Genomic DNA, 137,848 nt, shown 5'->3' with positions numbered 1-137,848 from the left:
ACATCATATTAAATATTCTGCAAAACATGTATGGGTTTGATGTATGCCATATGAATTTATTTGATTGAAAGGACCATTAAGTAAAAATTCTTATTGGATTGGAACCATACAAAGTTCTTATGTTTTTCTTTTAAATCAAGTGGCCTTAACATTATTCGTAATTAAAAGTTTTATTGTTTTCAAAATTGAGTGTTACAAATCCAAGTTCTAATTTTGTTTTAATACTGAATTTTAATTTTTACAAGTGGCTCTCCTTTTAATATGATTAATTAAGCAATTTATAGATATCTACTAGCTAGAGCCTTTACTTTCGCTCAGATTACCTTGAATATCTAATATGATTGGTTCATGTTAAATAGCAAAATAATATTTCCATACAACTAATTTATATGTTTTATAAGAGTTATAATCTCATTAAATGATATACTACAAAGGCTAAACTGATGACATGTCATAAAAATTTATTAAGAGAGAAGGAATGAGTTTTATCTATGACATGTCATGCCATTTGGTTTACACACTTATCTATGCCTTAAAAATGGAATAGATAAGACCCTTGAGAGTGGATCATTTCATCATATGTCTTGAAAATAGAAATAAGATCCATTACGATCAAATAGTTTCATATGACCATTCAATAATTGAATGCTATGGGTAGCATATGAAACCACGAAATGAAAAGTGTGCGTGGAAGACATTTGATTCATTTATCAACCTAAACATCTTTAGCTTATTTGGTATTTTTGAAAACCACAAAATGAAACATCCACTCGGAATGGCCTTATGGCACCACGAAAGGAATGATGTGTGAGCTAAGAGTGTTACTTCTTTATTTTAACAGTGGTTTCTACTGGCAATAGAAACTATATATGTTGATCTTTCATCTCATCATGTTCAATGAGTTAAATCTATTTATACAGTCAAGTCAACTATACTAGGGCCGTGTTTAGTTTCCCCCCAAATCCTAACATTCCATCACATCATATCACATCAAAAATTTTTCTACACACATAAACTTTTAACTTTTTTTTTAAACTCCCAACTTTCTTTAAACTTCTAACTTTTTTCACGATCTAAACACACCATATTACTATTGGGTCTGTTCGGCGGCCACGTAGCCGCAGTAGCCAGCTGCTTCCTCGGCTGCCCGAAACACTGTTGGTGCTTGGTTGCAGCGCCAAGCAGCCGAACTGACCCGATGTGAAAGACAAGCGGTATAATTGTTCAATACTGTAAGACCATTGTAAATCAGTGTCACAAACCACTTAGAAATACCATATGTGACATGGTTGATTATCAAGTCAATCTTAACGCGCCTCGAAAAAAAAAAGTCAATCTTAATGTGAGGTATGGATACTTCATTCATCAACCATGGGTATTGTTAAATATGTGATCCGAATTTCAGACCCACAATATATTCAGATTATTTATCTAATAGGACTTTATATATCTATAAATTTCTACTTTATATGATTAGTTTCCTATTAGGACTCCTATATATATATATATATATATATATATATATATATATATATATATATTCCTTGTAAGCTGCATGGGGAGGGTGCGACAGCCCAATGTATCCCTTGCGTTTGTATCCCCTCTATAGTGATTATTGCTGGTCGGCGCTCGTGGTTTTTTCCCGCAAGGGTTTTCCACGTAAAAATTCGTGTCTCCGTTGTGCATCTATTTTCATAACAGTTATGCAACTTTTCGCCAACCATGGATGGAGATTCACCAATAGACCAGAATAATGTTTTTCTTGTCATGTGTCTTCTTTGAATTTTGGTTGGTTCGCTAGCTTTATTTTGGACTACGTCCTTTTAAGTATGCTACTTTTTGTAATAATTAGCTATAGCTCTTCAGAGTAAAGACCGAAATGTTTCATTCCATTATCTAAAAAAATAGACACTTCATTATTTTTTCTAGGGTCACTATTATCTTTTTATTAGAAAAGATCAAGGCCCACTGTGGCTATGAATGGAGAAAGTATTTTCATCCCCTCATTTTTCCATGTCATCTAAATAATCATTAAAAATTTAAAAGACAAATGATAAGATGATTAATACGAAATATATCGCTCCACACACATAAAAGTTCAAATTCGATTTGTATAAGTTGTGAAAAAATAACAATTATAACTATGAATGTATGTTAAGTATTTTCAGTTTAATTTTTTTATAACTTGTTGAAGTTGAATTTAGTTTTATATATTTATAGAGTGATATATTTTACAATAATCTAGCTTATCAAATTATTTTTAATTTTTTATGATAATTTAGATGATATGTAGAAACGAAACGTTTCTTCGAGGGTTGAAAATTCATCTCCCTATGAATGCTGCCCCTTCGAGTGCTTGAAGTGTTCTGTCTGACTGTGGAGTGTGGCCAACTGGCCACCCTCTCTGCTTCTCATCTTCATCCAGAGGATGCAATCACAGCCATGCGTCAATGTCGTTCAAAAGGAAGTGGTGACCTTCAGGCAGCCCAGTAGAGCGACGGCAGAAGAAAAAAAGATAATGCCGTCAACTCTGTCCTGACTCCTCAGGCTATGAATGGTGCTTGGCTGCAGCACATCTGATTGCCACGGTGGCGCTGCTGCCTTGGCCTGCCGTCTGCTGCACAGTACTCCAGCACGTCTTTGCGTTGATTAATTGCAAGATAGAAGTGATAGTTTAGTCTGGAGGAGTGGTTGCTTGTTCCCTGACATAAAAGCTGCGACTGACGAAATGCTTCTTTGTCTTGTTGAAGCCAGATTGATGGCACATGGCAAGTAAACCAGCTCAGCTATCATGATACGGGAAATTTAACTATTTGCCAATTATCCAAATGCTATTATTAGATTTGTACATAATTTTTTGCCACTTTAAGAGGTGGCATCTTAACTATTTACCACTTTTGCCCATGTGGCATGCCAACATGCAACACAGTTTAAAAATCGACGTGTGACCCACTTGTCAGCTGCACAACTATCCCCTTCCCCTCTCTCTCCGGTCTGCCCGTCGGTTGCTAGTGCTAGCGCTGTTCCTCTCTTTCCCGGCGGCGGCGGCGCGCCGGCTCGCGGCTGGGGTCGAGGAGGAGCCGAGCGCTGCTCTCTTTCCCGGCGGCAAACCATCTCGGCGGCGCCGATGGCGTGCCGACTCGCGGTGGCAGAGGAGGGGGGAGCCGAGCACCGTCCCGGCCGAGGATGTACACGCTGGACTGGATGCGAGGTTGTGCTCGCGTCGTTTGCGCCGACTATGGTAGCTGTCCTCACCGAGCACCTGCCTTGCTCGCCGTGCTAGGGAGCCATGGAAGGAGGAGGGGGACCCGAGTGCCGCCGCGAGTCCGACCTCCGCCTCGCCGTGCTCAACCGCAACCACAGCCTTTAATTGACCGACGAGGCGTCCCTCCCTCCCTGGCCATCCACTGACGATGTGGACGGCTTCGCTAATCTGGCCGACCCGTCCCTTGCAGACGACGACTCCATCCTCCCAGTTTTGAGCTCGCCACACTCCTGGCGAATCCCGTGGTTGCAGCGGTTGCGCAGCGGCTCCCCCTCTTCTGCAACCGCGTGCCAGCGAGCCACCGCTACTACCGTGAAAGAGAGGAGCAGCGCCGGCAGCCAACGGGCAAATCGGAGAGCAAGAGGAAGGGGATAGTTGTGCGGCTGACAAGTGGGTCCCATGTCAATTTTTACACTGCGTTGCCATGCTGGTATGCCACATGGGTAAAAGTGGCAAATAGCTAAGATGCCACCTCTTAAAAGTAGCGAAAAAAATATGTGCAAATCTAAGAAGGATATTTGGATAATTGGCAAACATAAAAGTGACAAATAGTTAAATTTCCCATCATGATACTGGTTCTAGGCGGTTTGTGATCTGGCCCATTCAACTACACGAGCATCTCCAGCGTTATGTAAAATCGACGTGTGAAAAAAAAAATCGAACCCAAATACCTGTGAGCATCGACTGTAATTTGTGAGAGAGAAAATGGATGCTAGATGAAGATCGAGTCGATTTGGCCAAATTAAAAACCACTTATTCATCTGTTTTGCATCGAGAACGGCGGATACAACTGATTTTTGAAAACTTTTACGAGGGTCCCACAAGGTGATGCTAGCGCTGCACCATCAAACCTTTAGGACTGGAGATGCTCTTACATATTGAGGACCATTTGGTAGAAATAAAAAAAAGAAAAACAACATAATTCTAATAGAAATATAAGCGTAAAACAAAAAAAATACAAGACATAAAAAAACACAAGAATAATCGTTCGATTGGACCACACAAAAATATAAGAATCGGATGAGAGAGATAGACTTAATAATTTTTCTAAGAGGTTAGTTTTTTTCTAAATTTCCTTCAAAATCTACATCAAATGAGTTATTTCGTTGAAATTTTATAGGGTTTGAAAAACTACAGTACTTTAAATCAAAGGGTAAAAAGAAAAAATTCTATAGGGTTTCAATCTTATGAAGTTTCTCCATAAATTCTTTGACTCAAATAGACCCAGATTCTTTGAGCAAATCGCACGCATAGATCGTATTGTCGAATTATGCATAGAAACGTTATAGAAACAGGACCATCCCAAAGTATTCGTCAAAAAACGTTGAATAAGCATATAACCAGAGAGAGTATACATAGCTACACTACCTGTGTTTAATAGAGCTCGTTGCACTCCCTTTTATGGTATTTTTCCATCAAAAGTAGAACTTTTTATGCGCAAGTTCTATGCTTTCTTTGCAAGACACACTAATGTCCATCTGCTGTGTGCGTGCATGCGTACTGTGCATTCTACAGTTCTGCTAGCTGTCAAAGTCGAGCAGCCACTACGTATACTGTTTTGGAATGGTTCGATCGAATCAACACGGAGGAAGAAGAAGGGGAAGAAACAAGAGGGCACCTGCAACTTCAATTTAAATGATGGTTCGCTGATCTTTGTCACGTAATAAGAATCTTGCAAGATTGTGCTTTTCTAGTCGTGACACAACAGTACGGTCCCACCCCTGAACCTGGCAAGATTTGATCCTTGCCCATACGCTAGCATGTGGTTGTTGACAATGAGCTAGCTAGGAGACGGCCGGCCATCATTTAATCAAACGATTAGAATATGCTCCGTGAAATGTCACGACCCACGACCGAGTACCACGTACGCACGTATACTCACCTGCGTATCAAATCATCAGGCTACTAGTACGTATCAGTCGGTATCACAAAAGTAGACTAGTTCTAGTTCCGTACGTCGCGTCGCGGCATGCAACGGCCGAATACCCAATAATGCAGGGCAACTGGGCAAGACAAACCCCGGCGCGCGCGGGCCGCGTCAAAGTAAGTATACGTGAGCCACTTCGCCGGCCGCGCGACAAGCCGGGCCCCGTCGGCCGCGGCCGTTCGTACGTACACGCGCCCTCCCCGTCACGGACTCCACACGGCTCTCCCCGGTCACGGCATTCACTCCGCGACGCGGTCCCATGCATGCGTCCGCCCGTCGATCCCGCGCGCGCCGATCGATCGATCCGTCATCCGTGCATGCACCATGCATCTGCATCCATTCCTGCGGACCTGCGGTCCACGCCTGTCCCCGAGCGCGGGGGCTACAAGAAGAATGTTAGTTACACGCGTTACCCGCCCCGTCCCTTTCGCCCCCGCTAGCCGGCCGGCGGGGCCACTCCCACGTACGAGTTACAACGCTTTGCATGCTGCGTCAATCGATCCGGGCATTCCAATCCAACGGCGACGAGCGTTCAGTTTGGCTCGCTCGTTCGTCGTCACCGCACGATGGCGACGGCACGGGGAGAGCTTCGTGTACGGTGTACCGTCCCGTCCGTCCCTGTCCCGTCACATAAATGCCAATGTTGGAGCACTAGTGGCCTTGACGCGAGGACCATGCCCGCGACGGCGACCCCGGCCGATGCGTCGGAGTCCCGGAGCATGGCCGTGCCCCGGGCGTTCCGGGCCGGCTGCCGACACGGTCGCCGTCGAGTGGTGACGCCGGCCGCGCCACCAACGGTTGATGGAGAAAAGGCAGCGTATTCCCTGGGTTTGTGCGCGCGCGCGCCGCCCGGTGATTTGACGATCGATCGATCGACGTGAATGCAGGCTATCCCCATCGCGGTGCGTATGCTATGCACGTAGGCACACATGCAAGCTAGCTCAATGATCGATCATTCGACCGTCATGGATACTGTATACGGACGTTGCTTTACGCCCGTGTCGTGGGTATTTCGGGACATCTACCGACAGATATTGCATGGTTGGCACTCAGCGACTGAATTTTCTCATGATGATGCTGGGCAGAATTTAATTCATTTGGTTTGGTCCAAATGCGTGTGCATCTTTCATCCTTAATTCCTTGGGATGTGATACATCTCACGCCTCGTCCTCAACCTGTCCTCTTCTAGAATAGTAGTAGTCGATATATATATATATATATATATATATATATATATATATATATATATATATATATATATATATATATATATATATATATATATATATATATATATATATATATATATATATATATATATATATATATATATATATATATATATATATATATATATATATATATATATATATATATATATATATATATATATATATATATATATATATATATATATATATATATATGCGTTGAATATTTCTTTAGAAAAATAACTCGGTGAATATTCACATATCATTTTTTTAGAAAAACAGTACAACATATGCGCTCACAACGCGCGCGCAATCACCTCTATAAATACACACATGTACGCCCCTACCCATTTGATCATCTCCAAAAGACTGAAGCCGACATATCTTGATATTGATGAAGTTATCATGAACGCCTCGCTATGATGGATACATCGTCTGCCACTAAAAAATAGTTAGTTGTAAATGCGAGTGTCTGTGTCAAGTTCAGAACTTGAACCCGGGTAGATTGATTCTACCACAAGGAACCTAATCAGTTGAGCTACGCCCACTTCATTGAATATTCACAAATCTTAATTTGAAATAGATGAAAAATTGGTGGTCAGACATATTACTGATTGTGCATATATAAACCTAACAAAATTTAAACAAAAACCTGCGATTATCTACATATGTGAATTTACATTCTGAAGATTAGTTTTGGTATCTCCCTTATTGAGAGATATTTCTTAAGTGGTGGTGAGGTATATACTTTCTGAAATATAGAAGAGAGCCATTTTAAGAATATTTCTTAAGTGGTGGTGAGGTATATACTTTCTGAAATATAGAAGAGAGCCATCTTAAAAACGAGAATGCCGAAATGTAGAGTTTAAAGCTAGGGAAAGGAGAGAACATATCTCTTCCTGCCGTATAACATGAATAATGCTTTCCACTAGACATCCAATCTAGGAAGAAAAATCAAACGTCCTCTAATCACATATCAGCGCGTAGTCTCAACCCTTATGCGCTTAGATCCATGGTTAGCCTCAAGGCAGCGTTGCAGGAAAGCACTTGCACGGTATCAAATCGCATGTCACACATGGCGATGGTGTGCGTGTCCATGTCATAGTTCGCCACAATGTTCCCCATCATGCGTTGGAACTTCTGGTGGATAGGCGTCCACTATATTACGGTAATGACAAGTGAACAATGAGTACCTCAAGACCATCTTCTCATCGTTGGATTCAAGACCGTCCACCTCCGTGGCACCTCATGGAACATGTTCTAGTGGCGGGATGTCGAGACACTCCTCTACTTCCACCCCTTCCTCGACACCGTTCACTCTAATTAATAAGACTGACATCCGTTAAGGGTGCCACACTATCATCCTTCCACAAATATTTAAATTCGACCTTATTAACCCTAATAGGCCAAATGAATTGAAGCCATGGGTGCTATCATCGATGCCATCATGGGTTGCTGCTTTGAGGTTACCCATCGTTCGGGAAATTGATGCCATCATGCCTGTGACCTCCAAGTTTTTGTGTGTGTGCGCCTCTCTTTTAATCCACATGATCATATAATGTAAGAGAAGGAGTGACGAGTGAAGGAGCAATAATTAATCGTGCGCTCTATGAAAGACCAAATCTATATTGGTCTATTTTTTAAAATGTTTTGACACTCAAAATTTAATATTTCATATGTGAGTGTTTCACATTTTTTGTCTAGTTATCGAAACTCAATGCTTATACATACAAGGAAAATATTTTAACTTTGGATTTGACAGTGCTTCACTTGTTTTTTTTTTTCATTGTGGGCTTCACTTCTCAAGATGTTTCATCGAACCGTGTATTTCTAATGTTATTCTGTAGTGTGCTAGTTTTTTATACCTATATTTTTCAAAAAGTTTCACAGGCATAATTTGATGTTTCACTGACTTTATTTTTTAAGATGTTTCACTGATAGGCAATTGAAATAATTGATTGTCTGATTTTTAGGCTCAAATCGGAGGCTCAATATGTTTGTCTGAAATTGGTGTTCCTAGTTTTTGAAGGACGTGATAGATTAAGGGTCCTCTTCCATATAAATATATAATGAGTAAATTTCATAAAACTATAGATACTTTGCACAATCTATCATAAAACTAAATATTTAAGAACTTGTTTCACAAAACTACAGATTTAGTGTCTTCATTTATTACAAAACTACAGGTACTTTGCACAATATATCACAAAACTATATATTTAATATCTTTATTTATTAACAAAAAAATATAGGTTTAGTGTCTTTATTATCACAAAAATATAGGTTTTAGCATTGTTAAAATATGTAGTTTTGTGATAATGGAGACACTAAATCTGTAGTTTTGGGATAAATGAAGGTACTAAATCTGTAGTTCTGTGATAAACGAATACACTAAATCTGTAGTTTTGTGAAACATGTTCTTAAATCTGTTGTTTTATGATAGATTATACAAAATATCTGTAGTTTTGTGATAAACGGAGACAATAAATATATAGTTTTGTTATAAATTATGTAAAATACCTGTAGATTTGTGAAATTTACTCATATATAATTGCAAGCAGAATAAGACTATTGCAAAATTTCCTAATGAGTAATGGCTTAGCAATCTGGTTACCGTTTAGTTGCCGCAAAATTCTATTTACCTCTTGCATTTGACAAGATTCTTGTATGGAGAGAGAGAGAGAGATAATTAACGAGATATACTAAAATTTGTACAAAAATGATATACCTTCCTACTCCCTCAAGTTTTATATATTTGTTGTCATTAAAGCGTGTTTTGGGCTGGACAAAAACTTTTATCGCTGAAGTGGTTGTGAACGTTCTAGACGAGTTTACCACGTAGAAATGCTGAGTTTAAAAGGTTGGTCATGGTTAGTTGCAGATCATCATGTTCACTTGCCGCGCAGAAAAACGTAGTAGCAAAAGATCAATGCAGATTGCCGCTGGCCAGGACAACACAGGTACTGCACAACGACAGATCGTGAAACACTTTACATTGTAAACGAAGTCAATGCTACTGCTCGTCGTGCTTGCCGGCAGGCACTGAACCCGAATGTATTTTGACCAATGGGTTCAATGCTTTTAACAGAGCTACTATGCACTGGTAAAACCGGTACTGACCACATATCCACTAGCTTTGCTGTTGTTTAGGGCATATCAAGAAAAGGCTACCTATGAATTGATAAGGATACAGTAGCAGGATAGTATACATTTGACTCGTGTATACTTGGTTGTCATCGCTATACTGTCGACGAAAGTCAGATCTCTAGTCACTTTTCACATCACCTTGCATATACACTTGGAGCACATCACCTTGCATATACACTTGGAGCTAATACTACATTTTTGTGAGGTATGCTATACTGGCATCTTGACTCTCCTTTTTGTGGCTAGTGCGAGTTGGAAAACATTGTCATGGCATGCATGCATGCATGCATGCGAGTAAAAAAGGATGGTGGATAACTAAAGCACGGTTCGAAGTGATTGAACTACTTATAGATAACTAAAAAAGGGTGGTGCTACGTTGGCCCGCCTACTGGTTACTGCTTGAAGTGCAAGTTTGCCCACTGGTGGTGAATATCAAGTGTCGACCAATATATGCATATAACTCATTTGTTACAATTTTACCATCTTCCTGTTTAGTTCTTTGCGTGTAACAAACATACTAAATGGGTTCAATGTTTTTTTAAAAAAATTATGAGGTATTGAGGTCAATTGACAGGGGCTTATAACCCGTATACTTCAAAATACGGAGTACAAATGGGATTAGGATGATTGCCATATTTGGTCCATTGGTTGTCATGGCGATGTGCATCGGTACGTGTATGGACACTTTGAGTTGGTGGTGTGGTTTATTCTCAGTTCATTAGAGAAATGTTAAGAAGTATGGGCAGGCTTCTAGGAGATGCCATGGCACAGACGATGAGACGAACGAGGTGATAAATCTGTCGTCAAAAAGGCTACCAACGAAAAGCAGCTAGCGATGCAGGAAGTGCTGGTGGCGTAAAAGCGTTAGCGCTTTTGGCGGTCACCTCCTGCAACCACGCCCCAAGCATCTTCGCCGGCCAGCCGGCCGGTCTGCCTGCACTTCCGGTGACTCGTGTACGAGCACCCAAAGTGCGGTGTGCGCTGTACTGGAAAAACGTAAGAAACCCACCCTCATACACGGTCAAGTCTCGAGGGAAAGGCCGGAGGGACACAGAAAGGTGGCACGATATGGTGTTTGTGGATAGGATAAGTCTCGCTTGCTTCCCAGACAGCAGATGAGAAAAAAAATAGACTAGGGCTAGGTTTAGTTCCCAACTTTTTTATTACATTAAAATTTTTCTATACACACAAACTTTTAACCTTTTTCGTCACATTGTTTTAATTTCAATCAAATTTTTAATTTTGGTGTGAACTAAATGTACCCTAGAAAAGTGGGTGGTGACTGGCGAGTTCAGATTTTAGAGCGTATATGATATAGGAGTACATATGTATGGAAGTGAAGGAAAAACAGGAGATAGGGGGGGGAGCACGCAGGCATGAAGCTGCGTAGTTTCACCTTTTCTGGCAGAGGACACGGGCTTATGGCCGCGTGTGCCCCGTCACCATCAGTCAATCGCGGTTTGTTGGTGGCTCTAGTGATCCATATTATTGTGCAGCCAACAACACCATCCACGTATCGTCCGGGTACTTGACCGGGGCCGATGAACGCATGCATGCTGTGCATGGGTGCCGAATATATATATTTTGCCCTGGACAACTTGCGAGAGGACAATGATATGTTGCGTAGAGTGTTCTGCTAAAACAGCAAATTATATCTCTGAGGAACCGTGCACTGTACACTGTACGCCCTTGATCTTGGGATATTACTATTGTACTTGGGATTGACATGAAAATATCTATCGATTTTGTACTAGGGAGTACTGTAATGTATTGGACCGTCTTGTTTTATTTCAGCGGTTTGTATTGAAACCCAAAAAATACGTAGCCCGGCGAAACTACGTGCCCGTTTGTATTGAAACCTGGAACAGACCCTTCTTCTTTGTGCTGGGCTCTTTGTGATATCAACCTGGAGCTCGTTGGAATAAGTTTATTTTAGATCCCTCATCTTAATATCAAATTAAAATCATGTCCTTATACCGTAATATAAGATATAACACATCTCTCAACATCAATACCGGAGTACCAAGGTCCTAAGATAGTATTTTGCCTAGTTTCGATTGACTTGATAAGATAACTATGGTCAACCCAATTGAGTCAGCGTGGGACCCATATAGACCAACGATGTTAACGACTAGCCTTCTTCCTCTTCTCTCGCCCCTCTTTCGTATCTTCCCCATCTCTCTACTAGCCGTTGGACTAGAAAAGGCAGCGAACGACATCGCGAACGCGGATTGGAGTCAACCGAGTTGACTGCAGTCAACTCCCCACGTCAGCTGAAATCGGGCAAAATACTGCACTGGGACCTTAAGTACTCTGGTATTGCGAGTCTAGAAAAGCGTTATATTTGTATTGCGGTTGAAGGACTAATGTGAGGGATCTTAAGTTAACTTATTCCGAGTTCTTTTGACTGTGGTACGGAAAGACAGGAGGCCCAGATGACTCTTCGGAAGTGCCTGGGCCAAGAGGAGCCCTGTCCATGAATCCAAGACTGTTCCAGTTTGGTATTGCTCGCTTCCTCACGCAGGCCCATGTAGCTCATCCGCACAGGCCTAGCGCGGGCCAAACGCAAGCTTCCGACAGACCGCAGGACGCGGCCGAGGGTGCGCGGCCCGAGAGGCAGTAAGTAGAGCCCAGGAAGGGCTAAATTTTTCAGGACCAAAATCCGCCGTTGCTCGTGCTACTGTGCTACCGTCGCGTGCAACGCATACGAGTGGGACCTTTCACCTCTCAATCGTTCACGTGAAATCCGCGAAAAACGCCTTCCGGGATCAAGATCAGCTCGACTCCTCGGAGTGGTGTTGTTGGCATATAATCCTGTTCGCCTATTGAGTACTGACTGTTAAGCTTGACCGCGACGTTTAAAGTGATGATGCTGCATTTTAGTCAACGGCCTCACCTGGCGTTGAGTGCGAAAGACAAGACCGTTTGGTGCAGCAGATCCATTCGTTAAGCAGGGGGGAATCAGATCTTTTACGAAGAGAAATAGGAGAAAATTTTGCAATGGGGTCAGTAGTACCGTCCCTTCCTGTCCTGAGGCAGGGCCACCTGCGCCAATTGCCACAGGAATATATATGTTTGTTAAGGAATAAGTATCATTTCAATGGACAGGCAGGGCTTGCTTTATATGGTTGATGATACGCCTCTTTGACCTGCCTTTACGTTGACAACACGCAGTCAGCATCAGCCGAATTCCTCGAGCCACCGTGGATGGTTAATTAATAAATATCAAAGGAGTAGTATATATCGTGTGACAGTATATAGAACTCGATCGGATGGTTCACCGGAACCGGATGACCAGCTTTATGTAGTAAAATTTTGGATGATGGTGATAGTTATACAGTGACTGGCAAATCCGCGGTAGTTGAGATTGCTGCACTTGCAGCGTCAGAAGCTATTCCAATCCAACCAAGATAAGCTAAGCTAAGGTCGTGAACTGGATAATTAAATCGCCCAAATCGAATGATTACGTAAGAGAAGAAGACCAGTTTGGATCGTTCCTGTCGACCAGATAATAATTAAGTAGTTCGTGAGATAGGGTGCTTACAACAAGGTTTGGTATATAGCTAGGTTCAGCCAGTGACTATGAATGCTCCAATGAGCAAGATCCGGTAACTAACACCCTATTAAAACATGCAAGTCGCTTTCTCCTCTCTGACGCGATTTCTAGCTATACTAAGTACGCTTCTTGTTGATCTACGGACGCAGCTTTGGAGCAGTGTAATCTACAGGGAATTAAGGCAGGTGGCTTTGCATTAGTTGCGCCCTACTCTTAAGTCTTAACTAACGCTGTCTGTTCCGCGCAGGAGCAGGAGGAGATTTGGAGGGCTCTCGTCTCTTTTTGTCTTCCTTGACAACGATGTTTTCTTCCTGCGGCGGTTTTTTCCATTGAAGCAGATCGAGACGTGCTCCGTCTTTCGTTAATTAATTTTGTGCCTGAGCGTCTGACATGATTCATGAAGCCCAAAAGGAGGAGATTCGGTAGCCGTTTCGTCAGGCAGTTTCGCTAGCTTTTGCAGCCGCTTGCTGTTGGCTCTGCACTAGCTCACTGAGATGCTGCTTAATTAGTACTAGCACCGGTACTACAAGGCTGTGATGTAAGAGTGTAAGACGGTGTCTGTGGTTGGAGGAGTTCGTTAGATCCACTCCGGTTTGGGAGCGGAGCCAACCCGTCCATATTTTATATTTGTAGGGATTGACCATGGTTGTTTTGAAAGTTATCTGATGTTGTGGACACGGTCAACTGGCATGCTTGTCAGGGCAAGCGTGGTATTATCACTGCCACTTTTAGCGAGGCTGCCGTACACGTGCATCGCGAAACGTTTAGCATTGTTACGCTCGCGATGTCATGATGGCTAACGAGAAAGCGGTAGAGCAGCAGCGGTGCAGCCGTGTGGACTGATCTCGGTTGAAGCAGCCAACACAAAATGACAAGTAATTTCCCTTTCCTTCCCACTAACCAGTGCGTCCTCCTCTCGCAAGGAGCGCAAAAACGCGAGCGGAACACTGTACTACTACTACTACTGGTGGCACGTCGCGGGCTCGCGGCGCAGTGCAGCGCAGGGTGGCCACGGAGCGGGCGGGGCGGCAACAAGAGGCGTATGCGTCGTCGCTTTCGGCCCGGGTCCCTGAGCGCGCGCAGCGCATGAGGCCTCGACGGCAACCGGAATCTGGTCGGGCCCCGTGCCCCCGCTAATGCGCGGGGGCACGCACGCGTGCGCCGCAGCCGGCCCCGCCTCGCAACCCTAGTGGGCTCAACGTCCGCGTGACGTACGTCGCTCGCCGCGCGCGCGCCCTGCTCGATCGCTAACACGGCAAGCCAAAGCCATCCGCGCGCGTATATACTCCGAGGAAGACGACGCTGTCCACGTACATTTTCCAGTGATCCTGCACGCGACGCGACTTAAGACAAGAGTTTCAGAACATCATCGTGATGACACATGTACACCTGCATATAGAATCATAGATGCGTTGCAGTCTCAAATTAATGTACAGTGTGCGCACGATTGATGGCGGTTAAATTACTTGTTGACACGGACACACTAAATCATCAGCGGCCCTGCTCATGTTCCCATCATATCATGATATATAAAACATTTTCCTTTCTTCCTTCGCAGAACAGTACGAAAACAAGGAAAAGGAAGTTGTAAAGGGGGGGAAAAGGAAACGGAAAAAACTCCAATGATCAATACCTTGATAACTGCGCAAGTTGAGCGAGGGTCCACGGGGGGAAAAGCGACGCGCTGATGCATAAACTAGATCTTGAGGCAGCTAGGGAACATCACCTCTTGTTGTTTCCTTGCATTTGTCTGTAGCTGCGAGGAAATCAAAAGAGGGGCAAACGGAACACATACATGGCCCAAATCTCACCCGTCTTTATGCTCTAGCCTGTACCGATGCCGTGCTCGCCTCAGGACAAGGCCCTAGAATTCTGGCCTCATTAACATATTCCCCCTTGATTAAAGAATAAAGCTCATAAGCTAGCGACAGAAAAGCTGTAACCGGCTCAAAGCTAGTGGTGCTTGCAAGGAGTATGTTGTAGTACTAGTACCAAAAGTCTGCATGTATTGAGCTTGCTTTTCTCATAGAAATCTGGCAGTTCTGGTTTGGAACTTTGGATTAAGAATTGAGCACATAAGTGGAGACAGAAAGAAGAATATCATGCTCCTTGAATCGAGCTGCTCAATGCTTGTCACTAATTAACGCACTTTCCAACATTCTGGTACGGTTAGCTGGTAAGCCTGGTAGGTGGTAGAGTGGGATAGTAGTAGAAGTAGTAGCTACTAACATCGATTTTCACCACTGCGTGCAACGATGGATGGGTTCGCATATACTATGATACTCCATGATAATACTATGGACTACGATATTACCAAAGTGGACAAATAGTCAGTGACTCGGTGGCACAAGGAATTACTAATTCATGAGACTATAGCATCCATACACATCAACAAAAAAAATGCCTGATTGATTGGGTCGACATCTGAAGCAAGATAAACACTGCATTTTCCTGCTTTCAAGAGACCGATGGGCGATGGCTTTTGGACGAAACTAGCGATCTAGATCTTAATTTTGGAGGCAAGATGCCATGATGGGCAGAAGGTCCCCTATTTTCTCCTGCTAGCTTGTGGTCCTATGGAGATGGCCTCTTGATGAAGCAATACCTGGGAATATTTGAAAGCTCTTCTCAACAACAAAACTGAAGCACTTGTTACACAAGGAAGAATCTTACAGTTAAATGAACAATTATAATCAAGCAATAGTACTCCTCTAACCAGCTGTGCCTTTTATTCTTCTTTGGTGACGAGCTAGTATGAAACTAGACGTACTCGTGTGTAACGCACACTTGGCATATCATACAGTTTGAAAATGTCTTTGATCAGGTTGGTTTCAGTCATGGAATTGCAGCTCTGAGTTGTACATCTTGATCCACTGCAACCACTACAGATGGAGATGTTGTGGAGCTTTCTGCCTAAGTGATTTAGACCTAGACCAACTTAATCGATTCCCCGCCGATAAATTTTCCACATGACTTAGAAAGGGCCACATGCAACTACGGCGTTTTCAGAAATAAGCCATGCATCAGAAGCTCGTGCAGCAGTAAGTTAATTCAATTGCTAGGTAACGGATGTGCCGAAACACCGCAAATATAGTATATCTCTGTCCAACCTAGGTGTGTTTTCCAAAGAAAATGTAGTTACAACCGATAAAAGTGCTTTTGAGGAAGTTCGGTGCAATTCACGAATATGCATGTACCTTACATGCATGCAAATTAACTCACTAATGGTAGTTAAAAAAATGTAAACTCTCACTAATAGATACTCCCTCCATTCCATAATATAAGTCACAATCACTTTTGTTAGATTTTACATAATATAAAGCATGTATGCAAGCATGTAATTAACTATGACATCTTCTATATTAAATTACTACTTTTTTAAATCCTCCACTCTCATGTTATCTAATCCTATTGGATGCATGCATTATATTTATTAGGATGATGCAAACTACAAGATGATAATAATTATTTCTTGGTCTTTGGTTTAATGGTGGTTGTGCCTTATATTTTCGAATGGAGGGAGTAGAATTTCTAACCGGTTATTTCAAGGCCAGTAAAATTCCTCCCATTGAAACTGCAGACTACTCCATTGAAACTATAGACTACTCCATCCGTTTTATAACAACTGTAGACTACTCCATCCATTTCAGGTTATAAGAATAGATTATATTAAAAAAGTAATCTATGTAATGCATAATGTTTTTTTAAAAAATGTGTTTTTTAAAAAGCATGGATAAATCATCCATTTCATTAACTAATCTAGGGGTGGATGTCGAGCTGGCTCGACTCGGTCTGGCTCGTTAGGATAACGAGCTAGCTCGGCTCGGCTCGTTATCCTAACGAGCTAGAAGGCTCGTGAGCTTTGGGGACAACAGAGAAAGCGAACAAGAGGAGGAACTGAGGAGGGGCGCCGGGGAGGAGCGGCGAGGCCGGTGGCATCCCTGACGGCATCGGCGCTGGGGAGGAGTAGCACGGGCAGTAGCATCCATGGCCACGTGGGCGCCGGGGAGGAGCGGCGCGGGCGGCGGCGTCCACGGCCGGCCGCGTCGGCGCCAGGGAGGAGAGCCGCGGGCGGCGGCATCGGTGCCGGGAAGGAGCGGCGCGGGCGGCGGCGTCCACGGGCGGCGGCGTCGGCACCGAGGAGGAGCGGCAGCGTTGAGGCCTTGAGGGCTGGCGGCAGCTTGGGTGGGGATTGGTGATGGGGACAAGCCAGAAGGGGATTTACTCTAGGGTTTTTAGAAGGTGATGGGCTGTTGAGTTGGGCTGGGCGCCTGGGCCTCATCTGCTCTGGCTCGTTAAGGCTCGCGAGCTGCTCGCGAGCCAGCTCGAGCTGGCTCGTTATCTCTAACGAGCTGAAATGCCAGCTCGGCTCGTTAGGAAATTCAAATGAGGCAAGGCGAGCCGAGCCGAGCCTGCCACGAGCTTCCTGTCCATCCCTAAACTAATTCAGTGAATAAGATTAAAAAAAACAGGACTAAAAATGGGTAGCGGCTGATTTCTTCCGTTAATTGTAGGCTTGGTTCGGTATGATACATTACTAACTGTATAGCCTGGTTTAGTGTAACATCCCGGCCCAGGGTTTAATAGGATTAATAGAATACTCATATCAACAAGTTGCAACTTTTTTTTCAGAAGCCGATCTCGAAATTGCAACTTCTTTTCCAGAAGCCGATCTCGAAAGAACTCTGAGATTAAGCGTGCTTGTCCTGGAGCAATTTCGGGATGGATGACGGACTGGGAAATTCTTCCCGAGTGCGCACGAGTGGGCCTGGAGCAATTTCGGGATGGGTGATCGACTGGGAAATTCTTCCTGAGTGCGCACGAGTGAGGACAAAGTGTGCAGAAAAGACTTGTGCGGGCCCAGCCTGGGAGAGGCGGGACGTTACATTTAGTTCCTCAAAAAGTTTTCCCAAAAACATCACATCGAATCTTGTATAGTTAGGGGGGAAATCGCGAGACGAATCTTTTGAGCGTAATTAGTCCATAATTAGTCATAAGTGCTACAGTTACCCACATGTACTAATGACAGATTAATTAGGCTCAAAAGATTCGTCTCACGGTTTCCAGGCGAGTTATGAGATTAGTTTTTTCATTCGAACAGGCGAGACGTTACATTTAATTAGTTCCTCAAAAATTTTTCCCAAAAACATCACATCGAATCTTTGGACACATGCATGGAGCATTAAATATAGATTAAAAAAGCTAATTGTATAGTTAAGGGGAAATCGCGAGACGAATCTTTTGAGCCTAATTAGTCCATAATTAGTCATAAGTGCTACAGTTACTCACATGTGCTAATGACAGATTAATTAGACTCAAAAGATCCGTCTCGCAATTTCCAGGCAAGTTATGAGATTAGTTTTTTCATTCATGTCCGAAAACCACTTCCGACATCCGGTCAAACATCCGATGTGACACCCGAAAATTTTCTTTTCGTGAACTAAACAGGACCGATTGTTAACAGTGAAATTTGGTAAGCCTCGAAGAGAATTATCATATTGCCAATAGTCGGATTCCTGCTATATTCGGTTAAGGAAATTAATCTATTAAAGGAAGCTTATTCAGAAGTGACCAAGTTAAAGGAGGATGCGGCATGACAAGTTATCTATTAATTAGAAATAGTTTCCTTTTATCTTTAGGAAAGTGTGTTTAGTGTCCTATAAGAACTTTATGTCTTCCTTTTATCTTTAGGAAAGTTTCTTTCTTGTCCTACAAGGACTAGTATCTCCCCATAGGTATAAATATGTACATCCAGGGTCATTGTAAACTATCTCTCGATCAATACAACTACTCTCGGCGCATCGCTAACCTCTTTTCTAAGGTTTTACTTATCAACCGGCGGAATTTGGCACATGATGCGGGGCTGCATCGGTTCAGTTCGATCTCCGGCGAAGGGGTAAGTCCTACGTTCCGCTGGCCCAGACAATTGTCTCGTCTACATTGGCATTGTTCAAGGCTGCACCACTACATTCGACCTCTTGGATTGCTCCGGTTTGGATGATATTTTTGTCTGCCTATTTATCGTATGTCTTAGTTAATCTAGTCTTAGTATTTCAATTTAGCTTTATCGGTTGTCTCTCGTTTTAGGGTTTCTGCTGGTATCAGCTAAATTGTTTTACTAGATTAGATTAGCTAAGGCATCTACCACCCTAAAAATTAGTCAATGGCTTGATTGTCTATGTATTATGTTTCTTTTCATACTTAGTGTTGCATCAGTTAAGTTTGATCTACTAAGTCGTGTTTAGAACCATAATCCCTAGCCTGCTATTTGACTGCCAATAAGGGTTTCATCGGGGTTTCAGCCGATGAGGTATCTGGACATTCCATCGGCTTACAAGGATTACATACAAGTCGGATTTAGTCGATGATAGCAGAGATTTCATCGTTTAATCTAATCTGTGGATTTTATGACATCGGACCTCCAGCCGATATATGCTTTAACCTTCGGATCGATGTTTATTTATCATATTATTATTAGCCGAATGGTTTCTACTGGATTATATTGTTGTTTTCTTGCATTATCATCAGCCGATTGCGTTTATATTGTTATTTACACCAAGCGTCAGAATCTACGTTAGAATTAGAGCCGATAGCTCAAAACCCTATCGCTATCGGTTGGTATCGACATCGGCTGGAATTAACCTATCGTCTTGTCAGCCGATCGGCTCATTGATCTGCTATTTGTATATCTTCTCAGTTACAGGGTCAAACTGACTGGCACACCCGCATCTTAGGGTCAAATTGACTAGCACACCCGCATCTCATTAACCTTTGGACCTTCACTGGAGCTAAGCAGATCTCTCAGATCAGTGTGTGTTTTTTTCATCAACACCTATGTAGCTGAAAAAGAAAATATATTGAAGGCCGGCAACTATACAAATCTACACTAGGTGTACCGAGAGCCTACAAGCTGGGAGTGCTGAAGTCCAGTACAAGTCAACACTCAACCGTTACACAAACTGCTACTGGTACACATGATTGTCCTGATTCCTCATGATGTCTCACAAGAAAAAAAAAACACGCTCTTGATTAATCCAAGAACCTTTCTATAAGCAATTAGGAATGGAGAGGCAAAAATGGATGTGGTTAATTTGTGGTGACGACGGAAGGCCACGAGTGAGTTAACTATCTCCTTCGTGCTTTTACTAAAGAGTAAAGCATCCATATCATGTTCCTTTGTACGTACTCAAGCAAATACTCAATGAAAAATTATGAGCAGATCAAACCTCGCGCGCTCTAAGGTCAAATGAGCGTAAGATTAAAAATCCTCCTGAAGTGATAACCAGCTGTAACTCGGCTCACAGTTATGCGCACCCGAGCACACATTCTATCTGTTAGTTGATCTAGTTGGGAAACCTCACCTCTCGTCTCGCAACAGACGATCGACTTCTACGCCTCCAATTTTTGTTTTGATCCTTTATGCTTGAAATGGACATATTGTTGATGGGTTTAGATCTTTGTGGGTGGATATTTCCATTTAGTGTCATAAGCAAAGAACAATATATTCATTTTGAGTAACTAATAACTAAATAAGGACATGCGGCTACGTACATCTTGATGGGGAGACTGGATTGAACTCCATGGATAAAGTTTTTCTACACCTAAATATTAGAGATCTGTTATTTACATGCGAGTCAAATATTATACGATTTTTTTTTAAATAGTAACATCAATTAGAATGACATAAGTCTATAAACAAACATATAAAACTAAATTTTGACCCTGCATTTACATGCGTGCCATCGTTATTTACATGTACAGGTACAACACAAATAATTTTTTTTTATTTTGTTTCATCGTGTGTAGATCGAATTTAGACTTGCATATTTGTATAATATCTTATTATATTATTATAATCTATCTTGTCAATATTTATAAATTTTTTATATAACTATTTAAACCACATGCATACATCTAGGTGTAGAAAAATAGTTCCTCTTAATTTCATTATTAAATAAACAGACTCTATGTAGGATAGGGAAAAAAAACTCAAGATCATGAATTGGTAATAGAAACCGAACTCAAAGGCACCAAAAGAATTGGATAAAAACTGAACGGTGCATAGGTAATTTTCATGTGGCTCACCACAAACACAAAAGCCCGGTGCTGTCAACTTCTATTAAGGAGTCAATGATCATTCTGTTTACACTGACGTACCAGCAGACCAAGCAACGATAATCTCTTCTGGTGACGTGGTCATCAATACCTTAAATTGCTACCAAAATATTTAGTTTTAAGATAGGGTCAAAACTCACAATATTGGGACATGCTAATGGTATATTGCTAAGATGTTGTTATCTCCCCATCCCAGATGTTTGTCTCCTCTTTGCTAACTTCATCAGAAGATAAACATATCACTGAGTGAATTAGTAGAGCATAATCAGATAGTTCATTTTTTTTCAGATTGTTTATCGGATATTGAAATAGATTATTTGCTTCACTCTTCCAAAAAGAAAAAAACGTTTTCTTAAAAACTTTCTATTGCAATACTAAGATCACATATTTTCTACTGCAATACTAATTAAGATCACTTGTTTTAAGTTCTTTGTCAAATTCATTTACTACAATATTTAATTTAACTCTATAATTAAGTACTACCTCTGTCCCGAAATATAACAACTTTTGTCTATAAATCTGGACACATATTTATCCAAAATCATAACTAAAACTTTTGGCTATGAATTTGGTTTATATTTTGGGACGGAGGGAGTAGATAATTCATTGGATAATTAATCAAACACAGCATATTAACATGAGGAATTAAAGAAAATTCCTTCTCAACGTGGAGACGGACAAAGAGAAAAGTAAGAGACCCTGATGACCATTATATAGCTCCCCTGTTTGGTCCCATCCCAAAGGTCAGCCTCCCTCCCTCCCCTCACACAAGTCTTGCAAGTAGTCTCTTGATGCTACAGCCCATATCACCCTGTACCCTTCATATATACCCAGATTCCTTCTCCCCACCTTTCCCCCTCGTTCCATCCAACCTACTGCCGCCGCTGCACCTCAAAGCAAAACAACATCGCAAACAAAGAGACATACAGGGCGAGATCGATCCATCTCGATTCCGCCCTTCTTCGCCGCCATGGCCGACGAGTGGTGGAGTGCGTCTCAGAGGAGCCACGGCACGTCGGCGTGCTCCGCGGCGCCGTCGCCGCTCACAGCTGACAGGGTCTCCTGCGGCTGGACGTCCCCCGCCGCCGCTGCCGCCGCCGAGTCGACGAGCTCCATAACGTTCCAGGACCCCAGCAGGAGCAGCGCCGCTCATCATCAGCCTCTGTCCGATGCCGCTTCCTCTCTTGGCGATCCCCACATGGTGGACTGGACGCAGGCCTTCCTGTAAGTTAGCTTCCGTCTTCATCTGATCATCCACATCGATCGATCCATACAAGCGTGTGTGTGTCTGACACTCCCCGTTGCATGAGTTGTGTCAGGAGCGGGAGAAGCGACGCTAGCTTTCAGGCCGTGCTCCAGGACGACATGGCGGCATCCACGAGACCGTTCCGAGCCCAGCCGACGGCGGCCGACGAGGCCGTGATGACCAATCCATTCAGGGACATGGGCGTGGGCCAAGGCCTGCTCCTCGATCAGGCGTCGGCGCCGTTGCACGGCCTGTCGTTCGACGCCGGGGAGCCAGCAGTGGCGCCGGCGACGCATAGCATCACGACGTCGTTCGGGGATTACCAGCACTCGGCAAGCTACGACGCCGCGGCGGCGGTGATGCAGTTCTCGCAGACGCCGAGGGCGCCCTCGTTGCCGGCGGCTGCCCAGATGCAGTTCTTGTCCGGCAGCTACCAGCTGCCTTTCGGCGGTGCGCCGCCGCTGCCGTCGCAGCTTCTCTTGCAGGCCATGCAGCCCAAGCCTAGCTGCAGCTCTAACGCTAACACCCTCCTGGCGAAGGTAAATTATAGACGTACATGCATAGCACATCAACTAGCTAGCTAGTGGCAGGCAGCTAGCTAGCCATTGCCACCTAGGGTTTCGTCAAGAAATAGACTTATATGCCCAGCTTCTTGTACAGTCAAATTCCGGGTCGGCTCAACAAATCTGCTCCTCGGAGGGCAGGAAGAGCGTCTCCGACTCGCCGGCGGCAGCGAAGAGGCCACGGATCGAGGTGCCGTCGCCGTTGCCGACGTTCAAGGTGAGGAGGCCCGGCGTGATATGATACAATCAGATGTTCTCGATCAACTTCTCCTTTTTGATCCTTTCGAAGCTCTCATCTCTTTTTGTTGCTGCTTTGATGACTATTGATATTTCTGTGCAAGCATCGATGGATGATGGCTTTTGGATTGCTAAAAAAATTTTCTCCTTTCCTGCTTGCTTTTGCGATGCAGGTGAGGAAAGAGAAGCTAGGGGACAGAATCACTGCGCTCCAGCAACTAGTCTCGCCTTTTGGAAAGGTACAGGTTCTTTCTGTAATCAATTTCCTCTCCGTTCCAATTACCGGAGAGGAGAACAAAGTTCTCTTGTACTAGAACTCTCACATCTCCGATGACAATGATCTAACTTATCGCATTTGATATGGTCGTACTTTAATTAGACTGATACCGCATCGGTTCTTCACGAGGCCATCGAATACATCAAGTTCCTTCACGAACAAGTTGCGGTGAGTGTTCAAAATGACATTGTCTGCACTCCTTAACTAACACATTTCCCATCGCTAATATTCACTGAATCGAACAAACTGCAGTCTTTGAGCTCTCCGTACTTGAAGAATGGGAACCCATTGCAGCACTTCCAGCAGAAGGTATACTTAATTTTCACTCTGTTTATCCCTAGCTAGTACTTGTTAATCTTATGTACTTATTGGTTGCATATGTTCATGGCATTTTTGCTCCTAATTAATTAGGGTTCTGAGAGCACGAAGGACGCAGAGCAGCCGAAGCCGGATCTGCGCAGCCGAGGCCTGTGCCTTGTGCCGGTGGCAAGCACTTATACGGTGGCGAGCGAGACGGTGCCGGAGTTCTGGCACCCAACATTCGGAGGCACGTTTAGGTAGATATAGGTATTAGTTTAGTAATTTACACCTGCTAAGCAATGTGTACATTGTCCCCGGAATGGATTACGAAACAAACACACAATGTTGAAGCTAAAGCAAAGCCATGTGTGTTGCTAAATCAGACGCAATTTTAGTAGCTAACTAGACTCGGAAGAAAAGCAATTGGATAATCATTCAAGCAATGAAGCAATCAAAGGATGTCTTTGAAAGGAAAAGAGCTAGGGAGAGATGATAATAGGGGTCGATTCTTCAAAGACAGGCTAACATAAATGCATATAATATATACAAAATGCTGGGAAAGTTGCAAGGCTAGCTGTCTATGGGGCATTAGGGCATCTAACACGACTCATGTATACGCAACTTTAATTTGCAAAGGAATAATGCTGTAGTAACGCTGTTTATATATAAACAGGTTGGTTTCTGATCAGTGTGGAATGGTTGGGGCAGGTGCTAATTAACATTTATGATGCAAGAAAGATCGATGCAGATGACTGACAATATAGTCATCATGAACATAATTGGTGTTAATCTGTAGCATAAACCGTCTTTAATTAAACAATGATATACTCCCTCCGTTTCACAATGTAAGTCATTCTAGCATTTCCCACATTCATATTGATGTTAGATTCATTAACATCAATATGAATGATTCATTAACATCAATATGAATGTTGGAAATGCTAGAATGACTTACATTGTGAAACGGAGGAAAATTCATTAACATCAATATGAATGTGGGAAATGCTAGAATGACTTACATTGTGAAACGGAGGAAGTAGTATGTTGGATATGGGAAGAACGAGAAGAAAGCTTAAGTACATATTAGTTCGAATATTTATATTCATATTTATTTAAGAAATATAGTTTAGCTGTGTACTTTTCAACTTGCAATAATAATAACATCTATGCATATGGTGTATACTGGTTATCTCTTAATTATGAGAAATATCTGATCGAAACACACAATATATTTTTTATGAATCATTCTTCTATGCAGAGAGACACTTGTTATCTCACTGATAATCTTCAAAACCCAACATCTTAACTATAGCTAGCTAGCTTGTCAATGAGGTAGATACAATTTTCCTGAAAAGAGCTGTATTGATCGATCATAATTGGTATATATGTATAAATCAGTATCATGTCAGTGCATTGCATCGACTCGCTGGATTACAAGTAAATATAAATTAATAAAGTCTTAAGTACAAAATATAATACATACATAATTAACTAATCTAAGATTGTGTTATCGACAAATTGGATTGTGAATGAAATTGAGTCTATGACCATTATTTGAGCGGACAATGCAAACTAAAGAATAAATATTACAAAGTTGATGAGTTGGTTTAAAAAAGTATCAACAAATGTCCATGAAGAAAGTTTTTGCAAACAAGTATATTGTTTAATAACTTAGGACAATATGTAGATTATAATCTACTGAGAATACGCCAACTTATATAAATAATTATATGAGACAAAATGATCACCTCTATGTACTTATATGTAAATGTGCAATAATTCTATATGAAGTCTCATAACATGTGCAATAAGGTGATATAAGCGGGTTGTAGACTTGTAGTACGTTGTAGCCTCTTAGAGTTATGTTAAGTTAGAGAGGAAAATAGAAGAGATAAGAAAATCGCGCGATTTATAGCTGCAACATGAACTTTAAAAAAATACTAAAAATATTTATTAAAAAAGGTTGATGACCCAAATATTAATGGTGTATGTGTATATGGGTAGACCGTTAGATTAGTTATTGATATGAATAGATATAGCCAACAGCTAGCTGTAGTATTAGGCTTACCTTTAAAAGATTTATTTTTGAGATAATTGAAGTAGCATTGCCCAAACCTTTATATCAAGAGAAATTTTATAGTTCTTGATGAGTAGTAAAAGGTATAAAAACTTTTGAACATTTTTACAGTCTTTGAGGAGGTATCATGAGGTATATATATATATATATATATATATATATATATATATATATATATATATATATATATATATATATATATATATATATATATATATATATATATATATATATATATATATATATATATATATATATATATATATATATATATATATATATATCACTTTTTCTATTGTAAATTTGGTAACTTTTAGTACCTAGATACTAGCTAGGAGGTACCAAATTTTGCACTAAATTTTTGTATCTCATGATACCTCCTCAAGAATTGTAAAATTGCTCAAAACTTTTAGTGCAAATTTGGTACCTCAAAGTTCAGAAATACCAAACTTTACACTAGAAAATATGGTAACTTACAGTACATACTTAAGAACAATACTAAAAATCACTCATATATCAACTGTACATATACAAGCATTTGTGGTCCTTATACATGTACCAAAACAAACCAAAATTACAACATAAACAGTACCAACTTTTCGTACTAGTTTCAATTAGTGGTACTGGTATCCCTTGGTTTTCATTTGAAGGATGTTAACAAGGACTGGCAACACTATACTGCATAAATGATGGCATGACGCTAATTAACCAAATCAAGGGGTCGGATTTCGTTCCAAACTACCATATTGCCTATATCGATTGATCTATACGTTAGCACAGCTGCACGGGCATGATCCCATGTTTATTCATGTGGATGGAACTGCTTCTTTATCAGAGGAGAAAATTTCACGATTGAGCTAGTTTCATTCGTATACCAGAGAACCAGAACGTACAGTAGTAGTCTAGCCGTCTAGTAGCAAAGATATGCACGCGCGCGCAATTGCTAGCTTGCAGTTGCAGCAGCCAAATTTCTGAAACGTAGCACGCCATCGATGAGGTTAAACATAGCAGAAGCCTGGAACTGACAGAGGCGCTACCAGTCTCTGAATATATATATAGCTTCTTTTCCATGAAAAGGGGGGAAAAACGGTGGTAACGCTAGCTACTAGCGAGAGTAACGTGCGATCGATTCCGCCGCTAGCAGACGAGCTCGCAGTGCGAAAGTGGGCCTATTCCTCATCATCCAGGGGAGGGGGGGTGATCTCCCGGTTGTCTGCGGCCGCGTGAGCCCGCCTGCTCCTCTGACGACTCGACCATGTCTGCCACTCTCCCTGCACTGTCCTCGCGGACCATACCTAGCTTACTGGCTGGACCATGTGCGATTGGGCGTGGGCATGGCTGTAGCGGTGCGCGTGCCTGCGCGCGCGCGTCTCAGGCCGGTACACGGCGGCGCGGGCGCGCGCCGGCCAGCGCCCAGTGGCCAATCCACGTAGCGGGCAGGGCACTCATCCAAAACCGAGTCGCAGCCGGCGGCCTACGTACGGGACTACGCTGATCGTAGGGAGGAGGCGGCGAAGGTGCCCTTTTTCCTTTTAGCATTACGCGTTATCACTTCTACTCCACTACACTCTACAGTAATCAGTAGGACTACAGGCTATAGGTCTCGCCGATCTCATCTCCTGTGTAGAGGAATGCAGGCTAAAAGCGCTCGCCGATCTCATCTCAACGTCAAGGTGACGTGAGGTCAGTGTCATCTTCGACTTGGATCATGATGGGCCTCCATCGACTATCGAAGCTCAGTTCAAGGCTCACGCGCGACCAGTCTGGGCTGTGGGGACAAAAGGTCACGAGTTCTGTTATAAGGCCCATAAGCAACTGCTGCGATCGAGCCCAATAGTACATCAGCGAGACAACGACTTCCTGTCGTGCCAATGGTCGCCGACGCCGCCGACGAACGGGTGGCCACCGCCGGCAGGTGCACTGCTGTACACGGGCATCCCCCGGATCGGCCGCGCCGCCTCCGCGGCGCAGTCCATCGGGAGTGTCGACAGAGTCACGAGCATATACGCAAGCCACCACAACAACACATCGCCCGTCGTGGAACAGAAGAGGAAGATGTAAGAGGAGGTGAGGAAGAAGATAGATGGAGAAAGCCCCTAACAAGTAGAGCCCACAAGCTAACTCAATTAATTAATGGGATCAAAGCTACCACGTCAATCGAAATCACCTCTCAAATCATTTGTATCGGTTTTCGAGATGGGACAGACATTATGCCTAGTTTTGCAGACGAGGAAGCGATTCAATCAGAAGTAAAAGTTGAGGTTGGCAAAATAGACTTATCCTTTTCATCATGGTAGTCAGTTACTCACTCCTATTCCAGAGCGGCAGATGCTGCAATTAGCTTCGCAAAAGAAAAGGCAGGAATGACGGAATGGCAACCAAGAGATCTCCCCGTACAATAATCAATATATATCATGGGGGAACCAATAATACAATAACAGAACTTACTCCAAATTACAACCAGCTGACCAAAGCGTAGAACAGAATCATATCATGCGTACGGCAATGAGAAGTTCCAGGGAGAAGCCACATAGCATCGAGAAACACCACAAAAGAAGAGACCAAGCTATTGACTGTATGTCGGTATGGTTTGGAGCTGTATGAAATGCCTCACGATGTTGTGCGTAGGGACACGCACACGCCCAATTGAATTTGCCCAATGGAGATCTCAAGCGGACCCCTTGAGCTTCTTCGCGATGCCTGCGAAGTACTTCCCCTGGTGGAAGGCGTGCTCCAGCTCCATTTCCGTCGGCCACCTCGAGCCGTCGGCGGCAAAGGTGCCGGCGCCGTACGGGCTGCCCCCCTGAACTTCTCCCATGTTAAACATCTTGGCACCGAAGGTGTACCCGACCGGGACGAACACCATGCCGTGGTGAGTCAACTGAGTTATTGCTGTCAACCTAGGGATAGTTACGACAAAATCAAACGCGGTGGTGTGATCAGCTATGTTCTTTCGCTTCGGATATTGGTTGTGTTTGTTCATTGCAAATATGGAGAACTGCACTTACGGTGTAGTCTCCTGACCACCGCCCTGGGTACCAGTGCTGAAGAAGATGCCGGCGGGCTTGCCTGCAAGGCTCTGCTCACTCCACAGGCCACCGGTTGCATCAAAGAATGCTTTCATCTGCGCAGCCATCATGCCAAACCTTGTAGGGAACCCAAACAGGATTCCATCAGCCTCAGTAAGTTCTTGTGGTGTGATCGTTGGCACATCTGGCTTAGGAGGCGCGCCCATCTTTCCAAGTACTTCCTCATGGAGAGTTTCAGGAACCTTGCAGAATGATAAGAGACACATATGAGAAAAAATAGTAGCTGCAAGCGAGACAGTTGCTTCGCTAGGAATTGGAGGCCCCGGTGCAAAATACATAATAGGACCATAAAATTTTAAAAATACACTACAAAACAAGTACTAGTGAAAACTGTGGCAGTGGCTTGGAGTTGGACGTTGCCCTAGCAACATCCGACATCGTAAATAAAAGGAAGAGCCAAAAAGACAACGATCAATAGAAACAAAACAGACTGCTGCTTTATTTTTTCCCTGTGTAGTTAGTTTTTATTTTTCCCCCTATTGATTTGCTTAGATAATTAGTAGTACTAACATATTTGGAGGCCCTGAACAGGTGCACACCTTGCACCTGGAAATCAACGGCCCTAAAGTGAGAATATAACATGTCACTTCATGATAAGCGTTATAATGTTATACTACCTCTGTTTTTTAATAGATGACGCCGTTGACTTTTTCTCACATGTTTGACCATTCGTCTTATTCAAAAATTTTATGCAAATGTATATGATATAAATCACATTTAAAGTACTATGCGTGATAAAACAACTCATAACAAAATAAATTATAATTACGTAAATTTTTTTGAATAAGACGAATGGTTAAACATGTGAAAAAAAGTCAACGGCGTTATTTATTAAAAAACGGAGGGAGTACTATTTTAAACATTTTAGTGGAGGCAAAAATTAGCTTGACCAGTGCCAACGGCCTCAACAAAACTTAATATGGGGATGTTACATTACAAAATAACTGGGGCAAACCTGCCATATTTTAGCCTCAACACCTTCAATAGATGAAGCACCCTTCTTGATCTCTTCAGCTAGTTTAGCAACATGTCCATACATAGAGTAGTACCTGTGGAAATAAATTATACCGTGTAATTATGCAAGTAGAAAAATATAGTAGTCCTTTTCCAACAGATATATAATGAAAGACATCCACAGCGTCAACTGTGTGATCTGTCATGTGACAATAAAAAGGTCCCCGTGTTTATACATCATAATGGCATATCATTCAACTACTTAGTACGGTTAGCTTCATGACTTTGGCTTAATTTGCATGTGAAATAAATAGTTAATGTCTTTGCATAATTGCATTAATATGCCATAGCAGCCAAGCACAGTTTCGAGTTTAACGGGAGCCTGATGACAAGAAAGAAAAAATAAGTTTTAATCTCTCTTCTTAATTCTAGAAGAAAATATTAGTTTTACACCACTTTCAAATTACGTCTACTTCTAGAAGAGATGGCTTACACATAGTAAGCCCACAAAACAGTACATTTAGCTAAGAACCTTAAAATGAACGTGTATATATTGTTAAGTTGCTTCTAGCTTTCTTTTCAAGGAGTAAGTGTGCATTAAAATATCAACCTCCTTCAATCAACCAATTATTCATTGTTTTGGTAGTTAAGGAGTCCCACTCAGCAGAGCAACAAAAAAAATCAAGCTCAAAACCTGCATTAGGCGGTGCTATAAGTATTCGCTATCTGCCTGAATTATTTAACAAACATCTTGAGATTGGAAGGATACATGACATAGTGAAAAGGATCAATCTGACTTGAACAAATTTGTTTTGCAATTAAAATGTGGTCCATGAACAAATATAGAACGGCCGAAGATATCACTTTAATTCAATTCATCTAAGTGTGGCATCATTCTATACCATTTCTATTTAAGTCCAGCATGAAACAGAAGCAAGTGCCAAAGCACCCTCAAATATCCAGAAGCCCTACATAATTTCCTGCTTCTCATTTTAATACTACACACAATTAGTTTTTTCCTGAGCATATAAATAAATGAGTCTCCTAGGTTGCAGAGCACATAAAAGATACATATTGTTGGTACAGCACTCGGAAGAAACAGCGCTAGCATATACTAATGTACCATATATGCTATCACGGCAATAGTGGATTTCTGGTGGGAAACCCACATCATAAAAAAAAAAAGAGAAGAGAGTCATCCACATAAATTGCAGTTTTCCACAAAGAAAAGGAAAAGAGCATTTCACATGATGTGTAACAAATTAAAAAGCTGCAAATCAACATAATGTGACATCAGCGATGACATGTAAAGAAAAGCATCTCAAGAATGGAAGAATTTTATCTTCTGGTTGCCAATACAAGACATTTCATCTACAGTCTGTATCTGTTCACAAAAAAAAAACTTTAAAATAAGCCATTTTCACAACTCTATGAGTATATTACTTTGAGCTCAATCTAATAGAGACAGGTGTACATGATGTAAAAGATGACTCGAGTTGATAAATAAATCAGGCAAGGATTTTCCTTTTCAATATCCTAATATAGAGTTAAAAGAATGTCTCTGGATGCACCGAGCCACCGATGCTACAGAACTTCAGAAGCTAACCTAATAATGACACTGATTTCATTATGGGAGCCAATTAGCCGAGTTGATTAAATTGGGAGAGAACCGCACAGGTGTGCATAAAAAAGGGAAGAAAAGAGGGGCACAATTAGCGCCGGAGCCCACCACTATTTGGCCCCATTGAGGCATCAATTCCATCGAGGACCAAAACCTAACATCATGATTGAGACCCTGACAGCCAAATTCAACAGTGGAGTACTAAAAGTCCAAATTTCCCCCGACTTATTTACTCCCTCTCGCGATCAAATCATCTGTACGTATTGACTGGCTACCTCGAATCACTTGCGCCCACATGTTTATCTTATCTAAGAACACAGCGATGACAACCAACGCCCCGCGGCATCCAAATGACTAGGAATCGAGACTACTTCATCTTGAGAGTTCTTCAACCATAACTTTGCGATTGTTTGTAATCTTAGGAGAAGGATACTCTAAATATAGACTAAAGGGAAATCAATTTTCTCTTAAAGAGGACAGGAATTTGACGATGCGAGCAGTAATAATAACGTTTGAATCTGTACAGTAATTACAAGAAAGACTGTGGCGAGGATGCTTACACGACATAGACCTTCACCGCCATTGGGAACCCTCCGGAGCTCCTGGGGCTGGAGATCTGGGGAGGGGATGAGCAGAGGAGGGAAAGAAAGGCGTGTATACTGAACTGGAGTTCCTGGCCTTCTCTCCCTATTTATAGGCGAGGCTGTTGTTTTTGTTTGACCTTCAGTTATTGAAACTGGATTCCCTCTCTCTCCTTTTTCCTTTTCTTTTTCTTTTTTTCTTTTTTCTTTTTTTCCCCTCTTTTCATACAGAAATTCCCCTACTTGTTTTTTTTCTATGCCAGTGGTCAACAGTATTGGTTGGTCTCTTATGTCAAAAATATCGAATGATTTTTCATCCCCGCAACAGTGACAAAGGAGGTGGGTATGAATATTATTAAGGATTTAAATTCTATGAAAATAATATTTATGAGAAATGTCCAAGGGTCTTCTAGCTAGCTTCATAAGTTGGTGGTCTAGTTGACCTGAGTTTAAAGTCTCACCCTTTCTATTTATTTGATATTAGGTATTTTCCTAATATTCATGTTTTTTAAATAATATTTTCTTTCCTAATATTCACTTTTCTTTAAATAATATTTATAGAGTCCTCTCGAAAATCCCATGAAAAGGCACAAAGGATGTACCATAGAAATTTTGGAGGAAAATAAATGTGAGGTATTATCTCGTATTTTCTCTTCTTGTGTTTTAAATTGCCGTACTATCTTGTGTGTCATTTATATGGTATTCTTTTCTATTTTCTTGTATTTATATTAACATGGATATTTAGGGGAGATCTTAATTATGTATTTTACCCATTTCCACGTTTTGTTATCCTGCCTTCACAAGGAGTCCCAGACCCACTGCTCGTTATCACTATAAAAATTGTGTAACCCACCTATGTAATATTCTACTACCTCCTTCTTAAAATATGATAATTTTTAATTATATATCTAGACATACTCTTATCCAAATATATAACTAGAAGTAATTATATTTGGAACAAATTGAGTAGTCACTAGCCTAGATATTTATAAGAGTATTCGATGTACAAGATATCTAGATATATTGCTAAGAAGTTATTATATTTTTGAATGGATTACAACCTCATCTTTTCGCTTATACTTATAAGCCAAAAAAATTTGAATTTTTAATCTTAAATTTGGAGTTGATTTTAGGGTTTTCCATTGTAGTTTATTTTTCAGCTATTGATTTTAGATCACTAAGAACACGTATATAAATGTGTTATTCACAAATTATTTTTCATTTGCAAATATGTGAATAAGCCAAACGATATAGTTGTTGAGTAATCACTAGCCTATATATTTATAAGATTATCTGGTGTATAAGATATATTAATTCTGCTTTTACCTAGCAATTCTAGTAATCCTGCTTCTAAAATAGGCCCAAACCCACTTAATTTTTAATGACCATGCAATTGGCTAAGTTCTAACTTCCAACTCCAAACAATATATTTCTTGTTTTCTGTTAGTACGTTTTCTAAACCGTTAAATGATAAATGATACATTTTATTTAAAAGTTTCTAGAAAAATCAAATAAATGAAATTTTAAATTTGTAATAATTAATTATACAATAATGACATATCTCTTTTTACGTGCCAGCTAAATAAAAAAAGAAATGCCGAAACTAACGGGCCCTGTGTTTATAACCCACCTATCTATCTAGCCACCGGCCTGCCGCATCAATTATCTTCGCCAACCCTATATCTAATTGGAAATTGCTTGACAGTAGATACATAACAATCCAGTCAAAAAGGTTCTTGCCCCATGGTGAGCTTATTTGACAACTAGTGCCATTTGTTTTGCGTTGGCTGCCGTCGAAAGTTCAAACATATGCGTATCCTAATGATGTTCCGTATTTTGTTAGAGGATATAGGTTAAATATTGGAGAATGCTACATGATTTAGATTGAAATATTATAAAAATGATTTAAAAATGATGATTTAGCGTGTACATGTTTAGTTTTATAATGAAAAAAATTATAGATATAATTACCGTATGCTTGCATGTCAAGATTTGTGTGTTTAATAAGTTGTTGTGATATGTTTACATGTAGATTTTAAGAGTGCTAATAAATACTATATTTGTTTATTGAGCTTTATATATTTAATGAGCAAATTTTTTTATAGAAAGAAGAGATGCGTTGTCTTTCGTCCCCGTGGCAAACTGGCCAAGTTCACACATTGATAACTAGTAGTCCGTGCATACGTATGGAACAGCAAGGCCTGACGAATTCGGCATCCCAAATAACGTAACCTTCGATTCTCCTTTACGTCGATCTGCAGGTGTGCGTTTATCGATCCATGGCTGCGACTGTCGGACCGTGAGCCGTTTGAGTGGTCGTTGTCTCGTTCTCGTGCACTGGGAGCACCTGTGGCCAAAAGCTTCGCGTACATTACTTGCTCAAGCCGGCAGAGCCCGTATTCGTTGTTGATTTCTCAATTAATTTCCGTTGCAGTTTTCTACAATTTGACAATTTTTGGCGGATGTCATGCGGTTGTTGGCGTCGTTTGATACGACAATACGCTGATGTCCTTTCCTTCACGCGTGTATAAAACTCCCATCTTCTTTTTGGCTCTATTGTCAGCTTTCTCACCTCATATGAACAATAAGCTGGTTTTTGAAGAAGCTAAATTATCGGTCTGACTTCTGAGGTGAGGAGAGCCCCGGAACTTTGATCCAGTTCCGAGGAAAGATGTAGAAGCTTTGCGTGATGTAGAGTAGAACGTTGACAGCTCTACGCCAACCAACCAACAAATACGTCTTTAAACCATTTAAGGTTCTGTCTGAAATAAATAGCTAATTGGAGAAATTAGATCAGGGTCAAATACAAATGCATTAGTCCGATTCTCCTGATTAAAAATTCCAAAGTTTCTTTGTCCGTGTCCATGCTGACCATGCATCTTCTTCCATTTGGCCGATCATTCGAGGCTGGAGGGAGTCGGTGAAGAAGGCGCCAGCGATCGAAGAGAAGCCTCGCGGCGACGTTACCTGTAACATCACGGCGACGTTGGTGCAGAGAGATTTTTTTATCACTGATCAATGGGGCCGCCGTGGTTTGACAGAGGAATGTCTATGGTTGTGTTTAGTTCTACGTTAAAATTGGAAGTTTTAAAAAAATTAAAATGATGTGACAGAAAAGTTGAAAGTTTGTGTATGTAGGAAAGTTCGATGTTACGGAAAAGTTGGAAGTTTGAAGAAAAAAGTTAGAATCTAAACAGGGCCTATATCAGTAGCTAGAAGGACAGCACCAAATGCGTCCCAAACAGTGGCAGAGCTAGAATGTGCTCAAAAGTAGGATTAAACTAGTATAATCTACGAGCCATTTTGGATTGATGACAAAATGTGCCATACCAATTTTTTGGTAGTTTGAATTGTAAATATGATGGTTTGATTTGGAGCCAAGTGAATGGTAATGCCCATGCTTAATTTGGTATAATTCTAAAACTTTCTTCACCATTACACAAAATTTGACTCTCAGTTGGTATCAATCCAAACCCATTACTTAGAATGCTACCCTACCAAAATTTTGTTAGTGCCAAAACGTGACTAGGTTTTGGCACCACCAATGTTTTGGTATGGCACTAAACCAATCAAGCTCTACATAAATTTATCTTTTGTCTTTCATTTTTCAAATTTTAAAGTATAACTAGAAAAAGTTTCCGTGTGTTACAATTGGAAAAAACTAAAAGTACACCAAATATTAAATAACTTTAAAATGATATATTTTTTCATAACCTAGTGTAATATAGTATATGTTTTCTTTTCTTGTAGAAGCACAATATATATATTTTTTCCACAGATTTATAAATTATTTTATTGCAGTAATAAATAAATATTTATTCACATTTGTGACTTAGAAATCAACACATTAATTGAAAGAAAAATATATGCCGTTGATAATAGTGGATCTAGAGAAAGTTTTGGTCCATGTTTAGATATAATAATGTAGATTTATCAAATATAAGCTCTATTTTTATAATTAGATTTTATTCAAATCATGATCTCATACCGGCCAGCAAACCGAACTGTTTTGTTCCTGTCAACACACATAGGATATAGCTAGGGCTTGCGAACATGAACACAAAATAAACGAAAGATCATTTCAACAATTATTTAATTGGAAAAAAGAATCAAAATCCTCCCTTTCATGTTTGGGCCGAATATGAAAAAGTGTAGATTATCTCCCTTTTATCTCTTCTCTTTGTTCTGGCATGTTTCCTTTCTCCGTTAAAGTCCAGTTTGCATCTTCCTTCAATCGGGCTTATAGAAGTCCCAGTAGAAGTCTAATTTATATCCCTCTCGCTACAGTATATCTTCAAGCTCCAACCGAGCCAGAGCCCGGCCTACGCCTGATGCCACCCCAATCCCGCATCCGATTCGACCAAACTCGTGGACATAATCTCAAAAATAGTTGAGAGCTTTTGATCTATATCTCCAACTCTATCTTTCCCCTAAATTTAAAGGAAATCCCGTGGAAATCGCTCTCCTATCGAGTTCAAACTCGAGTTTATCTCTCCGGCGAACCCTAGTTTTTTATCTCTCCGGCGAACTCAAGTCCTATTCAACCAAATTAGTGCGTTGACAGACAAAAACGCAGACAAAAAAGAGGTGGCGAATAAAAAGTTACCAATTTTTTAATTAGTTATATAATATTTCAATGGATATTTGGACATAGGAGTAGGGCTCTAGCCGTAGATGCCCTACTCCTATATCCACCCTAGTCTCAAGTGCGTCTACTGAAGTACTTTCTCCGTCCCAAAATAAATACAACCCTCTACTTATTTTGGTACGGTGGAAATACTACACTTCAACAGCTTGGAGTATAATTGTATAAAAGTTCAAGGGAGAGAATTCTCCCTGAAAGTATGGAAAGGCATGGAGGGCAAAAACACAGTTCTCCAGGCACTTTAATTAGGGCAATATCGGATCAAGGCATGAACTGCCCACATTAAGGTGGACAGACAGTCTGTCTTCCTGCTTTTCTAGTGAGATTTCCAAGTTCTCTCCAGCTTTGATAACGAGTATTGTGGATTGAACGGCTCCCATAAATATGCTAAAAAGAAAGGGACCATATGGCTCGAAGAGCTTGAGAAAAGCAAACGAAACTACGAGTATTGCTTGTGGAGTTGTCCTTAAAAATGGCCGATGAAGTTTTTGGCATGGGCTTGGCCCGCAGTGCTGCATATGGGCTTGATGCAGCCACTACACCGAAAGTTTATTGTCCTTGATAAGGCTAAATCAATCGACTCCAGGCCAGATTGGAGTAAGTTCACTTTAGGTCCTTCATCTTGACATCGAGTTTGAATCACATTCCTAAACCGTAGTACCCGAAATATTTATCCCCAACTTATAACAAACTGAGTTAAATTAGATCCTCCGACAGTATAGATATCTAGTTTCACTGACGTGGCAAGTTGATCAGGTCCACTCATGATGACTAGGCGCTTAAATGGCAAAAACAAAAGTGGGCTTCACATGTCATCATCACTCTTCTCCCTCTATCTCCTCAGTGTCGCATCCTTCTCCTTATACCCTCTCCCTCCCTCCCTCGCCGGCCGGCCACCAGAATGCTATTGGTAGCCCTCCGGCCTTCCCTGCTCCCTCCACGTCACGATGCACCGGCAGGTCAAGCAACTCCCTCACTAACACCATCGATGCTGCAACACGCCTCGAGCGGAGCCTCCGTCGTCCTCGTCAGCGTCGTGCTTGGGCTCCTCGTCACGAGCTCGCTAGGATGCCACCCTATCCACCTCCTCCTCACGCTTGTCGACACTGCCAACAGTGGCAAAGCGGTGCGTGGATCTGGAGGAAGAGGAAGGGGGAGAAAGGAGGATGTGACCTCACCATCGCCACTCTCTTCTCCACTGTCACCGAGCTCGTGGCGTACGACACCATGGACGCGCTCTTCACCATGATGTCGTTCGACGATGGCTTCCACGGAAGCTTCCCCCTTCTTCCTCCTCACAACTCGACCGGAGTTTGGTGCCCGCCATCGCCGTGCTTCTCAGCAACCACGAGAAGAGAGAGGAGAGCAGGGTTAATCTTATCAGTTAGGCCGATTTGATCGTGCCTCACTGAAATGCTAAATTTCGGAAATTTCAGTCCGAATTTTTGAACAAAATTTAGTTGAATTTGAACAAATATTACCAAAATTCATGAAAAAAATGAAAAATTTCAGCCGAAGTAATATCGTATCGGAGGGGACTGAAATGACCGGAATTTCCGAAATGACCGAAATTTTGGTCCTAAATCTCCAACTCTGGAGGAGAGGGTGGCTCATGAGTAGGGCCGCATGGAGTTCTAGCCTCCCCACGTCCTTCCTCTCGACCTACTGCTGGAAGCCGTGATGACCAACGGGACAGGGACGATAGTTTGGGGAGGACGGCTTGAGGCAGATGGGGTGATGACCAACACGCACTTGCGCCTTCGTGCTCCTGCTACACATTGTTTTCGTCTCTGTCAGTTCCACTCGCTGCTGCGAACTCCTCCCTCCTTCGGCGGCAGCGAGTAAGGGCGAGGTTGTTGGTCTGCGCAGCCGTCAGGGAGCCAACAGCTCACTGTCCTGATCTGCCCCGCGTTGCGCAAATTGAGGCCCGTCATTCTGCTCTGTTTGCTCCACTGCTCCTTGCTTGAAGCATGCACGCATGGCTCCGCCTGTCACCGCTCGATAGAGGGAGAGAGGGGGATAAGAAAGAAGATATTGTTTCATCGATTTATGTGGGTCCCATTTGATTTTTTTTTGTTTTTTATTTTGCTTGTCGTGTCATGTTAGTAAAAATCACCTTCAACATTGTCTTAAGACTATATTTGCACCGGTTTTAAAAGATAAGGATGTGTTATATACTTATACCTGGTTTTACTTTTGAGGGACGCGATTGAGATTTGACGTCAAGATGAGGGACCTGAAGTGAACTTATGCCAATTTGTGTAGCTGCGTGAAGCCGACAAAAATGCCAATAGGACAACTGCGAACCTAGTACAAGTAATAACTGACTTGCACAGTGAACGGTAGTAGCATTTGACAAGACTTGGCTGAAATATAGACATACAGTGCTTCTTTCTTGACTAGGGCCATGTTTTTTCCCATTATGCCATGATTTTCTTTTAAGTATACGAATACACATTTAAAGTATTAAATGTAGACTAATAACAAAATAAATTATAGATTCTACCTGTAAACTGTGAGATAAATTTATTAAACCTATTTAATTCGTCATGAGCAAATATTTACTGTAGCATCACATTGTCAAATCATGATGTAATTACACTCAGAAGATTCGTCTCGCGATTTATATGTAAACTGTGCAATTGATTTTTTTTATTCATATTTAATGCTCTATGCATGTGTCCAAAGATTTGATGTGACAGAAAAGTTGAAAGTTTAAAGAAAACAAATTAAATCTAAACACGGCCTATAAATATCTAACCATCCTTTGCCTGTCGAGGGCAGAGCTTTCTTTGAGGGAGAAGGGCTAAGCAAGTGTTGGAGTCAAGCGTAAAAGTTTGACTTGGCTACACACGACTACTACCTATTTCTATTTCGATTCTCCAAATGAGCCCAAATCAAACAAAGCCTGAAATATCGGCAGTTTTATGCTCTTCGGAAATGTAATCATCGTAAGCAGTAACAGAGGAAAACCTGAGCCACAAACCTCCGCGATTCCCTGTCCAAGTGTAAAGTAATCCGCATCTGCTCCGCGCCAAGACATGAGGCAGCTTTCCATATCACCGTATCCATAGCCCATAGGCCACCCGGCCCACCCCGTCTTGCAACTAGCTCCGGTCCAAAACCGCACTTGTGCACGACGGCTACTCACTCTCGCAGTGGCGTGTTAGCATAGCACCGCTCGCTCGTTGCTCGCGCGCGCCGGGAATCCTAGCAATGGCCTCCTCCTCCCCGCTCTGCTGCTACCTGCTGCTCTTCGTCGTCGTCGTGGTGCTCACGGGCAGCTGCCGTGCCAGGGACACAGTCGTGCCCGGCCGCCCGCTCGCCGCGAACGAGACGCTGGTCTCGGGCGGCGACGCCAACTTCGTGCTCGGCTTCTTCACCCCGCCGGGCGCCAACAGCACCTACGTCGGCGTCTGGTACAACAAGGTCTCGGTCCGCACCGTCGTCTGGGTCGCCAACCGCGAGGACCCGCTCCCCGGCGACGTCGCGGACAACCCCGACGCCACGCTCTCCGTGTCGCCCACGGGCACGCTCGCCATTGTAGCGGGGAACTCGACCGTTGTGTGGTCGGTCACGCCGGCGGCCAAGCTGGCGAGCCCCACGGCCCGGATCATGGACAGCGGAAACCTGGTGATCGCGGACGGCGCTGGCGGTGGCGTGGCGTGGCAGGGGTTCGACTACCCGACCGACACGCTGCTCCCGGAGATGAGGCTGGGCGTCGACTACGTGAAGGGGAGGAACAGGACGCTGACGGCGTGGAAGAGCCCCTCCGACCCCTCGCCGGGCCCCGTCGTGATGGCCATGGACACGTCCGGCGACCCCCAGGTGTTCATCTGGAACGGCGCCGAGAAGGTCTGGCGCTCCGGCCCCTGGGACGGCGTCCAGTTCACCGGCGTCCCGGACACCGTCACCTACTCCGGCTTCACCTTCAGCTTCATCAACAACGCCAAGGAAGTCACGTACAGCTTCCAGGTATAAACTGACGAGTACCCGTGCAATTTATGTGTACAACTTTTTAAATTTTATTGGAGTTGTACCGTACCGCTGGTGCCATGTCATATATGACACGCGTGCGCGTGTTCGTGTAGGTGCACAACGTGTCGATCATATCGAGGCTGGGGCTGAACAGCACGGGGAGCTACGGGCTGCTGCAGCGGTCGACGTGGGTGGAGGCGGCGGGGACGTGGAACCTGTACTGGTACGCGCCCAAGGACCAGTGCGACGAGGTGTCCCCGTGCGGGGCCAACGGCGTGTGCGACACAAACAACCTGCCCGTCTGCTCCTGCCTCCGCGGCTTCACGCCCAAGTCGCCCGAGGCGTGGGCGCTGCGTGACGGCCGCGCGGGGTGCGTGCGGTCGACGCCGCTCGACTGCCAGAACGGCACCGACGGGTTCGTCGCCGTGGAGCACGCCAAGGTGCCCGACACGGAGCGGAGCGTCGTGGACCTGGGCCTCAGCCTGGAGCAGTGCCGGAAGGCGTGCCTCATGAACTGCTCCTGCACGGCGTACGCGAGCGCCAACGTGAGCGGTGGCGGCCGCGGCCACGGCGCCGGCACCGGCTGCGTCATGTGGACGACCGGGCTCACCGACCTGCGCGTGTACCCGGAGTTCGGCCAGGACCTCTTCGTCCGCCTCGCCGCCGCAGATCTCGGTACGCCATCACATTCCACGCGAACTATGTACTATGCATTGCTACATACGTACGTATATATCTACGTATTACGTGCATGTTTTACGTATTCCATGCATGCTGCGCTGCATATAGAATCTTTTCCATGTGTTTGGTGTTCGTTCCGTCCAAATCAGACAGCACAAAAGTACCGTCGAAGGCCAGATATTTGGGCCTCCTAGTCCATTCCTTTTTGGCTATCTCCCTCTAATCCTCCATAGCTCCAATCCCTCCTTTTTTGGGGAGAATCTCAATAGAAGATTAGAAAGAGATGATGAGTGCCACGCAGCGTGCCCTGCTTCAACCGAGAGAACTTGCTGCCCTGATCCATTTCACTGGAAGACGATCACGACATTGATTTTGATTCCGGCCATCTTTATTCCTTGCCCTTTAATCTCCTTTTCTCTCCATCATGAAACCGATCGATGTTAGCAAGGGAGAAAGGAAGCGAAAGGAGCTTTGATTAATTAGCCAGACAGCGATCGATACCATTTGGTCCCGGGCTCTTTCGAAGGCGGGGCGCTTATCGTCGCAAAAGAAGCACGCTTTGATTTTAGGAGCTATCGCGCGCAACAAAAGCTCAATTATACACGGTAGAGGAATGAGACGGCTTCCACGTCGATCTCTCCAACGTGCATCATATCACTGCACCTGCTAGCTCCCGTGCAGCATTCTCGAGTCGATCCATTGCTGCCCGGCCATTTGTGAGGCCCCTACTGATCGCCTCGACGTGTATCATCGACCAAAGGAGCCTTTTACATGGTGTGGGGCTTGCCCGATTTGGCAGCTAGTACAAAGATTAGAGGGCCCTGTACACCACAAGAGCGAAGTGTGGCCGTCGTCTTGATTGGTAGGTGAAATTTCGCCGGGAAGAAGATAAAGTAGCAGATCTTGGATAGCTCTAGTCAACAGCGACAAGACAAATAGACAATGATCCTCATTATTTGAGGAGATAGGCAGAGGCAGGGATTGCAGTAGATCTGTAGATGTACGTACAAATCTTTAGCTTATAAATTGGAAACGAATTTGATGGTCTGAAGTTTGAACTCACGGTGCAACTTGGAACTTAATTTGGATCTTACGCTTGTTGTGTTCAATAATAGTATTTTAAGACGATGGTAAGTTCACATGACAAAAAAAAAACTAAGAAGTACTCTCTTCGTCGTATAATATAATAACCTAGTATCAGATGCGATATATTCTAATGTCCCATTTAGTTTTGAACACATCCTATATTCAGTTCTATATTATTATAGTGTAGGAAAGAGGGAGTAGAAGTACTCCCTCCGTCCCATTATATCTGCAGTTGAGAATTCCTGCGTCTGACGTTTGACCGTCCATCTTATTTAAAAAATTTTATGATTAATATTTTTATTTTTATTAGATGATAAAAATAAATAATACTTTATGCATGACTTATTTTTTAAAATTTTTTCATATTTTTTTTCAAATAAGACAGATGGTCAAATGTTGTATATGAAAAATCCATGATTGCATTTAAAAGAGACGGAGGGATTAGTATACTAGTGGAAAGGAGGGAGTAGAAGTTCCTAGTACAACAAATTTAAACTGTTTGTCTAGATTTGTTATACTAGGATGTCTCATATCCCACACCAAAATCCCTTATATACAGGGACAGAGGGAGTAGAAAGTTGTAGCCTTGTTGGGAATTGGATTTGGAACCGGGTAGATCGATGTGAAGAATCTGCCCTTGCCGAGAGCTAGAAAACATCCCATCTGCCACAAAGCTCTACGTGGTAATCAAACAACCTAATGTCTCCTTCGGTTTTAGATTGTTGTAGTCCCTCCGTCCCATAATATAAGAGATTTTAGATAGATGTGATATATCCTAGTATAATGAATCTGGGCAGATTCATTGTATTAGGATATGTCACACCTACCTAAAATCCTTTATATTATGGGACCAACCTAGTAGTGGATGTGACACATTTTAATACTATGAATTTGGATATACACATATTCATATTCGTGGTAATAGGATGTCATATACTCCCTCCATCCCAAAATAAGTGCAACCATGAGTTTCCGTGTTCAACTTTGATCGTCCGTCTTATTTGAAATTTTTTTATGATTTGATTTTTATTGTTGTTATATTATAAAAATTAGCATGGTGTCCCTTGCAGATTGTGCGGCTAGGATCATTATATTTTCTCTCATATATTCTTATTTTTTTTTAATTCAGAATTTCCATTAATTCTAAATTGTATATCGATATGGACTCTAGTCTCATATTCCAATATTCATTATTTTTTAATTCTGAATTTCAGCTATTTCTAAATTGTATTTCTATATGGATTCTATTTTTCTTTTTCTTCAATTAATATGAGAATTTCTAGACCACGAGAACGAACGTGGAGGCTTTCTTTTTCTATTACTTTAATAAGTTAATAGATTATAAAACATGAATAGACTCTACGCTTGACTTATGTTTTTTAGTTTTTTGGAAAAAATTTCAAATAAGACGGACGATTAAAGTTGGGCATGGAAACTCATGGCTACGCTTATTTTGGGACGGATGGAGTACTATCATAGATTTGTTTTTTTATGAGACGGTGGGAGTAGGAAAGATGGAGCAGAAGTAATAGCACTGGCTTTGTTTAGTTCCCATTTTTTTTTTCTAAAAACGTCTCATCGAATCTTTGATACATGCATGGAGCATTAAATATTGGATAAAGAAAAAAACAAATTGCACAGTTTGCATAGAAATCGGAAGACAAACCTTTTGAGCCTAATTAGTCCATGATTAGCCATAAGTGCTATAGTAACCCACATGTGCTAATGACGGATTAATTAGGCTTAATAAATTCGTCTCGCGGTTTCCAGGCGATTTTTGAAATTAATTTTTTCATTTGTGTCTGAAAACCCATTCCGACATCCGATGAAATGTCTGATGTGACACCCAAATTTATTTTTTCGCGATCTAAACAAGGCCTTAGATTGTACTCCCTCCGTCACATAAAAAACGAATCTAGAACCAAATGTGACATATTGTAGCACTACGAATCTAGACACAGTACTATGATGTTTTAAATTCTATACTAAGTTGGTTTTTTATGGGACGGAGGGAGTAGCTTCGTTGGGAATTGGATTTGGAACCGGACAGATCGATGCCAAGAATCTTCCCTCGCCGAGTCAAGCCAGAAAACATCCCAGCTGCCACAAGCTTCACGTCGCAATCAAACAACCATCGGTCACTTCGCTTTATCGCCCAGCCGGGAGAGATATTTTCCGTGCAAAAACCACGCTCCAAAGCGACCGGCCGCCACCGCGCCACCCGCGACATGGCAGCGGCCAGCGGGGGTGGCCGGCCAATCGGCCATACGCCTCGCTTTCCAGCACACACTGCACGCGCGGCCGCGGGCGGCGTACCGGCCGAACCATCGAGACAGTGCATGGACAAATATGTGAACGTGTGATGCGTCGCCGGACGCCGGGCTCTGCGGCGTTGCTGGGCTAACCGAAAACACAAAGCGTGAAGGCCTCTGTGCCTCTAGAGAATTCAAAACCACAAATGTTCAAACGCTAGACACCGATAAATCCTTACGAAGAGGTTGGGTACTTGGGTAAACATGTTGAACTGGTTCATGGTTGATCACATATTCACGTGCATTTGCCACTGTAGATCGCCTGTGATGCTGTAGCGCAAGGTTTCCAGGTGTACCTGAAACAGAGCATCTGACTCTGGTTTGGCATTGTTTCGAGGGCATCATATGTGGCACTACATGTTGTTCAGCGCGCTACTCTGCTCTACGAATAGGCCCCTATTCTTCTCGGCTTTTTCATCAGATTATTTGCTTCACAAAAAATATATTTTATTAAAAAAACCTTTCCAATAGCATTACTTAGGTGGTGTTTGAATCTCCTTAAGAAAAAGATTAAGTGTTTCACGTAAAACGAGATGATAATAACATATGATTAATTAAGTTTTAATTATTACAAACTTAAAAAATAGATTAATCTGATATATTATAACAGCTTTCATATAGAAAATTTTTACACGAAACGCACATTTTAGCAGTTTGAAAAGCGTATCACTAGTATCCAAAAGTTTATTCAACTTTTGTTGGAGAAAAGAACATGGCCACTTCTTTTAAGATATTTATTTTTTTTAAAAAAATATTCCTACAGTAAATAGATATTCTGTAGCAATAATCGTTCCATATTCCAAACCAAACAGGTAATACTGATTAAATGCTCATATATGGGGCAACTCATTATATTCCTCTAGATAAATTAGTCGATATGTCGTTGCATACCATCATCGATTTAACAGCTACGTTTTTCTTGCACAGGTTTAACAAGCAAATCTAACAAGGCACGTGTAATAATCGCCATCGTTGTCAGCATCTCATCGGTGACGTTTCTGTCAGTTCTCGCTGGTTTTCTCGTCTGGACAAGAAAGAAGAAGAGAGCAAGAAAAACCGGTAATGGCCATGTGTCTTCCGAGTGTTAACAAGCAGATACTCCATATAAATACTTGAACAAAAAGAGGGGAAAATAATAAGCATATTTCAGGGTATCATACTCATACCGACTTCTATGTGATTATAGGATCAAGCAAATGGAGCGGTGGTTCCCGCAGTACTGGTCGCCGCTATGAAGGAAGCAGTCATCACGATGATGATCTGGAACTTCCAATCTTTGATCTGGGGACAATTGCAGCTGCTACTGATGGTTTCTCAATCAACAACAAGCTCGGTGAGGGTGGCTTCGGACCAGTATACAAGGTACAACACTACATGAACCACCCCAATGAATCACGCATAAACATGCAAACATTTTGAACGCAAGTTCAATGGCAACTCATGATTTTCGTTCAAAAAAATGGCAACTCATGATTTCAAGCATCAAAAGGCAATTATTTAAGGTCTTCAGCATATAAATGAACGAACAATGATAGCATAAAAAAAATGATCTTCTGAAATTTGAACTACAGCCGCTATGTCTGGTTGATCAACAGGGTAAGCTCGAGGATGGACAAGAAATAGCAGTTAAAACGTTGTCCAAAACATCCGTACAGGGTCTCGACGAATTCAAGAATGAGGTAATGTTGATAGCTAAACTTCAGCATAGGAATCTTGTTCGGCTTCTCGGCTTCAGCATTAGTGGACAAGAAAGGATACTTGTGTACGAATACATGGCAAACAAGAGCCTAGACTACTTTCTGTTCGGTATGACTATCTCAGTCTTTTTATGACCATGAAAAAAATGGCTGATAATACTGTGAAGAACATAACAGTTTGCAAATGTAACAGAAAAATCCAACAGTGTCCTGCTTGACTGGCAAGCGCGATACCGTATAATAGAAGGCATTACTAGAGGTTTACTATATCTTCACCAGGATTCAAGATACAGAATCATCCACAGAGACCTGAAGGCAAGTAATGTTCTTCTTGACAAGGAGATGACTCCCAAAATTTCTGACTTTGGCATGGCAAGAATGTTTGGAAGTGAAGAGACAGAAATCAATACCAGAAAAGTGGTCGGCACATAGTAAGTATGCTAAGTATTTACAACAGGAAATACTGATCGTATAAATGAATTTACTCATATATTTGCTTTATTCATTTTGGCTCTTTTGTAGTGGCTATATGTCTCCAGAATATGCAATGGACGGAGTCTTTTCTGTCAAATCAGATGTATTTAGTTTTGGAGTTTTACTACTGGAAATAATTAGTGGCAGGAGGAACAGAGGGGTTTATTCATATTCAAACCACCTAAATCTTCTGGGACATGTGAGAGCTTAAATCATCTACTACATGTTTGAATGGAAGTTGTTTTCTCAATTCAATTTCAGAGTAACTTCAAAAACTTTTTTTCTTTTTTTGCCCCTTAGGCATGGAGCTTATGGAATGAAGGAAAAAGCTTGGAGTTAGCAGATGAAACAATGAATGGCTCGTTCGACTCAGATGAAGTACTCAAATGCATCAGAGTGGGACTCCTATGTGTGCAAGAGAACCCAGATGACCGTCCATTGATGTCTCAGGTGCTTCTGATGTTAGCTACGACAGATGCTACCACATTGCCAACTCCTAAACAGCCTGGCTTTGCAGCTAGAAGAATTCTAATGGAAACAGACACATCATCAAGCAAGCCAGACTGCAGCATATTCGACAGTGCAACAGTTACTATACTTGAAGGTCGATAGGATGTTAATGTGCTAATTGAACTTACTAGGGGAATGTGCATTACATAATGTGCTTTCTTCATCACCGTGTGTTTGAGCAACAGAAATTTGCATAATTATTGAATAACTGCACCAACTAGGGTATGGTTCCCTCAATTCAGCAGTTATCCTAAACTGTAGTGACAGAAACTACGGAAGTTATTGTTATTTGGTGATATTTCAAAGCACTATAGCATTAATGTTCCATATGTCCTGAAGGTCTCAAAGAGAGCCTTTTCCCCTATTTGCAAACAAGGCCTAAGAATTTTATAAATATTAGGAGCATTATAAATAACCATGAAGGAATAAGTAACCACGGATTAAAAGTCTTGACAGGATTTCATTTCCAAGTTTTTATGTGAAAATAAAACACCCAGACAACTTTAACCAGTTCATTCTTTTCTACTTGGCCATCATACGATATACTTTCTGATATGATGTTCTGAAAATTATTATGAGTATCTGATTTGTCAGATTAGATGAGTTACATTATCACAATGAGGCCTAGCTGACAGCCTTAAAAACTTGTTGATTATAAGAATCAGGACAGTGATATGATGTAAAAAATAGATAGAATCATCATGCACTTATGTACGTTCTGAAAGTCTGAACTAAGGAAGGTACTCTGTAGGTCTAATGAAAACCACACCTTTGTATGATATATATTATTTATCAATTGACCCTACATGCTACAAAGTCAGTGACAAGCAAATGAGCTTTCTAAATTAACATATGATAGCCAAAACTGCCAATTTTGACTAATTCTGTTAGCTATATCAGGGGTAAAAAAACAAGTGTCAAAAGAATGAATACTCGCTGCATCATTATTTACACCACACATGAGCAAGCTAGTTCAGTCACCTTCAGCCATTCAGGAAACTCTCGTACTGTGTTCCCATCAAAGTACTATTAACTTCAGCCCAGTTATCTATATGATCACGCAAAAGTTTGGTATGGATTTTCACATGCCTACTGGACAGCTTTCTCTTAGGCAATCTCAGAAAATCCAGGACATCCATGAGCTTCTGAAGAAAGAAAAAAAAAGCTGTTTAGAGAGAGAGAGAGAGAGAGAGAGATGCTCATTCAGCCTCCGGACAAGGATATATAAAGCAATAGGACTCACAGTATCATTGCTGACAACATCCTCATAATACAGAATAATATGGCGTGTCTTTTTGAAGTACAGTAAAGCATCAGCGGCCAACTTATCGGATTTCTTAAGATCGGCGATCAACTTCTTTGTGTCTATTTCTGGCTTAAATTGAGCAAGAATTTGAGCCTGCAAAAAAGAAGAAGAAAGATCAGTAGGATAACCTTTTATTTCACATGCAGATCTTTCAATAGAAAATAAAGAAGTGAACCTCGCGTTCAGAGTGCACATGAGATTTATGAGTTCCATTTATCTGCTTTGCCTTACTATCATGAGCATTTGCTAATACAGAGACATAACGCTGGAGAGTATTTCTTCTTAAAAGGAAGATTGCAGACACGCCTCTTCGGTTGAAGTATTCAACTACCTCTTCATGATGTTGCACTAGACCCTGCAATTTACACCAAGATAACAATAACAGAAAATAAATTAAAATAGGTGTCAGAGTAGGTGCAGTAAACTAGGCCCCTTTGAATCGCAGGATTGAGAAAACGTAGGAATAGAAAAAATATAGGATTTTGATAGGAATGTAAGTGTAAAACATAGGATTGCAAAACACAGGAAAAACACAGGAATGACCGTTTGATTGAACCGCAGGAAAAACACAGGAATTGGATGAGAGAGAGACTCAAAGGAAAGTTACCAAGAGGTTCTACCTCATGTTAAATTTCCTCCAAAATTTGCATGGGAAGAGGCATTCCATAGGAATTTTATAGGATTTCATAGGATCCATTCCTTTGATTCAAAGGGCTATATAGGAAAAATTCCTATAGGAATAAAATCCTCTAAAATTCCTATGAATTTCCTTTGAATCAAAGGGGGCCATATTAGGGATGAGTCTATTTTATCCCCCTCAACATTCATGCTGTTCTAGCTTTCAGCCTTCAACTATGGAAACAGATAAATTACGCACCTCAACTATAAAACCAGACAAACTACACCGCTAAAGCAATTCCACCTGGGCTTCAAACTACGTGGAGCTACTGTGACAATGGTTTAGACACACGGGCAGGTTCTCAACAAACTCATCAAGGCAGAGCCCACTCGTCAATCTATCTTCTCTTAGACAGCAACCGCATCTCCAAAATGAATCTAATTCATGGTCTATACTTTTGAAATATGCAGTGCTATGTATTTATCAACAGCATCATTTCTGGACGAAGGTGAACCACCAATGTAAAAGTTAATACTTCGAATAAATATGGAGAAAATATAAGGTCACCTACTTCTTTGCTTACCCATCTACAGAAACCTAGTAATTCAATCTCCTAGGCCAAGGGTTTTAGGCTTTTAGCAGCTAATTCCATAAAAACCTTTATGGAAGCAAAACTTCCACATCCGAATATGCTTTGAACAGAAAATTCACGAGCACAGGGCCAGTGCATGAAATATTAGTATATTGCTACATTCCTTACTTTTCAAAAAGAATACCATACTGCTGAAGTGCTATACAAATTGACTAACCATTCTCCGCAAAATCTAGCTAAAGTTATAAACATTAATACTAACCATTCTCCGCACTACTATGCATGTGTACTACTAACTGCTAAGTCAGAATTTAATAAATAATTACTTTTAGACCTATATTATCAAGAAGATTCCAAAAGCCAGCTAAAGCTGCCATGTCCATGTTCCACAAGAAAATATATAATTAAGTAACAAAAATGAAACTGTGCAACTTACCATGAGATAGGAGTAGTAAAAATAACTATTATGGCGAAAATATTACCTGATTCAGCATCCATTTCAACCCCACTGCTGCAGTACATTCATTTTTAGCAGCACTGCTGAGCCAGTCCAGATTGTACAATTTATCCAATGTTTTTGTGATCGAAGTGATATTACTACGCCTTTCCTTGATAGAGAAAATCTCTCCATTGGAGCTAATGTTCTCATGGCTATTCAATAATGTTTCAATCCACCCACTTCCTGACCTCTGCATCGACAAGATAGCGAAGAATCTAACTGGTGTGCATGCACATTCTTTCCTAGCGAAGAAATTTAAGAAAGGAAATACCCAGTTACTTGCTGACATGGAAAACATAAACATAGAATTCCAACTCGCAAGTTTATCCTCATTACCTACTGTAAGTATCAGGTGTGGGATAATGCACATAAGGGATCTCAGTCACCGGAATGCTGGGGTCCTGGCAAAGTTTTTCCCTTTCTTTTTCTATCATGTCTGTCTGCTTAAGACCAAGAAGCATCCCATTTTGCTTCAAAGACACTGAGAAAATGTATACTCCGACAAGCGCGATCAAGGCCAATATAGTTGTCCATGACAGGAGAGGGTACCTCCTTGTAGACTTCGCGCTTGGGTTGACTGTATCCTGTAATTGAACAGTCCAGTCAATGATTGTTAATTGCAAGACGGAAGGACCGAAGGGCATCTCAGTCTAATGAATTTGACTCATTGCAAATAAAAGAAATCGTGGCAGAATAAATAAATATATATGAATTAAAGATGGTTGAATAGTGACACTCTCACAATATCACATTCCAATTAACCCTTGATGTAAAACGCACAGAAAAGGAAGGAGAATTATTAGATAGATGAGTCAATTAATTAGCCTTGCATCACCTTAGTGGCTGTGCCCAAATCCTCTACCACCACCACCACCGACCTATCCTTCTCTCTTCCTGCCTCCTCCATCGGAGAACGCAAGCAAACATCAAAGCAACACCAAATACAAAAAATCAACCGCAACAACCCCACATTTCCGAGATTACTCGGACCCAATCAATCGGCCTCGAGGTTCAATCAAATCAATCAGCTGCGCCAGAACGCCCCCCTTCCGGGAAGAGGGAGGAAACGGTTGGAGAATAGAGAGGAGGTAACGGCACGGAGCTTTGGGTTGAGCTGGGGCAGGAATTTCGCATCTGGGGGAAGAGAGAGAGAGAGAGAGAGAATAGGAGGAGGTTGAGAAGGAAGGAGGCGGGGTAGGGTAGCTATTTATAGCAGTTGCCACCATGGGCGGACCTTCCAATATAGCATGCCATGGCGTCCGCCATACCTACTTGCCGGCGAGAGTACACCTATGCCCTATATCCTATCTATCCTCTTCGTCTTCCCCGAGCATCAAGCCGTCCCTCTCGCCGCCTGAGGAGAACGAGATTGCAGAGCTGCAGCGCCTGGGCCAACTCTTGGATATGGGCCGACGCGCCATTGTGTTAGGCCCATTAGCCCATGTCCCATCTCAGATAACTCAAGAGACAAGCGACTGAAGTACGGTTAGAGACGGGACTCGTTCCGCGAGAACTTACGGCGGCGGGCCGGCGGCTCATGAACCCTATAATTTGGGCGCGGCGGCGGCCGACGAAATCGCGGCCGAGCCGGTCGGGCGGTCAGATGCGGCTGCCGGGCGGCGGTGTCGGGGAGGCGGATCAACCTATGGAAACCTCGGTCGTGGGGGTGTGGGGGTTTGGTTGGGCGCGTGATCGCCTGAAACAGCAATGCGGCTATCGGATGGCTGGTAAGAAACGAATTTGAAGATTTATGGTGAATTGTTTGTGAGTTGTGACACGGCTATCGGATGGCTGGTAAGAAACCATTAACAGATTGTTTCTTCCATGTCTCGTCTTCAGAAATCATAACTGCATTTTGTCAAATTGGCGTGACGAATAAGGTTGCAGTATCAGTTGCAGCAGGGGCAAGAAAGTGAAATACGGTAGGTGTCTTCGTCGTTCACTAATTCACCTGATAAAAACTGTTTGAAGATTATAGTTGATTATATTTGCTTACAGTCTCATTCTCACGGACTCATTTAAACATCCAGTCCTTCGTTTTTTTTAGTAGAAGAACCTTCATGCTGACAGCATTTCTACCAGTTTGCCCTTTGTATCCCTCTTTTAACTTGATAAAAACTTTGCTGGGGTTCTTCCAACAACCAGCCTGGCAAGAAAAATCACAATTGAGTCGAAATTATCCCATCTATGTTCATTTCAGAGTCTGTTTGATGGTGATGATTTAGCTGTTGTACTTGAAATAGATATCTGAAACGGAGGATTCCACATGAATCCGACATCACAACTAATATTGCAGCAAGTTGCCTGAATTGACCAAATTGGCTGGTATTTTTAGTGTCACATGTAGGAAAATCAGGCAAGATGTGGTCTATGTCATTCCTAGATGCCGCATCACATCGGGACATGACCAAATCGAGGGCCGGTCGATAAGAAATGATGCTTAAATACTGTTAGCCTTTTACACAAATCATTTAACCAGTTTTGTCGGCTCCATCACACGCCAGACAATGTCTCTAACCTACAACTAGTGCATTGCAACAATCATGACCTTGTCTAATGTGGTCTTACAACTTACAAGTTTTCAAGACTCGTTATAAGTGAACTAGTTTCAGCAGAGCTTTGCATGAGGTTTTGACTCGCTATACAGAACTACAGACTTACTGTTAGAGCAAGGAGAATTTACTGTTTCAGACTACCTAGCCTCTATTGTAGTTGTCGTCACACCATTGCTGGTAAGTCCATGAGATGATTCTGTGTCTAATGTGATCTTCCCAATGTTCACTCCAGGCTCATTTGGCTGTGGCAACGTGGCATTCTCACTGGCTAGCATCATAACAACTGAAGACATCAATGGTCTGTTCTTGGGTTCCACTTCAACGCACAACAGAGCGACGTGTACACATCTCAACACTTCGTTGTCATCAAAGATGTCTCCAATTAACTCATCCAGTAAGTCCACACTCTTACCTTCTTTCCACAACATCCATGCCTGGAAAATCATCAAAATGCCAATAAGGCAATAATGTGACAAGATTCACCAGAGCAATTGTGACAAATAATTTGCACTTACATATCTGAGGAGGTTGAGATTAATTTCGGATTCACAAAAGCCTCGATTCCTCCTGCCGGCGACAATCTCCAGTACTAGGACGCCAAAGCTGAAGACGTCGGATTTCATGGAAAACACACCGTCCATTGCATACTCTGGAGACATATAGCCACTGGACCATCTCGAAAGTCATTGTGCAGTCCCAGTTTTGTAGCTATATACATATAAACAAACTACGAGAGTACTCACTACGTTCCGATGACCTTTCTAGTGTATGCAGTGGTTTGATCACCTTCAAACATTCTCGCGATGCCGAAGTCTGAGACTTTTGGTACCATGTTTCTGTCTAATAACACGTTGCTTGCCTTCAGATCCCTGTGGATGATCCTAAACCTTGAATCTTCATGGAGATATAATAGGCCCCGTGCAATCCCTAGAATGATCTCAAACCGTTTGTTCCAACTTAGCAGTTTACGATTTCCTTCGTCTGCAGAAATATGTTTAGTACAACAAAACACTATGTGTATACATTTAATTGAGAAAAATAATTATGTAATGTTTATGTAGAAATGAACTGACCAAATATGAACGTGTCTAGGCTCTTGTTGTGCATGTGCTCGTATAACAGTATCCTCTCGTCATCATCAATGCAGCAACCTAGTAGCCTGACAAGGTTTCTGTGCTGAAGCTTGGCAATTAGTTTGACCTCGTTCTTAAATTCAACAACCCCCTGTACTGATCTTTTGGACAACCTCTTCACGGCTACTTCTTGCCCATCCTCAAGTCTTCCCTGCTCATAATTTTATTTGTCTTACACATTACAGTTTATGAAAAATTACCATCGTATAATCTATTGGATGTTGTCTTGAATGTTCTAAAATATATGTTATCTTACCATGTAAACAGGGCCGAATCCACCTTCCCCAATCTTATTATGCGCTGCGAATCTGTCTGTTGCGTTGAAAATCATCTCAAGATCAAACAACGGAAGGTCAAGATCATCTTCAGCACCCCTGTTCTCATCAAACCATTGATCCCTTGCTGGGCTCAACGCAGGGCTTTTCCTTACCCTGAACGGAAGATCATCGGCATCACTGCTTTTCTCCATTTCAGTGTGCTGCTTCCTCCTCGCCTTGTTCCTCCAAAAACAGTAACAGCCAACAACTCCTAAAATGCCACAGATAGTCGTGACCACGGCGATCACCGTGTTCTTGATTAAGCGCCGGCGTCTTGCTGCAATCAAATAGAGGTAAACACATTTAGATGTTTTTGTGGTCTCGTGTGATAATTTTGCTGATCAAGTATGACTTTTTAAACTTACGCGTCAAAATGATCTGTCCTACTTCCTTCGTTTCACAATATATGACTTTCTAGCATTGGCCACATTCATATAGATATTAATGAATCTAGACACATATATATGCCTAGATTCATTAACATCTATATAAATATAGGCAATGCTAGAAAGTCTTATAATATGAAACGGAGGGAATACTACAAAGTCAAGACAACTTTTTTCATTTCATGTTTGTCGGTATCAAGTTAGGTGATGGTGGAAACTTGCTCGCACAAGTATATCTTCTTTCTTACGCACAAGTCCAGTTGATCGTATAAAAAGAAATCATTGGCTCTTGCAGCCCAACGACTGATGGCTACTTGTCCCGTTAACCCATGGTAATTTTACTAATTTTGCCTATATTTAAAGGCAACCATTGACTTAGTATGCGTATAATGGGGACAAGTTTCCATGGTTGGTCCGGTGAAATAGAAGACTGTGCGTGCCATTAGAAATGTTTAGTTCGAAGAGGAAAGTTAGCATGCTCAATTCGCTAACCAATATGAGAAATCGATCACAGGTTCTTTTGTTTTATTATTTTTGTGAGATGGTAATTAAGTATTCAAAGCACATACCCCCTAAGCACATATTTTCAGATGGGTGAAATTCAGGGAGGACTACGGCCTACGCGGATGGTGTTTCAAGTGTTTCACATGTTTCACCACTCAATGAAAAATGTTTCAGTAAAATTGTTTTAGATATTTCAATGTTCGGTAAAAAAAAATGTTTTATTACTTAGAGAAAAATGTTTCAACGAGATGCAAGTATGAAACACTCGAACAAACTGGTAGCAACACCCCAAAATCGAAATGTGCAACATACAACAAAATAGAGTTAAACATTCAAATATACCAAGACGCAAGATGGGGAAACAATATGTTGCCACATCTAAAAAAACTCCAAAAATAAAATACCCTACCTCCTCCCTTCTTTCTCTACTCCAACCACTAGATCTGCCTCCCTTGCTTAAAGGCTTAGAGCTACCGATTGTCTGTCATTGGAGCCCTGTCGCCACCTTGCCAATTCCTTCAGATAAGGCCGTAGTCGAGGGGACCAGCCGCGGGGAGGAGGATGGGAGGCTAGGGTTCCACAACAACGGGGATGAAACGAGATTATGGCCGTGGCGGCGGACATCTCGGCACCGTATGTTAGGCTAAAGCGAATGGCAAGAGAGATGGGGAGCGCAAGGGGGCCTAGCGTGCCCAATGAAAATGGCGAGAGAGAGAGAGAGAGAGAGATGTGGGGAGGGGAGGTTGGCCTGATCGCCTGATGTGAAGTGCATCCATATTTTCTTTGGCATCGGACGTCTCTTTTTTTTTTAAGATAATAGGATAACCGGCCTATCCTGAGACGGATTTACACAGCCAAAATCAGACGTATTATGCTAAGTGTTTTTGGTGAAATTCCGATTGCCCTCTCATCCAAAAGTACTCTAGGAACATACTCTAATCCCTCAAATAGAACCCACCCTACACACTACATGTCTTCAAATGCAAATGCAAACATGATTAAATCAAGGGATCTTCAATCCTCACCTGGTGCGTTCAAGGCGTCAATCTCGGACTGAGCGAGTCGGATGTACAGATCCTGCACGACCACCGTATACTCCCTCATGTCCAGCAAATCGACGGTCCAGAAGACGCACCCGCGACTGTCTCCGCCGCTCACGTTCGCCGCGGCGTACGCGTTGCAGCTGCAGTTGCGCAGGCACGCCTGCCTGCACTGGTCCAGCGTCATGCCGGCGTGCACCGTCGCCTTCGTCGCCTCCGGCAGCTTCATCCTGTTCACCCGCCAGAACCCATCGCCATCCCCGCAGGTCAGGTTGGCCATCCTGGCACAACCTTTGGACGAGTCCTGGAAGGGCCCCGGTTGGGACTGACTCTCAAACCCCGGCAGGCAGCTGCACTGCCGGGACTGGTCGACGCTGCTGACGCAGTAGCTGAACGGCCCGCAGAACGCGTAGTTGTCGCATGGGTCTGGAGGGTAGAAGTAGCTGTTTTCGCTCCAGGACTGGCCGTTGTTGTCCGACCATGATCGCTGCAGCTTCCCCAACGTGCCGTTGACGACGAATCGCGTCAGCAATGATGGGTCGTGGACGGAATACCTGTAGTACGTCTCGTCGGGGCTCGACAAGACCGTGAAGGTGAATGCCCGCCTGCTGTGACTTGAGGAGAGGCACGCCGGTGAGCACCTCTCCGTTCCACGGCCCGCTCGCGTAGATCCTCCTCGAGTTCTCGGAGAGGAAGAACTCCGGCAGCCCGCCGAGGACCAGCCCGAACGTGTACTTCCCCGGCGAAGGGTCGGTCGGGCTGCGCCAGGATGTGATGTTTCTGGTGATGCCGTTCTTGAGGTCCACCCCGAGCTTCATGTCCGGGAGCAGCGTGTCCGTCGGGTAGTCGAAGCTCTGCCACGCCATGCCCTGAGGGGAGCTCACGACGAAGTTGCCGGTGCCCAAGAGCCGAGCAGTGGCGCCCTGGGCTACGGTTCCAGTGGGTGCAGCAGACGACCATACGGTGTTGTTCTGCCCATCGCGGATGACAAGGCGGCCGTCAGCTAAGAGTCTGACGTTGCCGGGTTTGATGAGCACCGGGTTCTGGCGGTTGGCGATCCACACGACGGTCTGCGGCGAGATTTTGGCGTACCAAATCGCGAGGTAGTACGTGCCACCATCCGGGCTGAAGAAGCCGAGCTTGAAGATGCCATTGGCCGAGACAAGCGTCTGGTTGCCGGTGATGGACGCGGCCTGGTTGATGCTGTCATCGGCGATGGATGGCTGATAGGACAAGGCCGTGGCAACTAGGAGGAGGGTGAGTGAATGTGTCCTCATGCCTCTCTCTCTCTCTCTCTCTCTCTCTCTCTCTCTCTCTCTCTCTCTCTCTAAGCGCTGATAGATTACGATCTATTGAGATCTCTCCTCTGTACTATAAGCTAGGACATGGCTTCCCTTCTTGATATCATGCAGCTTTCTTGAGCTGCTGTTATCGTGGACATGTAGGAGGATGATTAAGGCTATGCACATAGCAGATTAGCTTCTAATCATCGTGAAGCAGACTTGACACTTGATGAGAGATGTCAATGCAAGCTAATACCACCTATTACCAGATCTGTTCTTGACTTAGTTGTGCAACTAGTACTTGAGCAACAACTATTAACATTAATTAATTTGTTTGATCACATGTATGGAACGATACCGAGTTGTGCAAGTTGTATCGCAACTAGTATTTATCCCGAGGCTGAACTACGTACGATTGACCGGGTAAAGTGGCCGACGACAATCGGCCATCAATCCCCGTCTTCGAATCATCTTGTAGTACTGAAAATCATTTTTTTGGGGTTTAATTTTCTGGAATCATGTGGCTTTCAGTTATAACACGCACGCGCCATTGAACTTCTCAACGAAACGTACTATCGATAATATATTGTTGACAACCGAATAGTATGTCCGCATATTTTAGGGATGAATCTAGATATAAGCATGTTCAGATTCTCTAAGTTAGTTTTTTTTGTTTGGAGAGGAGTATGCGAGCGAGGATGTGACTACGCTACGCGAGAAGCGAGGTCTGATTGCGGCGGAGGCGGGCCATCCGTGTGGGCTGCACGCCCAGCACCTCGAGGATGAATCAGTGCCAGGCTCATGGACCTGACTACGTGAGCCACTACCGCGGAACTAGGCCAGGCACACGAGAGGCCCACACGCTGAACGCGCGTTGCCACGGAATAAGTTCATTCTAGGTCCCTCAATTTGTCACCGAGTCCGAAATTCGTCCCTTGAGTACAAAACCGGGTACAACACATCATTTAACTTACAAAACCGTGCAAACGAGGTCCCTCGGCAGTATTGTGTCCGGTTTGGCTGACGTGCGCCTACGTGGCTCATTTGACTAGGTATTCGTCCAACGTGGCATTTACATGGCGCTTATCCGGCAATTCGATCTCAGAAAAAAAAATAAAAACATGGGACCCATATATCAGCCACACCCAAAATAATAATAAATGATGGGACCCATTTGGCCCCACATGCCATCCCTCTTCTCTCTCACCTGGGCGGAGCATTTTCTCGAGAGGAGCGGGGTGGCCAGAGCAGGCGACGGGCGGGGCGGAGTGGCCGGCCGGCGGAGCTGGGTGAGCGGTGGCCGGAGCATGCCGGCGGAGCTAAGCGGCGGCGGCCGGAGCAAGCCGGCACAGGCCAGGGGCAAGGGGCGGCGGTATCGTGGCGCCGAGGGGTGACGGGCGGAGCAGAGGGGCGGCGGGCGAGCTCCTGGAGATGGCGACGGGATGAGGCCAAGAGGACACGCCGACGGAGAGGTTGACCGGCGGAGTTAGGGCGATGTCGTGCGCGGCCATCAGGGCGAGCGCGCCGCCGAGGCTGTGCCCGGTGATGGTCACCTGGACGTTTCTTGCGGGAGAAGTGCCTCGGGTTGGCCACCTTGTTGCGGATGCCAGCGATGAAGTCGCCGTAGTTGTCGCCGGCGCTCACGTTGAACGTCGCGGTGAAGAGCGTTTCAACGCCATGGCCAAGATCTCAGATGTTCGATCGCTATGAACTGAAACTGGCAACAAAATCAGAGGATTTCTGAACTATGGACAAGATGGTAGTATTACAATCCCAAAGAGTTGGGATGTGAGATTTATAAGGGAAATTTGCTTGCTAGTCAAAAATAAACAATTTTGCTTACCAGTCAAAACAAGAAGGAATTTCACTTTGCAAGTGCATGTATACTGAGATACGGATGAACAGATCAAAATATCAGATCATATGCCTGAGATTTTTGCTGCGGAGACGAGGAGTACGACGATGATGCTGGTGATGACCAGGCGGCTGGGCGACCCGACGAGCGGCGCCATCGCGGGCAGCCGCCGGTCCTGTCCTCCTGGGCTGCCGCCACCGCCGAGCACGACCACCACGGGCTGCTTCTCGACGGCTGGGCACTCGAACGGGCGCCGTCTTGCGAGTCATGGAGTGGATGTCGTATTGGGGAGCGGATGTGGGGGCGCAGGGCTGGCGGACGGACGGTGCCCCACCTCGACCTCGCCGGCCGCACCGTCCTCGGCTGAAGCCATGGCAGCGACGGGCGCTCCCACGCCTCCCTTCTCCTCGCCCTTCTCTTCGATGTCGCGGGCCGCGCCGTCCTCAGCCTCGGCCTCCCGCGCCTCGCCTTGACCTTGCTGTCCGCGCCGTCCTCATCCTCCGCCTCCCTACGCCCCGCTATTGAAACTTGGATGGAGAGGAAGGTGTGCCGTCGTCTCGTCACCGTGCACTTGGGGAGGCGCGGGACCCGTACTTCATCGCTGCCATGGTGCCGCCACGCGTCGCTCCCTCCTCACCCGCCAGCCACCGCCCGCCGCCCCCTCCTCTCCCGCCGGCGCCGCGCGCCGCCTCTCCTCGCTCGCGCCTGGAGAGAGGACATAGGAGAGGGGAGAGAGATGAAGGGGAGTTGGGGGAGAGAGGAGGAAGAAGACGATGGTGAGAATGACATGTGGGGCCCACGTGGGTCCTATTATTTTTTTTGGTAACTGACATGTGGGCCCACAATTTTTATTATTTTTCGAATCGAATTGCCACATAAGCACCATGTCACTGCCATGTCATATGAAGACCGAGTCAAATTAGCCACGTAGGCGCCACGTCAGCGAAAACCGCCACCAAAACCGCCATGGGACCTATATTGCACCGGTTTTGATAGTTGAGGGACCCGTTGTATCTGGTTTTTCGGTTGAAGGATGAAAATCGGATTCATCGACAAATTAAGGGACCTCAAGTGAACTTATTCCCGTTGCCACTGGTCACTGCAAATAAGTTTACTTTAGGTTCCTCAAGTTGTGTCGAGTCTAAAATTCATCCCTCAACCGAAATACTGATATAACTCATTCTCAACTCACAATATTAATATTGTATTAACTTTAGTCCCTCAGCGATATAGTGCCCAGTTTTAACTGACGTGGTAAATGGGCCCTACATGTCAGCAGCCAATACCTCTCTCCTCTCCCTCCCTCTCTTCCCCATCTCTCTAGGACACGTGGCGTGTAGTGGCTGGCAGGGTCGTCCTCGATTCCTACATCCAACGCAACATCAACAGTGACACCTCCCCCATCCTACAATTTCTTCGATGAAAATCTCCACGAAATGGCGACATTTTGCTCCGTCTACGAAGCCAATTAGGCCTTTCACAGTGGGGCGGAACTTACCGTGGCTTCGTCTCACGTGGCAAGAAAAGTGGGTGGGGCCCATAGCTATACTCGGTTCTCCGGTTCCTAGCAAAGCAACGAGGAACTTCGCTCGGGCGCGGGGCCCACTTGGTGAGCACGCGGGCGACGACGACTCCGCGTCGGTGGCGACTCCGCGCCGCTATGGGAGGTCCTCGGCCGCCGCCCATGGTGAGTCGCCGGCGCGGCTCTCTACTCCAGTCGCCGGCCGCGTCGGCCACGCCGCCCCCGATCTGGTCGACCGGAGCTCGCCGGCCAGGAGTGGCCCGCGCGGGGTGGAGAGGGAGATGCGGGCGGCCCCCTAAGCTCAGCTCAGCGCGACGACGACGACACCGCTGCCATCCTCCTCTCTCCGCCTTCTCGTCGCCGTCGGTTAGAGCTGCTTCGCGTCGACGTCGATGGTGGCCGAGCCGCCGCCACCGCCTCCGGAGAGGCGAGCTCCGGAAAAAGAGGAAGAGGAGAGAGCAAAATGTTCGGCTTCGGGCACCACGGCCAAGACCAGCCGCCCCAGCACGTCGGCGGCGGCGGCGCGCACCAGCCCACCTTCAAGATCTTCTGCCGCCGACCAACCCGCGCGATGAGCACCAGATCCCGACCAACCCGTGCGACGAGCACCATATCCGCGCACGGGATGAAGGCGGCGCCCTTGGCCACGCCGGTCACGAGCGGCCCTGCCGCTCCTCCGCTTGCCGAAGATCAGCCCGAGGACGCCGCCGCCGCCGCTGTCCTCCCCCGCCGCCGCCGCCGTCGTCCTCCCGCGCCACCGCCGTCCTCCTCGCTCCGCCTCCTCGTCACCACCTTCAGGAAGAGGGAGAGTCGGGCGCAGCGGGGACGGCGCGCGCCGCCGCGGGCGGCGGCAGCGACGGCGACCACCACCACCGCCATAGTGCTCGCTGACGACGGGGGCAGAGGCGGCGGGGACTTGGGCGGAGGCAGCGAGGGAACGGGCGGCGGAGGAGGGGAGAGCCGGCGCCGTTGGGTGACGAGGGAGGAGGACCAGTTGGGGATTTGGTGTCGGTGAAGATATTTGTGGGCCCCACAAGTGGTGCTTGCACTGTGAAGAGAGTGTCTTCATCCTATGTGTCATCCTGTGGTAACTCATATGGGGTGCTTGCACTGTGAATGGCCTTAGGTCTACATTGGTGTGATCATGACGGAGTGCGGGGAAAAGCTTCTCAAGGCCAATGACCCTGTGTCCCTGCGTCGCGTCCATGCTGCGACCCGCCAGGAGACGATGTCTCCAACGCCCACAGGCAGAGGCTACGGTTGCATCCGATGTTCAGGTTAGCAAGCCCCAGCTACCGGCTGTCCTCCGTGGCCATGTCACCATGTGATTGATATGACCATCAAGTATAGTCATATAACCAAGCATGAGAAATATAAAACATTACCAAAGAATGCATCGGATGAATGAAGAATCTACAAGATATTTAAGTCCAACAAGTTTTGGAATCCAGTTTAGCCTCCGAAGACAGCACTGACTTTCAAACGGACCTAGCGTCTTTATGCCAATTCCGATTTGGGTGATCTTGGGCTTGATGGAAAGCTTATCTTTCTACCTTTCAAACGCATCCGGTCTCATATCCTAATTCATTCCGTGTCAACGGGAATCGTTAAACAAGACAGTGCTGTTGCTAAAACCAAACTTGGGCCTTGGGTCTTGTAATAGACTAGACTCATCTCAGAAGTGTCTCCCTCCACATCCACGAATTAACACTTAACCCATGATCTATTTTCCTCTATAAATGTCTATGTACACCCTCTAGAACAATTGGGTTTTATTTAGTTGAATTTTGCCAGTGTCATTCACTTTGTCTCTAGTCCTCGCTCAATTAGTTGGCGATTATAGATTTAGAGCCCACGATAGTTGGTGTGTTGATTTGCCGGGTCGATTAGATCTACCACTTCAATCACAACTATTTCTTTGTGTTTAATCACATATTCGCAATATTTAGATTGCATCTTATCTTGTTCTTGCAATGTTCTCTCGTTTGCATTGCAGGGTTCATCAACCGCGCATCACGGTTGGTACGACATCATTTGTGGTGTAGCGATTGTACGGCGTCCTGGAGTTGTTCTGGTTGTTAGCCATGTCACAAACATCACACTCGATTAAAGTGAGAGTTATCCCCTCACCAGAAGATCGAGTCACGAGAGAGAGTCATCACCATGAACACGAATACACGATGCCCAAGACGACCTACACCCGTGCGTCAAGTGGATCGCCAATAGGCGATGTACGGCCATGTCGTATCACAGGATGCCTTTGACGAGGAGGAAGTAGAGCACACCGCCGATGAGGACACCCTCTGTTGCCGTTGGACGTAGGTGTCAACCACCGCGAGGGAGGCCAGGGCGGTCCAGCGGTTAGTCTCTGAAGAGTACATCCACGCGCATGTCGGTGGTCATGACCAATGAGGAACAGGTTGCCGCGACAAATCGGTGTGGTCGTAGTCCGCAGCAGGGCAGACCGTACCTAAAGCTGATAGGGACATAGAAGAGTATGGATCAGTTAGCTCCCATCGATGGCATTCAAGAAGTGAGGGGGGTCGTGGTCGCGAGGACGATGACGACTACGCCGCGCACCACGCGCCCACCATCCCCTCGTCGCACACCTTGGAGAGATGGGGAAGAGGAGGAGATGGAGAGGAGATAGAGGATTTTGCCCCTGACATGCCACTGTACTACCGATGGAACAGGGTTGATACAGTATCATGAGTTGTGGGATGGGCTATATTTGGTATTTTCGGTTGAGGGACGAATTTCAGACTTGATGACAACTTGAAGGACATAAATTGAACTTATTTCTTCCACTGCTGACGCCCACGTCGACTAATCCACGCAAATAGCCTTCCGGCCCATTACGCCCACGCTGAGTTCTGAGTTCAAACATAACACCACTTGTCCACTTGTCGTCCTCCCATCCACATACTCCCAGATTCCCAATCCAACTTTCCAAACATGCAAGGCCAACGCGACCAGAGTACCAGACGTGTTCCAAGTTCTACAGATAAACTTCCTTCAGAAGTTCAGATCCTAAACCTTCAAATCCCTGACTTGTGTGGACAGATCCGTACCGCTCGCTGCTCGCATGCTCATCAGCTCATGGACGCACACGGCGTTATGACAGCTCATCAACTTGTGAGTGATTGACGGCTCGGCGCGCATCAACCCCCCCTATTTTCCGTCCTCCGCTCCGCACGCCTCAAAAGCTGGCACACGTGCGTGCAGCGAGCCCGCTCACTGCGCGTTGCGCACCCGTCGGAGGCCATCGGTGATCGGTGATGTGGATAGGCGCCCTGGCCGCAGCCCGCAGGTACGAGCGCTCCGTGCGACGAGAGGAAACTGGAAAACCAATTAACAGTGTGGTGCCAACGGAAGAGTGGAAGACCGCAGGTACATAGTACATTGGGCATGGAACTTCTGAGCGCAAAACAGTTACGCGGGTTGAGATGGCCGTAGTTGGGCAAAAACCTTTTGTGTGATTGTGTCGGAAGCAGATAGGTTTTTCAGGTTTGCAACTCGTGACACACTCGCCCACTCGATAAACATTGTTGCTCTCAAAAAATTGGATGCGGCGATTTAACGTTACAATCTTTACAGGTTTTTACCATAAAGACGTGTCGATACAAGAAGCCTATGCTGTACAGACTACCAAAGGTTGCATGTATCCTCTCTGTTTCAGACTATCTACACTCTATTGCAGTTATAGTCACACCATTGACGGTAAGGGTTTCGGATGACTCCGTGTCTGACGCGTGCCTCCCAATGTTTACTCCAGGCTCATTTGGTTCCGGCAATGTAGCATTCTCACTGGCTAGCATCATAACGACCGAAGACATCAACGGTCTGTTTCTAGGTTGCACTTCAACACACAGGAGAGCAACCTGGATGCATCTCAACACCTCGCTGTAGTCGAAGCTGCCGCCCAACAGCTGGTCCAGTAAATCAACGCTCCTGCCTTCTTTCCACAGCAACCATGACTGAAAAATGATCGAAATGGCTATAAACATATTGTGACAAGATTGGGAAAAAAAAACTATTTGCAGGAATTAATAGCTAACGTTACTTACGTATCTGAGGAGGTTGAGATCGAGCTCGGCTTCGTAGAATCCTCGGTTCCGTCTGCCAGTGACGATCTCTAGCACTAGGACACCAAAGCTATAGACATCGGATTTCATGGAGAACACGCCGTCCATTGCATACTCCGGGGACATGTAGCCACTGGAAAACCAACTCATGTGTTAAGTCTAATTTTCAGAACAACATACTTATACAGACAGGGATTAGGAGAGAAAACTCACTATGTTCCGATGACCTTTCTAGTGTATGCAGTGGTCTGATCACCTCCAAACATCCTTGCAATCCCAAAGTCTGAGATCTTGGGCACCATGTTTCTGTCTAGCAACACGTTGCTTGCCTTCAAATCCCTGTGGATGATTCTAAACCTTGAATCTTCGTGGAGGTAGAGCAGACCCCGTGCAACCCCGACAATGATCTCAAACCGTTTGCTCCATCTTAGCAGCTTACGTTTTCCTTCATCTGTTCAATGTATGTAAGGAGTTTGAGAAGGTAAATACCATATGCATTTTAGCAAATTAGTTATGCAAACAGGTGTTTCTGCAAGTATATATGAACTGACCAAATATGAAAGTGTCTAGGCTCTGGTTGTGCATGTACTCGTAAACAAGCATCCTCTCATCGTCATCGATGCAGCAGCCCAATAGCCTGACAAGGTTCCTGTGCTGAAGCTTGGCTATCAGTTTGACCTCATTCTTGAACTCCACAACCCCTTGTACTGATCTTCTAGATAACCTCTTCACAGCTACTTCTTGCCCATCCTCCAGCTTCCCCTGTTGTAGGCACAGAAGCAGTGAATCACCAATCACATTCGTCGGCAAAGGTTATTTGGCAATTTGACTGTTTTTCGTTTGTCTGAAAAAAGGGTGATATTTGCGTGCTGTCTGATTCTTTATCTTACCATGTAAACCGGTCCGAATCCGCCTTCCCCGATCTTGTTGCTCGCGGCGAAGTCGTCCGTGGCGGCAACGATCGCCTTCAGATCAAGCAACGGAAGGTCGAGATCTTTTTCGTCACACTCCCTCTTCACATCCAGCCGTTGATCCCGTTTCACGCTCGAGGCAGGGTGCTGCTGGTTCCTGACCCTGAACGGGAGCACGTCATCTCCACCGCCGGCCGCCGCCGCCGCCGTCTCGTTCCTCCTCGTCCTCACCCTGTTCCTCCAAAACCACCAGCCGCCAACTGCTCCAAGCAGGAGAACACCGGAAATGGTCGCGACGACGACGGCGATCACCGCGCTGTTGCTCGGATGCTCGCTGTTAGCTGAAACCAAGCAGTGAGAAGTGAGAACCGGCAAAACCCGTGTTTCTGACGGGCTTTGTGTATGTCGTGTTTACATGCCAGGTGTGATTTTCAAAACTTTGTATCTGTACTGCTGTGGAGTGTCAAGTGCTTGCTCATAAATTGAGAAAGTATTTTTTTACATCTAGGTGCCATGACACATAGGTGTATGCATGTAATTTAAACAGTTATATAAAAGTTTCATAAAATTTGATAAGATAGACTATAATAATATAAGACAATATACAAACATGCAAGTCTAAATTCGATTGACATATAAAGAAAAAATAACAAATTTTATCTGCACTATACGGGTACTATTCACTGTCTGATTTTATTATTTTTGTTTCTCTAGTTGTATATCAAATTTAGTCATGCATGTTTGTGTATAGACTTACATCATCACAATTGATGCTACTATTTTTTTAATTTTTTTTCTTATAACTATTTAAGTCGCATGCAAACGATGGGTGCCATGACATCTAGTTATAGAAAATCCGTGTCTCTTATAAATTAGCATATCCAGAGAACAACTTTTCGCTGTTGAGAGTCACTATCAAGTTGGGTGGTGTTGGACATTTGTTGTTTTGACTGCACCGCACCTAATCCAGAGAATGCGTTACATGGTATGGGAGATACTAATGGTTGGTGCAGTATCACAAAACTAATGACGGTTGACGTACGGCTAATTGACCTGTGCTAATTTGCTTGTTTGAGGAGTGGATCACGGGATCAGGAAAGGGCCACAGCAACTAGTCCGTGTCAGTGGGTTGAAGAGCGCTGGCTAGTGGTGAAATTTGGCCTACATGCGCAACCATTTCTTGACCAGGAAAATGTCAACTAATAATGGTTTTTCTTAGACAAGTGAATGGGCCAGTGCACGTAAAATGATTATATTTGGGAGGGAAAACAGAGGAAAAACTGAGAGTGAGGACAAGCTATTATTCAGCTAGCTAGGCCAGAAACCAGAATTGGGTCGACACTTCAGGCTAACATGAACATTTTTTCTAAGCTCTAATTCCACGAGGCGAAAATGAATGCTAAATTGGTCGCTAGATAAGATGTTCCCTTCGAGAAGAAAGTAGAAATAAGAATTTCACAGTGATGTAAATCATGTGTAATAATTTTCTCACCTGCGGCGTTCAAGGCGTCTACCTCGGACTGCGCGAGCCGGATGTAGACATCCTGCACGACCCCGGAGTACTGCCTCATGTCCAGCAGATCGACGGCCCAGATGACGCACCCGCGGCTGACCCCGCCGCTTGCGTTCGCCGCGGCGTACGCCCTGCAGCTGCAGTTGCCCAGGCACACCTGCCTGCACTGGTCCAGCGTCATGCCGGCGTACACCGTCGCGTTCGTCGCCGCCGGCAGCTTCATCCTGTTCACCGTCCAGAACCCGTCGCCGGCGCCGTCGCAGGTGAGGTTGGCCGTCAAGACGCACCCGCCCGACGCGTCCCGGAGGCCCCACTGCTGCGGCGACCGCGGCTGGAACCCCGGCAGGCAGCTGCACAGCGTGGGCGTGCTGGTGTCGCAGTAGCCGAACGCCCCGCACTTGGCGTAGCCGTCGCACGGGTCGGTCGGGTAGTACCAGAAGCTGCTCCACGCGCCGTTGATCCACACGAAGCGCTGCACCTGCCCCGCCGTCGCGTCGGCCACGAACCGGGAGAGCAGCGACGGGTTGAGGATGGAGTAGCTGTAGTACGTCTCGTCGGGGCTCGAGACCACCGTGAAGGCGAAGTCCTGGGACTTGAGGTCCGGCACGCCCGTGAGCTCCGCGCCGTTCCACGGCCCGCTCCCGTAGATCATCGCCGGGCCGCGGAAGAGGAAGAACTCCGGCAGGCCGCCGGGAACGAGCTTGAACGTGTACGACCCCGGCGAGGGGTCGGACGAGCTCGTCCACGACGTCATGTTCCTGGTGATGCCGTTCTTGACGTCCACCCCGAGCTTCATCCCCGGGAGCAGGGTGTCCGTCGGGTAGTCGAAGCTCTGCCACGCCACGCTTCCGGGAGACCCGGAGCTCACGACGAGGTTGCCGTCGTCCTGGAGCCGAGCGGTGGCGCCGGCGGCGGTTACGTTCCTCGCCGGAGCCGGGGACGACCACACGGTGGTGTTCTTCGCGTCGGCGATGACAAGGCGGCCGTCGGCGGACAGCCTGGCGACGGCGGGGACGTTGACGACAGGGTCCTGCCGGTTGGCGACCCACACGACGGTCTGGCCGGGGATGCTGGCGTACCAAATGCCGAGATACGTCCTGCCGTCGGTGGCGCCATTCGGGACGAAGAAACCGAGCTCAAAGACGCCACCGGACGAGACGAGCGTCTGGTTGCCGGTGATGAACCCGGCCTGGCCGATGACGTCGGCGGCGGTAGCGGCGCGTGAGAAGAAGGCAACGGCGGCGGCGACGAAGAGCAGCGGGAGGAGAGAGCGCGGCGCACGTGTCGACATGCTCCCGGCCGGCCTCTCACTGGAATTGAGCGCCAAAACGAGTAAACGGCGACTCGTCTCAGTACATGGTGCGCCTCCCTGCGTCTGCGTGGGTGCGAGAAATGACTAAGCTTAGCTAACCCTGCCGCGCCGGCACCGCGAGGCTGCGTGCGCGGCACTAGCTTTTCACTAATCCGTTAGCTTCAGATCAGCGTGGAAGATGAAGTGGCTAGCACAGTCGCACCCTGGGGCTTCTCGGCGCACGGAACACATTTGTTAATCGCATTAGATAAGAGGATGATTCTAATATCTTGGGTGGACGTCCACACATTTCTTTGCATGCTACTTAAATGATTATAAAAAAATTCTAAAAAAATTCACAAGATAGGTTAATTTGTAATATATCATTTCACAAACATACAAGTTCAAATTCGACTTCTACAAGTTGTAACAAAAATAACAAATTTTGTTATTTTTGTTACAACTTGTAGAAGTCGAATTTGAACTTGCATGTTTGTGAAGTGATATATTATAAATTAACCTATCATGTCAATTTTTTTTAAAAAAATTTCATAACCATTTAGATGACATGAAAAAAATGGGTGAAAGTCCACCCGAGTGTTTAAAACAGTTTCCCCATTAGATTCGATGATGGATTCTAATCCCACGTTTCGGCTGCCGTCCGCCGCTGCGTATGCATGTTGGTAGTAGTAGGATAAGGAAATTGCACTTCTTCTGGTTTATATTATAAGTTGCTTTAACTTTTTTTAAAAAGTATTTTTTTTATTGATCAAACTTATTAAAAAAATTAGTAATACGATACCAAATTTATTTCATTAAATTTAATATGTGAATATATTTTTATAATATATTTATTTTGTGTTAGAAATATATTATATTTTTCTATAAATTTAATCAAACTTGTGATTAGAAAAAAAAATCGAAACATCGAACAGAACAATAGTATTAGTAATAGATCAGCGTTGGTGGTCCGGTCAACGGAACAGCTGGTTCTGGTAGGCGAGTTGGTGACGATGGTCGTAGGCAGATCGAGCCGTCCTGGTCGAACTATTCTATGGCGAGCGCATGTGAGACCCGAGTCGAGGGCTCGAGGCTGGGAGGTTTTTACCCGTATGCCATTAAAAAAATGACCTATGTCTCTGTGCCACTAAAAAGTTCGAGCTTCCCTCTATGTCATCGTCGAACTTTATCGCGCCCTCCACACCATTCCGTCGCTATTCTGTGAGGGTTTATCCGTTTGGCAGCTCTGACATGTGGGCCCAAGTAGAAAAAATGTCCCTATTGCCCTTTCTTCCAGTTTCTTCCTCTCGCTCCTTCCCCCTTTCTCCCACGCGCGAGTGCACACAAGCGGCGACGGCCGGGCACGGCGGCGCCTGGTGCTTGGCGCGGCGGAGACGGTCGGCGCGCCGACGCAGGCGGTGTCCGATTGCAGCGGCATGGGTTGGGCGACGACCGGGGAGCACCATCGATGGAGCGCTAGGCAGGAGGCGGTCGGGCGCCGGATGGGGAGGCAGCTGGCGGCGTCGCTGGCTCGACTCGGCGGAGACGTCGGCGCCGGTGGAAGAGAATGCCGTCGTGCACCCCGACGTGGCCGTGGAGGCGGTTCGACGCGGCGGTGAGCAGGGCGGTGCCGTCGTCGACGCGGCGGCGGGGGGACGGCACTGGCGGGGGACGACCAGTCGTCGTCTCCGGGTCCGGCAGCTCGGGTATCGGCGTCGTCGACACCTCGAACCCCAGCGGCTCCCCTTCCCAGTCCATCCCTTCCTCGGCGGTGGCGTCCTCGTCCGCGCTCCTACAAGCGCTGCTGCGTGCGGGACGAGACGCCGCCTCTATGCGGCGGCGGCGGCGCACGGTGATGAGCGCCTCTCCGGCGGGGCCGAGGAGCGCGAGCTCGCCGGCGGAGGCGGCTCCCCCTCCGTGGCCGCGGCGACCAGGAAGGGTGGGGAGGCGCGGCGAGGCCGGCGACCGGTGCTGTGCGGCGGCTGGGCGCAGGTTCGACGGCGGCGGCCGACGGCCGCGAGGGGGCGTCCCCGGACTCGAGGACCTCGCTCCCGACGGTGACGATGGAGATGGTCGGCGGCAGAGAGAGGCTAGAGAGAGCGCCACAGAGAGAGGCCAGGAGAGATGTCGGCGGCGAGCGAGGGGATGCGGCGGCGGCGGGGTCGGCGGCGAGCGAGGGGATGTCGCCGTTGGCCACGCCGGCGAGGGAGGCGGCGAAGAGGAGGGCGAACGCCGGGGCGCCGACGACCATGTGGCGGCGCAGGTCCCACCCCCTGGCGGCGAGCGAGGCGACGAGGAGCGTGGAGGCAGCGAGCCCCTGGTGGTAGGCGAAGTGGGAGACGGAGCGCTCGGAGAGGAGGCGCGCGCGCGGAGGAAGTCGATGGTCATCGCTGTCGTTGCGTCCGCCGCTGCTGCCATCTCCAACCCTTCCTCTCAAGTCTAAGGGCAACTAAATCATTTGGCTGTACCGTTACCACCGTTAGAACAAAAAAAAAACAGACGGAATGGTGTGGAGGGCGCGATAAAGTTCGACGATGGCATAGAGGGAGGCTCGAACTTTTTAGTGGCACAGAGGTAGGGTCATCTTTTTTAATGGCACACAGGTAAAAACCTCCGAGGCTGGCACTCTCCGTGTATCGTTTGCTTGCATCATCGGCCGATTCGAACTTTCTGTTGCACTGTTGTCAATACTCAATTGGCAGACCGAACTTTAATTAGGAGTACTTAGCACAAAAATAGGGTGAGGAGAGATGGCCAGCTCGTTTCTCGCTGAAGGCTCAGACGGCTTGCGCCTTGCGTCCAGGACAGGATTAGGCAGAGTTTGTCTATATATGGCGCGAATACATTGTGAACACAGCAAATTATGGAGGGGCGTCGCAAGCTGCTGACTTAGTCCACCTCGGCTCCGAGTTGACTGCACACGGTCAGATTAAACGGATGTCACCGTCATCTTAGAATACATTTACTACTCCATCTGTCCTAAAATATAATACCTAAAATTAGATGTGACATATTAAATATTATGTATCTGAACTGAGGGGCATACAAAACGACCATGCCATACATATATCACCAGATTGTAGAAACAGGCTAAAGAAAGAGGACCTTCAGCCCTTCGTTGACAAGGTCGTGTGTCGTCTGCCGCTCTGGCAATCTGGTCAGATGTCATCGGTCAGTCGCATCACCATGGTAAACGCCGTACTAAGCGCCATCCCCATCTACCTGCTAATTGCCCTTGATGCTCCGAAGTGGGTAATTAAAGGAATCGACAAGATTAGAAGGGGATTTCTTTGGGCTGGCAAAGCCAGTACGCATGGCGGCAACCAGCAAATGCCGAGTAGCCTGGGGAAGTGTCTGTGCTCTAAAACAATATGGTGGCCTAGGAGTACCTAATTTGGAGCGCATGGGCATTGCCTTGAGATCACAGTGTATTTGGCTAGAACGTACTGCACCAAAAAGACCGTGGCATGGCCTTCATTTACCAGTTTTTGAGAAAGAGCGAAGTTTCATGGCAGTCTCCACGATCAGCACACTGGGCAATGGTGAATCTATTCTCTTTTGGATGGACAACTGGCTGGAGGCCTCATCCATCCGTTGCATCGCCCCGGCTGTCTTTGCGGCAGTCCTGTGAGGATCCGTCGCCGTAGAACGGTGGCTGAAGCTCTGCACAATCAGCAATGGGTTAGGGAATGCTCCGGAGCTTTGGGTATGCAAGCATTCCTATAATACCTTCAATTTATGGAGCTTGTTGAGGTCGTCGGTGCAGCTGCTTGATCGGTCGGATGCATTTATTTGGAGATGGGAAGCTTCAGGAGCCTACTCCTCCAAATCAGCATACTACGTGCCGTTTGTGGGGAGAATTGCAAACCTGTTTGGAAGACTCTAGCCCCTCCGAAGTGTCGTTATTTCATTTGGCTGGTCGCGATGAAGAGATGTTGGACGACAGACCGTCTGTGATCTCGAGGGTTGCCGCATCCTTATCGTTGTGTGCTCTGTGATCAACACGACGAAAGCATCGATCACATTCTGGTCGCTTGCCCGGAATCTTGCCAACTATGGTGGGGTCGTTCTCTCCAAGATTGGGTTGCCGTAATGCCTGCCCGTGAGCGAAGAGTCCTTTAATCTCTGGTTTTGTAACTCTCGTTTGAAGGTTGCACGAGCCAGCAGGCGGGGTTTTGACACCATCGCGACACTTGTTGCCTGGACCATCTAGAAGGAGAGGAACAACCGGTCTTCAATTCGCAAAAAAGAACATGGGCAGAGGTGGCGCATGCAATGGTGGCCGAAGTTGCTCTTTGGCGGTTGACGCATGAGGCGTTGCCGATGTTAAGCCTGTAGTTTTCGCTTTGGGTCGTCCTTATCTAGTTTAGCGAGAATAGTCTTAAGTGCTCAGATTTCCAGTACCATGTCCCCTTCATTTTTGAGTTTGCTTCGGTTTGTAAATAACCTTTATTTTTCTTAATACAAATATGCGCTCCTTACATATTAAAAAAAAAGCACATTTATACAGGGTAATGAGGCGAAATAAGATCGAGCTGTGCATCCCTTTAGAGTGGGCATTCGGTTTCCCCGGTTGAACCGATTTATCTATAGATCGGTTTTTTGGAAAATGACCACCGAACTAAGATCAGGGCAAAATAGAACTGAACCGATAGAGCCGATCACATTTGGTTCGGTTTATCGGTTATTCGTTTTTACCGAATAATTAGGTGGTGCATATGAGTAGGAGTCAATTTAGCCTTAGATATACAAGGAGACAATCAGACGAGCGGTGAGAGACTAATGGCTTAATTGGCACACGCGCATGCGGCCAGGCAGGATCGCATCTGCTTGTCTCTCTTGAGTTGGTATGGGTCTTGAACTGACTTGGGCCTGAATTGCTGAGCCAACATAAGGTTACAATATAGACCTCGGTTTATACGGTATTATCGGTTTCAACTTAACAAAAGCCGAGCCACACACCGATCACCCAAGTATGTAAAAAGGAAAACCGAACGTCACTCCAAACACCGAGAAAACTGTTGTTTCGGTTCGGTGTGCGGTTTTCGGGAAAATTGTACCCACCCCTACGGCCCTACCCCTCTAAGCTCTATGTAGATACCGTATAGATACACCTCTGACCGCCCTTGCAAAACATACCCGGTTGCTAAGTTCTTTAGAGTTTCACATCAGGAAGGTTCAATTAAGAGGCATCAATTAATTGACATGATACTATCTACCTTGCGTGTCGGAAATTGTCATTCCGTTTATGGAGTGTGTTCCTCCGTGAACACCAGCTTCAGTCCAAATCCCAGCGGAGACGAAGGCAGGCTGCTTCGGTTCAGGCAGGGTGGTGCTTTCATTATCAAGCGCTGAAATTATCTCGGTCATGGTAGGTCGATTGATGGGACTCTCCTGTACGCACATCAGGCCGACATGAATGCATCTCAATACCTTATGCTCTGGACATGCGTTATATATGGATGGATCAGCGAGCTCGGACCACCTTCCTTCTTTCCATAGTTCCCATGCCTGCAAAATTCAGGAGTTCATTTTTAGGCAGAACAATTCACTTACCAAAAACAACAAAATTTTGACTGTGAATATCTACTACTTACATAACAAAGGAGGTTAAGGGAGTTCCCACGTTGGTGAAATCCAGCGTTTCGAATTCCACTTACAATCTCTAGAAGCAAGACTCCAAAGCTAAACACATCAGACTTAACCGAGAAAATGCCTTCCATAGCATACTCCGGAGCCATGTATCCACTAAAATATTCAATTAAATTAATGAACATCTATATCTGAACCTAGAATGATTTTCATAGATTAAATACGGAGAGAAGAAGGCTCACTAAGCGCGCTTACTATGTTCCAACAACCCGGTTGGTGTTTGCTTCTGTTTCTTTGGAACCAAATATTCTTGCCATACCAAAATCAGATATCTTAGGATTCATATCGATGTCCAACAGAATATTGCTTGCTTTCAGGTCCCTATGAATAATCCTGAACCTCGAATGCTTGTGAAGATAAAGGAGACCTTGAGCAATACCTTCAATTATACCTTCCAACCCACACTGTATGACCTGCCCAGCTATTGAAACATCAAATCACATCATTCTTCGTTGCAAATTAGCAGGGGAAGTCTGGAAGAAGCTCAACCTATATGAGACAGCCGTGCGCAGCTCTAACATACAAGATTTTGTGGAATCAATCCTGGACACCTTGCCAGAACACCAGAAACCGGGATGGCCTGCATGCTTTGCTGCTTGTTCGCACGGTCTCTGGAAAGCACGCAACCAGCTGATCTTCAAGCTCACGGAAACAAGCGTTGCATACATCCTGCATCGAATCAGAGAAAGTCTCCAGTTATGGGTTCACCGCTTAAAGCCTAGCCTTCGCGAACACCTCAACACTTGGGCAGACAAGCTTAGCTAGGTTTCCTTTTTATTCCTGTATTTTTATTTTTATTCCTGTGTTTTGTTTTTTCTTCTTCCTTTTCTTCTCCTTTCCTTCTTTTTTTATCTTTCTTTCTCTTTATCCTTCCTCTCTGTTCCCCCCTGTATAATCTCTTGCCAGCCACTGGCTTTGTCACTTTTATGACCACCATTAATACAATGGAAACAAGGTAGAGTCTCTCTACCTTGTGCGTCAAAAAAAAATAGTTATTCGTGTTGTCCAGTCTAACATTTCCCTTCTTGATTGTTCTTAAAAACAAAGAAATACTTAAGTCAAAAGATAGCAACTGAGGAAAAAGAGTTGATGTTTTTGGGACAAGAAAGAAGAGGCTATGAAGGACGAAATCTGGAAAGGAATATTGAACTGACCAAAGAGGAAAAAATCCAAACTTTTGTTCGGCATGTACTCATATATAAGTATCTTTTCTTCTCCTTGGATGCAGCATCCCAAGAGCCTAACTAAGTTTCTGTGCTGAAGTTTGGCTATCAGCATGATCTCATTCTTAAACTCAAGTAGACCTTGTCCTGAATGTGCTGCAAGTCTCTTAACAGCAATCTCCTGCCCTTCAGGTAAGTTGCCCTGGAGCATGATCAGAGATTGTGACATTGTGTTATGCCTAAAAATTCACCATAGAATCTCAAAGCCAAAAATCACTGGCCCCAAGGCCTGCCTTTGTTCCCACAACTCACATTTCCCCCAGGCCCCAGCATGTTTGGGATAGCCAAGAATTGATTCCGCAGATTCATAAGAAGCATACTTTCTTCTTTTTTTTTCTCCAGCCAGTATTGATGAAAGTGCACATATAAATGGAGTTTGAAAATTTTGTGAATAATGTTAGAATAAATGGATTTTGCTACACTATATAGGTAAGCTAACAGTAACCATTGAGCCCAAATTATTTTGGAGTATTTGGTCACTTGAATGCAATATTTTATTTACACTGCCATTGCTATGTCAATCAGCTGCTTAGAATTTTTTACAACCATGGAGTAGCTAATTTAACTGCTTTGATATGGGCATATTTCAGGACTTATTAATCTAATTTAGCTACGTAGCATGCTAATCAGAATGACGTACCTTGTAGACAGGACCAAATCCCCCCTCTCCAAGTTTATTTTCAAGCGAAAATTTACATGTTGCATCTGCTATTTCAGAGAAGCAAAATGAGGTAAAGTGAGAACCTGTCTCCTCACTCTCCCAAAGCTTTATTGCACTGTCAGTGTCCACCCCCTTTGCTGATTCATAGAATAACATTTTCTTATAAACAGATAATTTTGGTATGAAGGATCCAACATGGCTTTTTCATGGTTACCTTTGCTTTTCTGCCTCCACATCCAAAGAAAAATAAGGGAGGCAAAAATAAGAAATGCAACAGAAGAAACTGTAGCTGCAATCAAGACCACTGGGGTACCTGACAAAGAGAAAATAGAGCACATCAATTGCCTTAACAGTTTACCTGGACTTCTCCTTCAAGCACAGTATGCATCTCATCTGTACAGTGCTGAAAGAATGTTACTGTCAGGTACATTTGTTACCTCTTGATTCCAACTCTGAGGCAGCCAGACGAAGATAGAAAGTTCCTACCGCATCACCACTCTCCCCCTCCCTCAAGTTCATAATATTTCCATACCACAAGCTGCACTTATCCTGCAATACAGCATAAGCAGTACAGGAACAGTTCGTCAAGCAGGTTGATTCACACTGCTTTTGTCCTGTAATAGAAGATATTGTTGTTGCATTTCCTGGCAATCCCATGTCAGGCATTTGAAAGAATTTATCACCCACACAATGCATATTAGTTTGTCTAATACATCCTCTCCTGGTATCTCCACTAGACCATCCAACCCCATCTCCTGGATTAAATCCTTTTGGGCATTTGCAACGGTTTTGCCAGTCTTGATTTCCGGCACAGATGCCAAAAGCTCCACATGGACTATATGCTTTGCAGCTTCCCTCTGGCCAGCTCCCAAGCACAAGCCACTGGTGTAAAACAAAGTCCATTCGTTCAAGGAGTTTGAGTTGCCCTGAGTGATCTAATACATACCTTACCATTCCACTAGCTGGTATGGAAGAGTAACTGAGCGTAGTCCTGGCGTCATTGGAAACATATAGGAAACTCATGCTTTCTGACTCGGTAAAATTATACGATTGGCCATTCCATAGTCCACTCTTCCAATAGACATTGCCCCTCTCCCAGATAAAAAAATCACCCTTCTCATTTGGATCCATCCCAAAAGAATAGTCTCCTATTGCTGGGTCATCTGAGCTCCTCCATGAAGTGAGCAACTGGTTTTGTGCACCAACAAATCCAAGATTCATTCCTTGGAGCCATGTATCAGTTGGGTAGTCAAAGCTCTGCCATCTCAGCCTCGACCGGTTACTGACACTCCTCAAGACAAGGTTGCCAGAATCCAGTATAGTTGCTTCGGTATCTTTTGCTCCTGATCCATAAGCTACTGTGAACGAGCTGCCTCTGCCATCTAAAATTACCAGATTTCCACTTGTGTCAAACATAAGGATTCCAGAAGTATCTAGAACCGGATTGTTTCTATTAGCAACCCATACAACTGTCCTATTTGGAACATTGCTGTACCATATACCAACATACCGATATGTAGAAGTTCCAGGGCTAAAGAAGCCGAGAGTGAATGTCTCATTTGCAGACACAATGGTCTGCCCATCTGAAATTTGTTTATTTGGTAACAAGCTGTCCGTTGTTATTGTGCTTGACAAACAGCATGTTGACAATACAAGTAGAATCAGAAAGGCATCAAGTATGTCCCCAAACACAGAGTAGCTTCTTGTCCCAAACATGGCCATCCGCCTATCTCATATAGGTAGCGGCTCAATCGTAACAATCTAGATCAAAGCAAGTAGTGGGTTAAAACTTAAAAAGGCCAGTTCAATGCAAGGAGGGAGTAGATTGAACTAGTAGGAGGCATACTCAAGCATAAGTTTCATACCTTAGTTCCTTGGAAGATCAACTCTCCAAACAAGATTGCTTGTGAGGAATGAATCTACAAGAGAGAACATGGGAAACACGATACCTTACTCTTGTTATAGAAAGAAAACAAGCAATATCCAAATTAAATCTTCACATGTGCTCCTGCTAAACTTCCATGGTGGTATAATAGTATATCTTCTTTCCCAAATTATTGCAACAGAAACATGGTCCACAACTGAAGGACAAAAGGAGCATACCACTTTTGACTTTGACTATTGTGCTCCAAGACCAGATGAACTACAGTCATCGTTATATTATGGACCAAAAATTGAGTCCATACCAATTCCACGGTACACTTTAATACCACAAAATTCTCGTCTCTCTTGAGTCCCTTACCTGCTGTACCCTGAATAATCATCGGCCCTTCCATGATACCATCAGCTCCGACCTGACTAATCTATATTCTCCATCCCACACTTCTGCTCCCTGGCGACATACAAGCAACGTAACGTAACCTCCACTCCGCAAGATGCGGTCGCGCAAACCAAACAAATATTTCAAAAAACGAGATGACCATGGATTATGGAAGACTAAAAAGAAGAAATAAACATTTTGAGAAGAGCTATATGCAATATAAGAGAACAATCGGAGAACTAACTCCAGCTTCCCTCTTCCCCAACTCCATCCGGTTATACGATCTTTCTCTTCTTCCATCAATCCAGTCCCTTATCTCAACCATGTTTGGTAATCTCGCTTGCGGTACAAGGATGTTACGCCAGATTGGAATAATTCACAGAAACATAGGAATCACAAAACTTGCAGGCATTGGCCTTTGGAACAAGACGATACGAAACCGAAATTGGTGCTGGGGTGAAACGAAATGACGCCCAACAGGACATCACTAGGTACTAAGCGTGAAGACACCACCTCACCTGCGCTTCCTCTTCCTCCTCCTCGTCTCCGCCCCGCTGCCGCCGCCGCCGCCGCCAACGACGACGACGAGCCATGGCGGAGCCGCGGTCCCAGTGAGGGGCAGCGTTTGGTGGGCCTTGGGTCAACCCTTTCCCATCGGCCGCGAGTTGTGCCTATTTTCAAATCTGGGCCGTCAAAGCCTACTGGGCTAACAAATATCTCTGGCGCACAAATGACGTAAGCATGTCTCATCTCATGCTTTTTCCAGCCTATTTTTCTGACGTAATCAGCGAGGATAATCAGGAAGAAGCCACCGGGACATCCGACCAGTTAAATTACACTATTGTATCCCAGTACTGGATATCTTCGTATCGTTTGCGAGATACTCCATCCATTCCAAATTAATCTACATATAGATATTTTGAGGTTATTCCTAAATGATCTACTCTCTCCGGGCTGATAATACTTGTCATTTTGGACAAGGGTGAGGTCAAATTTTAGAATCTTTAGTTATGAATCATTTTTAAAATAATTACATATATAGCTTAGTCTTAAAAAGTACTTTAATAAGATCATATATTTGTTAACACTTTTATACATATTATAATAGAAAATAGTGATCAAAGTTTTTTTTGGAGACCGTACCCTTGTCCAAAACAACAAGTATTTTCAACCCGGAGGGAGTACATATTTGTGTTCATTTATTAAGTCTATTCGTTATTTGTGCATTAGAGTAAATAGGCATTGATGCATGCATCCATACACACAAGTATTTATGACCCACATGCAATATTTTGATTTGCTATTGGCTAGAAAATAGTTGGGATAGTACATGCATTGAGTTTGTTGCTAGAATAAATATAGTATGAGAGAGTTATTAGTTTTTCTTGGTCTTGGTGTACTTATGAAAAATGTAGATCAATTTGGAACTTGGAATGGATGGAGTAACTAGAGCAGAAAAAGAACTTAGCAAGCGAGGAAAATCTAAAGAAATTCACGTAACTATGTCATACGGCACCCACAGTGAAACTCATCAATTTTCAGATTTTTCTCTGTCAATCAATAAGCATGTCCAGCTGTAAGAACATACAATACATTATGCCAAATGGATTTGATCAAGCTTTAAGAACAGCATATGCTGGACAGGTGGACATGATATTATTATCTACCCTCCAGATCAGTAATTGTCATTGCATTTTGAGAAAAGGATCCATCATGGGCATCCATTTCGGCTGGAAGCACAATGGAGAGGAAAGCAGGCTGCCTAGGATCAGGTAAGGTGATGCTTTCGCTAGTAAGCATTGAGATGACATCGCTCATAGTGGGACGATCAACAGCGTTCTCTTGGACGCACATCAGGCCAACATGAACACATCTCAGTACCCTATGCTCAGGATATGCATCACGTGTTGATGGATCAACGAGATCAAACCATCTGCCTTCCCTCCATAACTCCCAGGCCTGAAAAGTTCAGTATCAGCTAGCTATTTATTTGTGACATTGTTTCAGAAATGTAGAGACTACTGACATGACCAAGGAGGTTAAGAGAGCGCCCACGTCGGTGGGATCCTGCATTTCTCATTCCGCTGACGATCTCCAAAAGCAACACCCCAAAGCTAAACACATCAGACTTAACCGAGAAAATGCCTTGCATGGCATACTCAGGAGCCATGTAACCACTGAAAAAAAAAACAATAGTCCAGTGAATTCAACATCCATTTGTCAATGCACCTATTCAGTGTATGTGCCGAATGCAAATTTGAAGCAGGCAATACTTACTATGTCCCAACAACCCTGTTTGTATTAGCTTGAGTTTCTTTAGAGCCAAATATTCTCGCCAAGCCAAAATCAGAGATCTTAGGGTTCATATCAATGTCTAACAGAATGTTGCTTGCTTTCAAGTCCCTATGAATAATTCTCAGTCTAGAATGTTTGTGAAGATAAAGAAGACCATGAGCAATTCCTTCAATTATATGTATTCGCTTTCTCCAGTCCAATACCACACTTCTTGATTTTTCTTTAAGAAGACACAACAAACTAGTTATTTAAAGAAAGCTATTGGGAAGGGGTAAGGGGTGGGGGATAAAGGACATACATTAAGAAAGGAAAAGAGAACACACCAAAGAGGAAGAAATCCAAGCTTTTATTTGGCATGTACTCGTAGATAAGTATCTTTTCTTCCCCTTGGATGCAGCAGCCTAAAAGCCTAACCAAATTTACGTGTTGAAGTTTTGCTATCAGCAGGACCTCATTCTTAAATTCAACTAACCCTTGTCCCGAATTTGTTGCAAGCCTCTTGACAGCAATATCCTGCCTATCAGGTAAGTTTCCCTGGATAATGGTTCGAAAAGGTTAAATCGTAGAGACTGTTTCAAGGCAAAATAACTGAATGCCACAGAACTTGCACTTTGGTGGCCTGATGCTCTTAAATCTAAGATGTATTTGTAAAAACAGCATAACTGTTGCTTGACATGAAGCACAAATGAGTATCGATATTAAATAAAGAGGGTGATATGTTCAACTGTACACAATTTATTGCAAATAATCTTGTAAACTAATGTATCAAGTTTTGTTTATGGGAAAAAGTCTATTTAATCCTCTGGGCTGGGTTTTGGAGATGGTTTTGACACGTGGCCAGTGACGTTGAGCGGTTTTGACAGTCACACAGGACATGATTTGGAGCAATTAAGACCAACTCGGCAACTAAAAATATTTTAATTAACAATCAGTCTCTATATCAAAGTGATGAGTAGGTCCTGCCGAGGAATTTTTGAAGGGGAATTAAGCTTGCCTCTGACAACTTAACAAGTGGACCTTATTATTTTTTAACATAACGTGATGGTAATGTGTCAGCCATGTTATTTGACACAGAGGCAAAATTACCTCCTTACACAGTCAAGGGATAAAATACCTGATTATGCACTTGAGACCTTGTTATAAGGGCCAGGTTTTTAGTTCAAAATCCCAGCCATGGATCGCCAGGGATTGAGACCCATCCAGACGAGGTCTAAGAAGGCTAAGTGGACGAATAAGCATACTTCACAGGGATTAGGTAGATTTTTTTTATTTTGCTAGTTAATTAATGACATAAGAGACATGAGGCTCTGAACTTGGTAAGTCACTGCCCATAGTCAACTTCGCAAAGTTTACTGTGATTACACCACCCTACTACTCAAAAAGACACGAATATTAGGGAAGGACTTAATATCAAATAATTAGAAGGGGTGAGGCTTCGAACCCAGGTCGTCTAGCCCACCACTTTGTGGAGCTAGCCGGAAGACCCCTAGGCGTTTCTCACACCACCCTACTACTCATCCCCCACCAAACAAAAAACAACTCCTTTCCCTCTAGTTTCTCATTCTCACCTGTTTTTTTTCCGACACCAACTCAATTGCTCTTTTGCCCCATACCGCTTCAGTAGTACCCACCTACCTAAATTCCCCTATAGCCCTCCCAACAAAAGGGGCAATGAACTTTGGTCACAACATCAATTATGAAAAGCTTACAGGCTACCATCTTTGACCACTGGCTTGAACAAACTCTGTTGTGCTTGCAAACTCGTGATGTTTAAACAAACTGATCATTCCTAACTCGAGTTATATTAGATGTTTAATCTAACTCGAGTTATATTAGATGTTTATGGTGAAAAGTTGCCTTGCATGCTTGAGTTTGAGGGGAACACTCCTAAGCCACTACACCTCAAGTTAGCGCTAGTTCTATTGCGAATACCATTGTGTAATAAGTAGAGGTGCTACGACAGGTTTTATTTGATGTGACTTGTCAAGCAGGGGTTGGTTATCCACTTGTACATTTTGTGTACATAACAAAGAAATATATTCCCGAAAGATTATTCCACTCAGATCTGTCTCCCCTAAAATAGAAAAGAACTCAGGCTTCATGGTTGGAATAATTATATATTCCATTCCTCTAGCTCTCCAAAATCCAAATTTATTGAATTGTGTGGTATATTGGTAGGGGTCATCACTACTGTTACTTGGCTAAAACTAAATCTGCAGGTGTAGATTGCAAGCCCAGGCATCAATTCACCGGGCCTTCACTACTGTTGCTTGCTTAAAACTGAATCTGCAGATGTAGATTGCAAACCCAGAGGCCCCAGACACAAATCTAACTTCAGCATGCCAGCTAATAAGTCAGATAGTACGAAATTGAAGAAAAGGTTACCTTGTACACAGGACCAAACCCCCCCTCACCAAGCTTGTTTTGAGCTGAAAAGTTGTTGGTGGAATTTGCTATTTGGGAGAAGGAAAACAGCACAAACTGAGAACCTGCTTCTTCACTCTCCCAAAGTTTGACTGCACTGTCCGTATCCAGAGTCATCAAGGAGTGGTGAGCATGTAAATTTTCTTTACCTGATGCACAATAACAAAATAATCCTCCTCATGTGTTATACCTGCTGTGCATAGTTATTGCATGCAGTTTTTATCATCAGTTTGCAGTTATGATGAGTTAATATTGGTACCTTTGTTTTGACTCCGTCTTCTCCAAAGAACAAAGGAAAGGGAGCAAAAGGAAAGAACTACAACAGGTGGAATCACACACGCCATCCAAAGCATTTTGTGACCCGAGCCTACAGAATTTGATATCATAAACAACTCTACTTGCAGATAACTGAGACTTTTCATGATATATGCTGAATTCTTGCAGTCTTTCTACAGATACAATACTTACCTGAGTTTCTTCCAGATTCTACTTCTGACGCTGCCAGACGAAGGCATAGAGTTCCTGCACCATGAACATCATAACCATCCTGCAAGTTCATAAGATCACCATACCACAAGCTGCATCCATCCAACTGCAAATAAGCATAAGCTGTACAAGAGCAGTTCATCAAACATGCCAGTTTGCACTCACTAAGACCCATAACAGGCAGCTTCTTTCTATTATCAGGAAGCCGTACATTAGGAATCTCAAAGAACTCGTCACTGCTACATTGCAGCTTGGTCTGCCTGTTGCAGCCCTCCCTGGTATACCCATTAGTATATGCTATTATGTCCTGTGGAACAAATCCTTTTGTACAATAACACTTAGGCACTGCATCATTGTCATTGCATATACCAAAAGCTCCACATAGGTTATGAACTTCACAAGTACTTGGCTGTCTCCATAACAAAATCCATGATTTCTCAAGAGAATCAAACTGCATGATGCTTAATGATCCAGTTGAATTCAAAACAATCTTTGTCATCCTATCGGATGGGTTAGCAGAGTATGTGCAAGTGATGTCATTGGTAGAATTGTTACATTTGAAGAAAATTGGGATGGTGGTAAAAAATTTTAGTTCTGGGATGAGAGAAAACATGTCACCACTCCAGTGTCCACTGGTCCAAAAATTATTCCCTCTCCACCAGACAATGAATTGTGACAGCCCAGCAGGATGTGACAGCCCAGCAGGATCCATTCCAAGTTTGTAATCCCCCATTGCTGGGTCATCAATGCTCGACCATGAAATGAGTGTTTGGTTTGTTGTCCTGAGTCCAATCTTCATTTCAGGGAGCCATGTATCAGTAGGAGAATCAAAACTCTGCCATATATACCTTGATGGGTTAGCCATGCTGCTCAGGGCAAGATTACCAGAATCCAGGATTGTGGCTTTCATGTCTTTGGTTCCTTGTCCATAAGCCACTATGAGTGATCTGCCTCCATGCGCAATGACCAGGTTTCCATTAACATCAAACATAAGGACTCCTGAAGCATCTAATAGTGGTTCGTTCCTGTTAGCAACCCATACGATTGTTCTATTTACTGGGTTGCTGTACCATATACCAACATATCGATGACTTGAAGCTCCAGGGCTAAAGAAACCAAGTACAAACACATTTTTCATGGACACTATGGTCTGCCCATCTGGAAGTGTTTCATTTGCAGAGATGCTGTCTGTTCCTAAACATCTTTCTAACCACAAAGACATAATCAGCAAAGTAATAACTTCCCTGCAAGAGCTCCTTTTCCACATCATGGCTCCCAGAAAAGACCAATCAGCTAGTTTTGAACCAAAACAAATTGTATTTGAAAGACGGTTAAGTAACAGAAAAGAAAAACACAACTAAAGTGATGAATAGGGATTGAAATGAAGGAATAAGCAAAGAATACAAGCATATTAGCACACCTCTAGATTCATCCGAAGGACAGGTTGGAAATAAAGCGTGGAAATTCCTTTCGCCGCAGTTCCAAATAACAAAACTTCTCTGGACAATACATTGAGAGTTGTCAGCTTGAACTTCATATGGTGTTTTACCGTGAAGTCTACGTTGCAGACTTGCGGTCAACACATGCCAAGGAAACTAATCTATGACATGACATTGAACAACAATAAGACAATAATTGATTGAATAAGTGCTGCTTATTGACTAGGTCAAGAATGGATGTAGTTCTTTTGGCCCAATAGCTGAATTTTGACCATGTGACTAACTGTTTGAACTCTTCTGATCGCAGTGGTGGCACCATTAACCCATAAATACCTTTCTTCTTACTTGCATTCTCCATGGTGGTACCATCAACATCAAAGCATCAAACCAATTCTCCTGTGTTGACTGGGAAGTGACTATCCATCAACTCAAGTACTTGTATCATTGGTGGCACAGAGAATTTCCACCGGTTTATCTGCCCCACGATATGTTGTCTACATTTGAGAACAGATTCACAGAAAATAATTGGAGAATAATAAATTCCAATTTCACTCTTCCACCAACTCCTTTCTGTTGTATCCCTGAAAAAAAAAAGGAAAAAAAATCATTTCTATTGTAGCATCTCCCTACTCCTTCCATTGACAGAGTTCTGTAGCCACAATTTTTGTTGCAAGCACAGTGCACCGGTTTCGATCTGCAGGAATACGGGAAACAATTAGAGCGATTCACCAAACCAAAAGCATTCACGACACTTGAAAGGCTTGCAGGCACTGGCCTCGCGGACAAGACGATACGAAACCGAGAAGGGGCGCTTGGATAAAACGATGCTAGTAGGACATCACTAGGTCCTAAGCGTGAGAATATCACCTCACCTGCAATTCCTCCTCCACCTCCTCCTCCTCCTCCTCTCCTCCTCCGCCGCCGCCACCGACGAGCCATGGCCGAGCCGGTCCCAGCAGGGGGCAGCGTTTGATGGACCTTCGGGCACAGCTTTCCCATCCGCCGCCGGGTTGTGCCTAGGCAGCAAAAGCAATTCCGGGCCCGTCAAAACATACTGGGCTAAATATGTCTGGCCCACAAAATGAGGCAAGCAGTTGGCTGCAATGTTGTGCTTGTGGCCCAACGTTTTGGCAATTTTGGGCTGTCGAGAAGTTGAGTCCAAACTCTCAAGAAACAGAAAAGGAGAAGTTGAGTACTTGAGTCCATTACACAATGACAGGCACGAAATTTCCTCTCTTTGGATGGCAATGGCATATGGGACAGCTTAACTACTTAAGGATACAGACTTTACAAACATCTTTGTGATGCGATTGATGCCTTTTCTAGCCTAGTAATAACCCCTCTTTCCAAAAATCTGAGATATATTTCTTTTTCATCAAAACCAAGAAGCAATTAACTCACTCACTATGTGACAAAACTAATGAACATGCAACCAATAATACTAGAATAGCTTCTTGGTTTCCGATCAACAATTTAATTTAGCACATGATGACTACAAATAGGACTTGGATTTTTTAAGAAACCAAAAAATGAAACAGGTTATATTTTTTTGAAAGATGGAGTATTTTGCTTCGTCGAGGATAAAGCACTTAAATACCTCTTTGTATCATAGAGACATTTAAGTTTTTACCTCTCGACAAAGCAAAATATTACTCCCTCCGTTTTACAATGTAAGTCATTCTAGCATTTCTCACATTTATATTGATATGTCTAGATTCATTAACATCAATATAAATGTGAGAAATGATAGAATGATTTACGTTATAAAACGGAGGAAGTACTCCGGAAGAAGCAACCGGAAAGCAGCAGTAACGACTCAGTGATTACTGATTAGTGACAACTAGATATCTTCATATCGTTTGCGAGATAGTACTGGTGAGTCAGTGGCTGTATAACATGTCTACACGACTACACGCTATAGCTTTCGTTCTCCCAAATAGCCTATTTATTTTCCTCGTCGGGTATCTGTCTGTCTTACCATTTCCTGCAAGGAAAAAAAATCACTAATCTGCTGCGGGAATACGTCAAGCAACGAGACGGCCGTAATTAACCAATTAAGCAACGCTACCTTGACCCGTACGAAATTTCCTGGGCGAGACTGAAGCTCTGAGACCATGTCTGAGTGCAGCAGTAAGATTCAAATGTGCCGTTATATCCTGGAAGACTGAAATCATCATCTATATACAGCCTTACTACTTCTTTATAATCTCCACGAAAGAACATCGTCCGTTTCATCTCCATTCCATGATCATACTGCGTGGTCACACGTGATGAAAAGTGGAACGCCATTAGGACAGGTGATAAGTGTACTAACCATATCATGCTGGCCATAAGCTAATCGATCCAACTTCCAAGAGTCAACCAACGCGACACGAGCGGATTGAGATCATGTGAACATGAGCAACAAGAGGACTGACATGTTGGCCCCACACGCATCACCGGCCAGGATTAGAGATCATGAACCATAAAGAAAAAAGAGGGAAAACGACGCCGGCCGACTGTCTCCAGCTGATCGACCACTTCACTTTACTAGTTTACTATCATAAGATTCATTCATCAGCAACGTTGACGTAAGCTTCCGTTCATACACGAGCTGAATTCCGGTCGCCGCTCTAATCCATTTCTTAATCCTTATGACCTCCAAAGTAAATGCTGCGAAAATAAATAAGCCTGGGGAACCTGACTTGTACAAGCAACCGGTATTGGAGAAAGCCTTGAAGCATGCATTCAATCTGCAATCCTTCTGTTCCTTCGCAGAAACCAGGCAAGAACTGCCGGATGCAGCAACCGCCTAAAAGATAGGCGCCTGCAATTGCCTGTACCTTGGCTGGCATACATGGCGAGACTGCTTCCAAGAACCTCATAGCTCATGGACATAGACATGGACTCCCTCCTCTTCTTCCATCGCCACCCCTATTTAACCATCCATAGTTCTCTCCGTTCTCCAGCGACCACTGTTCCATCCAATCCAAGCACCCGGTTGAGCTGCCGTTTTCTGTGATCTCCGTTGCTCAATCTAGTCCGTCGTACGGCATCGCCATGGGCGCCGCCGACAAGGGCACCGGCGTGCAGTTCGAGGACTTCCTGCCGTCGATGGCGAGGAAGCTGGGCGTGGAGGGGCTGATCGAGGAGCTCTGCAAGGGGTTCGAGCTGCTCATGGACCCCGGCGCCGGCAAGATCACCTTCCGGAGCCTGAAGAGGAACGCGGCGATGCTAGGGCTCGGCGAGCTCCGGGACGACGAGCTGTCGGAGATGATGAGGGAAGGGGACCTCGACGGGGACGGCGCGCTGGACCAGATGGAGTTCTGCGTCCTCATGGTCAGACTCAGCCCCGAGCTGATGCAGGATGAGTCGCATAGGGCGTTCCAGTGTTGACATAATCTGATCGGTGCTTGTTAGCTAGTGGAATGCAACATTATAATACAGTGAGCGTTTTGAGGATTTGTCGATAGTGTGATTATGCATTTTATTTCCCCTAACGAAGCATAACAGCCTGACAACTCATGCTACTCCCAGTATTCACATTTTGACATGCAAATCACTACACCCACAACGGCTTATTCAGAACTAAGGTATATATTGTGTGCTGGTTATTGAGGACAGGTATTTATTCCAACTTCCAAGCAGTGATCGGACGTGTCTAGTACAACAAAATTTTGGTTCCATCAAAAGAACTAACCATACCAAGCGTCACCTGATTTAACATACATTGACACATTTGTCATATGCACCATCCAACTTAGTTCCGTGGTATTTTCCCTTCATTGTTATGAAAGTTCTACTGGGGTACCACAGAGCTCACCAATCTCTTTCTCCAGAAGTTCAACAAGATTAGCTCCTGTCCGCCTGTATATCCAACAATTTGTTGGTGCATCCCAATCGAACCTAGAAGGCCCACTGCGAACAAAAGTAGACAGCCTCTTTAGCAAAAAGAATCAACATGTGTTAGAAATGCAGATTGGAGAAAAAACAGGAATTCTTATGTAGTGCTGGCTATCGAGTTAAGTTGAGTTCTGATAAGTTCTGTTCAAAATTGACTCGTTTTGATGTATTATCATTTTGTTAATAAAGTTGAGTAGTTTAGAAGCAATTTCAGAATCTAAGGATAAGAACATGCGTGCAAAAGAGTTTCATTTGAAATTGGCTCATTCAACTATGAACAGAAAATTAGCAAATTTGAAGATACCAACCAAGCCTGCTAAAGTAATTTTATGTTCGCCAGCTACAAATACTGGATCTTCCAAATTATTAGTCCATACATCCTGAAACTAGCTTAAACCATACTTGACAATTAGAGAACTTTTACGGTACAATATACTACCAGTATATACTGGCAGTATATAAAAGGACATATTAGGAATTTGATAGAAAATAAAACAACACTTTAGTAATTTTTGGTTCAAAATGAATCTAATTGAGAGTACCCAGTCCTGGATCTTATCGTACACTAGGGGAGGAGCATCCTGAGCGCCATTTGATGACAAAGCACGTGACGATAGTACGATTTGATGATAGAATAACGAAGAAAAGACAAAATTACCCTTTCAAACTTTATACTGCAATCTAATTAAATAAAAAATTAAATCAATCTACACCGTTAGATCATATATACTTGCAGTATATACTAGCAGTATATTGTACCGTAAAAATCCTCGACAATTATCATATATATGTAGCATAATACTGAGTTTCAATGGAAAAAATGTATAATTGACAAATAAGATGGTAATACGCTTTCAGATATCTTAAAAGAGAAAAAAAAAGAAGCATTGAATCAAGGGACTAAATAAGATAATGCTAAATGGTATCATAGTCCCATACCTCACAGGTGAAGATAGCCAAATTTGTCTGTTTGGTGCTTGCTTGTTTACAACATATGTCCCCAACTCTCCTAACCTTAGTGTTAGAACTTGATTCTGCAATGTCAATGGAAAAGTAGGGAACATTATTAAGTAATCTAGTTCATTAGTAACACATATGGCAGCAAGGAATCACATGACACTTCATTGCGACTAACCCCATAGTCTATGTCAAAGCCATCCATCTGAAGAGAGTCACCATATTCCTAAGAAGAGTTCCAAAAGACAAATTAGCCAAAGATGTCGATTTAAGTGATATGTTTTTAGTGAAGCTTCTATTAGGTGCAAAAAATGGATGACTTTGACATATAGGATCTGTTACCTCAAGTTTTTCAAGCAGGTCATGTATTGTCTCATCTGCTAATTTGTGATACTCATCCTCTGGTAGTATCGACCTGCCCAATATACACAACCGACAATCAACCAACTACCCGACAGAATATGTATGCAAAAATAACATTGCAAGGGAAATTAACTAGGCATTAATCACCAAAAGAAGATCGAACTTTGTGCTGAACCACTTCGATAATAGTAGCTCTATAACTATGCCAATTTCCACATTTCAGAATCTCCATATATCTTGCTGAGCTCAGCCACTTTAGTCTAACAATTACAACGATTTTGACATAATGTTTTATGATCAATCTTAGGTTTAGCAATAGCCTCCTGAAGACAACGGTACAAAAAAAAAAGGTACCATTCTATCAAATCTGCACAAAAGTTATTGGTAATTCGCCCATTTCACGCACCAAACCATCCTTAAAAAACTAAACAAACGAACAAACACTTCAAGCAACAGGGAGCTAGATACCACAAGAACGGAAAATCGCACCTGTGGTCCGCAGCGGACGAGCCAGGCGCATCACCGGCGGACAGAGACACCGGACGAGTCGACGAGAGGGCCCTCGAAGATAGGAACAGCCCCCACGGCCCCAACCCCGAACCCCGCGTCGCGGTGGCGGCGGTGGCGTCAGAAGTCGATGTGGAGGCTTCCAGGAAGGGAGAGGACGAGACGAGGACGGGAGCGCGAGACCTCAACCGCCTTGCCGCCGTGAGGCCGAGGACGAGCTTCCGCGACGCCATCGCCGCCGGCGCGCCGTCGAAGTGGGGAGGAGGATGCGTTAACCCGGTCCGGTCGAGGATGCGGCGAGGTCGGGTCGGGTGTCTCGGGTCTACGGATTTTTTTTATTTATACTTTTTTTTATTAAAATATTTACAAAAATAATTTTTTGTTTCGAAAATTTACAAATCTAATCGCCTGCCGCCCTCAGGAAGGGCGGTTTTTAAAAATCGCCCTTCCACAGGACGGCAAGGGACCTAAATGTAAATTTTCCAGCATAACTTGTTAGCTCTATAATTTTACAATTTAAAATTATATTATATAAAGTCAGATGAAATAAAACTTTATATCAAAATTGTAGAGCTCAAGGAGATCTACAACTTTGTAGTTAGTAACTCTTTCATTTAAGATGTTTTAGATATCCAAATATTCGTTACAAAATATAAAACACATTTTAAAAAATCTCAGATCTATATTTCAAACGATATTGGATGGAGATAAACTTTATATAAAAGTTGTAGATCTTGATGAGATCTATAACTTTGTAGTTTATCACTTTTCCATTTAAAATCATTTGGAGTATCGAATAAGCATTATTAGTTTTTAAGTAATTAAAACCGGTGGGAAGGGTTTGAACACAAATAAAAATTTTGTATTTAGGTCCCTTGCCGCCCTTTGAGAGGGCGATTTTTAAAAATCACCCTTCTTGAGGGCGGCAGGCAATTAGATTTGTAAATTTTCGAAACAAAAAATTATTTTTGTAAATATTTTAATAAAAAAAAGTATAAATAAAAAAAATTCTCGGGTCTACACACTGTACAAGTCCAGGAAGGCAAAGATTAATTTGGGTCCTAATTGGGCCGAAGGCCCATAGGTAGGGTAGAAAATTTCCTTTTTTTCCGAAGAATTTTTTTATTTTTACCTTTTCTTTTTTAATTTACAGTGATATAATTTTCGGGCCTGTTCACTTTGATGTCATTTTCAACCTTACCAAATTTTGGTAAAGTTGTAAAAAAAAAGTGGCTACATTTAGTTTGCTGCCAAATTTTGGCAACTATATAAGAAATCCTGCCAAAATTCTGGCAACTATGCCAAAATTTTAGTGATGCCAAAATTTGATAAGGTTTTTTTTTTGGCATCAAAGTGAACAGGCACTTAATTTACAGATTTGTAAAAAAAAATATACTCCCCCACACTCTATGAGGGTTCTTTTTTTCATAAACTACCAAGGGCGGCTCTAATGACGTGGTGCATACATGGGGGATTGCGGTGATGGAATGCAATGTTAGATACTCCATTCGTTTCAGATTATAAGTCATTTTATTTTTAGTCAAAGTTAAACTGTTTCAAATTTAACTAAATTTGTAGAGAAAAAGTTCTTATGATCATGTTTGATGTCAAAAATGACGAGTCCAGAACAAAGTGACGGAAAATAAACATTTTCCTTTTAAAAAGCCTACAATTCTTTTGGTCAACTTACCCACAAATGTCCTTTAAGTTTTTAGACCAACTTTCCACGAGGCGCTAACCTTTCTCATTTTTCTGACCTTTGATGAAAGGAACAAGTGGCCTGCCAGATTTTGACTGTAGAGACGAGGGAAGTACCATAGGATGTATCTAAACGGATTTTGTTCTCTTCGAGAAAAGGGCTCAATTGAAAGGTGCACAGCATAGAGTTATATGCAAAGCCAGCAAAAGCCAAAGCGTAAAGCGAGCAGTGGCCCAGCAATGCAACAAGAAACATCCACTGGGGTACTCGAGATCGAATCATACGCGCGCATGCCATTTGTGAAACGAGAACATTTTCAAAGTGCAAGAGTCAAGAGAACATCTGCTCGAGCACAAAACCGAGCAGATTCTAGCCAGTTTATTGAACAGATAGATGCTGCAAGTGGTTAACTAGTAGGCCATAGGCAAAAAGCCATTATCTAAAAACAAAAAATATGCCAAGTGCCAATTGGTGATTTGGGATTTTGGGAGACAGATGGGCTAATCTGAGTATGATGTCATTCTGGCATCAAAACATCTTTGGAGCAATAAGATCAAGTGAATTTGAAGCTGTATAGCATACTATTACGGAAATGGACTCTAGAGTAAATTTCTCATAACTATGCTTGCGGTATGTCAAGCGTGAGAAGATTCTGATCACCAAAGGGAATGCTGAAACACACCAATCTTTCTGTGGGTTCCTATGCCCCAGGAATCCAGACCGAACAATATACTACTCGTAGTCGGTTCCTCAACTGTTTTTGCCCCTCAATAAGATAGCACAAGGAACCATCAACAATCATGCTGCCCCTTTGATTAAGCAACAATCATGTTCTAGAATCCATTGTCACGTTTCCTGACTAAACTATTAAGCCCTTGTTTACTTCTAAAGTTTTTTTTCCAAACTACCGACTTTCCATAGCATCGAACCTTTCATTCGCATAACTTTTCTATCACATCGTACCAATTTCAACCAAACTTCCAAACTTCAGTGTGAACTAAACACAACCTAATACTCTACTCGAACAGGCTGCCATTAGCAGCAGGCCTGTGGCCCTGTTTAGATGGGACTAAAACTTTTAAGTCGCTATCACATCGGATGTTTGGATATTAATTATAAATATTAAACGTAGACTATTAATAAAACCCATCCATAATCTTGGACTAATTCGCGAGACGAATCTATTAAGCCTAACTAATCCATGATTAGCCTATGTGATGCTACAGTAAACATTCTCTAATTATGGATTAATAAGGCTTAAAAAAATTATCTTGTGAATTAGCTTTCATTTATATAATTAGTTTTATAAGTAGTCTATATTTAATACTTTAAATTAGTGTATAAAGACAGGGACTAAAGTTAAGTCCTGGATCCAAACACCACGTAAAGTTTGGTTCGCGTGCGAGGAGCATCCTTCTGAGAATATCCTTTTGAAACTTCCAAGGACAAGGAGGAGTTGCTTGGAATCAACAAGGAAGACGCGGCTACGCATTACTGCAAGCAGCAGCCACCAACCCAATGCCGTAACCTGCAACAATCCCGTTCAGTTAGGCGTAATGCTCGCGGTCTGAACCGTCGGCGACGAGATCTCAGATAGAGGCCGGGGAAGAAGTCATCTCGTCTCCTCATAGTCCGACCATGATGCAAGGCACGACATTTACTCACCGACGATAGATCATTGACCTTTTGACCAAATGACCTGTGGCAACAGAACTACATAAACCTGTTGTGATATACTGTGTTTAGTTCAGCGTAAAATTTATATTTTGGTTAAAATTAAAGATGATGTGACTAAAAAGTTGTGTGTATATGACAGGTTGATGTGATGAAAAATGACTGAAGTTTAAATCTATACTTTGAATCTAAACTTTAGATCTAAACACAGCCATAGTTACACATACACGGAGCCTGCTGTTCCAATCGAGTTGAAGAGTATTCCAGGCGTCCAGCAAAACGGACCCACCTTTTCGGTGGTTTAGGCCAAGAAGCAAACGGGCAAAGGACGGACAGATGGAGGGCTATCAGAAGCCCTAGAGAGGATTAAGAAAAGCGAAACAAAAGGGACACACACCATCATCAGAGAGGGATCAGGCAGAGAAGCAGGAGCAACGTATACAACAAGTCATTCGGTTCAATCCCCCACCCACAACATCACAGCACGGTTGCCGCTTGCTCCGGTGTCACACTCCCCTTGTCTCGCCTCGCCTAGTCGCCTCGCCTCTTCCGTTTCACCACCACCGTCTCGGATCAAACCGGCCAACATCTCGCCTCGCCGAGAAATTCCCAAACGAGGAAGAGGGGAAAAGGAGTTCATCCCCATGGCGGCCAACCCCTCCTCCCCGTCGGCGGGCGGCGGCGGCGACGTGTCGGCGTCCTCGCCGACGCTGCCGCCGGTGCGGCTCGCGGCGGCGCAGGCGGCGTCGGCGGCGGCGATCCACCCCACCTCGCCGCGGTACTTCTTCTCCTCGCTCGCGGGCACCAACGCCTCCCCGCACCGGCGCATCGCCATCGCCGTCGACCTCTCCGACGAGTCCGCGTACGCCGTCCGGTGGGCCGTGCAGAACTACCTCCGCCCCGGGGACGCCGTCGTGCTCCTCCACGTGCGGCCCACCTCCGTGCTCTACGGCGCCGACTGGGGCTCCATCCCCGTCTCCGTCTCCGACGACGCCGACGGGGAGGTCGCACCCGCGGCATCCGCGGAGGAGCTGCAGAAGAAGCGGGAGGAGGACTTCGACGCCTTCACGTCCACCAAGGCGGAGGACCTGGCGCAGCCGCTGGTCGACGCGCAGATCCCCTTTAAGATCCACGTCGTCAAGGACCACGACATGAAGGAGCGCCTCTGCCTCGAGGCCGAGCGACTTGGCTTGTCCGCTATGATCATGGGAAGCCGCGGCTTCGGTGCCTCGCGGAAGGGCGGGAAGGGGAGGCTTGGGAGTGTTAGTGATTATTGCGTGCATCACTGTGTCTGCCCGGTTGTGGTTGTTCGTTACCCCGATGATGCTGCAGGTGCCGACGGGGAGGCAGCAGGGCCAACAGATGAGCTGCACACTGTGCCTGAGGATGAACCTGTGTATCATGATGCACCTGATGTGCAGAAAGGTTTGCCCTTTTACATTGCTCAATTCAATCGCTATTAACTGTATTTGCTGATTTATCGGTTTATTACCATGAGTTGTTCATTGAAATGATTTACTATAGACATGTTTGGAACGGAACAAAATATTAGAACCATAAATGTCATAACAGTTAGTACTCAGTAAAAACTAAGAAGCTATGTTTACTAAGCGTATCAACCTGTGTTCTTTCATATAAGATTGTAAAGGTGATGAGTTTGATGCCCTAGTCTTTTTCACTGCATGGTTTGATCTTATTTTGACTAGCCACTGTAGTTTTTTTAATAAGCTTTTGTTAATTATTGGAAGACACGGTAAGGATGCTGTACCTCTGTGTGGAACTATAATGTTGATTCCTTTGTTGCGGTGAACACTTGGCAAGCCGAACACCGTAGAAATTAGTAGTGGTAAGTTCAAATAAGTTCGCATATCAAGGGGATTAGGGGAATTTGCATTGTAGAACATGTTCAACTGCAATGTAAAAGTTAGTCAAACTTTGCAATTTCGCTAAAGCAATGCAAGGCTACATGACTAGAATAGTCTCTTACTCTCTTTCCGAAGGTCTAATCTGCCACAGTTTTGACTCCTTTTAAAGTAGAAATTTATTTTGTTGTTGCCTGCATGGCTGGATGGCAGGCCTTCTTCAATCAAGGGTGGTTTATGTTACTGTTACAAAGGTTTCTTTTACTGCAATATATAGTTAGAATCATGGCATGCTTTGGAAACTTAGACATACATTTTCTCCTGTGAAAATATCTTGCCATCTGTTCTGCATTTCTGCCCCAATCCTTAACTCTCCTTACAAATGAATTTCTTGCCATATTAATTTGAGTTGTTTTTTTGTTAACTATCAGTTTAATTCCTCTTTTTGTCTTATGACATGTTTGGCCCGCCTGATCAGGAATAGGATCCTTGCTTCTGTTATTGCCCTGAGATCATCAGCTATTTTCATCCACATAATCATGTTGTTACTTTCCCTTAGTTGCATTGCCTAACAATTTTCACGAAGTATGTAATCATTCAGTTGATTCATGCCACTCATCATTATCCACAGATTATTGATTTGTAACACTCTAGTTCATTACTTCATTTCCAATGACCTTATATCAGCCTAGTTACGGATGGTTCATTTCATAACTTACATCTTCTGGTATTCTAATTTGCATGTGGTTGACTGGTTGATGGAATAAATGAACATGGGGCTAGCAACCTATTTAGTTCATGACCACAGTTTGTGACAATTGCTGTTCATGAGTAATGATAGATGCTAGTTTTGTTTACTTGTCATTTTGGGCTGACAAATGGACCAACATGTGACAATAGCTGCAGGGAGTGGTGGAAATATATAGCATAAAGGCCATATGCAGGGACATTTCCCATATTCGTCAAACTGTAGGTTGTGTGCTTAGTACTTATGGTTGTGCTACAAGTGGGTAATGGGCGGCTTCTTAGTTCTGGCATCTTACCGAGTCACTGGGGGTTGTCTGACATTCACATAGTGCTTGGTCCTTGTAAACGTCAATTTACTTGAACCAATCAAGTTATCTTGTTGTCCTAATCTCTTTCTATTTCAGTTCTTCGTTCGACACACTTGTATAGCTAATGCACCTATCTGGCACACATATTTTCAGTAGCTTCCTTGTCTGTTGAATGCTCATGTTTGTTTTGAACTCTTACTTATATGCGATAATGTATGCCACCTGCTGTCTACTTTTGTGTTGGACAAATTAACATACAATGCTACTGGAATTGATTCCTCTGTTTCGATTCACTGCAGAAAACTGAGGTAATGCATCTGGAGCGCAAGGAAAACGTGAGAGGCTTGCCCGAGGCGATCTGTGTATTTGAACAATGCAACTACTGTTTAGCTGTTGGCCTGTTGCTTCTGTATCTACTGGATATCATAAACTGGCTTGACCAGCAAGCTGCTTTTCATTTTGCGTGAAGTATTGGACTCTTTAGATCAGGGGAGTTTGTTGGTTTACTTTGTAAACTGATACAGTCCAGTATCCCCGTGGGTGGTGGAGAAAGGAGCTGTGTATGGGATGTTTTCGTTGGTCACGAATCCATGTTGTTTCATACCAAATCCAGGCTTCATAATGTGGCGCGTCTTGTGTTCTTGCCGAAGTTTTCTGTTTTATACGGTATTTCAGCTGCTCTATTCAGCCTGTTTTTTTGTAGTATTGGATACGTGATAACGGAAAACCCTGTTGATTGGATATCTGGAACCTGAAATCCTGAATACGTTTAGCTGCTCGAAACATGGAACATATGTTTTAGTGTATATACTCCTTTGTATAATGTTCAAACTACTTTGCTACTATGATGGATTTATCCAGACTTTGTGAGCTGTGAGTCGACTCTAAGGCCTTGTTTAGTTCTAAAGTTTTTTTCAAACTTCTAACTTTTCTATCACAACTTCTAACTTTTCTATCACATCAAAATTTTCCTAGGCTGTGTTTAGTTCAGTGCAAAGTTTGGATTTTGATTGAAATTGAAGATGATGTGACTGAAAAGTTGGGTATGTATGACAGGTTGATGTGATGGAAAAGGACTGAAGTTTGGATCCAAACTTTGGATCTAAACACAGCCCTACACACACAAATTTTTAACTTTTTCGTCACATCGTTCTAATTTCAACTAAACTTTTAATTTAATTTTAGTGTGAACTAAACACTGTCTAAAGGGAAAAGAGCAAATCATACTGGTCTGTAGAGTAGAGGCTAGGGGGAGATCTCCTGTAGAGGGCCAACTTTTCACTTTGGCGCCGCCGTTTCCCGCACATGCCTCTCTTTCCCTCTTCTCCGAAAGGCCAAAACAGCAACCGCCGCCGGGCACGAGAGCTACGGCGGGAGGGCGTCGGGCCGGCCATGGACGAGGGGCTGGTGTCCGTGGACAAGTTCAGCGGCGGCAGCCAGGCCTACTTCCTGACGCACCTCCACCAGGATCACACCCGCGGCCTCGGCGCGGCGGGCGGGTGGCGCCACGGCCCGCTCTACTGCTCCCCCGTCACGGCGCGCCTCCTCCCCACCCGCTTCCCGGGCGTCGACGCGTCGCTCCTCCGCCCCCTCGCCCCCGGCGCCTCCGCCTCGCTCTCCCTCTCCTCCCCCTCCACCGGCCGCGCCGTCTCCGTCGTCGTCACCGCCATCCCCGCCCTCCATTGCCCCGGTACAGTACCCACCCTCCCTCCCTCCCGAACCCGGATTCCCTCCCAATGTTGGATCGCCCCATTCCAATCACGCTGCTCATTTTGTGTGGTGCCACTGTCGTCTCGCTGCAGGTTCGCTCATGTACCTCTTCCGCGGCGATCTCGGGTGCATGCTGTACACGGGGGATTTCCGGTGGGAGCTGAGGTGCAAGAGGGCGCGGGCGGCGAAGAAGGCGCTCCTCGACGCGCTGGCCGGGGATACCGTGGACGTGCTCTACCTGGATAACACGTACTGCCACCCGTCGCTCAGCTTCCCTCCGCGCCCCATCGTCGCTGAGCAGGTCAGTTTTGCTGCTTCAGTCAGTAACGTATGGCGGCCGTGCCAATTTCTGCCTTTCTAGTGTGATGGTTTTAGTTTGGTCAGTATTCTGGGCCGTTTCGGCAAAATGGTATACATATATATACATTTTACTAGTACAATTTTAAGGTGTAAGGTTGCAAGTCTGAAATACGTTGAGAGATCAGAGATGTGCACTTACTCTCAAGTTTCTGCGGTGACTTTAGAACACTGGGGAGACTGAATACTGTGGAGTCCTTAGTCGCATTGACATGCATTTGTTCTATATGATTGTGTAACTTTCAGTTCTCATCCTGAGACATCAAACTGTTACAGCTCAGCTGCTGCTTATGCCTCAATAGAATCAGAATTGTGCACATGACTTGATTCATGAAGCAATTCACAGTCAGTTGTCACAACAAAAAAATTCTTGTAGCCTGTTGATGACTTGATGCTACTTAGAGCATTTCAGGCATTCAGCTATTCCACCTTTTTTTTCTTTTGCTGAAAATGGGACGGATGTCTGGTTCTGTTACCGCGGTTACTAATATGCCATCTCATAAATAAAAAGATGATATCTAAAGTTATATGCGACAATCCTTCACTGTATTCTCTCTCTTTCTGTGAATAGAATCAATTGCAGGATTTATGCTATTTCTTCCAGAAGAAAACACACTTGCCTACGCATAAGTTTGTGTTTGAATTCTTCTTGCTGATATAGAATTGTAGCCATCAAGCTGTGTTTCTATTTTCTGTACTTATATTCTCAGTTTTGAGATGCAGATAGTTAATATTATTCGGGCACATCCTGACCATGAAATTATTATTGGTGTTGACACTCTTGGAAAAGAAGATCTCTTGCTTCATATATCCAGAGCACTGCAAACAAAGGTGGTACAGCTTTTCATTGGATAATCTTTATTCTACTAATCTACATTCTACTACATAATGAAATTCGTCATGACTTTCTTATATGTTTTAGTGCTATTCTATTATTCAATATATTAATTTAAACTTGCTTCAGTATTAATGTTTGTTTTTGGTTCTAGCGTTCTGACTTCTGGATAGAAGTACCAGTTTTTGCTCCAATCTAATCTGATATTCAATTTAGTTTTGAAATCTATGATAACATTGCTAATCTAATTGCTTTCTAAAACACTGTGCCTTGAATATCCGAATGCTGAAATCATTTCATCTAATTTCCCTGTCAGATTTGGGTCTGGCCCCAGCGCCTTCAGACAATACACCTTCTAGGTATTGATGACAACCAGGAGATCTTCACCACACAGACCAGCTTGACCAGGATCCGTGCCGTTCCAAGGTACAGCCTTACTATTGAGAGTCTTGATGCTTTGAACACGGTGTGCCCCACTATAGGAATCATGCCTTCTGGTATTCCTTGGCTCTGGAAAAACAGTAAAGGGAAGGCCAAGTCTGGTGTTAAATCACCAGCCAAGTCTATCAGATGCAAAGGGCTAGATGAAGGCGCAATAGAAATGGACTACGATCCCCTGTCACCGCCAAAGCTATTTGAGAAGGATTCTTATAGTCTGCCTTACTCAGAGCATGCTTGTTTTGCTGAGTTAGAGAATTTTATGCTTATAGTACGACCATCAACTGTCATAGGGATCGTCAGCACATCGTTTTGTTACGTGAATCCTCGCCACCACTTCAGTCATCTTTGTGCAGACAATGTGTATTCTGACAAGACACCTGAGAAGAACAAGGGTAAGGATATCTCAGTCTTGACACCTAAAAAAAGGCAAAATGGTTCAAAGACTCCGAAAGATAGGAAGATCAGGATCGTGTATGGAAGCCGAGTCACAATGAAAAGGAAGGAGTGATGTGGTGCTAAGATCGTAGAACCTGAAGAACCTATCAGTGTGGCCTGAGTTATGTATTGTCTAAGTAAAGTTATGTTCGCACCTGTAAAGATTACCAACTACTCCCTCCGTTTTAAAATATTTGACACCGTTGACTTTTTAGCACATGTTTGACCGTTCGTCTTATTCAATAAGAATTTGTGAAATATGTAAAACTATATATGTACATGAAAGTATATTTAATAATGAATCAAATGATATGAAAAGAATAAATAATTACTTAAATTTTTTAAATAAGACGAATGGTCAAATACGTACTAAAAAGTCAATAGTGTCAAATATTTTAAAACGGAGGGAGTACTAGACCTTCTGGTGGCTAGACTGTTAAACAGTAGGACAGGTTGATAGGAAGTGTAGTATCTGTGAGTAAAAAACAGTTTACACGTCTCACTTACTTACAGAGTTACAGTAGGCAAGCGAAACTACTGTCACCAGCTAACTCTTGTCTGTTGTACTTAGCTCAACCTGTAGTAGGCCAGACAATTACCTGTTTGACACGGAGAGAATCAGAAACATTTTGGGCTATTTTGGATTGATGCCAAAATGTACCCTACCAATTTATTTGGTAGTTTGAATAGTGAATGTAATGGTTTGGTTTGAAGCCAAGTGAATGATAATGCCCATGATTAATTTGGCATAATTCTAGAACTTTCTTAACTATAATATAAAATTTGGCTTCCAATTGGTATCAATCCAAATCTATTCACCTAAAATGCTATCATACCAAAATATTGGTAGTGCCAAAACATATCTAAGTTTTGGCACTACCAATACTTTGGTAGGGCAATACTTTGGTAGGTCACTACACCAAACAAGCCCTTTCTTATTTTGTATACTTTGACAAGTGTACACGGATCAGCGATTTCAAGGTATGGATCAGCTAGTTGCTTAGCCCACAAGGTCCAGTCGAGACCACGGAATTAACGAGCAGGCTGCGCGAAACCTACAGCGCCAAAAAGTCCAACAACATTCTCCTATATCAGAAATATCAGAATCCAGCAAGCATCTCATATCAGCAAAGCAAACAAAGTTCAAAGTGTGACATACAAGTATATTTTTTTCTTCGAGCTTAACCGATATTCCCAAAGACTTGGTTGCCATTAGCCAATCCGGCGCATTCCGTGCATATATACGAACTTCAACTGCCACGAGCATATACCTGCGTCGAGTAGAGACGATGTGTCGATGAGGCATCTGCGGATCTGCCGCCCGCAGACCAAACGATGCCAATGGCGCCATGCTGTCGGTGTGAACTTTCGGCACCAGCTTTCAGCTAACATGCACGTCCGGTTTTTGGACAGTGAACAAAAGCCCCCAGGTCAGCACGCACGAGCGTGTAAAAGAGGCGTTCCAAATCGCATCTGGAAGCTGGAATCTCGACTTGCTTGTATGCAAGTGCAAGGGCGTTGGACGAACCAGTCCGGGCATATATGCCGCCGGGCCGCCACCGGCGCTGCTGCTGAATGCTGATAGTATTCCAACGTCGGAAAGCAGAACTTTCACGCTTTGCCTTGTCCTCCCAAGTACGGCTACTTGGCTAGTGGTGACAGTTGCTTAATGCTTAATTACTACCTCGCCCGTGCGGAAAAGGAACAACGGTAATCTCTGGTTCTCGATTGTCTCCTTGGCAACAGGGTAAAAGTTGTCTTAACTGAATAAACTGCCTGACTTTGGGACAATAGGTCAGTATTTTACGCGGAACTACCAGCAAAGGTCTGCTAAGATTCTTATTCTCATCCAGAACAGTGGACTGGACCCTGTCACACTGTGACACTGGAACGTCGGTTTGATCACCCGGCCGGCCCCGGCTGCCCCGACGGATCAACGACGCACTCACGCACCCACCACGCCGCGCGCTTGCAAGAAACACGCGAAACGCGCGGCGGCCGTATCACGCGAAATTCTCAGCCGAGAAGAGAGAAAAACGAGTGTCCGGAGCCGACCTTGCGCGGCCGGGTCGCTGTCTCCGCGGGACGGGGTACGTTGGCTTCGCCGAGAAGAAAACGAATCGAAAAACCAACCAAATCCACCAGGTGATCGAGTCCGAGTCCGGAACTAATCCACCGCGGAGACAGCGACCGCGCGTCCGCGCCGAGGGCTGTGACGTGTCGACCGAGCCAAGAACCCTCGCCCACACACACACACAACAGGTGGAAGCGGCAGCCGGTCCGAAGGTCTCGGGACCAAACCGACCAGCGACCCCACGGCGTCATTCCGTTGGGCCCACCTGTCAGCAACGTAATTAGGAGACGACGCGCGTCGGCGCCCCTCACGTGGACCAACCAGCTCGGCCCGCCTGGCGCTTACTATAATAGGCGTTGCACACGCGCTCGGAATTTTTCCAAGCCCATCCAGCGCCACCCCCACCCCCACCACCTCCTCTTCTTCTTCCCTCGAGCTCAGCGCAGAACGCACGCACGCGGACAGAGAGGGAATCCCCCCGTTGCTTGCGTCCGCTCGCGGCTCGGAGACGAGCCGCGAGCGTTCCAATACCAAACCAGAGCATCCCCCGGCCTTGTTGGATCTTTCCGGCGCCGCCCGCAGCGAGCGATTCGCCTTCGGGCAGGTGAGATCCCTAGCACCCGGCCGCTCCTCCGTCGATCGATATGATCCTCTCGGGCGGTCGGGCCCTGCTCCGTCGAGGCGGTGGCATATGGCCATTTGAACGCGATTTTTATTGGGGGTTTATTATTTGCGCTGGATGTTTGGGGTTCTGATCAAATGGCTTTGCGGAATGTAGCGGGTTTTTTTTTTTTTGGTCTGGTTGTGTGTGGTTGTCCAAAGTTACCATTTGTTCATGCAATCTGGTTGTGATTGGGGTGGCAATGCTTCAAATGTGCAATAGCATTTATTAGTGACTGATGATCCATTACTGAGATTGATTTGCTACTTTAAAGCCTTCTCCCGGCCTACCAGTGTTGCGTTTCCATCTGGTTTAGGTAGGGAATCGAACTTTTCAAATTTGGTTGGGTGGCCCGGGTCCTGCATGCTCAAAGGGGATTGCTAAATCCTGGGGTATTTGTTGCTGTTGTATAGGAATCCATTTGAATTTGTACCGTTGTAAGTTTTGAGGATGGGTTTCTCTACCTTTCAACTTCAACGGTTTGATTTTTCGGTTTATAGTTTACACTTTGGTTTATTTGAACTTTTTTGAAGCTATTTTTATAGGCCTAAGTTAATATTGGTGTCCGAAATTATCGGTAAGTTTTTAAGAGGGCATGATATTGATTGATTTGGATCATTTATGGCTCATCACTGGTTTAGATTCTTCTAGAGCTGGTAGGTGACGTGATTTTTTAGTGACCAATGAACAACTGATAGCTGTTGATTGTTGATCGCTATGGCGAATCATTCACAATTAATTGTAAGGATGACGGTGGCTCACATCTCTTTCTGGATGGGATGTGCTTCAATGTCTTCTCAAATATTGAGCAACACTAAACTTCGAAAGTAACTGACAGTATAACAGTATATCCCATCATCTAATAGTAGTATAGTACCACTACTTTGGTAAAAAGATCAGTATACAGTGGTCTGGTTCCCTTACCAGAAATAAACCGTATGTTGAAATTGATTTATTTAGTAAAAAAAATTGATTTATAAATGTTGATTTTGTATATTGATTTAAGTGAGGTGTTTGCTGTTTCATGAAAATATATCTGTCATGTTTCCAATTTTAACCTGAAACTGTTAGTATGATAATTGACATGTGTATGGTGATACTGTTGAAACAAATGCCTACGTCCCTGCGTTCCGCGACACACACATAAAAAAAGCTTTGTCCATTCCAGTGACAGCTTGTTTGCTTTATCCTCAATAAAGTACTCGAAGATACTATAGTGTTAACTGTGGCATTTATTTTCACATGGAAATGAAGTCACTGTGCACTTGTGCTTAGACCGTTGCACAACGTTCTGCTACTAAATTTACCAGAAGTTGTATTGACACAAGCTGTACCTGGGTCAAATAAACCAATTGATATATCCAATTAGTGTTACTTTTAGCCTACAGTGGAACATAGTTAAAATACACTAATTAGCCTTCGGTAATCTTATGTTATCTTTGTATCTTCGTAATTAGTATGAATGTTGCAGGCGCAAGATTCAATGAAGAACAACCTTGTGAAAAACAACATGCTGAAAGAGTTCTACATCCCAACTTATATATTCGTGCCAGAGTCTCCAGTAGAGAAGGTTTCTCAAATACCTAGTTGTCCAGTGATTGTTTTTATCAACACCAAAAGTGGTGGCCAGCTGGGACATGATTTAATTGTCACGTACCGTAAGCTGCTCAACAATTCTCAGGTAGATGTTCACTGTTTTTCCAGATATACTTGTTCGTCATTACAGTATTCTTTCATTTTTAATGCAAGGAATTTCGAATTAACATATAGTTCTAAGGCCAGCCTAACTCTCTGAATTTCAGGTGTTTGATCTGCTTGAGGAAGCTCCAGATAAGGTCTTGCACAAACTGTATGGAAACATGGAAAGGCTAATGCGTGATGGGGATACTGTTGCTGCTGAAATTCACAGAAGATTGAGGCTAATAGTGAGCACTACTCAGCAGTTTTATGATTCTATCTAACAATATGATCTATTGCTAATAGTTATAACTGTTTTGCCTTATTTGGAAACTGCACTTACATATTTTTGTCCTTGAAATCCAATTAGGTTGCTGGAGGTGATGGTACTGCAGGTTGGTTGCTTGGAGTTGTTTCTGATCTTAAGCTAGTACATCCACCACCTGTTGCTACAGTTCCTCTGGGAACTGGAAATAACTTGCCATATTCTTTTGGATGGGTATGTGAAAGAAGATAGTTAATCAAGATAAATTAGTAGAATTCTTTCATATCTTACATATGCCACTGCTGTGCGTTGTACTTGCATGAGCCTTTTTCATTTAAACCTGCTTTTACTTTTTCGTTATGATAATCCCTCAGATGTCGAATCGAAACCTTTCTGTTTTGCTATATTGAATAAATTTAGTTATATTTGCTAGTAGTATTTTTTTTCTGTTTGTGTTTCATCTACAGCATTTGTGACCTACTTGTGCAAGGATTTTATGATTAAGAATCAATTCTTTCTTGTACAGCAATTCTATATATTTCCCATCATCAGTTGAGATAAACAACTCTTCCTTCTAGCGATTACTTATAAGTTTATGTTTATATTATGCCTTCTGATGTCAGCTTTATGTTTGGACTGTTGCTACACAATACTTTTAATTATGGTCTGTCACTATGTCCCTAATAGAAAACAAATGAAATGCAGGGGAAGAGAAATCCTGGAACAGATGAAAAGTCAGTTCTATCGTTTCTACAGTCAGTAAGACAAGCGAAAGAGATGAAAATTGATAGGTAGGTTTGTTTTGCAAGGTACAATCTCCATTGTTGTTCACACCTTCTATCTGTAATCTCCATACGGATGTTGATTGGTACTTATTGAAATATTTCAGTTGGCACATTGTCATGAAAATGGAAAGCCCAAAAAGTTCTACTTGTGATCCAATTGCTCCTTTGGATTTGCCTCATTCGCTGCACGCGTTTCACCGTGTGCCAAACAATCCACAAGATAAGGTAACTACAATTGACTTGGACTAATTTAATGTATGCAAATTAAGTTAGAAGACTCAAATTATATACTGAGTTGGACTGTTTATCTGTTTTTTTGGGCTCTGCGAAGCCCCTTTTGCATTTTTTTAAAGTACCCTTTTATGGAAATAACACAATTAGTCACCTTCACACAGTTTAGTTTCCATGTGGCTGAGGCACGTTATACGAATATCTGAAATGGTGTTGATTGTATATATAAATAATATAAAGAGTGTATAGCATGCATCAGTGGCAAGCGTATATCCAAACTTACGCTTGTTTGCCTGTGGTTCTGCACTGTTCCACACTTCCATCACTTAGATTTTCTGCATATTCAATCCAGACATTTTTCCAATTCATTTTCATCACTTAGATCAGGGGCATCAGAGCTATGTAGTGCAATCACACAGGAGTGGTCAATAATTGCCTGATGCCCTGCTCCTGTGTGGTGTTTTATCCTAGAGCGCCCAGAAGTAGAGCTGCCAAGCTGGGGCTGCTGTTATAACTTATGAGTGGGGCATGTGTTGTATCTTGGCAACCGTGTGATTGATTTGTAAACTGTTTTTTCCTCCCCTGCTTGATAAATTTGGTCGACGTCCTTCTTTGATCTACCTCAGTAACTACTACCTCCGTCCTAGAATATAAGGATTTTTAGGGTTGCACACAGGTATAAGAAAGTAGGAAGAATTAAATGAGGGAAGGTTGTGATTGGCCGGGAAGAGAATGTTGGTGGAGAAGCTGTTATATTTTGGAACGGAGGGAGTAATTGGTTTGCATTATGTGTTCTCTTTAGAACATATTTGTGCCTTATGTTTTTCCATACAAAAAGTCAAAAAATGAATATTTACATGTTAATATAGAATATGAGTAAATGAACCTCTTGAATTATGCAACGTGCTGAATGTATAACCTTGTTTTCAATACATCTGCAGGAATATTCTTGCACGTTTCGTGGGGGATTCTGGAATTACTTCAGTATGGGTGAGTTGCCTGTTGAAAGTTGTACCTTTTGTTCTGTTGATCAATTTTTTTTTTGGGTGAACCTTGCTTTTCTGCCAAGGCTAGGAGAAAACAGTAGGACACAATTTATTGGTTAGTTCAACAGCCAAAGGTTGAAATTCACTTGTTTATTTCACAGGAATGGATGCTCAGGTGTCATATGCCTTTCATTCTGAGAGGAAATTGCATCCAGAAAAATTCAAAAACCAGTTGTCTAATCAGGTGAACTAAGATACCGATCATATTTTTTAAAAGATTTTATTCCTCCTGCTTTCCTCTAACCTCTCTCAAAGATGTCACTCCTTTATGAGCATATTCAGAAGTACAGAAACCAATAATTTTTATGATCTTTAGTGCAGAAAACATATTTGAAGCTGGCATGCACGCAAGGATGGTTCTGTGCATCCCTATGTCATCCAATGTCACGGTAAATTACATTATCGATACTAAGTTAGTCTTTGCATCATTTTGAAAAATCATCTCAATACTTTCAGGAAAATCTGCATGCTTTGTTCATGACATTGTAGGTCTCATAATTTTTCATATACCTTTTGCTGCACCATAGGAACATTGCGCACCTTTCAAAAGTAAAGATAATGAAGAAATCTGGAAAATGGGAAACATTGGAAATTCCACAGAGGTAAGCTATACGCCCTCCTTCCATATCAAACCGGCCTTGCATATTACATTTTAGAGTTATGTGCTTATATTTGAGCATTGATGGAATCTGATGTTTAAAAGGAGCACGGGCTCTTACTCTTGAGTCACAGCCCCAGGAGTTGGGATGGGGGTAGAATGGGTTCTATATATCTGTCGGGCACAAAAATTCTCAATTTTGTGTGCACTATAGTTGGTGTGCTAGATACTTATACTGTTAACTTTAAACCATTAAATGCTATTGGCGGCATGTTAGAATGCTTCAATATCTGATGCTGATCCATGATGGTCTGAACAAATTTTTACACAAATGCAGTATCCGGTCCATTGTTTGTCTGAATTTACCCAGCTTCTCCGGTGGACTGAATCCATGGGGAACACCAAGTGAGAGAAAACAAAGAAAAGTGAGTTCAATACATAACGCTGATGCTATTCATTGCACAACAAAAGACTGTGGTAGTATAAATTTCCTTTATTTAAAGATCTTTTAACAATACAAAACTATTCTTGCAGAGGGATTTAGTAATGCCTCCACTTGTGGATGATGGTCTTCTGGAGATTGTGGGTTTTAAAGATGCTTGGCATGGACTTGTGTTGCTATCTCCAAAAGGCCATGGCACTCGTCTTGCTCAGGTAAAATATAAATGCATACCTCCTCTAGTCTACTTATGTGCAGTTCATTGTGACTTATAAGACTTTCCACTGCATAGCTACATCACTCCATGTCTCCATCAATGGTTGGATCTAGGTGATACAATAACGTTCGGTAGGAACATTGCATACTCAAATGCATGTAGCAGGACTGAAATTTTGAAGCCCTATATTGCTGAACCAAATTACCCAACAAACTGTGCTGCTTCATGATATTTGACCCTCAAATAAAATTGGGTTGCTTCATGAACAATAAGTTTCTTTTCATTTTCAGGCTCATCGCGTCCAATTCAAATTCCACAAGGGTGCAACCGACCATGCTTACATGAGACTTGATGGGGAACCCTGGAATCAGCCTCTTCCGAAGGATGACGGCAAGGTCTTGGTGGAGATCTCACATGCCGGCCAGGTGAAGATGCTTGCTACCAAAAACTGCATTGCTAAAGGCATCCATGAGGCACTGTCTATGTCAACGGTTCATCCAGAGTCCAGCTCCTCCAGTGACGATACGGATGACGATGATGATTTCGCGGAGGAGAGGAAGAACTTTGGTGCTGCATTGTCGTTTCGGTACATGGATGATGTGACCAAAGAGTAAAAAAGCTTGCTTTTCTTACTGAGCCTTGTACAGCATGTTTGCATAGGACGTAGATTGCTGCACTAACTCTGGAAGCTGCGCCACCTGTAAGATCCTTTCCATGACGAGGTTTTGTACGTATGGCTGAGTTGTTGTGTGCCGTACAGAGCCAACTGGGGTGCTGACTATCTTGTACCATGACCGTGAGCAATTTTCCAATCCAGTTTTTCTTCTGCAGCAACACAGATTTGAGCAAAGATAGATTTACTTTAAGATCAACCAGAATGGCAGTCATGTTTCTCACGCAGCGTTACAATAACATAATTGTCTGGAGTCTGAACTTGGGATATCAGAGTATCAGACTTCAGACAGTTATTTGCGCACAGCACTACCCGCAGAATATACCTCCACGGCTCCGGCTCTGGATCAACCGATCAGGCATTTCGATGGGCTGTTGGTTCACGACTGTCTTCGAATTATATTTGCAGAGAACTATCTCCTCCAGAACTTGTTCGATTCGTTGCTTGTTGATTTTCCCAATCCAAAGACAAATAGTTCAGGCCGTGAAACTCTAAAAGTGTGCCTGTTGCTTTCTCCTAAGAAACTGTTGGACATTAGCAAGGTAAGAGAGTTGGGACTTGAACAACAGCATGTGCACTTGTCAACCTGTTACATGGTCATTTCACTGGAGATAGAGGGCAAAACTTGAACCTTGGTACAACTGAAACTGCTTCCCTTTGCCAGGCCATTGACTTGTTCCCAAAATGGATTATTGCGTCTCTGTGCCCAATAGTCACCTACAGAAACAGAAAGAGGAATGAGAATCTGATGCCGGACTTGCTGATAAAGCATATGAGGATGCTAGAATGATGCCTGGAACCTGCAGGCTCCAGGAAATTAGAAGGAAACTAAAAAAGCTTACCAACATGCAAATGCTCGATGATGCATGTGGCATGATTGTATCAGCCTGGCAAAGCAAGAAGTTGCAACCGAAATGAAATTATAACGCAGTAATTTGAGATGTCAGTTTGATGTAAGGTAATCGGTATGAAACGCCAGTCTGAAGCAAGGAAAACCTGGACAAATACATGATCACATGATGATCATACAGCCCAATATTCTTGTTAAGTGTTGACATAAGACTTAAAAATAATAAGCGATTTTGAGAAATGATGTACAAGAAAAGGAAATTCAACAAAGACTTAGAAGGAGAAAACAAAAACATCAACCAAGGCCATAGCTTGTAAAAGACAGTGCCAACATTATCATGAACAGAAAAAAAAAAAAGCAATTTGGTTAAATAAGTCAATGCAATAGAGTCAAATTGTCAAATGTATTATTAAAATTCTGTGACTGTATTATTTAACATGGAAAATAACATTTGTAAGCACTCAAGTTTGCTTGCGTTATCCTCCACATTCTTCTCTTGTTTTTCTTGGTCTTCACACTTCAATTTCAGCTTCCTGAACAAAATTGTGTTGGTTGTGAGATCCTACATATCAAGCGGACTAGACTAATATGAAATAAATAACCTACAAGAGTTCTTTTTATGAACAGAAAAGTATTGAATGATATCAGAGAAGTGTAGGAATGTTGGGTATTTCGTTTTTATGTATCAATGTGGCGTATGTTCTTAAGTGGACTGGAGAAGATTTACTGAGAGTATAATATTTAATATTTCTAGTGTAGGAAACAAGAGGCTACGCAGATGATCAAGAGATTATTGTTTAAAACTACACAAAGCTGATAAATAGCATAAGTGTCTTTCTATCAAGCACGAAAAGAATGACAATGTTGCTTCAATTAGTACCGAAAGTGAAAGTAGGCATGATAAGTAATGCATGTATGCTTGCAGCATGAGTAGGTTGACTAGTTTTTGTATGTTGAGGGAGGGAGAAACTTACACAATCACGATTCCTGTACATGAGGCTAGGAGCCCTCGTCTGTGGTCTGTCCCATCATCATGAAAAGTATCTTGAAGCATACACAGGACATGCCAGTGTGCCACTGATTCCACATTACTGTAGATGAGGAATAGAGTTCCATGGATACTCAACAGTACTAAAGGTTTTGGATTCATGATGACTCAAGGTAAATGCACGGTTTGATTCGAAAACTTAGGGCGCCACTCTTCAAGCAAGTTTTTATTTAGAACACCTCTTGAGCACAACTCGCGCAGTAAATCTCTTGTCTCCTTCAAGAAATCCTCATTTGCAAGGCCTTCAATGAGTGTAATGTAGGTCAACTCATTGGGCATGCAACCATTAGACACCATATAAGCGAAAAAATCAATGGCACCATCTGTATTACATCTTTTACAGAGTGCAAGTAGTATCTTGTTGTATATCACTGCTTTAGGTCTCATCCCCAAATCTTGCACAATATGGAACATTTTGATTGCTTCTTCTACTCTATCTTCTCTTGAGAGGACACCAATGATTGAAGAATAGGTAACTATATCTGGGGATACCCCATTGCTGACCAAACCATGCAATAGCTCCAGAGCTTCTTCTGAGTTGCAATCCTTGGTTATCCCATCGAGTAAAGTATTGTATGTAATCAGGTTAGGGGTGCAACCGTGCTCCATCATCTGTTCTACAAGTTCAATTGCTTCATCCATTAATCCTTTTTGACAGAAGAAACTCACAAGTACATTGAAAGTCACTACATTTGGTGCGCAATCTTTCTGGAGCATCTCAGCTAAGAGTTCTGCAGCAGCATCCAACCGCTCGGCATTGCACAAACCTGTTAGCAAGGTAGTGTATGTAATGGTGTTGGGCTTGCAAGGCATGCTGTAAAATAACTCAAGAGCGCTATCAACGCGCCCTTGCACACAAAAGCCATTAACGAGGGCGTTGTATGTGACAATATTCACTTCACATCCATGCTCTGACATTTGTTCGATAAGCATAGTAGCTTGCTCGATCAATCCTTTTTGGCATAAGATGCAGATGAATGTATTGAATGTCACCTCATTTGGGGGACAATTCTTCCGGACCATCTCTTTCAAGAGCTCTTTGGCATCCTCCCATCGCTCAGCGCGACACAAGCCCTTTAGCACAGTTGTATAGCTGATGGTATCTGGACTGCATCCATAGGAACCCATGTTGTTCAAGAACTGAAAGGCATCATCAACACGTCCTTGTTTACAGATAGTGTTTATGACAATGTTACACAAGGTAGTGTTGGCTGCGCATCCATGTCCGGACATTTGCTCAAGAACTTGGATTGCCCGCTCCACCATACCTCCACGACAAAAGAATCTGACTAACATGTCGAATGTTACCTCATTCGGCATGCAATTCTTCTCCATCATCTCAGCAAAGAGCTCCTCAACATCCTCCCACCGCTTAGCAGCACACAAACCCTTAAGCACAGTGGTGTAGCTGACAGTGTCGGGTTGGAAGCCATACGAGGACAACCTGTTCAAGAACTCCCTCGCATCGTCGACGCGGCCCTCCCTGCACATTCCGTTGATGATGACATTGTAGGTGACAATGTTGGGCGTGCACCCCTTGGCACGCATCTCATCGAGGACCTCCATTGCCTGCCCGAACCCAGTACTCTTGCATACGGCCTCCAGGAGAACTGTGTAGGTCACCACGCTGGGCTGGCAGCCCCGGTGGAGCATATCGTCGAGCAGGCTGAGCGCCTCGCCGACCCTCCCACGGTCGCAGAGCCCCCGGATGATCGGCGTGTACGTGTACGCGTCGGGCGCGACGGGCATGGACGCGATGAGCCGGCGCGCGGCGTCGAGCTGGCCGTACCGGCAGTACCCCGCGACGAGCGTGTTGTAGGCGAAGACGTCGACGGCGGTGCCGGACCTCTCGGCCGCGCGGAGGACGCGCGCGGCGTCGGAGGTGCGGCCCCGGCGGCATAGGTTGCGGATGAGCTTGGTGCACAGGTACACGTCGGGGGCCTCCCCGCGGGAGGTGGCGCGGTCGACGAGGCGCGCGGCCTCGGCGAGGTCGTCGCGGGCGATGAGGCGGCGGAGCCTGGCGTTGGCCGGGTTGGGGGACGACGCGCTGGGGGCCTCGGGCCTCGTGGCGGCAGCGGTGAGGTGGGCGTGGTGTGCGGCGTGGAGGTGGTGGTGCGGCTTGGGGATCGCGTGCGGGAAGGAGGTGACGAGCGCGGCGGCCATCGGTGGGTGGTGCGGCGGGCGGAGCGGTGGTGGTGGCGGCGGCGTCGCGGCGTCGCGGGCGCGGGCGCGGGGGCGTGTGGTGTGATGGGCATCGCGTCGCGTGGAGATTGGGCGGGACCGGATCAGATGAGCAACGGTTGGTTCGTTTCGTCGTCCGCCCAGCCGATCACTGCCGCTGCGGCTGATTGACCTGACGTACAGTGGAAAAGTGGAAAACCACCGGGCGCACGGCCGGCGTGCGGGAGGATCACGTTACGCCGACCCGTCGTTCGGTTGGGCCGCGGTTGCGTCAGGGTGGCTGGGTCGAGTGGATCGTCCCAACAAACGTTGGGCCGCTTGCCCCGCACGTCCGTGAGGCCCATGCGTACCAGATAGCTCTCGCCGCGCGTTTTCCTCGCGTAGTGAACGTGAATCCGACTGTCAAGCTGAACACTGATCTGATCGCCTCGGATAGCCGATTAGCAGCTAGTCAGGTACTAGTCTATAAGAACACACTCGATATCGAACAGGTCCTCTGGAGAAAAAAACGATATGGAACAGGGAAAATGCAAAAGAAAAAAAATCCTCGCCAACAAACCCGTCAAAATCAACTGTAAAGAGCATTCCAGAATTGTTACATAGGAAACATAAAACATTTTTTACCGTGCCTGCCATACACCCACGTACTAATCGCAGAAAGATTGGCCGGCTAGAAATAGTCAAGAACGACACGTACGTCCATCGGTCCATGCAACCCTCAACATAAGTAGTATCACCCGGTTCTTGGAACGCCGCCTCCGAGGCCGGGCCGACGGACCGCTCCGTTTTGTCACACGCACCTTATCAACATCCGCTCATTCCCCTCGCCTCGCTATAAAAAGGCGATAACTACGCCTCTCAGTCGCATCGCAGTACAGCACAGTACAGCAGCAGAGCCTAACAAGCGCGCCAAGCCATCAGCTGCCTGCTTTCTTTGCCAACACTTGGCTTGCGATATCGATGGCGAACCACGGCGCCGCGGCTCTCGCGATCATCGCGTCCCTCCTCGTGGCGGTCACCCTCGCCGACGCGAGGCTCACCGCGCACCACGGTATACGAGACACACAAAGCTCGTGATTTCTGCCAAGTATTCCGTGCGAATCGTTCGTGACGTACTATATGTGAGTACGTATATATGCTGCAGGTTACGTGGTGGTGGAGGATGTGAAGGCGCCGGTCCCGGCGCTGACATGCAACAAGGTGCACGGGGTGCAGGCGTCCGAGACGTGCTTCTCCGTGTCGCAGAGCGCCGGGCTGACTCAGGACCAGTTCCTCGCCTTCAACCCAAACATCAACTGCGCGAAGGTCTTCGTCGGCCAGTGGGTCTGCCTCGACGCTGCCGCCGCTTAACTTGAACCGGTGTCAAATGCATTATCCGTTCGTGCATGGACTGCTGTTGTTACATCTACGAATAAGGAGAAGGATTCTGTCCTTTGCCTCCACTTGCCGGCCAGAGTTGGCTCGGCTATGTGACTTTGCCACTATATACTTGAGTATTTTGCTTGAATGCTTGTACTTCCCTCACAAAAAAGAGGTTGTTTGGTTGGTTCTTATTTGATTTGGATTTACTACTTCTGTGTCGTTCAATTTTCATTTTACTACATCCGAAATTACAGGGACACAAAACCACCATGCGCACGCACTCATAAACCAACGAATACATCTAATGTCCCATTCATTTTGGAGGTTTGACCAATTAGCCGGTTGGCTTGCGAGAGAAAAAAAAATTAGCTCAAGATTAATTAACTATTTCATTTACCCTAAAATATACTACCTCTGTTTTTTAATAGATGACGCCGTTGACTTTTTCTCACATGTTTGACCATTCGTCTTATTTAAAATTTTTATGCAAATGTATAAGATATAAAACACACTTAAAGTACTATAAGTGATAAAACAACTCATAACAAAATAAATTATAATTACGTAAATTTTTTAAATAAGACGAATGGTCAAATATGTGAGAAAAAGTCAACGGCGTCATCTATTAAAAAATAGAGGGAGTAGCTATTTAATTCTATGAATCTGGACTGTACCCTACAATTCTAATATATGCTTGAAACCAGTGGCAAATCCTTAGAAGGGAATGCTGGAGATGACAATGTCAAAGAAACTTTTGTTACCATCACTAGTCATCACCCGGGGAAATGCCAATGCCATCCACTCCCTATGTTTCATATTATAAGTCGTTGAATTTATTCTTAGTCAAACTTGTTTAAGTTTGACAAAGTTTATATAAAAATATAGTAGCATTTTCAATACAAAACAAACATATTATCAAAATATAGTAACATTTTTAATGACACTAATTTGATGTTGTAGATATTGCTAATTTTTTCTATAAACTTAATCAGATCTAAAAAATTTTAATAGTGAAAAAAATTAAAACAACTTATAATATGAAACGGAGGGAGTATTAGCGTTGCCAAATAAATTTGTCTCATGCGGCTTCCGGTAAAGCGAAGTAAAGGGGGGTGATTTTTGCCAAATAAATTTGTCTCATGGCATTAAGAGAAGGAACAGTGAAGATGTTTTACATGGCATCAAGAGAAGTAAAGGGGGGTGATTGTATTTTTACCCCTTTTTAAACTTCAGTTATGATTTTACTTCTATTTTTTCCAACTTTGTGAATTTGCTATTATTTTTTTAAACTAAAGCTTGTGCGTGCCCCCATCATGTTAAGAAGACTTGATATTGTTGAAGTTCACATTGAAATAAGGGCAAAATTCTTCTCAAGCCTGTGTTAGGTCTCAATTTTTTTACTTAATTAGTGAAAATTCATGTCAAAGGGGAAAAAGTTTGTGTCAAAAGTTTTCTGAACAAACATCTCGGCAACTTTGCCACATTTGGCTTTTTAGTACAATATATCTGCACAAATCGAACAGTTGTATACAAAATCTTGCATTTCCTACAGCTCACTTTATTAGCATGTGTAATTTGATATTGAGAACATCACTATCTGCCTCAAGTTTTTAGAGTGGCCAGTGTCTTTCAGGGGATCATTCATCCCCTGAGGAATCTATCCCTTTCGTTATAGTATCCCCCAAGTAAAATAATGTTCCTCTTTTAGAGGGTGTACCTTTCTATACCTCCGGTTGCAAAATACACCACAGAAAAAATGTATTTTCTATGTTTCATATTATAAGTCGTTAAATTTATTCTTAGTCAAACTTGTTTAAGTTTGACAAAGTTTATATAAAAATATAGTAGCATTTTCAATACAAAACAAACATATTATCAAAATATAGTAACATTTTTAATGACACTAATTTGATGTTGTAGATATTGCTAATTTTTTCTATAAACTTAATCAGATCTAAAAAATTTTAATAGTGAAAAAAATTAAAACAACTTATAATATGAAACAGAGAGAGTATTAGCGTTGCCAAATAAATTTGTCTCATGCGGCTTCCGGTAAAGCGAAGTAAAGGGGGGTGATTTTTGCCAAATAAATTTGTCTCATGGCATTAAGAGAAGGAACAGTGAAGATGTTTTACATGGCATCAAGAGAAGTAAAGGGGGGTGATTGTATTTTTACCCCTTTTTAAACTTCAGTTATGATTTTACTTCTATTTTTTCCAACTTTGTGAATTTGCTATTATTTTTTTAAACTAAAGCTTGTGCGTGCCCCCATCATGTTAAGAAGACTTGATATTGTTGAAGTTCACATTGAAATAAGGGCAAAATTCATCTCAAGCCTGTGTTAGGTCTCAATTTTTTTACTTAATTAGTGAAAATTCATGTCAAAGGGGAAAAAGTTTGTGTCAAAAGTTTTCTGAACAAACATCTCGGCAACTTTGCCACATTTGGCTTTTTAGTACAATATATCTGCACAAATCGAACAGTTGTATACAAAATCTTGCATTTCCTACAGCTCACTTTATTAGCATGTGTAATTTGATATTGAGAACATCACTATCTGCCTCAAGTTTTTAGAGTGGCCAGTGTCTTTCAGGGGATCATTCGTCCCCTGAGGAATCTATCCCTTTCGTTATAGTATCCCCCAAGTAAAATAATGTTCCTCTTTTAGAGGGTGTACCTTTCTATGCCTCCGGTTGCAAAATACACCACAGAAAAAATGTATTTTCTAGTTGTTTAAGGCTACATTAAGTAGTCTAAAACAACTATGTAGTATAATATAATTAATTACTACTTCCTCCGTTTCAGATTATAATACGTTTTGATTTTAGTCAAAGTTAAATTGTTTCAAGTTTGACTAAGTTTATAGACAAATATAGTAATATTTATAATACTAAATTAATTTCATTAAATCAATAATTGAATATATTTTCATAATATTTTTTTCTTGGGTTAAAAATGTTACTACTTTTCTTTACAAACTTGGTTAAAGTTAAAATAGTTTAATTTTAATCAAAATTAAAACGTCTTATAACATGAAATGGAAACCTGAAATGGAGGGAGGATATATATAAGGGCTCTTGGTAAATTTTACTGGATTCGACACTCCGCTCTTTGCGAACCATTTCACGCCTGGCATTCCTCCTAACCCACCCACCCCCGCCTTGCCCTGATCGTCGTCTTGGCTCTCCTCCTTGTTACCTCGATCGTTACCGTCGTGGCAATTCTTCCGTTCCTACTCTATGAAACCATTGGTTCATGGTACAATGGTACTACTATAACTTGGAGAAAATGACCTCGGGTGACAAGTGCATTGGATCATCGTTAGTATCTGAACAATGTCAAGAGCATGCACAACAGTCAACAGGCATCCGCCACCATCAGGCTCAGCAGGCCTATCAACTATCAAGCGTGTTTTCCCATGAGCAAGGACGTTTTGGTCACATGCATTGATGCATACCATGCATCACGCACGCCTATATATGAACTTGCACGCTGCGTGGCAGAGGTCATCGATCGTAGCATAAAGCCATAAACCCACTGCAACAAAGCAGAACGTGCTAGCCGGTGAGAGCCTGCGCGAGGATGGCAAACCTCACGGCCACCGGTCTCCTGGTCGCGTTCCTCTTCGTCGCCGCGGTTGCCATCGCGGACGGCCGGAGCCTCTCCGTCGCACACGAGAAGTTCCACGGAGACGGAGGTACGTGCGTGTCACCTTATATGTACATGTCTCAGCTTCACCAGCAGAAACTTGATACTGTTGCAGTGTTGCCGTATATTATTGCACGATCTCGACAGCGTACAGCGTACTAACTGCAAGTATTTTTTTTTCCTTTTCCCCATCGTGTGTTTGGGCGTGAAATAAAACGATAGCTGCAGCTGACCATCACTATGTGGCGCCGGAGCACGCGACGACGCCGCTCCCGCTGATCTGCACCGGGGTGCACGGGGTGGAGGCCGGCGAGACCTGCGACTCCATCGCCCGGCGCTTCCACGCGGGGCTGGGCCGCGCGCCTTTCTTCCGCCTCGTCTCCCTCAACCCGAACATCAACTGCCGGGAGCTCTTCGTCGGCCAGTGGGTGTGCATCCAGGGCCTGCTCCCCGTTTGATTCGCCCCACGGCGCGCCGCGACTCCCGACTGCCGTGCTGCAGCTTGCCACGAATAAAGCGGTGATACACCTTTCGGACAGAAAAAAAAAAGAGAGAGAGAATAAAGACATGGGCTGCCGGCGCCTGCCCATGCTGCCATGCATACATGGTCATGCGCGTGTGTACTACATATGCATCTCAAAATAGAGAGGTGTTCTAAAGTTGTTCTTGTGTGATGATTAAGGAGACCTGGTTGTGTTAAGTCTATCAGCGAATGTTCACGAGATTGCTGCATGAATCTGGCCCTGTTATTTTCTCCAACAAAAATTAGATTAACTTTTGATACTCATAGCACGCTTTTCAAACTACTAAACGGTGTGTTTCGTACGAAAACTTTCAATATGAAAGTTGTTCTAAAATATCAGATTAATTTATTTTTTAAGGTTGTAATAATTAATTAAAATTCAATTTATCACATGTTGTTATCACATCGTTTTACGTAAAATACTTAATCTTCATCTTCATGACATTCAAAGACTACCTCTATCAAACACACACACGGTAGCCGTGTTTTTTTTGTTTTTTCGTAGTCGCTAGAATATATAAAAGAAAAGAATAAGTTCACTCTGACTCTTAAGTAATAACCGAATTTGATTCGTATCTCTAAACCACAATACCGGATATCTCGACCCCTAGCTATTAAAACCGGTGTAATTTGACTCCCTCAATAGTTTTGGAGGACGGTTTCACTAGCGTGATGACTACGTGACAATGCTGATATGATCTTCGTCCTACGTAACGTTGATGTGGCGCTTATGTAGTATTAGAATTAAAAAAAGAATATGCGAGACCCACTTGTCAGTCTTCTCTTTCTCCTTCCCTTGTTCCTCTCTCCTTCCCTCTCTCTTTCTCTTCCCCTCATTTGCTATGGAACGGCATGTGGGCTCTGCATGTTGACTCAGCCAACTAGTCAACGAGGGGCGTCAGCGAAAGTCACCCTCAAAAAAATTAAGGAAAGTTATTTTGCACTAGTTTAAATAGTTTGGGGATTAATATATCTGATATTGTAGTTGAGGGACACGAATTGAATTGAGAGTTGAAGTGGACTTATTCCATGGCAATCTGACCTAGGAGTCTTGTGGGCCTAACTGGGCTTGGAAGCCCAGAACGAGCCAAACACAAGGCTTGCCTGCGTCGAGGGCTCTCCCACCTCCCCCTCACCCCTCGTCGAACGGCTGTCGGCCAGCCGCCGCCGCGTCGGACGCCGACGGCACCACTCGAATCCTTCTTCGTCCAATGGCTCCCGGCCACTCCTACTCCTGAACCTCCCATTTCAACTCCCGACTCCCGTCCTATGAAAGCTCCAAACTCCCGTCTCCTCCTCTACACGACTACGTAGGCCATCGGAACAGACCTCCGGGACGGGCCGTATACTCCTCTACGGATATCCCTCCTCTACCTCGGGATTTTTCTTTTTTCATGTGGGTTTCCACCGTTGGTTCGTTGCGTTCTGTGGATTCGACGCTGATTCTCGGCGTGTCTGGATCACGGACTCGGTTTACAGGAGAGGAGAGGAACGCGGCCTATTCGTCGGCAGCGTCTGCTGCGGGCAGAGGTCTCTGCAGGTGACTTGGTTGCTCTCATCTCCCATTTCGCAGTCGTACAACGTTGTGCAGTGGCTGGATTGCGTTCGAATTGTTGTTTGGTACTCGTGGATTTGGAAACCTGGCGATCTGCGTTTTGATTAATGCCTTGTAATGTAGTACTAGTAGCCGGTTTGTCATTAGACACAGATTAGGATGCCTCTAAACCCAGCTCCTTGCTTAAGGTACAAATGTAGGATGAACTGTAAGTAGTTTGCTTTGTGGATAAACCTATGATGTCTGACATTTTGACACGATTTTTAGTGGAACCTTTTTACTCTTTCATAAGAAGCTATATAGCTTAGGACATTGTTACCCTCTCATACGGTATATCGAGGAGCCAAATTTGTTCTCAATTTTACATGAAGAACAGAAGAACTGAAGATGGGTGATTCTTCTGTTCATCTGCTGTGCTTTTAGCAATATGGTTTCTCAGCTCGAAACAATAGTACAAGAGCACAACATGATGACTTTGCTGCGGCAGTTGGCTATCAGACTATCACATTCTGAAGGTCGAGAACAATTTGAAAGAATCCGATGTCTCATAGGGAAGGGGGGCACTTAATTGGGTTCATTTGGATGAGGATGAACAAGATGACCTTCCAGCTTATCTGTAGTCTCTCTTCGACAAAGTACTTACCATTGGTCCATTCCATCTGCAGATGATATCGAAGTGGCAACAATTCAGAAATAGTGAACAAAGACATGTCAGCTGACAGCTTCAAGGATTCATCTGGTTCCCCAAAGTCTGATTCAGAAAGAGTGACAGCAAGAGCGAAAGTGAAAAATGAACCATGGACACAAAAGGGCAGTTACTGCCAATGCTGATATTGGATTTATGGACTATGTTAGTTCCAAATGTCTGAGTGCTGCTGAAGTATCATCTGATGGCCCATGCAAAACGCCTTTGCTGAAGATAATGAAAACTTGTGCATTTACGAGTGCCTTGCGATCTAAGCCTAGAGTGAACAAAAGTGCATCTGTAAAATGTGCTGCTGATATGGTAGAGAATTCATCTGAGTTCTCAAATGGGTCAGGTATAGATGCCCTTGAGTGGTGCAAATATTTGTTGTTCAATAGTGCTTTCATTTGAAGTAGTATTAGTTTTGTAACGTTTTAAGACATTCCTTCTGTAGGGCTGAGATGCCTTCTTTTGGAGAAGCAAGAGGTGTTTATGTACTTCGATAATGATGCCTGCTCTAAGAAACTTCATGGTTGGCCTGGAGCCCTCATAGACAATTGCAGAGGTCGCAATATCAAACTTGATATGGGTGTCCTGTGCAATTAATTGTGCAACCACACTTGCTTCTCCCTTAATATGTACTCTTATGTTCCTCTTATCTGTTCTCTTGTTCATTTTCCTTGGACAAGCAAATAGAAAACAAAGGTCAGTATAATAGTATTTTCAGTTGCCACCGATGAGTTACCAATTAACTAGAATCAATTGACATCTTCAAGGTACTAGGGATTGGTTTAATATTCAACACTTAAAAAGCATGTTTTACTGAATACTTTTTTTTAGGTTGTGAAAGCCTTTTGGACTTAACATTGACCCATGCGCGTATAAGTTCTGAAAGTAATTCTACAATATTTCTTCCCTTTCATATTTTTCACTTGATCATGCATGGCCAGTTGGTGCAGTTGTCCAATAACTCTGTAGTCTGTACTTGGTGTGGTACTAACAATCCCGGAGAATCTTCAAGTACCAAACGTTTTGTTTTGTCACTTTTTTTTTTGTCGTTGTACAGTCCTGTTTGTCTCATTACACCTTACTTATGATTTTATCTACTTTGCAGACTTGCAGTTGTGCAAATTTGGCGTTGTTCATATGCATTTATATAGCTGGTTGAACTGGCTCCTGAGGTCTTTTGAACATAAGGCAACCATGGCGTACTGTAAAGTTCAAATGCATGATCTGACTGGAGCACCTTATCTCGCTATGAAATTATGGAAGAGTGATGTCATTGCCTCACTGGACACGGACTGTGCATTGCATTGCCAGCATGATGCACTTCAAGATCTTGGTCCTCACCATGGCCAGTAGATCTGTGCAAGGGCCTGACTTGGAAAGCTGGTGAATTTCCTCTTGTGTGCCTTCTGAATATATCATAGACAGATGAAAATTACTTGGTTCTGAAGGGCAAGTTGACACAGAAAATTTCTGCTATAAGTTGGATGGATCTTTCTTTATTCAATAAAACTGGCGCCTTGCCAGTTCGTTCCCCAAAAAAAAAAAGGTTGGATGGATGATGAATCTCCCCAGATGTTGGGTCACTTCCATTTCATAGAAAAAAACCCGAACCAACATGAGATGGAAGCCAACATGAGATGGAAGTGGATTAATCAAGCAGCATCGAGATGTTGCGAGAGATCGGAATCCCACCTATACAGTAATAAGGTTAAGATAGGACAAGCGGCGGCAGGCAGGCGAACAGGAGTACCGGACCACCGCTGCCGATCGATGCAACACTCATGGAGGAGAAATGATTGACGCCATGGATCGGAAGAGGCTGGGTGCGCGCATGACGCGGACACCTTGTTCACTTCCGAAGTGATACGACTGCATGTCTGCATCTGTGTGCCCTCATCGACGTTCTCGTCCACAGCCGCTGTCGTCTGCGCAGTTATCACACATCTGAACCAACCCCGCCGACGCAGCTTCGGCTCTCGCGCGCGCTAGCTACTAGCCGGAAGATAGACGCAAGGACGTCACTGCGGGTGCAGTATTAACACGCGGCGCAAAGAGCCAAATCGGCCTAGTCAATTCGGTCACCAAGACACGTGTACTACGCGCCGCAAGACGACGAGCGGGTGATATACTCCGTTACATATCAATGCAAACGCTAGGCTGGGTCGCTGGCTAGCTAGCTAGCTTGCCATATCGACTCGTCCGTTCCTCACAAGCTTGCGCGGTGGACGGTGGCACCATCGATCATGTCGAGCGGGCACTCGGCGATGGCGTCCTCCTCCGCCGCCGCCGCCTCGTCCGCTCATGGTGTTGGTGTTGTGCAGAGGTTATGGCTGGAGGAGCAGGAGCGGAAGCCGCCGCCGAAGCGTGGCGGCGGCAAGCGGAGGTGGGCGTGGGCGCCGCTCGAGCCGCGGCGGGCGGGGTGGTGGGCGCGGGAGTGGGACAGGGCGTACCTCCTCGCCTGCGCGGCGGGGCTCATGGTCGACCCGCTCTTCCTGTACGCCGTGTCCGTCAGCGGGCCGCTCATGTGCGTCTTCCTCGACGGGTGGTTCGCCGCCGCGGTCACCGTGCTCCGGTGCACGGTGGACGCCATGCACGCCTGGAACTTGCTGATGCGCCTCCGGGCGGCGGTGCGGCCGCCGGAGGAGGACGACGGCGCCGACGAGGAGGTGGCGGCGGAGCGGGGAGCCGGCGGCAATGGCGGCGGGCCGGCGCCGGCTCAGGTGGCGAGGCCGGTGTCCAGGAAAGGGCTCATGCTGGACATGTTCGTCATTCTTCCCGTAATGCAGGTGAGTACTTGACAGTCGATTTCTTCCTCTAGTTTCATGTCTTTTTCCAAATCTTCGGTTCGTTTGGTACAAAAGCATCATTCTTGCGGGATTTTTTTAGAGTACAGAAAGAGAACCGCCGATGGGCCACTGTTCCAGATTGGACTGTTTGTCCAAAACATCCTGGAAAATGGAAGGTTTGGGAGCTTTCGATATACAGTAGTGGAGCAGTAATCTGATTTCCGTTGTGTCCCCGACTCACCATGCTTTACCATAGCATGACCGTCGCATCTCGTATCGTGATGGGTGTTGCTTTATATCTGACGTGCAAACTGTTGCGTCGCTGCGTGCACGTGATCCACTGTCCTCTGAGTTCGGACCACGTTTCGTTGGAAGCCTAGAAGTACTAGACCCGACCCAAGCTGCGGGTCTGATGAAGCTACGCTCTGCACTCATCAACGTGGTGCTGCCTGCGGTATCCCTAGCTTGGACCCCCAGTTATACTAGCAACTTTTCATGGTCCACGTGGAAAATAAAGCACTACATCCGCTCTCCTAGAATACAATGATAAAGTTGCACAAAATTATTAAGAAAGTAGGTAGAATTAAATAGGACCGGTTATGATTGGATAAGCAATGAAGGTAAGTGAGAGAGTTGAATGGTGTCGCCGCAGGTGCTCGCCGCTACCGCTTACTAGGCGACAGGGCCAGCCGCCCGCTCGCCCACCCGTCGTTGTCGCTCCGACCCTCGCCCGCGCGTCGCCGTGGCCGCTCCGCCCTCGCCCTCCCGCCGCCGCCGCCGTCGGACCTCGCCTGCCCGCCGTTGTCGCGGCTCTGCTGACATGTGGAAGGAGGGGATAGAGAGAAGATAGATAGGAGAGCTGACGTGGGTCCAAGGGCATTTTTGACATTTCACGTGATTTTCCTCTCCTCAACTAGAAATTATTATTTTAATCGGCGGGGTGTCCATTAACAAATTACCATGGTTATGTAGTGTTTTTCCCCAAAATTAAGTTCGAACGGCATCCTATGACTAAAACCATAAAATCTTAGTAAAATTTGACTTTTAGATAAGAACCCAAACACTCCTCAATGTTCACGTTCTCCCAGAAGCTCCCTGCCTGCAGCCTTGCTCTGCTGCTCATGTGGGTGCACACACACGCGGCCAAAATAATGTTCATACATGTTCAAGCTGTCACTGATCGGTTCATTTGTCTAACGTGATTCGCTCGTACGTGTGCATTTGTACAAAGTACATCTGTACATGGGACCATGATTCTGGCATAATTCAGGCATGAATTGTGTACTAACGGTTTGGCCGTTGTCAGCAATCAATTCTTGTCGTTGTATCACCAAATTAACTGAAACACCAGCTCTGCATTTAGGTCCTATTTGGTACGGCTACAACTCCTAAATATAACTCCAGGAGTCTGGAGTGGAGTTGTGAAGCTGTCTAAACCCAGCTCCACAACTCTAGTATATTTTGTGAGAGAGCTTCACTCAACTCCACTCCCAGTTTTAATGGAGCTGAAACTATTTGACTGAGCTTCAGCTCCAAGAGGGGTGGAGTTGGAGCTGTAGTTGTACCAAACAGTCCCTTCATCAATGCCAAATTGAAGTTGAAGATCGTCTCAGTAAAGGTCCCATCATTTTGTTCTAGTAGACCATGCGGCTGCCTGGCCTGTATTTGTCGCACAGTTTGTTTTCTTCCCTTATCATGCGTGCAATGCATTATTGCCTCGTTTGCTTTTGCAACGGAATCACGCCGTGAGTGCTCGCCGTGCATGCATGCAGGTGATCGTCTGGGTGGCGGCACCGGCGATGATACGCGCCGGGTCGACGACGGCGGTAATGACGGTGCTCCTGGTGTCGTTCCTGTTCGAGTACCTGCCCAAGATATACCACGCCGTCCGCCTCCTGCGCCGGATGCAGAACACCTACGTGTTCGGCACCATCTGGTGGGGCATCGCGCTCAACCTCATGGCCTACTTCGTCGCCGCTCACGTGAGTCGCCGCGCGCCTCCTTCGATTTCTGCGTCGTCGTTGGACCGATCGTCTCTGCGTGACTCTGCGTCGTCGTTGATGCAGGCGGTGGGCGCGTGCTGGTACCTGCTCGGGGCGCAGCGCGCGACCAAGTGCCTCAAGGAGCAGTGCGCCCAGGGCGGGAGCGGGTGCGCGCCCGGTGCGCTGGCGTGCGCGGCGCCGCTCTACTACGGTGGCGCCGTGGGCGGCGTGGGCGCGGACAGGCTCGCCTGGGCCCTCGACGCCTCCGCCCGGGGCACGTGCCTCGACAGCGGCGACAACTACCAGTACGGGGCGTACAAGTGGACCGTCATGCTCGTGGCGAACCCGAGCCGGCTGGAGAAGATCTTGCTCCCCATCTTCTGGGGCCTCATGACACTCAGGTCAGTACTTGGATCTTTGCGAGCTCACTTGACACAAATTAAATCTGGTATATGGTAGCCTGAGTCTTCGCGTGTATGGTGACATGATCCTGTGTTGTTCACTTGTTCAGTACATTTGGGAACTTGGCGAGCACAACAGAGTGGCTGGAGATAGTGTTCAACATCATCACTATCACCGGGGGCTTAATCCTCGTGACGATGCTCATAGGAAACATCAAGGTAATTAGTGGTCATGTTCGACGTGTGTACCACTCTTTAGGCGTTAGGTGTATGATGACATTTGCGTTGGCTACATGCTCAGGTGTTCTTGAACGCGGCGACGTCGAAGAAGCAGGCGATGCAGACGAGGCTGCGGGGCGTGGAGTGGTGGATGAAGCGGAAGAAGCTGCCGCAGAGCTTCCGGCACCGGGTGCGGCAGCACGAGCGGCAGCGGTGGGCGGCCACGCGCGGCGTCGACGAGTGCCGCATCGTCCGCGACCTGCCGGAGGGGCTCCGCCGCGACATCAAGTACCACCTCTGCCTCGACCTCGTCCGCCAGGTAAAACACGGTAACAAACGCGTTTGTCGTACGTATGACGCGCACGATCTGGTGTTCGGCTCTAACCTTTGCATGGTCACAGGTGCCACTGTTCCAACACATGGACGACCTGGTGCTCGAGAACATCTGTGACAGGGTCAAGTCCCTCGTATTCCCCAAAGGAGAAATTGTAAGCTCATCAACTAGAACACTAGCTAAGTACAATGATCTCGCAATGGCACAATAATCTTAAGTGATCTGTGTACTTCTCTAGATCGTTAGAGAGGGCGACCCGGTGCAGAGGATGCTGTTCATAGTGCGAGGGCACCTGCAGAGCAGCCAGGTGCTGAGGACCGGCGCCACGAGCTGCTGCACGCTGGGGCCGGGCAACTTCAGCGGGGACGAGCTGCTGTCGTGGTGCATGCGGCGGCCGTTCCTGGAGCGGCTGCCGGCGTCGTCGTCGACGCTGGTGACGATGGAGAGCACGGAGGCGTTCGGGCTGGAGGCCGCGGACGTCAAGTACGTGACGCAGCACTTCCGCTACACCTTCACCAACGACAGGGTGCGGCGCAGCGCGCGCTACTACTCGCACGGGTGGCGCACGTGGGCGGCCGTCGCCGTGCAGCTCGCGTGGCGGCGGTACAAGCACCGCAAGACGCTCGCGTCGCTCTCCTTCATCCGCCCGCGCAGGCCGCTGTCGCGGTGCTCGTCGCTCGGCGAGGAGAAGCTCCGGCTCTACACCGCGATCCTCACCTCACCCAAGCCCAACCCCAACCAGGACGACTTGGTGTGACAGGAAAGGCGCGTTTCTTGAAGGGGCTTGAGCTCCACCTACTAACTTAGTACTCCACATCACCTGGCAGTGTCGTTTCATGATTCATACTGTGTCAGTGTCACGTAGGAACGAGAAAAGGAAAAACATATGAAATTTTCCTATTCCTATGATTCTAGAGAAAAAATGTAGGAAATTTAATATCCACTCTAAGGGCCCCTTTGAATCAAAGGATTTATGTAGGAATTTCATAGGATTCAAATCCTATAGGAAATTTTCCTATTTGGCCCTTTGATTCAAAGGATTGAAGCTTTCCAAATCCTATGAAATTCCTATGGAATGACACATTGCATGTAGATTTTGGAGGAAATTTAGCAAGAGCTCCAACCTCTTGGAAAATTTCCTTTGAGTCTATCTCTCTCATCCGATTCCTGCGTTTTTCCTGCGCTCCAATCAAACGACTATTCCTGTGTTTTTCCTGTGTTTTGCAATCCTCTGTTTTACACTTCAATTCCTGTCAGAATCCTATGTTTTTCCTATTCCTCCGTTTTTTCTACCCTGCGATTCAAAGGGGCCCTAACCTCTTGGAAAATTTCCTTTGAGTCTATCTCTCTCATCCGATTCCTATGTTTTTCCTGCGCTCCAATCAAACGACTATTCATGTGTTTTTCCTATGTTTTGCAATCCTCTATTTTACACTTCAATTCCTGTCAGAATCCTGTGTTTTTCCTATTCCTCCGTTTTTTCTACCATACGATTCAAAGGGGCCCTAAGTATCCAATTGTCTCGTGCCATTAATTTTTTTTTCTCTTTTCAGCAAGGCTGCAAGTTGTGGCACATTAACAGCGGCCGAACACTAGGCACATTACAGCAAGATATACACAGTGGTGGTTCAAGCCCCTTGGTGCGCCATCCCTTGTGGGGCTTACTCCCTCCGTTCCAAAAAAAATGCAACCTAGGCAAGGATGTGATGTAACCTAGTACAATAAATATGGATATACTCGTGTCTAGATTCATTGTCTTAGGTTACATCACATCCTTGCTTAGGTTGTTTTTTGTTTGGACGAAGGGAGTAGGTTGCATATTTTTACTCAAATTTAAAAAGGGCTTCTAGTCCTGTAGCCCATGCTGAAGACCACATAGCAAGGGATCCTATGAGCCTACACTACTAAGAATTTACCGCTCCTTAGCACATCCATGTCACAACAATCTCATAAATAGAGATGGCAACGGGGCGGATCGGGTGCAAGTTGAACAGGAATGGCCCTCGCCCCACCCTCTTGCGGGTCCACCCGATCCTAGCTCCTAAAGGATGAACATGGCTTAATCCCATCCAAGCCTTGGCCCCTCCGGGAACCCGTCATCCGACTGGGGCTCCAAACAGAGTGCCTCTCCACTGGTGGGAGAGGGGGCAGTTTGGGGTGGATGGCGGCGGTAATTAGTGACCGACGGAAGAGGGGAGAAGAGGAAGGGTGTGGGTGGCGACAGTTAGCAACTGACGACGGCGAGATTGGTGAGAAGCAAGGACTAGAGACGAAGTGGAGGGGATACGCACGATAAGTCGATGACACATGAGTGGAGGGCAGAGGCGCACTGAGATGTGGAGTCTGCTCCTCGTGACTAGATAATATTTGCGATAATGGGATATGCATGTGGCGGCAGGATAGGAGTAGGAGAGTCAGGATTTTCCTTTTCCCAATGGATTGAAGCTCTTTGCATGTTGGGTCTACTGGGCCAGTATGCTATAAGTGGGTGTTGGGCTTAAATATTTTAGGATGGTCTATTTTTAGAGGAATAATTGACACTCTGGATCCCATCGGGTTACCCATGGGTAACTTATGATCACTGCTCTCACCCCCGCTCATCTGCAGGTAAGGATTCTCCTCCTCCTCTGGTCCCATGGGGCCGGGTCCCTAGCCCAACATAGAAATTGTCATAAATACGAGCACCCATACCAAGTCTAGAATTTTAATCCGAACGAGTTTTACCACCAGCTAAAACCTAACTAGTTGAGCTACACTCACTTTTTGCTTTAGCATATTGATTTTGGTGACATGTATTTGTTAGGATGTGGAAATTTTGGTTTATGCATGTATTCAAAGTAGAAAGAAGTTATAGATAAATGTTTTCAAACAAAATTCTTACAAATGCTAATGTGACATTTTTATGAGTAAATCCAGATTTCTCATTACTCTCATCCATGGGAAGTTGGGAACTTTGTTTATAATCGTTTTGTAAGCATTTTTTTAATACTTGTAACACTGCTCATAAAAAACCATATATAAAACCGACTCGTATTCTTGACAAGGAGTTGATTATGCAAAAAAAAAAGACACTATATGTTTGCCTATATATATTTATATAGGATCCACATTTTTTTTAATATGGACCAAATTTAGAACCCAAATCTATGTAGGGGGATGTGATGATTTGCTATCCTAGCCCCTACGTCACTCCCTCGTAGGATCCCAACGTATCATTATATGAGGTGAGAAGTGACAATCTAAAGAGAGTGATAAATCATTAAAAAATTCCATCTATGTATGCACAGCAACTAAAGATTTGAATACACATTATGTTACTCCTCCTATTCGACCGAAACAAGCAAGTAACTGGGAGGAATTTGGGTTGCCTCCGTCGGGAATTCTTCGAGCTGACAGATAGTATTCAAGCACACTACATGAAGATGAGTGGCACACGAAAGATGAAAGATGAAACTTGACGACTATGCTACTGGAAGGAATATTCTTCTAGAAGATATCAGAGGACCATTCCAATCACCCTTTATGAGCTGACACTAATGTCCCAGGAAGCCGTCCGATTGTGCTAATATGACCTTAGGGTTTTCTAGCCCTGTCAGGGGTGCAAATGAAACTTTGTGTGTACCTCCTCCAGCTATAAAAGCCAGCATAATCCTGTAGTGAAGGCAATGGCGGTACTATCATGGGGGCCAATGAGGGGGCTTGAATCCTCACTACTAGCGCTTGGATTATGGGAGGACCCCTAAAAATTTTTCATACATATATTGGAAGGGGGATTGGAGCTTTGTCTATTTTGTTCAGCCTCCCTGTGCTATTTCTTCCCGGTCCACTTAAGTAAGGGATTATTTTTTTACTAAAACACATGCCAATCATCTCACACACCTTGAGTTCGCTCTCTCCTAAAAATTTTTCATACATATATTGGAAGGGGGATTGGAGCTTTGTCTATTTTGTTCAGCCTCCCTGTGCTATTTCTTCCTGGTCCACTTGAGTAAGGGATTATTTTCTTACTAAAACACATGCCAATCATCTCACACACCTTGAGTTTGCTCTCCGATATGGATAGGTGAAGGAAACATTTCACCATCTATATCCATCTAGTTTGTGACCTTGCAGTGTGAAAGTTTTTTTGACATGAAAAGTACAGCTTCCATTAATAGTAGCTTCAGACAAATCGCCGGAGACTAAAGGTTGAGTTCAGAAGGAGGGGTTGGGAACCCCTTCCCTATCTCACGTAAAACGGAGCATGGATTTGCGCATGTTTAATCAAGTATTAGCTTAAAAAACTTGAAAATGGATTAATATGAATTTTTAAAGCAATTTTCCTTTTTTGAAAAAGGCATAGTTTAGCAGTTCGAAAAAGTGTGCGCGTGAGAAACGAGAGAGTAGGAGTTAAAAAGATGGAGTATAGAACACACCCTAAATCAGCTAAGAACTCTGAGGCTGGCTCCAAAGACATGGTATGAAGAAGCCACATCAGAGCAAGTTTTATAGTATAGGTGATAGTCACCCCTAATTTTATCCACATCATCAACTTATTAATTAAGAGACAAATATATACAACAAATTATCTCTAGCACACTTGCCCACACCAATTTTACTTTATTTGTTTCCTATCTATTTATTGCCCTATTGCTCTCATCTCTCTTAGAGTTTTTTAGAGATTTCCCATTGCATGAGAGGTGGTTCCTCCTCTCTCTCTCCCCCTTCATTTCTCTCACCCACCTCATCATGTGAGCTTACCTGACATCTAAGGGCAAGTGCGTAGAGGCTATAGTACTTGTCCTCAACAAAACCAAAGCAGCCAGACGATCAACCACCTTGTTACAGGTTTGAGAGCAAATAGAGACCATAAACTTATAAAAAATTACTCAAAATGCTCTATTCTATTTGAGCATAGAATAATAATTAATCCCTCCGAGTTGATAATACTTGTCGGTAGTGCACGATCTTAAAAAACAACTTTGACCATTATTTTTCCATTATAATATGTATAAAAGTGTTAATAAATACATGATTTTATTAAAGTACCTTTTAAGACTAATCTATACACGTAGTCACCATATTTGAAAGATAAATATTTTTAAAATGATTCATAATAAAGGATTCTAAAGTTTGACCTCACATTTATCTTAAATGACAAGTATTATCAGCTTGGAGGGAGTACTCAACACAGGTTGGACGCATTGTTTCACAATGATTCTCGCTATACCAAGTTGCATTGTGAGTTGTGATAGAAGGAAGAGATGTATGCTTATTTTCTTGATACAGTACAAATACGCACTTGTTTTGTCTTACCAAAGAACGCAAGAATGTTTTCTACTGACAAGAACGGATCTCAAACAAGCTCCGTTCAGCGTTTTCCTAGCATGTTTTCCTCCGTCAAACCCGCACAGATCAAAAGTCGCTGCCTCGTATCCATCACACACAACATCCACGACAAGATATTGCGGGTCAAACCCAACACAAGACGATGCGCAGCGAGGACAGCAGCGTCCCGTCATCCCCCGAGCCCCCCGAAACTGACAAGGCCGCGGCAACCGAAGAAAAACCCGACCATACCACTGCCAATCACCGGTAGGTGGACCACGATGGACGGGCCCCTGAATCCAGTCGCTTCGCGCCCGCCCGCACGGGTGTGCCCACCTCCACGAGACTGCAATCCGAACCCGGCACCACCACATCCAAACTATTGAGAGAGAATGGAATAGTGGGATGGATCAGTGGAGCAATAGAGACTGGTATTAAAGCCTCTGCTTCCTTCCGCCCCGGCGGCTTCGCACCGCTCTCCGTCTTCTGCCTAGTCGTCTCCACTGGTGTGTGGCGTGAGACCCGAGAGGCTGAGATCCCCTCGTGTTCTCCGCTTTTTCCTCATCCGCCTCGCCCCGCAGAAGAAGGAGGGACCCGCAGGCGGTAGATCCCATCGGGATTCCCGTAGCCGTAGAGTCTCCAGGCAGTCTCACCCTCCTCCTCCTCCTCCTCCTCCAGCGAAGTCGACGGTGAATTCCACGCGACCTCCGAGGTAATTGCTTCTACTGTTGTATGCCTCTCTAGCTTCTGCTGCCCGTTCGACTGGTCCTATACGGGTGGGGTGGATCATGTTCAAGCGAGTCTCCTGTGTTCTTGGGGTTGTGGCGGGTAGTTAATTCGCCGATGCTAGGATCCGGTTCTGACTTTGGAGTTCGTCGCCGCAGGATTTTGTGGGTGGTTGTTTGCTCGATTGGGGTTTCTTCGGTGTGCGATACTAGCATGATGAAGATGAGTTTTTTCAGTGGTGGATGTAGGATTTTATAAATGGGTGTACGATAAAATAATCTACTCATAAAATAATAAATTATCTAATTGTTACACAATACTATCTTAAAAAAATATAAAACCCAATATATCATGAAAATTGGACTAGAAATAAACTAAATATTATTTTTATCTATAGATCCCATTGTAATGCACAGACATGTAACTAGTAAGGCTTTGTTTTCAAATGGGATATGAAAATAATATCCCACACTCCAAAGGGTAATATTGTATACTAGCCATCCATTCATCACATCTCATTTAATCCTAGCTATTTATCCATTTCCCTTTCCCAATTCCATCTCTCATAACCCATCTGCCAAACACATCCTAAATAGAATATCATAACTCACTTAAACAATATATATAGAGAGCATTATGATCATTGGATTCTTAACAAGTCTCGATCTCTAATTCATCTATACAAAAATTATATGATTATATATCGTTAAATATTATCAATCTCTATAGCATTCTAGATTATGTTTAACAAAAATATAATTATTATATTTGTTAATGATATTATAATGGTATAGGGAAATAATATCCTACACTCCAAAGGATAATATTGTATCCTAGCCATCCATTCATCACACCTCATTTAATCCTAGCTATCCATTCATTTCCCTTTCCCAATCCCACATCTCATAACCCATTTGCCAAATACATCCTAAATAGAATATCATAACTCACTTGAACAATATATATAGAGCATTATGATTATTGGATTCTTAACATGTGTTGATCTCTAATTCATCTATAAAAAAATTATATGATTATATATCGTTCAATATTATTAATCTTTATAGCATTTTAGATTATATTTAACAAAAATATTTTCCACTTCTTAGAAAACTAGTTAGGTACCTTATATAATTACAATATTATTAACAAATATAATAATTATTGTTTACTCATGTAAAAACATAGATAATATATATTACGGAGCACACACATATGAGTTAGATGCTAGTATTCATGTGCAAGTACGAGTGCTGATTATAGCAATATTATTATCAAAAATAAATAAGAATAAGAAAGCGAGAAGAAGATGGAACAACAGAAGAATGTAAGGTTAAAGTTTTAGTTTTACACCGTATTAAGACGAAGAACAATTTTAATAATATTAGTATATTATCGATTAATGTGATTATATACCATACCATGGATGTAAGTAACTTTTCCCATGTGTGTTTGAGCTAATGACTAAACCTCTTTTTTTTATTACCTTCTTTTGAAGTTCTCCTAACTCGTTTGGTAAAAAAATGTTTTGTTTTGAATAAAATAAAGAAACTTTTTTGACTAGATTATTTTTTAAGAGAATCCACTGTGTGCCGCTGACTTTGTCCCTATTCTGTAATATGGCACTGAGATTGTTAAGTTATACAATATGCCATCGTATTTTGCTTAACCTCTATAATATACTGTTATCGTCCATTTAGACTTTGTTAGTACTGTATAATTTTGTTTTAATGACCGAAATATCCCCGGGACAGAAATTCCAAAATTTGGCCGAATATTCCGAAATATCATATTATAAACAAGGCAGAGAAGATATTCATCTCAAACTTTGGCCATCTGTTGCTAGGTCCGAGAATGGCGCCAGGCGAGGGTGCCGCCGCGGAAGCAGAACAGAACCCTCCTTCTTTTTCTTGGGAGGGACGACCTCTCTCTCTTTGAAAGGAAAGTTCTCTACAAAAGGCCCGCGCCTGTCACGCCCAGATTCTGGGAAGTATTACAATCTGATATTTGGAATTTTTTGTCCCATGGCTATTTCGGTCATTATGATAAAATTATACAATACTAACGGAAGCTAACTAGACGACGATGGTATGTTATAGAAGTTAAGCAAAGTGCTATAGCATATTAGAACTTGACAAACCTAGTGACATATTTAGAATAAGGACAAAATCAATAACACACGATGGATTCTCTATATATTTTATGGTTGTTTAGTTCATTACCTATCTACTATCGTGCGACATTTTTATAAAAAGTTAAATCTTATACTATAAGTTCATATCTTACACATTAAATTACATACACTTATAATATACTTTTGAAATTATACAATGCCCTCTTCACATTTTATAGGAGAAATATGAAAAATGATTTATTATCTATCTAATTATGAGAAAAAATATTAGTCCAAATTAAAATATATGTAGAAAAAAATAATATGAAAGAATTACGGAAATACCTACAATCGTATATCATGCAGTGAGAAAAAGAGACCATAATCGAATGCTTTATTGTTGAGCAAAATTGATGGCATTAATTTTATCTTTTTTTAGCTGAATCTGTCTTACCATAATTAATCAGCCTGTGTTAATAGAAGTTTGCATCTTCATGCGTCAACATATCATGAGACTATTAGTAATAGCCAAGTACACTGACCCAACAATACTACCTCCGTCTCAAAATAAGTGCAGCCATAGATATCCGCGTTTAGCGTTTTGACCGTCCGTCTTATTTGAAAAATTTATGAAAAAATTAAAAAAAATAATCACACATAAAGTACTATTCATGTTTTATCATGTAATAACAATAAAAATACTAATCATATTTTTTTCAAATAAGACGAACGGTCAAACGTTAGACATGAACAGTGCTAAAACTGCACTTATTTTGGAACGGAGGGAGTACTTAATATATCACAAGATTATCGGGTAATGGAAAACTCATCTTTAATTGTACTTAAGACAGTATATCACATGAGTATTGGGTAATAGACAACTCATCTTTAATTGTGCTAAAGAAAAAAAAGTAAATTACAGTTCGTACTATGTATTCTTAAAAGTTTTCATATTATGTCATCCTTTAACCAATCTTTTTATTTACATAACAACTAACTTTACATTTTAATTTGGACCACCTTGTTTCATGAGAAAATCCCTTATATACCCCTGAAATTTTTCCTAATCCCTTCTATACCCTTGAATTTTGCTTACTTCCTTATATACCCCCAAAATTTGATTTTGATCCCTTGCATACCCCTCCCGTCAGTTGACCGTTAGTTGACCGTGTATTTTCTATAAAAATGACCATTTTACCCTTGGATGAACAAAGAAATTCATGAATTACATTATTAAAAATATAAAAGCTTCTCGCATGAGACTATTATAGTTATGAGTTTGTTGTGCGATGCATTATTTATCCCAAAAAAATATTTTTAGATAATGAAATAAAAAAAAATACGTATTTATTTTTTAAAAAAAAGGTCATAAAAATGAGGAGCATTCATATAAAGATAGGTATACCAATGTTCACAACATTTTTTTTTATGAATGCTCCTGATAAAAAAATCCATTGTCCTATTAAAATTTCAAATAAAAATTTTAATTTTTTACATTTATTTTATTTTCAAAATTTATGTCAAAATTTTCTGCACTAATTATTTAGTCTCATTAGTTTTATAAAATGCACACGATGTGCACTCAAACAAAATTTTCAATTATTTTTGAAGCTTATATTTAAACCTAAAGCATCAAGGGCAAAAAAGACATTTGCAACCAAACGTAACAGTAAAATGATGGAAAATGTAACGGTAGGGGCATGGAAGGGATCAAATTGAAATTTCAGGGGTACAGAAGGGATCGGGTAAATTTTAGGGGTATGAAAGGGATTGAGTGAGTTTTCAGGGGTACACAAGGAATTTACTCTTGTTTCATCCATCTCCAAGTCCAGTGACTCAGCCACCACACACTAACTCTCTCTTTCCATTTTCTTTTTCCCTCTGACAATTAGGGAACCGCTAGATCCAGCAAGAAGGAGCCTGGATCTAGCGTCTCCGCTTTTCATCGGGTCAACTCTTGCCTCCGTGAGTCCCTACAATAGTGTGCATGACGAGAGGGAGAGGGAAAAAAAGATGGCTCATAGAGTGTAACTAGAGGGTGCGGTTGCGCATGCAAAGAAAGTGAGGAGGAACGATGGTGGCTCATGAAGAAAGAGCGGTGGTGGCGGCGCGTGGAGTAACAGTTAGTGGTTGATGGTAGTATGAGGAGTTTGTTGTTAACACAAATCGCTAACCGAGTTTGTTAATTTTTAGAATGTGGGCCACTAGTTATCATAAAGAAATAATTTGTCTTAAAGTAGTAAAATATTGAGATAAAGGTGCGAGTACTCGTCCGG

The 137,848-nt window shown here is 44.0% G+C and overlaps 16 protein-coding genes, 3 long non-coding RNA genes and 1 pseudogene across 29 annotated transcripts; 10 read left to right on the top strand and 10 right to left on the bottom strand.

The window, feature by feature from the left end:
• The first annotated feature begins 21,976 nt into the window (after positions 1-21,976).
• On the top strand, positions 21,977-24,532 carry LOC4327040 (transcription factor bHLH123). Its single transcript, XM_015777960.3, has 7 exons — positions 21,977-22,445; positions 22,541-23,006; positions 23,128-23,247; positions 23,441-23,506; positions 23,647-23,712; positions 23,797-23,853; positions 23,956-24,532. The coding sequence occupies exons 1-7, from the start codon at positions 22,192-22,194 to the stop codon at positions 24,103-24,105; spliced, it is 1,179 nt and encodes a 392-aa protein (XP_015633446.1). The 5' UTR covers positions 21,977-22,191; the 3' UTR covers positions 24,106-24,532.
• Positions 24,533-28,293: 3,761 nt separating this feature from the next.
• On the bottom strand, positions 28,294-32,251 carry LOC4327039 (NAD(P)H dehydrogenase (quinone) FQR1). The gene is made up of 4 exons (XM_015766024.3): positions 32,146-32,251; positions 29,966-30,059; positions 28,930-29,192; positions 28,294-28,821 (listed from the first exon to the last, which is right to left on the bottom strand). The coding sequence occupies exons 1-4, from the start codon at positions 32,166-32,168 to the stop codon at positions 28,590-28,592; spliced, it is 612 nt and encodes a 203-aa protein (XP_015621510.1). The 5' UTR covers positions 32,169-32,251; the 3' UTR covers positions 28,294-28,589.
• A 7,638-nt stretch (positions 32,252-39,889) lies between these two features.
• On the top strand, positions 39,890-47,854 carry LOC4327038 (receptor-like serine/threonine-protein kinase SD1-8). Its single transcript, XM_015770518.3, has 8 exons — positions 39,890-40,786; positions 40,903-41,464; positions 45,796-45,927; positions 46,055-46,230; positions 46,464-46,674; positions 46,759-46,996; positions 47,088-47,238; positions 47,340-47,854. Exons 1-8 carry the CDS (start codon positions 40,028-40,030, stop codon positions 47,649-47,651), a joined length of 2,541 nt encoding a protein of 846 aa, XP_015626004.1. The 5' UTR covers positions 39,890-40,027; the 3' UTR covers positions 47,652-47,854.
• A 449-nt stretch (positions 47,855-48,303) lies between these two features.
• Positions 48,304-51,900, bottom strand: LOC4327037 (uncharacterized). The gene is made up of 6 exons (XM_015764214.2): positions 51,401-51,900; positions 50,902-51,149; positions 50,549-50,807; positions 49,031-49,210; positions 48,793-48,948; positions 48,304-48,694 (listed from the first exon to the last, which is right to left on the bottom strand). Exons 1-6 carry the CDS (start codon positions 51,470-51,472, stop codon positions 48,533-48,535), a joined length of 1,077 nt encoding a protein of 358 aa, XP_015619700.1. The 5' UTR covers positions 51,473-51,900; the 3' UTR covers positions 48,304-48,532.
• A 153-nt stretch (positions 51,901-52,053) lies between these two features.
• LOC107279769 (uncharacterized) lies at positions 52,054-55,235 on the top strand. The gene is made up of 4 exons (XR_001542090.3): positions 52,054-52,292; positions 52,405-52,487; positions 53,353-53,514; positions 54,521-55,235. It is a non-coding gene; the product is annotated as an uncharacterized lncRNA (long non-coding RNA).
• LOC9266887 (receptor-like serine/threonine-protein kinase SD1-8) lies at positions 52,970-57,898 on the bottom strand (annotated as a pseudogene). The gene is made up of 6 exons (XR_010736332.1): positions 56,486-57,898; positions 54,510-54,847; positions 54,194-54,404; positions 53,864-54,101; positions 53,636-53,786; positions 52,970-53,554 (listed from the first exon to the last, which is right to left on the bottom strand). The product of XR_010736332.1 is annotated as a receptor-like serine/threonine-protein kinase SD1-8 (transcript).
• Positions 57,899-58,735: 837 nt separating this feature from the next.
• Positions 58,736-60,391, bottom strand: LOC136353033 (uncharacterized). Of its 2 annotated transcripts, none has more exons than XR_010736379.1 (2): positions 59,627-60,391; positions 58,736-59,500 (listed from the first exon to the last, which is right to left on the bottom strand). It is a non-coding gene; the product is annotated as an uncharacterized lncRNA (long non-coding RNA). The 2 variants fall into 2 exon arrangements; XR_010736373.1 differs by having other exon boundaries at positions 58,736-59,494; positions 59,627-60,298.
• Positions 60,392-64,705: 4,314 nt separating this feature from the next.
• LOC4327035 (receptor-like serine/threonine-protein kinase SD1-8) lies at positions 64,706-69,093 on the bottom strand. The gene is made up of 6 exons (XM_015764197.3): positions 67,649-69,093; positions 66,136-66,497; positions 65,797-66,007; positions 65,459-65,696; positions 65,228-65,378; positions 64,706-65,137 (listed from the first exon to the last, which is right to left on the bottom strand). Exons 1-6 carry the CDS (start codon positions 68,958-68,960, stop codon positions 64,841-64,843), a joined length of 2,571 nt encoding a protein of 856 aa, XP_015619683.1. The 5' UTR covers positions 68,961-69,093; the 3' UTR covers positions 64,706-64,840.
• Positions 69,094-73,812: 4,719 nt separating this feature from the next.
• LOC107278529 (cysteine-rich receptor-like protein kinase 10) lies at positions 73,813-79,403 on the bottom strand. 3 transcript variants are annotated; one of them, XM_015758315.3, is made up of 9 exons: positions 78,362-79,403; positions 76,934-78,257; positions 76,711-76,809; positions 76,476-76,633; positions 75,767-75,977; positions 75,605-75,646; positions 74,808-75,003; positions 74,558-74,708; positions 73,813-74,471 (listed from the first exon to the last, which is right to left on the bottom strand). In XM_015758315.3, the coding sequence occupies exons 2-9, from the start codon at positions 78,216-78,218 to the stop codon at positions 74,172-74,174; spliced, it is 2,442 nt and encodes an 813-aa protein (XP_015613801.1). In that variant the 5' UTR covers positions 78,219-78,257; positions 78,362-79,403; the 3' UTR covers positions 73,813-74,171. The 3 variants fall into 3 exon arrangements, with proteins under 3 accessions (XP_015613801.1, XP_025877383.1, XP_025877385.1); XM_026021598.2 differs by lacking the exons at positions 75,767-75,977; positions 76,476-76,633; positions 76,711-76,809; positions 76,934-78,257; positions 78,362-79,403 and having other exon boundaries at positions 74,808-75,025; positions 75,102-75,760; XM_026021600.2 differs by lacking the exons at positions 75,767-75,977; positions 76,476-76,633; positions 76,711-76,809; positions 76,934-78,257; positions 78,362-79,403 and having other exon boundaries at positions 74,795-75,760.
• An 875-nt stretch (positions 79,404-80,278) lies between these two features.
• On the bottom strand, positions 80,279-86,382 carry LOC4327060 (cysteine-rich receptor-like protein kinase 44). Of its 3 annotated transcripts, XM_066304426.1 has the most exons (11): positions 86,273-86,382; positions 86,060-86,094; positions 85,734-85,981; positions 85,382-85,460; positions 83,944-85,254; positions 83,735-83,842; positions 83,437-83,624; positions 81,375-81,585; positions 81,034-81,271; positions 80,783-80,933; positions 80,279-80,715 (listed from the first exon to the last, which is right to left on the bottom strand). In XM_066304426.1, exons 3-11 carry the CDS (start codon positions 85,773-85,775, stop codon positions 80,416-80,418), a joined length of 2,628 nt encoding a protein of 875 aa, XP_066160523.1. In that variant the 5' UTR covers positions 85,776-85,981; positions 86,060-86,094; positions 86,273-86,382; the 3' UTR covers positions 80,279-80,415. The 3 variants fall into 3 exon arrangements, with proteins under 3 accessions (XP_066160523.1, XP_015613785.1, XP_066160524.1); XM_015758299.3 differs by having other exon boundaries at positions 80,812-80,933; positions 85,734-86,094; XM_066304427.1 differs by lacking the exons at positions 81,034-81,271; positions 81,375-81,585; positions 85,382-85,460; ... (1 more) ...; positions 86,060-86,094; positions 86,273-86,382 and having other exon boundaries at positions 83,944-84,342.
• A 1,964-nt stretch (positions 86,383-88,346) lies between these two features.
• On the top strand, positions 88,347-88,900 carry LOC4327059 (calcium-binding protein PBP1). Its single transcript, XM_015770217.3, has one exon. It carries the CDS (start codon positions 88,440-88,442, stop codon positions 88,773-88,775), a length of 336 nt encoding a protein of 111 aa, XP_015625703.1. The 5' UTR covers positions 88,347-88,439; the 3' UTR covers positions 88,776-88,900.
• Positions 88,901-88,979: 79 nt separating this feature from the next.
• Positions 88,980-91,422, bottom strand: LOC4327058 (frataxin, mitochondrial). Its single transcript, XM_015770204.3, has 5 exons — positions 91,092-91,422; positions 90,582-90,654; positions 90,418-90,465; positions 90,222-90,316; positions 88,980-89,297 (listed from the first exon to the last, which is right to left on the bottom strand). Exons 1-5 carry the CDS (start codon positions 91,340-91,342, stop codon positions 89,168-89,170), a joined length of 597 nt encoding a protein of 198 aa, XP_015625690.1. The 5' UTR covers positions 91,343-91,422; the 3' UTR covers positions 88,980-89,167.
• A 3,475-nt stretch (positions 91,423-94,897) lies between these two features.
• On the top strand, positions 94,898-98,007 carry LOC4327057 (universal stress protein PHOS32). Its single transcript, XM_015766571.3, has 2 exons — positions 94,898-95,907; positions 97,699-98,007. The coding sequence occupies exons 1-2, from the start codon at positions 95,127-95,129 to the stop codon at positions 97,704-97,706; spliced, it is 789 nt and encodes a 262-aa protein (XP_015622057.1). The 5' UTR covers positions 94,898-95,126; the 3' UTR covers positions 97,707-98,007.
• Positions 98,008-98,671: 664 nt separating this feature from the next.
• LOC4327056 (uncharacterized) lies at positions 98,672-101,391 on the top strand. 2 transcript variants are annotated; one of them, XM_015777225.3, is made up of 5 exons: positions 98,672-99,089; positions 99,202-99,410; positions 100,190-100,297; positions 100,618-100,727; positions 100,824-101,391. In XM_015777225.3, exons 1-5 carry the CDS (start codon positions 98,705-98,707, stop codon positions 101,248-101,250), a joined length of 1,239 nt encoding a protein of 412 aa, XP_015632711.1. In that variant the 5' UTR covers positions 98,672-98,704; the 3' UTR covers positions 101,251-101,391. The 2 variants fall into 2 exon arrangements, with proteins under 2 accessions (XP_015632711.1, XP_015632702.1); XM_015777216.3 differs by having other exon boundaries at positions 100,618-101,391.
• On the bottom strand, positions 100,989-102,568 carry LOC136352837 (uncharacterized). The gene is made up of 2 exons (XR_010736176.1): positions 102,449-102,568; positions 100,989-101,119 (listed from the first exon to the last, which is right to left on the bottom strand). It is a non-coding gene; the product is annotated as an uncharacterized lncRNA (long non-coding RNA).
• A 1,116-nt stretch (positions 102,569-103,684) lies between these two features.
• LOC4327055 (diacylglycerol kinase 5) lies at positions 103,685-110,004 on the top strand. Of its 2 annotated transcripts, XM_015765515.2 has the most exons (13): positions 103,685-103,855; positions 105,384-105,593; positions 105,715-105,837; positions 105,960-106,088; positions 106,560-106,645; positions 106,744-106,864; positions 107,812-107,860; positions 108,018-108,100; positions 108,238-108,305; positions 108,444-108,518; positions 108,852-108,939; positions 109,049-109,168; positions 109,461-110,004. In XM_015765515.2, the coding sequence occupies exons 2-13, from the start codon at positions 105,396-105,398 to the stop codon at positions 109,782-109,784; spliced, it is 1,464 nt and encodes a 487-aa protein (XP_015621001.1). In that variant the 5' UTR covers positions 103,685-103,855; positions 105,384-105,395; the 3' UTR covers positions 109,785-110,004. The 2 variants fall into 2 exon arrangements, with proteins under 2 accessions (XP_015621001.1, XP_015621000.1); XM_015765514.3 differs by lacking the exon at positions 103,685-103,855 and having other exon boundaries at positions 105,375-105,593.
• Positions 109,457-114,023, bottom strand: LOC4327054 (pentatricopeptide repeat-containing protein At1g09900). Of its 2 annotated transcripts, none has more exons than XM_066304424.1 (2): positions 111,668-114,023; positions 109,457-110,560 (listed from the first exon to the last, which is right to left on the bottom strand). In XM_066304424.1, exon 1 carries the CDS (start codon positions 113,902-113,904, stop codon positions 111,850-111,852), a length of 2,055 nt encoding a protein of 684 aa, XP_066160521.1. In that variant the 5' UTR covers positions 113,905-114,023; the 3' UTR covers positions 109,457-110,560; positions 111,668-111,849. The 2 variants fall into 2 exon arrangements, with proteins under 2 accessions (XP_066160521.1, XP_015620999.1); XM_015765513.3 differs by lacking the exon at positions 109,457-110,560 and adding an exon at positions 111,078-111,226.
• Positions 114,024-114,811: 788 nt separating this feature from the next.
• LOC107278667 (uncharacterized) lies at positions 114,812-115,481 on the top strand. The gene is made up of 2 exons (XM_015765516.3): positions 114,812-114,973; positions 115,067-115,481. The coding sequence occupies exons 1-2, from the start codon at positions 114,883-114,885 to the stop codon at positions 115,270-115,272; spliced, it is 297 nt and encodes a 98-aa protein (XP_015621002.1). The 5' UTR covers positions 114,812-114,882; the 3' UTR covers positions 115,273-115,481.
• A 3,317-nt stretch (positions 115,482-118,798) lies between these two features.
• Positions 118,799-119,648, top strand: LOC107277049 (uncharacterized). 2 transcript variants are annotated; one of them, XM_015791497.3, is made up of 2 exons: positions 118,799-118,981; positions 119,161-119,648. In XM_015791497.3, the coding sequence occupies exons 1-2, from the start codon at positions 118,867-118,869 to the stop codon at positions 119,388-119,390; spliced, it is 345 nt and encodes a 114-aa protein (XP_015646983.1). In that variant the 5' UTR covers positions 118,799-118,866; the 3' UTR covers positions 119,391-119,648. The 2 variants fall into 2 exon arrangements, with proteins under 2 accessions (XP_015646983.1, XP_015646974.1); XM_015791488.3 differs by having other exon boundaries at positions 119,155-119,648.
• A 4,192-nt stretch (positions 119,649-123,840) lies between these two features.
• LOC9271041 (cyclic nucleotide-gated ion channel 4) lies at positions 123,841-128,518 on the top strand. The gene is made up of 7 exons (XM_015780609.3): positions 123,841-124,490; positions 126,263-126,472; positions 126,557-126,873; positions 126,984-127,092; positions 127,175-127,411; positions 127,494-127,580; positions 127,665-128,518. Exons 1-7 carry the CDS (start codon positions 123,948-123,950, stop codon positions 128,181-128,183), a joined length of 2,022 nt encoding a protein of 673 aa, XP_015636095.1. The 5' UTR covers positions 123,841-123,947; the 3' UTR covers positions 128,184-128,518.
• Positions 128,519-137,848: the final 9,330 nt, after the last annotated feature.

The sequence above is a fragment of the Oryza sativa genome, chromosome 1, assembly GCF_034140825.1.
Source record: "Oryza sativa Japonica Group chromosome 1, ASM3414082v1".
Classification (NCBI taxonomy): Eukaryota; Viridiplantae; Streptophyta; class Magnoliopsida; order Poales; family Poaceae; genus Oryza; species Oryza sativa.
This window is presented reverse-complemented; position numbering and strand designations above follow the sequence as displayed.

Bases quoted from the DNA above. Each gene is read 5' to 3' on its own strand.
- LOC107277049 (XM_015791488.3), top strand. From the start codon at position 118,867: ATGGCAAACCTCACGGCCACCGGTCTCCTGGTCGCGTTCCTCTTCGTC. The intron at 118,982-119,154 runs GTACGTGCGTGT...ATAAAACGATAG, and splicing joins GAAGTTCCACGGAGACGGAG to CTGCAGCTGACCATCACTAT.
- LOC4327035 (XM_015764197.3), bottom strand. From the start codon at position 68,960: ATGTCGACACGTGCGCCGCGCTCTCTCCTCCCGCTGCTCTTCGTCGCC. The intron at 66,498-67,648 runs GTGAGAAAATTA...GCTTGGTTTCAG, and splicing joins AGACGCCTTGAACGCCGCAG to CTAACAGCGAGCATCCGAGC. The intron at 65,379-65,458 runs GTGAGTTTTCTC...TTGGTTTTCCAG, and splicing joins AGAAAGGTCATCGGAACATA to TGGCTACATGTCCCCGGAGT.
- LOC107278667 (XM_015765516.3), top strand. From the start codon at position 114,883: ATGGCGAACCACGGCGCCGCGGCTCTCGCGATCATCGCGTCCCTCCTC. The intron at 114,974-115,066 runs GTATACGAGACA...TATATGCTGCAG, and splicing joins GAGGCTCACCGCGCACCACG to GTTACGTGGTGGTGGAGGAT.
- LOC4327054 (XM_066304424.1), bottom strand. From the start codon at position 113,904: ATGGCCGCCGCGCTCGTCACCTCCTTCCCGCACGCGATCCCCAAGCCG.
- LOC4327039 (XM_015766024.3), bottom strand. From the start codon at position 32,168: ATGGCGGTGAAGGTCTATGTCGT. The intron at 29,193-29,965 runs GTTTGCCCCAGT...TCATTCTGCAAG, and splicing joins TTGAGGCTAAAATATGGCAG to GTTCCTGAAACTCTCCATGA. The intron at 28,822-28,929 runs GTAAGTGCAGTT...AACTATCCCTAG, and splicing joins GGTGGTCAGGAGACTACACC to GTTGACAGCAATAACTCAGT.
- LOC4327057 (XM_015766571.3), top strand. From the start codon at position 95,127: ATGGCGGCCAACCCCTCCTCCCCGTCGGCGGGCGGCGGCGGCGACGTG.
- LOC4327037 (XM_015764214.2), bottom strand. From the start codon at position 51,472: ATGGAGGAGGCAGGAAGAGAGAAGGATAGGTCGGTGGTGGTGGTGGTA. The intron at 49,211-50,548 runs GTAATATTTTCG...TGTAAATTGCAG, and splicing joins TGAAATGGATGCTGAATCAG to GGTCTAGTGCAACATCATGA. The intron at 48,949-49,030 runs GTTCACTTCTTT...TCTTTTTTGCAG, and splicing joins ATGTGCACTCTGAACGCGAG to GCTCAAATTCTTGCTCAATT.
- LOC4327059 (XM_015770217.3), top strand. From the start codon at position 88,440: ATGGGCGCCGCCGACAAGGGCACCGGCGTGCAGTTCGAGGACTTCCTG.
- LOC9271041 (XM_015780609.3), top strand. From the start codon at position 123,948: ATGTCGAGCGGGCACTCGGCGATGGCGTCCTCCTCCGCCGCCGCCGCC. The intron at 126,473-126,556 runs GTGAGTCGCCGC...TCGTTGATGCAG, and splicing joins CCTACTTCGTCGCCGCTCAC to GCGGTGGGCGCGTGCTGGTA. The intron at 127,412-127,493 runs GTAAAACACGGT...GCATGGTCACAG, and splicing joins GCCTCGACCTCGTCCGCCAG to GTGCCACTGTTCCAACACAT.
- LOC4327060 (XM_066304426.1), bottom strand. From the start codon at position 85,775: ATGTTGATGGTACCACCATGGAGAATGCAAGTAAGAAGAAAG. The intron at 85,255-85,381 runs GTGTGCTAATAT...GTTCAAAACTAG, and splicing joins TCCTTCGGATGAATCTAGAG to CTGATTGGTCTTTTCTGGGA. The intron at 81,272-81,374 runs GTGTGTTCTCTT...GTCTTCTTAAAG, and splicing joins CTTGGATTTCTTCCTCTTTG to AAAAATCAAGAAGTGTGGTA.
- LOC107278529 (XM_015758315.3), bottom strand. From the start codon at position 78,218: ATGGCCATGTTTGGGACAAGAAGCTACTCTGTGTTTGGGGACATACTT. The intron at 76,634-76,710 runs GTAACCATGAAA...TCTATGAATCAG, and splicing joins GTGGAGGCAGAAAAGCAAAG to CAAAGGGGGTGGACACTGAC. The intron at 75,647-75,766 runs GTCAGTTCAATA...TTTGTTTTTAAG, and splicing joins TTTGGATTTTTTCCTCTTTG to AACAATCAAGAAGGGAAATG.
- LOC4327056 (XM_015777216.3), top strand. From the start codon at position 98,705: ATGCCTCTCTTTCCCTCTTCTCCGAAAGGCCAAAACAGCAACCGCCGC. The intron at 99,411-100,189 runs GTCAGTTTTGCT...TTTGAGATGCAG, and splicing joins GCCCCATCGTCGCTGAGCAG to ATAGTTAATATTATTCGGGC. The intron at 100,298-100,617 runs GTGGTACAGCTT...TTTCCCTGTCAG, and splicing joins CCAGAGCACTGCAAACAAAG to ATTTGGGTCTGGCCCCAGCG.
- LOC4327038 (XM_015770518.3), top strand. From the start codon at position 40,028: ATGGCCTCCTCCTCCCCGCTCTGCTGCTACCTGCTGCTCTTCGTCGTC. The intron at 45,928-46,054 runs GTAATGGCCATG...ATGTGATTATAG, and splicing joins GAAGAGAGCAAGAAAAACCG to GATCAAGCAAATGGAGCGGT. The intron at 46,231-46,463 runs GTACAACACTAC...GTTGATCAACAG, and splicing joins GCTTCGGACCAGTATACAAG to GGTAAGCTCGAGGATGGACA.
- LOC4327040 (XM_015777960.3), top strand. From the start codon at position 22,192: ATGGCCGACGAGTGGTGGAGTGCGTCTCAGAGGAGCCACGGCACGTCG. The intron at 23,713-23,796 runs GTGAGTGTTCAA...AACAAACTGCAG, and splicing joins TCCTTCACGAACAAGTTGCG to TCTTTGAGCTCTCCGTACTT. The intron at 23,854-23,955 runs GTATACTTAATT...CTAATTAATTAG, and splicing joins TGCAGCACTTCCAGCAGAAG to GGTTCTGAGAGCACGAAGGA.
- LOC4327055 (XM_015765514.3), top strand. From the start codon at position 105,375: ATGTTGCAGGCGCAAGATTCAATGAAGAACAACCTTGTGAAAAACAAC. The intron at 106,089-106,559 runs GTATGTGAAAGA...AATGAAATGCAG, and splicing joins TGCCATATTCTTTTGGATGG to GGGAAGAGAAATCCTGGAAC. The intron at 107,861-108,017 runs GTGAGTTGCCTG...TTTATTTCACAG, and splicing joins CTGGAATTACTTCAGTATGG to GAATGGATGCTCAGGTGTCA.
- LOC4327058 (XM_015770204.3), bottom strand. From the start codon at position 91,342: ATGGCGTCGCGGAAGCTCGTCCTCGGCCTCACGGCGGCAAGGCGGTTG. The intron at 90,466-90,581 runs GTAACAGATCCT...AACTCTTCTTAG, and splicing joins ACCTGCTTGAAAAACTTGAG to GAATATGGTGACTCTCTTCA. The intron at 89,298-90,221 runs GTATGGGACTAT...TTTTGTTCGCAG, and splicing joins TGGCTATCTTCACCTGTGAG to TGGGCCTTCTAGGTTCGATT.